The sequence below is a fragment of the Saccoglossus kowalevskii genome, chromosome 6 (assembly GCF_978046115.1).
Source record: "Saccoglossus kowalevskii chromosome 6, keSacKowa6.1, whole genome shotgun sequence".
In the NCBI taxonomy this organism is placed as follows: Eukaryota; Metazoa; Hemichordata; class Enteropneusta; family Harrimaniidae; genus Saccoglossus; species Saccoglossus kowalevskii.
Window position 1 is genome coordinate 16,090,940 of NC_140646.1, and position 116,699 is coordinate 16,207,638.

A 116,699-nucleotide genomic window follows, 5' to 3' on the forward strand; every position below is an offset into this window, starting at 1 on the left:
ATGGTTTGCTTCCATTTAACGCAGTTCATGGTGACTCTTGTTCTAAGGTAATCAAATTATCCAGTGGTGATTATGCAAATAAACAACGTACAAGCAGAAGTTCAACGGTATCCTAGGCCCGTATCCCCTACTCCTGGGTGTTATGCTTTTACTGTACATTCTTTATCGATTGCACGTTATTTCGAAAAAGTACAAAAGTTCACGCCTGGAATGGCATTAAATAATGATCATGCCACCCAATTACAAACTATCAGATCGACTTTCTGCTGGAAACATTGTCGCGTCAAAATACTTTGTATCAGCATGTTGCAACACCACCTCATAAGGAAAAATTATACCAAAGCTAGCACTCAACATAAAATAACGTTATGCAGTGTAACAAATTCGCATTTATTACAAACAGATACAAGTTTATACTAATAATGAATCTGTAGATGTGTCGCTCCACAATTTTCAGGACTCATAAAATACATAAAACAATAAATAAAATGTACGAATAAAATTCCATTTCTGATATGCAAATACTGTTGACATCCACAAAGCGATATCAACAATTTGTTGGATACAAATGGTTATTACCGATATAAAAGCTATACACATTAACCTATTAAATATATACATGTGGGCATTGCTGTTAAACCCTTTGCGTTAAAACTAGTGTAAATGTTCTATATATACGGCTTACACTGATTGTGTCAAACGCTTTGTGTTAAACACTGTTACTAAAAAAAACAAAATGGCTGATACAGTGATGCGTAAGCATAACTATAAAATTTACTCTAATAAGCCCCCAAATCGCACACAACCTTCATAAGTACGCACGGTAGTATACTGAAAATTCATTTGGTAGTATTTTTTATAATATAATGTATTTTAAAATAGTGACTTCGGGGTTAGAATTTTTGTCACTTTTCTACCGGGACCCAAGCTTACTCTCATGACAACAGTGAAAACGATAAATGACGATTCTCGATTCTGAATGTTTTCAGTCACAAAGAGTACTCATCCGAAATGTACGTATGGTTCTTCGTAGAGCTTGTTCACTAAACGTGGATATTCTATCGAAAACGAGCTTAAAATTTCAAATTCGCGGAACATCAAGTGATCGACACAAAAATGAAGCAAAATGGTGGACCTTGAAATCTCAAGCAATAGAGGGCGTACACAGCGGGATTAGGCAGATTCACACCTTTTAATAAAGGAGTTTGCTAACAGTCTTTTTTAGTAACCGTGTGTTAAATAACTGTCGTGTGAGAAAATCCAGTTACGTTCAAATCAATAATGTGCATAAATTGATCTCGAGTGTGTGTGTGTGTGGGGGGGGGGCAAACTTGTTTCGATTGTAGTTAGAACGTGGTTAAATGATATAAATTGCATAACGCTGTGTTTGAAAAGTCTCGTTGATTTAATAGAATGGAGTACATTAGTTTATATTGTACTGCTTTATTTACAAATCAAGCATCATGGCTGTTGTTACTTGGGGCAACTTTAGTACTTCGTAAAAATATCACTCTGAGTAATTCAAAACCAAACTGTAGAAACTCCACTATCGTTATAAAGGAAAATCCACAATAAAGACCAAGTGTTCCACCAATATCACTGAGTAGGTTTTCTTCCTGTAAGTAAAATTGCATAACGATAGCAAGATTCTCAACGCCACCTTAAGATATTACGTCAGAATACATGTAATATACAATTTCTCATTGATGGGTAGCCTATCGGTTTCCAAATGTTCATAGAAACTTCAGAAAACACATATGACAGTAGTTTATGGTATACTTCAAGGATGTTAAACTACTCGTCTGCATGGGTCTTAACAACCCGACGCCGTACGTGCGTAATGGTTCTACCTTTGTTAAACAACAATATTGTCGTATATTCCAATATTAATGAATCCTTAGTACATGTACATATAATATTAGAGAGCAAACTGAAATAATTTTACTAAACAACTTACCGTGATTGCTGGAATCTCTTCGATACTTTCATAATTTAGTTCTTCAAAATACACTTCTAAGCGTACCAGGTTTTGCCTTGAGATGAAAGAAAAACATTTTGAAATTTAATGTACACATAAAGAATTTAATACAAATCCGTTTATGTGGTTTTTCACAGTGCAGATTAAACACAGTCGTTACTAAAACACATTTCTATCTGATGACTGAATCTAAGGTGTATATGCAGGTATGTAAACTATGGCAGCCCTAAAAGCAAATGGGTATTGTATGTATCGACAGTTGTTGCTTATATTCTGGAATCATCGACTATGTTGTCTCCGACTTTCTTGAGTTAGTGCGTGTTATGTCTAAACACTACTTTATTTTGCTTATTTAATTAGAAATTCAAATGCTGTCACTTTACATAAGTCGAACTGCACGTATTTTGACTGTAAGTTTCCGGCGTTAGTTCGTGCGTTTCAAAAGTTGCAAAACATGTATATCCCAACGATACACTAGGTATCAAATGAACATACTTATTATTATACACCTGTCACTGTAACGCCATAAATTACAACGTGCCGTAATTTTGCGGTATTTTACGGGGTATTTCCATCCTACCATACAAGGAAATGCGAATTCCAAATATGGAATGATTACTTTTTGGATTTCGGCATTTCCATGGTGTATCCGTGGAAAGAAAAGTTGTATAATAATGAGATTATTACAAGAATACCTCAAAGTATGCACGAAGACAGTACACCTGTAGTTTTGATAAATATTATTGTGAAAGTAATCTTCCTATATGCCAGTGTATATAACTTACCTGACGCTTTCTAGATCGTTGATTACATTTGTCTTGGCATTGTTATAGTGGATTTGTTTAAGTAAATGTTTCTGTGGAAGAAATAAAGATTACTTTTAAATCACATGTTGTTACAATGCGTCTTTGCAAAATATCGTAATAAGGCTACGTCGTTTATTTGTTTAGTTTACGAGAGTACAAATGGGTTCAATGTTCATGCAAATCAAGTTTCCTAAGCCATACGTTGTTATCCATAGTATGGGACCCTCATCAGAATTCATGTGCATTTAATTCCCAATATAGCTCTCTCGTTAGAAGTGATTGGCGAATCTATCCACCATGATTCCCGAACTGTTTTGTCGGAGATTATATTTTCTTTAAACGTATACTCTATCTTTTTTTAGTAATATAACATTTTCAGTTTAGTATTAATAGGAAAGTACTATTTGCTATTAATAAGTCTGTTTCTATGTTCTCAAAAATACCCGTTCACTAGAAGGGACTTTTTTTTTCAGAAAAACGCTGTTCTCGCATGATCCAAGTGAAGAGTGCAGCTTTACCCTTTCTATTTAAAAATAAAACATTTCATAATTTTGTACTTCTTCCCAACCACTTTCGTTAATTAACAAACTATTTTGGGGTCCTTAAGTAAAAGTTTAGAGAATCATACCTCGGCCCAAATCTGCTCTTATCTACGCTTCCAAGTATCAGTAATACTACCTGATGGCTTTATCTATTGCGCTAACAGTCGGCTAACCTTCGACAGTGGACAGTTTTCGTTCATAATTTACCAAGTAAGTACTCTTTCTTTTTTAAAACATAAACTGTTTGCTAGTACCACAATAAAGCTTCAAAACACAGTAATAAGTATAAAAATGGAACATATTCATAAAACATTCTGGATTGGAGATATACTCACTAGATATGTATTAGATGGCCATACTGACTGGGAGGTTGTTGTTGTGTACCAGCTCTCCCTGTAAAAACGAATATTCATATATGCTGATTATGAAAGAACAACCGCCCCCTCCCACGATGACACAGACTGACAAATAGAAGAAAAAAATACTTTACAGACCCATAGATGGACACAAATATTCACTTATTCTAATAATCGAATCGTTATCCACTTCATTAATACTCACGTGCAAGATTGACTACAACTGCAATCTAATATTTCCTTTCGAGCGAGATAGTGAATTAATTGCTTGCAAGAATCTGGAAAAAATCGGACAACTTTCTCGTGTATAATCCCGTAAATGATTCGGTAGCATGAATCATATTTAATCACATTTCATGCATATCCAGAGTGTTAAAATCACATGCATGTACATGTACCATTTCACAGATTTACATAGCATAGCAGTATAATTGTATTTATCGCATCGTACAACATTAGTATATAACTTCGCATTATCTTAGTATCGCATGCCATTGTGTCACATCTCGTACAGTTAACATAACATTGCATAGCATGGCAGCCGTACATCACATCACATTACCGATTAATAATAGCTTCACATTGAATCATATATCGTAGCATCACATCGTGCACACATCATTAACATCCCACCGTATTTCCCCACAGCCAATATAATTAACGTATCGCATACATGCAACGTGACATCCCTTCACATACCATCGTATCGCATTGCTTAACATCACGATCGCACGCATCGCACCTCATTGTATGAAATCACTGAATTAACATTACCCTCGCATCGCATAACACATCACATCACATCACATCACATCACAAACCACCGTATTGCATCTTACCCTGTGTCCTATTGAGCAGCATACAGCGAGGTTCATCCCTCAACATTGTATCAACACAACCACAAAATTCTAACATTTTCGCCTGTAAGCACTCTTCTTCGCAAATCTAAAATCAATGCAAATGATATGGATATTGTCAGAAAGATGATAAATATGTTCAGTTATTCAGAGTTCACTATTTGCATTCTTTTAAACCGGGATTTGTCAAACTGATCAATTAACCTCGGTTTCAAAGTTTGCATTCACAATACTCAATTATGCAGAACGACAACTGTTTATTTTAATGTTGAACGTTATTAAGGCATCTAGAGCTGCACAGCGATAGTCTTCTGTACCCAGACATAAATACATAATATAGTCTTATGTTTATTCACATTTTGCCACTCGCATTCAGGCAAAACATTAAGAAAATGATCAAGAATTTGTATGTTCTCGATCCTGCCTCAGTTAGTATTGTAAATGCCAAAATGTTTTAGTCAATACACCACTTGCAAATACACAGCGGTAACTTACTGTCTGAGTGTAGTGAGTACCGTACATAGATTTGAATTCGGTTTGTTCAGTGCAGTTTCCGTAAGGATGCGGTTGTCGCTTGATCCTGGTCTGAAACGAAACAAAAACACGATTACGTTCATCTAAAACGATATACAAGTACGAAACCACGATTAACCTTATTAACATATATTGAAGCAAGATTAACCTCATTAACATATATTGAAGCACGATTAACCTCATTAACATATATTTAACCACGTTCGATTAACCTCATTAACATATATTGAACCACGATTAACCTGCCTAACATATATTGAACCGCGATTAACCTCATTAACATAGGAAACCAGGAGAAATCTAATTGATATATTTAATCATTATTACTCGTATTAATAACATATACGAAACCACGGTTAACCTCCTTGGCATATACAAATCCATGAGTAACATCATTAACACATACATTAGCATGTGACAACATCGGATAAATCATAATAGTAGTCACGCCACGTCTCTTAGCAACACAATACATATCACAATATATGATGTTTATTTACCTCCTTCATTCCAATGGATGTAATCATTCCCGGGGGTATTGTGATTCCCTCAGACCATGGAATGGCAGGGACATGTGGTGGATGAATCACAACCCTTGCACCAGAATCTCGACCGTACACACTGATGTATTCATCTTGCTCGGTAAATAGTGTCATCTTTAGTCCTGTAATTTATAAACACGTGATAAACCCTTATCTGGTCAAGTCAACGTGAAAGTATATAGGGTTAGTAGGATAAGGTTTATTGATAGATTTTACCAAGTGTATTTATGTACGCCAAAATATTAATGTTAATAAAAAAGAATTACAATTATAATATTAGGATATCGTTTCATCGCACTGTAGGAGAACATTTCACAATCCCAGAGAAAGTATTCGTTTTCGGTAACTTCTCATTCCTATCTGTTTTCCGACAGAAACAAATATTTATTTATGAAAAATTTCTTCGTTTAATGCAGTTTGACAACTTATCTGTTCTTCAAAGTTCGAAATTTGTATTCTACGCTTCTAATCATAGAGAAAAGCTATTTAACAAGTTGTGATTTATAGATTCAATAATTATTTAAAGGATTCACTTTATATGTATTTTTCTATTTTTTATTTATTGTACCATAGGCCTGAGGCCATTGTACTGAATAAATTTATATCATATCATATTTATTTATTCATACTCGCCATAATTAGCGCCAGTTTTCGTTGAGTAGCGTTCATCATCCTGGTTACCATTGAAAGGGTTAAACTGGTAACAGTTGCCATACCTGTCATCATAAAATTCCTGAAAATCCCTGAGAATTAAACAGAATGCTGTCTAAAATATGTTTGCACACGACACTGCTCCACTTAGTAAATAAATTGATAAGTTCAATACATCGTCCGAAAAGTCGCGCCATCATGCATTTGTGACATCACTCATCAATAAGAATAATGTTTGGGAGATTGAGTTGCTATATTCTAAATAACGACGGACTACACATTCTTCCATTCATCTACGTCAGTTTGACGTCACGGAATTTTTTTCATCGCAAGAGAGCGCGACTAATGAAAAGGCATATTCCCTTTAATTAGCCATTATTTTGGCTTGCACTGCAGCTGGTAGAAAGTTTATGTGATATCAGGTTATTATGAGGATACCGAAAAGTATGCACGAAGACAGTACAGCGGAAATGCCGAAATACAAAAAGTTTTGAGATTGAGCGAACTTCGTTGTATGAAGACCGGTCAAACCTTGGGGCTGCCAAGGTTCTTTTTATTATTAGAGGACGCTTACGCGCGTAATCTTTCCATATTTGGAATTCGCATTTTCTAATATAGTAGGATTAAAATACCCAGTGCAATATCGCAAAATTACGGCACGCTGTAACTTATGGCGTTACGGTGACAGATGTATAATAATTGTAATTATTGTGTGTGTGGGTGTGTACATGCTGTTCCTATGTGATTATATTGAACAGCAACAAATCGCTGAAATAAAATACTACTTACCTAGTTAAGTTACAGGAGGTCGCATCAAAAGAGCATTCCAATACAAGGTCACTCAGTTGATGTCCATAACCCGCAGTCTCATTCACGTCAAGTTTTAACACGTTCTCTAAGTCGCTGTAATCAGGGGTGTTACTGTACGCAATAAACCCATACCAGTCGGGTGGATCTTCACTTACAACTCTGCCAAGTAAATGATCTTGGTAGAAACCGTCCAAGAACTCGGAATACACGGTTATGTCATCTGAGATACTCGAGTATAAGGACAAAAGCTCATCTGCTGTCGGGCGGTACCTAGCGGACACCACTGAAATGTAAATTGAGTTTGCACGTGTATGGAATTGTAAGACTAGTGAAACTACTTCTTAATATTTGTTTTAACAAAGTGAATCTTGCCTCTGTGTCCTGGCAAAGATTGTATAAAACACGATGTGTGTATAATAGTTTTACCTTTGACGTAATGATGGGCATAGTTAATCGCAATGTTCCACGTACATTTAGTAACTCCCGCGATAAAACTGTGGAACCCACCTCTTTTCAAACTGTGATTCCAGCAAAATGCTCGATAAAGCGTAGTATAAAGTGAGAAAATATCAACAACTGTATTATTTTGTTACCGCTTGTACATCCTGTGTTAATTTCATCGCTTGCGTCGTCACAATCCACAACGTTGTTACAAACGTACTTCCATGCCAGCTCTTCACCCGAGGTTTGGCAATAGAATGTTAAAGGAGCTGAAATAATAGACATAAACGGGACATTATTAAATGATAGCGCAATTGTACGAATGGATTTCTACGACCGTCACCAAGATAACCCATACTCTTACGATTGTTTGCGATATCTCCGAATGCAGGGGTAACATTGACGCTCTCGGGTCGTTGAATAAGATTGTTGAGTTGTAGTCCATGTGAGTATTGTTGTAGAAGTTACAAGTTATAATGGTTGTTATGTGCTTGTTTCTCATGAATCAACTTATTTAGAGTAGAACAAGGTAATCAGTGCAGCAATACAACAATGTTAATGGGAAATCATGACAATCGTATATTACTAATGATGAGGAAAAATTCGCGTTAGAAAACTTACCACTTGTCGCTGCAGTTAACGTAGAATCTGTGAATGATAGAATGAACATTGGTTGAGTTCATGCAAACGTCAAAATAGCAAGGGGTGAAGATTAGTTATATGAGAGCATCTGCAAACGCTCAGAATACTCTGATCATTAAGGTGTGAATTATAATCTGTACCGTCCACTTTTGAACAATTATTATCAACCTGAACATCAATTAAAGTGTCACAGTCACGGTTGTCGCCATGGGTCCCACGTGATGATAAAACGCGGGTAAAATACAATGATCACGAAATCCGAGCGCACACCCCACGACGATTGTGCCGCTTAGAAGCATTGCAAATACTACTAGACAAGTTTTTTTATTCTTGAAACAATCTTTCAGAAATAGATATAAAAATGTTTACTTCGGCAGTTTGCTGGGTCTTCATCAGTTACGTCATCACAGTCATCATAATCATCACATAACCAGCTGACATGTATTGTCCGATTTCCTCCATCGCAGACAAAGAAGTCTTCACCTAATTTGAGATACAGACACATTTGAATATAGTGACGTTTTTCGAGTTACATTATGGTAATAATTACAGAGATTTTTTGAATGTCGAATTTCACAATCGAGGAAAACGCTTCTGGCCAACTGAAATACAGTTGGTCTTGCGAAAAGCGGGCGTTGATTTGGTGTGTGGCAAACAGGGCAAGCGATAAATAAACATTTATCGACTGGTTTTCCACTGGAAATCGGTCTAAAAGTTGAAAGGATTTAAGAAATGGATTCGGAGATTCTAGACAAAGAAACATATTATAGACAGTTTTCAGCAGTTGAGGATAAATTTTCTTTTCTTTTAAAATCCCCTTGTTGGGGTCATCTCAGAAACAAATTTCGGTCACAATATATAGAAGGTCACACGAGAAACACGCATGAGCAATTTATTCATTTACTGTTAACAGTTAAGTCCTCGACAAATTGTATGAACATGTAAATTAAATCCGCTGCATTTCCCCCGATATGATGCCTTTATACTCATAGAGCAACTTTAATTTAATTGTTGTTTATTGCGAGTCTTGTGAGATTATTATTTCTATTGTATATATGTGCTACTTATATTTGCGTACGTGAGCCAGCAATCCAAATACAAATTATTATAATCTACTCAGTTGGTAAATATCGACTTAATTTTAAATGTCGCCTAACAGAAAGAAAATAACATCAATAATACAGTTACAGCAGCCTGAGATGACTATGTATTCCACAACCAGTTCGTGATTGGTATGTCTAATTTTCACTGATTCAAATTTACTAACACGTGCATTCTAGGAATTAATTTATTCAAATATACTAACATATAAGTTATAACATATAAGGAAATAATTGTTTGTTTGTTTGTTTGTATTCACTCCTCCAATAACTAACAAGATATGTGAGTGCATATGGTATTGATGAAGCATACTATGTCATGTGTTTTTACAGACGAAAACAGATTTGAAAATATTGTTATTGAATAACATTCTACTGAGTTAAGGGGACATTTCAAGCAATCGTTATTGTCATGTACACGTATGTCTATCATATTGAAGCGCCCTCTATGTTGCGCGTCGCAAAATACAAAAAAACGCAGACCCAGCGCGTGGTTTTAGAAAAAAAAAAGTCGATATACAATGCCAAAACAAGACAACGCAAATCAGTATAAGTTGTCATTTATACAAGACAGACAGAGAAACAATACATATTAACATACTGTTGTCACAGCCATCCTCGTCTTCACCGTCCTCACAGTCACTATACCCATCACATACCCAGTACTGTGATATACAGCTAGTATCATTGCATTGGAACTCTTCGGTCTCACAATTACCTAAAAGTACAATACATAATTACAACGCGATACATTCAGAAGAGTCACGTCATATTACTTTTTAGTAGGTATAACATATTGGGTTTAAATTTCGCTGATTTACCATTTCAGGCATATTCAGTAGGTTTTAAATTCACGGTTTTATCATTTAGATAATGTGTTCTATGCTAAATTTTAATTTAGCGCATTTTCCAGTCAGCGAAATAAGCAAAATTAAAACCCAGTGAATAATTAATCTATTTACAGTAGATATTCACTACTTTGCGGGGTGTTATTGTCGCCAGATTTATCCTTCAGAGTACGACACTCAAAGTATATCATAAAAAATGTTGTACGTTGTAGACTTATACCACGATAAACTAAAGAAAACACGAAATTGCGGTGATTCAGAAACAGATTGTCTTACAATAACACTAAACGTATGAACGCATCATGCAGCACAAATTGCATAAACACAGTGGGGTATATTGAGCATTGGGGTATAGTTGCCATTAATTGTCAAATATCTATGCTTTGAAGACATAATTTGATTACGTTTATTTATTTATTTTTGAAAATTCGATTGAATTCCACTTACTGTGAATGAAGTCGTGGATTTAACCCTACCCCTGGCCAACATTTTAAAAGCACATTATCTCCACCGCAAATCACTGCAGACACAGCCCCAAATCTGATAAGTTTACCGGATTTAGCCATGTAACCACAGTGTTAACATGTGTTTTTATAAGATTTTATCATGAAGTAATAGAAATTCAACAACATAGTTTGCACTGACTTCTATCGAATGGTTTTAAATGTAATCTTATGTTCAATGCTTGACGGATAAGTAACACACATTCTGAAGACTACCTACCGCAAATACACGTCCAATGAGAACGTTCTTTAACATTTATATGGTAAGAAAACATATATAGCCATGCAGAATTCTGATAATGGTTCCAGTGCATTATAAACTAGATATATATATATATATATATATATATATATATATATATATATATATATATATATATATTGACTGCAGAATAAACTACAGTTTTAAATTTTCATTCCACCATTGTGAAACATCACAAGCGAATTTATTCTCTTGCCCAACTTATACGCTGTGTTTTCCAAGTTAATTAAGTAGTTGTTTTTTTAAATACAGTCTTAGCTAAAAAAAAAATACGTGGAATGTCGCCAAAACCACTAGTGGCTAATTCAGCTTTCATATGTTCAAAACTTCATTCGATGCTGCAAGGCAATTATTTTTATAAAATGAAAGTTAAAGCGGGGGAGTCATCACCTGCGCATGCCTCAGATGGCCACGGCGTGTCATTGTTTTCATTCAAACAAGCGTCTACCTATGAGCCTTTGGGTTTTTAGCGTGAGTTGTTATCGTCGCCTGGGACTCAATTCCCGCGCGTGCGCAGGTGCCAACCCTACCACTTTAACAAAAAGCGTCAAAATTGCCTTCTCGCCTCCCACGTACTGTGGTGATCACGATGACAAGGATAAAATCATTGGATCTGGCAAAGAACCCTGAAATATTGGATATAAAAATAACCTACACCAGAGGTCATGTTATCTAAACAGCAAATCAAATACTGCTCCAATAATTACCGTTAGAAGATTCGCTTCCATACCCACAGTTATATTCCGCTTCATCAGTCTGGTCCAAGCAGTCAGCCACTCCATCGCATACCCAATAACTCACAATACACGTGTTGTCATCGCACATAAATAGATCCGAGTCACAATCTGTGTGGCATATAAGCAATAATCAATGTAGAAATATTTGTAAAAATGTGTTTCATGATCACGATATAATTTGCCAACATTTATTTAGATTGAGTTTGAGCAGAATATTTGCAATGTTTTAATGCGCGTACCGTTTGTTGCGCTGTCGTCGCAATTCTCTTCATCGTTCCCCGAGAGGCAGTCTAGGTACCAATCGCAACTCCACGATAGTGGGATACAGTTCGCTGCATCACATTGGAATTCTGTGTTTGAGCAAACCACAATACCTGTTTCTCCTGGAACAGAGTAAAACATATGTTAATGCATATATATAAACATGTTTCTCCTCATTGCGAAAATCGAAAATAATGTGTCGTACGAATTACTACCGTTTACATCACGGCTGTCTTGAATTAGCCAATGACCCTTTTGGACATTCTGCGGCTAAATGACGTAACCAGGTTATGACATTGTATATGAAAGTACGACAACAAATTTACTACAAATTAAGCTATGCGTATTAACTGTGACAAATTGATTGATAAAACTCCTAAATTCAGAACAGCCGAGGTACGAAATAATGAAATCATAGGTACTTGATTGTTACATCAAATAAACCATTCGAGTTTCGCGCTCCGGATTTGCATGCCGTGACCAGCACGCGACCATGAGTTAACCGATGTTTAGCCGGTGAAATATGGCGTGCATTATATAAAATATCGTATAATGCAATGCGCATCGTTAATTGTCGAGTTATTATCAACATTAATAAGTTAATAACACTTTGAATGTCACATGCAATTGCAATTCATAGCCCAAATGTGATGCTAACATAGGTTACGTTTTTTACCTGCAGATTGTGTTGCGCAGTCCAATTCGTCCGTGTTGTCATCGCAATCACTGTAATCATCACATTGCCAACTTGGTGGTATACACTTCCGTTGATCATCACACTGGAAATAATCATCTGCGCAGTATATTCCGCCTTTTGTACCTGGTGTGTTTTATTTAGAAATATACATTAGGGCAGTGTGAACCTGTCGTATAGGTACGGTATTTTCACTCATTGAGTGGGCTCCCGTCGTGGCATAGATTAACACTTGTCACAGTTCAGAGATGAGTCGGTATTTGTGTGCTCGTAAAATAATAATCATCACTGTTCTGTGGACTGCGTCAACATTGTTCTGTCTTTAAACTGGATTAAACATGATAGTGGTCAGCCTGAGCCGTAATAAGATGTGCATTCCATACATGATTTCGTTGAATATTATGCCATTTTAGAGGAGTCATTTCTGTTGACTGAATAATTTTAAGTGTTTCACCCAAGACGTACATGTGAATGTTACAGTAATGGATTAAAATCATCCCCAATACTAGTAATTTGTGAGAATTTCATGACTAGGTTGCCCATAATTAAATAGGCTTACTAAAACAAAAACAAAGAAAAAGAAGCAAAGTTTAACAAACTGATTTCTGGACAGATTTCGCTCTATCGGGCGCGCCTCATTCTTAAGCGAATGATTCAAAGTAAATGGTGGAAGTGTTTTCATTAAACCAAACTACTCACAGTTGCTCTCGTCGCTAGCATCTACACAGTCTTCTACACCATTACACAGGTTGGATAGCGCAATACAGCGGCCCGACGTCACACATTTGAACTCCTTTTTGTCTTTACATTCTTGAAGATATTTAAGTCATATAAAATGAATGTACTAGTATGCGAAGGTGTGATGTGGATGAAGATCACGTGTAATTAAATTGCGATATGATTACAAATTCGCAACAGAAACCTAAATCCTAATTCGTGTAAGAACTAATTTCGTGTCTTTGGGTAGTGCCCTTGTTTATTCGGAAAGCGACAATCTAGTTCATTGCTGTTTAAGTAACATTTCCAAGCACCCACTGCGTTATGTGGCACTGTCGCTGCGTTTGATTGACGCGCACGCTATGGATAAAGGAATTTTCGGTAGATCGTCCAGTAACGATCGCGTAAGTAAATTTTCAGGTACCAAAAATCAACACATTTAAGTTAGCAGGATGGGCCCTTTTGTGCCTGTTACTCATAGTACCTGTGTCCAATACAACAGCACAAGCTCAAGTGGGTGTGATGGAAGATTAGCTCCTACGTTTTTCAATTACAAATTTCTAAGGGAAGTCTCCTGAAATCGGTTAAAAAAAACACAGTTCAAACACTATCTTTACTTCATGACAATATTTCAAATTATGTATTTGTCCTTAATCTAATTAACTGTAAATGTTAAAACATGCGATAATCTTGCAGAAATTACAGACTCACACAAGTGCCGTTTTCTCCATTTTCAATTCTGAACAACTCCAGTTTGCTTAAATCCAAAAAACAGCTCCTAAGTTGCATTTTGATTTTTTCTACAAATGTTTCCCGTATTTTAAAACATTGTCCGAAATACGAACGTGACATCACGGAGACACTAAATAGCAGGAACAGTTACCATTTTAGAAATGATGGAAATATTAATTAGAAGAAACAAAACACTCTAACAATTATACTCCATGACGTATTCTTTACAATGTTTTTTTTTCAACAAGATAACAGTAGTTATGCTAATAGCGTTTGTATTCACGTTATACATTTAACACATCTGTTTATTTTTAGAGTCATGTGACTTTAAACAAATACAGTCTACACAAAAAAAGCCTTTTTCAAACATCTATATGATTTGGCCATAATTGCTCTGACTCGAGCCTTCATCATTTTTTTTTCTAACAAAATAGACTATCCCGCTACTTTAATATTATTGGAGAGAACATTAACTTACCACAGTTGTCTTCATCTTCACCTCCATAACAGTTCAAAATTCGGTTACATCTATATGTTTCATCCACGCATGCGCCTAGGGGACTTCCGGTGTTACACTTGAATTGCGTGAGACCGCATGTGCCTGCAATGGAATGTTGTGAATAAACCCAATGACATCCTCATGGTAAAATGAATTACAATAAGGTATATAATTTTGACTTACAATAAAGTACATATTTACAATAATGTACATATTGACAATGAAGCACATACTTACAATAAGTACATACCTATAATAACGTACACACAATAAGTAAGTACATACTTGTGAGTACATAATTACAATAAAGTACATATTTACAATAATGTACATATTAACAATGAAGCACATACTTACAATAACGTACATAGCTATAATAACGTACACACAATAAGTAAGTACATTCTTGTGAGTACGTAATTACATAATTACAATAAAGTACATATTTACAATAATGTACATAGTTACAATGATGCACATACTTACAATAAGTACATACCTATAATAACGTACATACTTACAATAACGTACATACTTGCAATAAAGTACATACTTACAATAACGTACATACCTATAATAACGTACACACAATAAGTAAGTACATACTTGTGAGTACATAATTACAATAAAGTACATATTTACAATAATGTACATATTAACAATGAAGCACATACTTACAATAAGTACATACCTATAATAACGTACACACAATAAGTAAGTACATGCTTGTGAGTACATAATTACAATAAAGTACATATTTACAATAATGTACATATTTACAATGAAGCACATACTTACAATAAGTACATACCTATAATAACGTACACACAATAAGTAAGTACATAATTACAATATAGTACATATTTACAATAATGTACATATTTACAATAACGTACATACTTACAATAAGTACATAATTACAATAAAGTACATACTTACAATAACGTACATACTTGCAATAAAGTACATACTTAAAATAAGTACATACCTTTAATAACGTACACACAATAAGTAAGTACATACTTGTGAGTACATAATTACAATAAAGTACATATTTACAATAAGTACTTACCTATAATAACGTACATACTTACAATAACGTAAATACTTGCAATAAAGTACATACTTACAATAACGTACATACCTATAATAACGTACACACAATAAGTAAGTACATACTTGTGAGTACATAATAACAATAAAGTACATATTTGCAATAATGTACATATTTACAATGAAGCACATACTTACAATAAGTACATAATTACAATAAAGTACATACTTACAATAAAGTACATACTTGCAATAAAGTACATACTTAAACTAAGTACATACCTATAATAACGTACACACAATAAGTATGTACATACTTGTGAGTACATAATTACAATAAAGTACATATTTAAAATAAGTACATACCTATAATAACGTACATAATTATAATAACGTACATACTTGCAATAGAGTACATACTTACAATAACGTACATACCTATAATAACGTATACACAATAAGTAAGTACATACTTTTGAGTACATAATTCCAATAAAGTACATATTTACAATAATGTACATATTTACAATGAAGCACATACTTATAATAAGTACATACCCATAATAACGTACACACAATAAGTAAGTACATGTACATACTTATGAGTACATAATTACAATAAAGTACATATTTACAATAATGTACATATTTACAATGAAGCACATACTTACAATAAGTACATACCTATAATAACGTACACACAATACGTAACTACATAATTGTGAGTACATAATTACAATAACGTGCATACTTACAATAACTTACATACTTGCAATAAAGTACATACTTACAATAAGTACATACCTATAATAACGTACACACAATACGTAACTACATACTTGTGAGTACATAATTACAATAAAGTACATACTTACAATAACTTACATACTTGCAATAAAGTACATACTTAAAATAAGTACATACCTTTAATAACGTACACACAATAAGTAAGTACATACTTGTGAGTACATAATTACAAAAAAGTACATATTTACAATAAGTACATACCTATAATAACGTACATACTTACAATAACGTAAATACTTGCAATAAAGTACATACTTACAATAACGTACATACCTATAATAACGTACACACAATAAGTAAGTACATACTTGTGAGTACATAATAACAATAAAGTACATATTTGCAATAATGTACATATTTACAATGAAGCACATACTTACAATAAGTACATAATTACAATAAAGTACATACTTACAATAAAGTACATACTTGCAATAAAGTACATACTTAAACTAAGTACATACCTATAATAACGTACACACAATAAGTATGTACATACTTGTGAGTACATAATTACAATAAAGTACATATTTAAAATAAGTACATACCTATAATAACGTACATAATTATAATAACGTACATACTTGCAATAGAGTACATACTTACAATAACGTACATACCTATAATAACGTATACACAATAAGTAAGTACATACTTTTGAGTACATAATTACAATAAAGTACATATTTACAATAATGTACATATTTACAATGAAGCACATACTTACAATAAGTACATACCCATAATAACGTACACACAATAAGTAAGTACATGTACATACTTGTGAGTACATAATTACAATAAAGTACATATTTACAATAATGTACATATTTACAATGAAGCCCATACTTACAATAAGTACATACCTATAATAACGTACACACAATACGTAACTACATACTTGTGAGTACATAATTACAATAACGTGCATACTTACAATAAAGCTCATAAAAACGTACATATTTACAATAAAGTACATACTTACAATAACGTGCATACTTACAATAACGTACATACTTACAATAACGTGCATACTTACAATAAAGCACATAAAATCGTACATATTTATAATAACGTACACACACTAAGTCCCTGATATCCATTGACGTCACGGGAAAGGTCTATACGCCTTGCATATGTATCGCGATGTACTCACCGTAGTTGCAGTTTTGTTCATCACTTCTATCTCTACAGTTATCATACCCGTCACATTTCAAATAGCTCTTTATACAACCATTGTTATTGCAACGGAAGTCACCTTCAATACACATATGTGCTAACATGAACATAGAAGGTGGGTATATTACACACTTTGTAAACAAAATAAAATGTACAATGGAATTACATGCGTATTTATATTTTAAGAAAGTATGAGGAGTAAAAACTGACCGATTTGTAATATCTCGAACGAGCGTGTATAATGTATAATGTGTATAATGACTTAAATTACCACAAAATAACACTTATAACTGCCCTAACAATTTGGACAACTTGAAATGTAACATTCTCAAAAATAATAATTTTCAGAAAATGGCAGTACAAGATATTCCGGACAAAGTACCCTTTTTCAATGATATATATGAATAGAAAAACATACATCCTGATACAAAGAAAGTAACTGCAGAATAGGAATATAATTAGATAGATTTGTAAAAAAAAAAAAAAAAAAGACGCTCACTGACGCAGGCTTCGTTCATCCTAGAAGGTCGGTTACATTGTATTGCAAACTTACTCAAAACACCTGACATGATACACAATCCCTCTACCACAGATAGATATATTGAGGGACTTTGCCTGATATAACCATTCTCGAAAATACCCGTTTCGGGAAAAAATAGGGAAGTTACTATCAGCTACATCGAATCATGTGTAGATACGCCTCTATTCATATATATCATTGACAGAAGAAAAGGTAATCGACCTACCATAGTATGGCCGAACTATTTCTGTATCAACTGTTATGAGTTGCTTGTATGGCGACTCTGCTATGGCGGACATTCGTAATTTGTTCGTATTGCATATCGAAACACTTGGAAATGGTAGACCTGTTGCAGACACCACTTTAATCTGAAAAAATAAAGTTAAGCCACTCACTTACCGAAAAAATAACTATTATCAATGGCATTGATTCAAGTAGGCATGAAGGGACATACTACGACAATAGTTAATTGCAAACAATAGGGACGTCTTGTGTTGATTCAGTACTGAGAAAATGAATAGTTTAGGGCTTACACATATAAAAACTGATGGGCTGGGGGAATTGGGAAAATAAATTTGTTGTGGGAGAAGAGAAAAAAATACAATTTCACAACCCCATAATGTAAATCAATGAGGGCAAAACGTAAACGCAGATTTCAATTAGAATACCCTTTACCTACCCTAACGTTAACATCCCTGTCCATGAACTGTTTAAAGAGTTTTTGTATTTGCCACACTGATACCGCTAGCGCTGTTAGGAATATTATCGTCCAGAAAATCGCCACGATAATTCCTTTCCCGTCAAATATCCTCGGGAGCCCATGGGCCGTAGTAGATCCCATAAAGTCGTTGACAATTTTCTTTGCATTCCGTTTCGCGCTTGTGTCCACATCATCTGAACTTGGTGGGGGATCTCGGGGTTTGTCTCTGTCGAAATAGGAGTTAAAATCGGTGTTGGGACCGACCGAATCGTTGCCGTTGGCTCTGCTGTTTTCAAAAGACATTCTCACCGGTCTACGAGGCCAGTGAAACTCGACGTGGAACTCGTTAATATCAAAAGAAAATAAGGATCACATTACTAGTGGTCGATATATGCAAAACACTGGGATCTATCATTCAAAGTTAATAGTATGTGCAACCATAGTTACCTTTGAGAGAGACCTCTTTCTAAGGTCTCCTATGTAATATAAGTTAACTCTCAAAGATAACTATAATTACATATACTAAAATAAGGATCACATTACTAGTGGTCGATATATGCAAAACACTGGGATCTATCATTCAAAGTTAACAGTATATGCAACCATAGTTACCTTTGAGAGAGACCTCTTTCTAAGGTCTCCTATGTAATATAAGTTATCTCTTATACTTAACTATGATTGCATATACTAAAATATGGATCACATTAATAGTGGTCGATATACGCAAAACACTGCGATCTATCATTCAAATTTAACAGTATATGCAACCATAATTACCTTTGAGAGAGACCTCTTTCTAAGGTCTCTTATGTAACATTTGTTTGCTACTGGCGTATTTTGTATTAAAATCCTTGATGTTTAAACCAAGGCCACGTGATAATCTTCCTGAGTTAAGTTTGCTTGTTCAGCATTGTTAAATGGTTTTCTTTTTTGTACTCCATCTCAAGTATTTTTTCGCAATTCCACGAGAAGTCGTCGTCACAAGTGTATCTACAGTCCCACATGTGGTGAAGGACTGTGGTGTATCGAATACCATCATTCCAATAAGTATGCACTTGTTTTTGTCGCCTTCAACGTATCGGACTTCACTTTCAAGGATAGTTATAGCACACAGTGAAACCGGGTGTTCCTTCTCTTCGAGAAGCGTACTCGTATACTAGTTCCCGTTGCCATTGTTAATGTTGAGAACACCATCTCTATCTACGTTGTCATTGTTGACACACTTTGTGACTGCAAGATAAAAAGAACTGTCTCGTTCATTCAAGATAAATGCTGCTTCAAGCAGCTTCTGAAGAGTTCTGCAGTTAAATTAGACTTGATTACAATACATATAAATTGCGTCTGTTGGGATTTCGCGGTTACAGGACTTTCGCGTTCACCCCTCGTTTACGCAATTTATATTTATTTTTCAAGAATTTTTCATCGGAATCGCAACAGACTGCAAACAAGTCTACAGTTAAACATTAGTTTACGGCTGTGTCGTATTCAGGCAGAGTAAATTGTAAGTGACACGAGAGTTTAAATGAACAAATTGTAACATTCTTTTTAAATTCTTATAGTTCACGTGGTCCATTTTCATTGCAAAACCTTTTTTTTGCAGGCTCTCCGACATCTAAAAAAAATACATTACATCCACATCCGCAGTGTACAAGTTGTACTTCTAATGACAAGAGTTGGCTAGCTTCAGTTCTCAATATTTCGAGATTTGTTTCCATACCGACTGATTTTACCATTTTGCATTGTGATCACAATAATCAGTGGGAGGGGGGGGGTGTTCTGCTTATAATACAAAAATGGAATGGAACTTTAAGATGAAGTCGGGTCGGTATGAATAAACAAAATAATTTAGTACCGTCCGTTGTCGATTCTAGATATAATATTCCAAATGCTACCTGAACTCAGTAAACTGGTAGGAAAAATATTGCTTGAGTATGGCAATAAAAACTATGTACTAGTACACTTGCCGAGAATACTACCGTTACAGTAGCATGATGGCAACCGATACATAACACACTGCACCCGTGTACATGCCTCGTATTCTCCGATATCATGCTACCGGTACGCGTTACCTGGCGTTATACCATGGGACACGATTAGTTTCTATCCCGATGATGCATTTGACGTGATGATCGGCGGATTTGTAATGCAGGACACTGAAAAGCTGAATTCGGAACCATAGTAAGAGCGCCCTCGGTGTTCGAAGTGTTGGAACAACACTAATTACATTCATATTCGTGGCCCGCGTCAAATCGTAATGCGCATCTTGTTTTTTAGACGCATCATATGTAGTTCTGGACTCATGAAGTCGCAGTTTGATTCACACCCACTCACTATTTGCGTACGATTATATTGTCCTACGGTTGGCGTTAAACATGACCCTATTCGACTATTTTTTTCGGTAGTAGTTATATTTCGGTTTTACTGGTTGGAATGAACAAAAAAATATGCGACTGTAAATAATAGCTGTTTATGTACTACACACTGAACTTCTATTTGACATATTTTAGTGTGAGAAAATGGATGGTTGAGAAATCGCCAAATGTGACAATTTCACCATTACCATATGAGCGTTACGGAGAAATTTTGATTAACCATACCTAATACATACTGCTGATCTAAGTGTTGGGATTTCCATTAATCACTCAAGTTGAAGTCAATGTCTCGAAATCATACTTTACACTTAAAAGGCAAAGGTTGTCGTCGCGCTGCGCGTGTTTGAATTTCGTGAAACAAAACATGTATTTCGTTATGGAACCGTCTCGAATACGACGCGGTGCGGCGACAACCACCCTTTTACTAACCACGCATCTTTCAGGAGGGGGAATCGATTCCGAATTTATGTGGTGAATCCTAGACTTGCATCCAGTGTCTAGACTGTTTTTTCGTGTTTTTTTTAATAAAATAAAATATTATTTAAATGTATAAATGTTACAAGCAGGGTAAACCGCGAAACAAACACGTTAACCCAGCTTTCGTCATTTATACACTCGCTTAATATTTTATTTTATTGACAAACACCAAAAAACAAACAAGAGACTGTAAGCAAGTCTGGGAGAATCCGAATGAAACGCCACTTTCACACACTCATTACTCTTAACCAATCAATGACAAGACACATGGTAGCATTAACATAATGTATTTAATTTGCTGATCCGTAAGTCAGAAATCATTCTGAATATGGATCTCCCACAACAATTGTATCTTCTGTTCATAATTTTTATTAAAAATCTAAAAAATAAGTGCATAAAGACTGAAATGAGTGGAAATGGCACGCCGTATATTTAAGTAAGTATCCGTATATTACTGTAATAAAAAGGGCGATTTTGTTTATACCTAGAAACATGTTCCGAGTAAAATGGTCATACAAGGGACTGCCTGCATATAGTTCGTAAAGTGTTGGTATTCTGATATTTACACTGAATGTTGTAGGTTTTCTCGCGAATCTTGTAAATACAGTTCATTGCTTTTGCGTTGTCATTGTCTATTAACAAAGATACACCGACGTACTTTGCCGCACTTCGTCGTAAGGTGGCGGCGCCTCACCCGGTGGTGGATTCAAGTTGGTCGGAGTAAGATCAAGGAAATGCGTGATAGGTTCACGCGATCGTCTGTGCGAGTTGCGAGCTGCATTGCCTTCGGGCGGTATTGCGACTCATTTTGTTGGGTAGCGTCAAAACTGTTGTTGCAATGACCAGACATCGGCGGCGTGGTCACTGCATCTATTGGGCTAGCGTAGGTAGGCGACATTGCGCGACGTCCTTTAGATTTCCGACCTGGTTGCGATATGCGCCGTGTCCTCGAGCTATGTACGTGTCCCCGAGGTGTTCTTGGTGAGGCCACAATTGTGGGGTTCCGACTACTTTCAGAAGCAGTCCGATTTGTTCCTGGATTATCCGCTGGCGAGGTTTGTCGGTACATCCGGGGATTATTTGTTGGCAAAACAAAACAATTATTCATTGAAATACGCGGCGTTGATGAGCTTGAATTGTCATGTGTATTATGGTTCTTCATTTGACCATGCAAGGGAGACGTATGCGAGCTTAATGGAGAGTGAGTCGGGCAATCATAAACTGGCTCCCCCGCCCGATTAGAGTTTTGACCTTGCAACGGTCTATCAACTGGCGGGTCTTTTAATGGCGAGACCGAGCCTGGTTTCCTCTGGTCTTGTTTCGGTATCGCCGGTAAATCTATCGGCGAGTCATGCACTGGTGACGCTAACAAATCAGTTCGAAACACATGCATTTGATTCGGAAGGTCGAGAGGCGTATGGTGCTCTGCCGAATCCTGAATCAATGTCTCGGTGGGTATGGTTGGCAAATCAGCAGAGGTATCTCGCACTGTCCTCACATTGGCGATAAGATCATTAGCTGCCGTTGCAAGATCGAGCGGGGGCTCAGGCACTGTCATCTGCATCGGCGATGGAAGATCAATCGGGGAGGCATATATCGGCGATTATGACCGAGGTGTAGTTTCTGCTTTGTTATTACGGTACGACACTGTGGACTGCTGTAAATCGGTGGGTAACATGACACCATTTTGTTCATCTGTTAACCTGGTATGTGGAAACAAAAACAAAGTTTATAATTTCTACGAAACTGATGCGCAAGATTATTATATAAAGGTAGGCAGACGAATCAGCCATAATTAGCCAAGAAACGTGAGTGTATAAATTACCCTTGATTGAACTAGAAACGCAGGTACATAAATTAGCCTAGAAATGTACGCAAACAAATCAGCCACAATTAGTGTTTTATCGGGTTTAACAAAGGCGTGAATTGGTTTTATTTGAAATATTTATAAATTTCAATGGCAATAGAAAAAAAATTGAATACCACCCGTATATAGAACTCGGTTAACCTTTAGACTCTGCATTGCAGATAATGGCATTACTTGCCTATTTTTAAATTCATTTCGTAATTAAAAACAAAACACTGTAACACTGTGTTTTAAATAAAATTGATTATATCTATATTTTGCGTTTATGTCAATAAGTCAACAAATGACACCCCCCCCCCCGCCTACTCATGATTTCAAATACTCAGAATTTATTCCTTTTTTAATAAATTGTACTTCTGGACAATATAAGAATATTGATTTGAAAAAAATGTTTGGGGTCACCAGGTTAATTTTCGAGAAAATGATGGTGGTATTTTAGTGGATAGTGGCCATTTTGGCAGTATTATAGTGCTTTTACCTTAGGTTACTATGACAGAGATATTATGCCATATCTCAAATTGTGGGCTGGCGACATGGGCTGAAAAAATAATATATTGTTACGGATGGGATACTTTTTGTTTTCCTGAATTTTTAAAAAAAATCTGGGTTTTAAAAAAGTGATGAAAAATGCAATTTTTGTTTAATATTGCGCTCTATGGAATTGTAAAAATATTAGGACAAGTTTCTCGAAATACGTCACTAGCACGCGAAAGATTGGTATTTTATGGTGCTATGTGACAATAGCTTCATGACTCTAGTTAATAGACCAATGAACACTGTCATGCGATTTATGACCAACTTTCTCAAAAATTATGAGCAGGCTTCTATCTTTAGCTCTACATGAAGTGGTTGAAACAATACATTGCAATTACGATGCATGTTTAAAGTTATCTCGTTCTAAACTGCTGTTTGTGTTTATTAGATAGGCAAACCCAAGTATTACATATCAATGCTATAGACATAACCATCAATAGTCTAGTGATGGTAAATTGAACAAACACTATATTATGCTCTTTCAGGATAGGACATTCAAACCTGGGGATATCGTGGCTGTTAAGGGAGAAGACTGTGCGGAGGATGACGATGATGATTATTGGATTGGAAAAGTAAAAAAAATTGAAGGAGAAACTGTTGAAATTCACTGGTATGGTAAAGATGCAAGAGGAAGATTCAAACCCCAGTACTTGAGAGCAACAAACAAGTCATATCTGGATACAATCTCGTTAGACACCATCATGGAAAAAGTGAAGATCGTTAAAGGGAAAGTTGTAATATAGTACTAGTCAAACAACTTTACCTGACATTGGATTTCATTGTTTCTCCCCTCCATGTTGGACGATTTACAGGTGCAGTGGTTTCAGTAAGTTTTACTGACAGGGAATTTTGTTTTCATAATTGTACTAACATTGATGAGTAATATTGAGACATTTTCCCCTATACTAGTATATCCCTGTACCTGTTTATCTACCAAACAGCACCAATGTAAACAAACCAGACATTCAGCCAAGTCAAACATAGACCAGGCAAATCCCCTTCCCCCTTGTATTTGATGAAAGGTTTGTATTTGTTTGTGTTGGCCTGTACTCAATTACCTTATTTTAAAGGTGGCCAGGAGTTCAACATTCGTCAACCTCTCCCCATTGTAATTAAATACACAAGGTTTTGGTGTCCATCATCAATATGCGGCAACTATGCCTGAGTTGTGCATCATGGCTTTCTTTAATTCCTATCTATTCTCTGTTGCCATCCATCCTTCATAATCAATTTAATATTCTCTTACAATTTCAAATTCAACCCTCCTATGATGAACTTATAATTAAATATAATATAATTAAACTATGACACGGAGTTAATGTTGCAGTATTTGATTTTAAATCAAGCATTTTATAAATTTTGAATGAATAGTAGAGGATTTTTTTTTTACACCTATGTATTCTAAATTAACTGAATTTGTCATTGTGCATTGGCAAAGTTGTGTATATCTTTAATATTTAAGGTTGATTGACATGCATCAGGATTTTTTTTTTATATTCGAAATGCAATTTTGGCATTAAAACATAAATAATAGCAATACTTCTATATATCCGTTATTCTCTCTGCCTAAGTCTGCACAGTTCACCTTCTGATTGACCCGTCTTTGTTTACAAAAATGGTCGGAATAAGTTTCAAAATGAAACTTTGTTTTGTTAAAAAATTATGCATGTTTGTTCTCGTGGCATAGACCTTCATTCCTAAGGCACCTACTAATATCTACTAACTTTGTGTTCGAGTCTATTGGACACAGTTAACGAAACTACATTATGAGTAGTGGTGATATGCAAACTAGGAATAAAATTAAATATTTTACAGAGGCTGGCTCATGGCTCAGTGGATGCATTGGACTGTTGTAAACCAGATGCCTCACGAATTGCAGTTTACATTACATTAAATTTTGTCTTTTAATGCTAAAATAGGTTTTGTAAACATCAAAACTATTACTGGTTCAGGTCAGTGAGTTGGTCCATGTCGCATCAAAATCAATTATTTCATTTGAAAACGTCTTATTTCATTCTAAGACGCACGTTTGTCTTGAAAAATGATATCCTGTTTTTATTCCCAAAGCAAGGAAAGAAATAGTTAATATCGGTGGTGAACGGATGCATCATGTTAATTGAGCAGGAGGTTATACATTGCGGTAAATTTAAAATAATTTTCTTTGTTGCTATGTACAGTCGCAGTATTAAAGAAAAGATAATCATTTTAGTTGAATTTGAGGCGTATTATTGAGACCTTTTATCAAACCTCTAAAGATAGTACAAGCTAAATTTTGACTTTTCTCGAGGTATATAGATGCAAACAATTGTTGGAACGCTATTTAATTCAGCTGTGAGCATATCTTCTCGTCTAATGTGTTATTGTCGATCGTTTCTCTCTGTCAGTTTTTAACAAGCCTCTGATATACAATTCCCTTTCAAACTTATATGTATTGCACTTGCTTCCTAGGGCAAAATACGATGAAAATGTACTTTTTATAGCAGTATACGAACTTTTATTCTGCTATAAAAAGTCCGTCTTTCAGTTGATGAGAGCTTAAACTTCCTCATTTCATGCATCTGCCAAGTCATAAATGTACTGCTCAATCATGATGTATGAACTCCAAACTTGTGGCGTTACTTAATGTTCAAATTTCACGAGCAAATTATGTAAGGTGGGCGGGTGTGATCGATGTTGAACTCGAAAAAGGGCATGTCATTTACAAGTTGTATTTCCGGTAAAGGTGTACGACTATGGGCAATGTGCCTTTCATACTGTTTATCTAATGCAAAATTGTCATTGTATAATAAACTAATGAACGTTTTGTTCTCACAAAAGCTATTGTAATTTGTGATTGAATTAAATTGTTTATGCAAGATGCGTGACTTCTCTTTGAAGGTATTCAATGAATCTGAATTGTACTGTTCTAAAATTATGTACAATGTTTTATATAACGTTGTAGTTTGCCTTGTACTAATACACGCATCTTTTACTTATTTGCTCCCCATTCATCAAAAATTGTGAATCTGCAGACAAGTTCAGATGTTAATAGGTATCTTGGCGGAGATGTGTGCAGGTTTTAATGTGCTATAGATTTAGTGAATGTATTTGTAATTTTTAATAAGCTTTTTTTTCTTGAAAACCACGAGTCGTATTACTTTACAATAGTATAGGTGAACTTCTGTTGTATTTAGTCGTACGTCTCGTTAGTCGTTGTGTGGCGAGAAATTATGATTTCAACTTCTTGGGAATAGCCAAGTCTTGCTATATGTGTTTACACATTGGATGTTGTTAAACATGTGTGATATTAATGTCTAGGAGCGCTACTTAATTATTTCGACCATGCTTTTGGATTTTTCGGGGGGTGGATTTGATTCACTGTTTATCATGGACGCCCTGAGAAATGCATGCGTTGCTTTTGTCGACCAGGAAGAATGTTGACACAATTGCCTGATCTCTGGACCGTGTCGCACTACCATTCAAGGCACATTAGTTAATATTTACTAGAACAATGCCGGATTTGTCGTTTTCCTAGCTATAACTTTGCTACAAGTACATAGTTTAATAGCAAATGCCCTACGAATTGCGCGACCTTTGTTAAACAATTATAATAATACTCATCAGTCGGGGTGTCGATCGCCTTGTATGTCGCCCATCCTTTTGAAGATTGAAGATTTTGAGTTAGCTGTATCATTAAACGGATGACAAGCCCGGGTATGCGACGTTTGTCATAATCCCTCAGTGCCTCGTTCTTTCTTAGTGCTGTGCCAGGCATTACAACTACCGAACTTGTAACAGAATATCCGTTAAAACGTGTATTCATTCCAAGGGCAAGGCAATGTTATACAAATGTATTAAAATAAACAGTTCTAACAAAACAAAAAACGCTTTAAAAAATGTTTCCAAGTTATAAGTTGGTACTCAGTGTTAGTTTGTATTTGTATAGGCTAGGTTCACAGTATTGTAATGGTTTCAATGATCACTCTGGCATATAGATGGCTATGCAGTTGATTTCTAATGTTCAGTAGGACTATCAATTAACCATGTCGTCAGATTTTTTCTGATGTAATTGTTATATAATTTTCAACCAGTGCCCTGCCCAGGGACGATTTACTTTCTTAAATCCGTGTCCGCGAATGTGTCCCGCTATTATCGCGTATTCAATCACAATTGGATATTTGATGGATCTCTTGCAATTTCGTGCACCGTTCTTAGCTAAATGCAATAGAATGTTTTATAATGTTGTTTCAAATGAAATAGATAGAAACTTGGGGTTATGTGTATATAATAATTAATCATAGTTAATTAACTTGCTACTAGACATTTCGTTTTATCAGTTACATTACACTAACAGAACCTCATTCATATATCCACTTGTGATGCGGCGTATCCTGCTTCCGCAAGCAAGTGAAAACTCAGCATTGATACACCGTATCATGAAACAATAACGTTCATACCCGATAAACGCCAGTGCTTTGTCATGTTATAACGTACATACAAAATCGACATGAAATTCGTTACCACGTCATCAATTTTCGTAGAAGAGCGTGCATGGACAGTCACCTACTTTTAAACGTTGTCGAGCTATTGGTTAACTTTAGCATCGGCGTGCTCGCTCACCGACCCAGTAACGCAACATATAAAATTCAGGGCTTTTCAAAACAATAAAAATAACTCCCTATAATCCACAGCCAGTGAATGCGACATTCACTTTATTTTAGTATCGTCACAAAGAATAAATATCTGGCATTAAACAACGCACTCATTTGCATATCGCCAGTGAATATACTGAACAGCCGGGGTCGTCATAACTATTGCAAACTTACAAATTCCCGGTTCTAAAATAGTTTTGTTGACTTTTCCGCGGTTTTATATTTTTAATTCAAACATTTGGCAATGCATGGAGGTATCCCATGGTATACTGCACAACATCAGACAAACTGACTGGATTTTTTTTTTACTACATAGTAGAACTACTTGCATTTTCACGCGGCAACAAAGCCAACTGTTATACACGTATTATTTTTTGAATAGGGACAATCGTATCAAACAAGTCTCGTTGTATATAACTGCCACTAGCAACGTGTACCTGGACCAATTACAAAGTAAGTAATTTTGAGGTAGCGGTCAAGGTTTCAAAGAGAATCCATGGCAATTTAAACATTTCCCAGTAGGAAACAAAATGGTAAGTTTTTTTTTGTCGGACTGTTTTAGTTGTCCATTTAAAACTGCTAAAACGGAAGTAATGATTTGTTCTTTTACGGGGAAACAAGTCACACTTTTATTCGCGCGAGTTTGTCGTGTATTCTATTGAGCTAATGTATTCATCGTCATAGCAGGTACGGCGGATATTTCTGTCGGCCGCATGCTCGTCTTCAATGATGTATGCTTAACATCTGTAATTATCTATATTTGTTATACATGTGCAACATGAGATTATATAGTATGTATTGTGTTGTATCTTAAAATGTACATCAGTACGAGAATAGTTATATTAACACGGTACATTCTGTAATTGTTTTTTTTTTCTTGATTTCAAATTTATTTAACATTACTGCTAAATAATTTAGGCGACAATTATATATAACACGAGTAATGTTTTTATTTTGTGGCACAGACTTCTCTTGGGAAATGACAGGATTATTTGTGTTCCCTATCCTAGCATGATTCGAGTGTGGGTGAACATGTGTAACGTAGTATAGCCGATTCAACTTTCATATTTACAAATGATAAGAGTATAATCTAAGTGATGCTGAAAATGTACATTTTTTTAATTTACAATAACTCTGTGTCTGATTGGTTTGATTTAGCTGTTGATTTTGAAAATGTGCACAAATGTTAGTTCCATAGTAATTAAGTGGCCGTGCATCCGGATTTAGCGTGTGCAACAAAAGTGTCACTTGAATTCTAACCATTACGTATATGCATGGATTGTAATACTAGTATGGATTGTACTTGTTTCAACATCCTGAATATTCATTTTGATATTTTTTTTCCGTACGACTTGAGTAGTTATGTAACTAATATACATGAAATAAAATAACAGTTGCGTTTTATTTCTTTGTACTTTTAAGTATCGGTTGTATCTTTTAAAATCGTACTTCTTAAATCATTTGAAATTTAATCAAGGTGGTCTTTAACAGTGAGCTGATTATTGTAACTAATTAAAACGAGTTGATGCCCTGCTAAATCTTTGTAAACTGGCATCAAATATTATATGCAAGCGTGTATTACTGACAAATAAAGTCCTTACAAAACCATATATTTATATTCATGTTTTGGTATGTGCCACTGAATGGATGTTCATCTCGCATTTGTACGCAGTTATGATAGTATTGTATATATAATATTGTATATGCGCCACATCATGTAGTGCATCTGCCGATGTGTAATGTATCAATTTGTCTGATCAAAAACAAATGTTACTTTTTTATGGCAGTGGTCAATACTATTCACATCCAATATAGCTGGTTAAACCTGACATGTAACATGTAGAATTAACCTTTTCTGTGTTCGTGCTCTACTAGTCAACATATTACGAGGTCCAGGAGGCACCATTCTGCCCACCTCACTCGAAACATACCACCTCCATGTACACATTTACTATCTATACATCGCCCACGTGGTACAGTCAGCATCGTACTTCAGAATCGGGAGATGGTTTGCTTCCATTTAACGCAGTTCATGGTGACTCTTGTTTTAAGGTAATCAAATTATCCAGTGGTGATTAAGCAAATGAACAACGTACAAGCAGAAGTTCAACGGTATCCTAGGCCCGTATCCCCTACTCCTGGGTACATTCTCTATCGATTCCACGTTATTTCGAAAAAGTACAAAAGTTCACGCCTGGAATGGCATTAAATAATGATCATGCCACCCAATTACAAACTATCAGATCGACTTTCTGCTGGATACATTGTCGCGTCAAAATACTTTGTATCAGCATGTTGCAACTGTTGCAATACCGCCTCATAAGAAAAAATTATACCAAAGCTAGCACTCAACATAAAATAACGCTATGCAGTGTAACAAATTCGCATTTATTACAAACCGATACAAGTTTATGCTAATAATGAATCTGTAGATGTGTCGCTCCACAATTTTCAGGACTCATAAAATACATAAAACAATAAATAAAATGTACGAATAAAATTCCATTTCTGATATGCAAATACTGTTGACATCCACAAAGTGATATCAACAATTTGTTGGATACAAATGGTTATTACCGATATAAAAGCTATACACATTAACCTATAAAATATATACATGTGGGCATTGCTGTTAAACCCTTTGCGTTAAAACTAGTGTAAATGTTCTATATGTACGGCTTACACTGATTGTAGTCAAACGCTTTGTGTTATACACTGTTACTAAAAAACAAAATGGCTGATACAGTGACGCGTAAGCAAAACGATAAAATTTACTCTAATAAGCCCCCAAATCGCACACAACCTTCATAAGTACGCACGGTAGTATACTAAAAATTCATTTGGTAGTATTTTTTATAATATAATGTATTTTAAAATAGTGACTTGGGGGTTAGAATTTTTGTCACTTTTCTACCGGGACCCAAGCTTACTCTCATGACAACAGTGAAAACGATAAATGACGATTCTCGATTCTGAATGTTTTCACAGTCACAAAGAGTACTCATCCGAAATGTACGTGTGGTTCATCGTAGAGCTTGTTCACTAAACGTGGATATTCTATCGAAAACAAGCTTAAAATTTCAAATTCGCGGAACATCAAGTGATCGACACAAAAATGAAGCAAAATGGTGGACCTTGAAATCTCAAGCAATAGAGGGCGTACACAGCGGGATTAGGCAGATTCACACCTTTTAATAAAGGAGTTTGCTAACAGTCTTTTTTAGTAACCGTGTGTTAAATAACTGTCGTGTGAGAAAATCCAGTTACGTTCAAATCAATAATGTGCATAAATTGATCTCGAGTGTGTGTGTGTGGGGGGGGGGCAAACTTGTTTCGATTGTAGTTAGAACGTGGTTAAATGATATAAATTGCATAACGCTGTGTTTGAAAAGTCTCGTTGATTTAATAGAATGGAGTACATTAGTTTATATTGTACTGCTTTATTTACAAATCAAGCATCATGGCTGTTGTTACTTGGGGCAACTTTAGTACTTCGTAAAAATATCACTCTGAGTAATTCAAAACCAAACTGTAGAAACTCCACTATCGTTATAAAGGAAAATCCACAATAAAGACCAAGTGTTCCACCAATATCACTGAGTAGGTTTTCTTCCTGTAAGTAAAATTGCATAACGATAGCAAGATTCTCAACGCCACCTTAAGATATTACGTCAGAATACATGTAATATACAATTTCTCATTGATGGGTAGCCTATCGGTTTCCAAATGTTCATAGAAACTTCAGAAAACACATATGACAGTAGTTTATGGTATACTTCAAGGATGTTAAACTACTCGTCTGCATGGGTCTTAACAACCCGACGCCGTACGTGCGTAATGGTTCTACCTTTGTTAAACAACAATATTGTCGTATATTCCAATATTAATGAATCCTTAGTACATGTACATATAATATTAGAGAGCAAACTGAAATAATTTTACTAAACAACTTACCGTGATTGCTGGAATCTCTTCGATACTTTCATAATTTAGTTCTTCAAAATACACTTCTAAGCGTACCAGGTTTTGCCTTGAGATGAAAGAAAAACATTTTGAAATTTAATGTACACATAAAGAATTTAATACAAATCCGTTTATGTGGTTTTTCACAGTGCAGATTAAACACAGTCGTTACTAAAACACATTTCTATCTGATGACTGAATCTAAGGTGTATATGCAGGTATGTAAACTATGGCAGCCCTAAAAGCAAATGGGTATTGTATGTATCGACAGTTGTTGCTTATATTCTGGAATCATCGACTATGTTGTCTCCGACTTTCTTGAGTTAGTGCGTGTTATGTCTAAACACTACTTTATTTTGCTTATTTAATTAGAAATTCAAATGCTGTCACTTTACATAAGTCGAACTGCACGTATTTTGACTGTAAGTTTCCGGCGTTAGTTCGTGCGTTTCAAAAGTTGCAAAACATGTATATCCCAACGATACACTAGGTATCAAATGAACATACTTATTATTATACACCTGTCACTGTAACGCCATAAATTACAACGTGCCGTAATTTTGCGGTATTTTACGGGGTATTTCCATCCTACCATACAAGGAAATGCGAATTCCAAATATGGAATGATTACTTTTTGGATTTCGGCATTTCCATGGTGTATCCGTGGAAAGAAAAGTTGTATAATAATGAGATTATTACAAGAATACCTCAAAGTATGCACGAAGACAGTACACCTGTAGTTTTGATAAATATTATTGTGAAAGTAATCTTCCTATATGCCAGTGTATATAACTTACCTGACGCTTTCTAGATCGTTGATTACATTTGTCTTGGCATTGTTATAGTGGATTTGTTTAAGTAAATGTTTCTGTGGAAGAAATAAAGATTACTTTTAAATCACATGTTGTTACAATGCGTCTTTGCAAAATATCGTAATAAGGCTACGTCGTTTATTTGTTTAGTTTACGAGAGTACAAATGGGTTCAATGTTCATGCAAATCAAGTTTCCTAAGCCATACGTTGTTATCCATAGTATGGGACCCTCATCAGAATTCATGTGCATTTAATTCCCAATATAGCTCTCTCGTTAGAAGTGATTGGCGAATCTATCCACCATGATTCCCGAACTGTTTTGTCGGAGATTATATTTTCTTTAAACGTATACTCTATCTTTTTTTAGTAATATAACATTTTCAGTTTAGTATTAATAGGAAAGTACTATTTGCTATTAATAAGTCTGTTTCTATGTTCTCAAAAATACCCGTTCACTAGAAGGGACTTTTTTTTTCAGAAAAACGCTGTTCTCGCATGATCCAAGTGAAGAGTGCAGCTTTACCCTTTCTATTTAAAAATAAAACATTTCATAATTTTGTACTTCTTCCCAACCACTTTCGTTAATTAACAAACTATTTTGGGGTCCTTAAGTAAAAGTTTAGAGAATCATACCTCGGCCCAAATCTGCTCTTATCTACGCTTCCAAGTATCAGTAATACTACCTGATGGCTTTATCTATTGCGCTAACAGTCGGCTAACCTTCGACAGTGGACAGTTTTCGTTCATAATTTACCAAGTAAGTACTCTTTCTTTTTTAAAACATAAACTGTTTGCTAGTACCACAATAAAGCTTCAAAACACAGTAATAAGTATAAAAATGGAACATATTCATAAAACATTCTGGATTGGAGATATACTCACTAGATATGTATTAGATGGCCATACTGACTGGGAGGTTGTTGTTGTGTACCAGCTCTCCCTGTAAAAACGAATATTCATATATGCTGATTATGAAAGAACAACCGCCCCCTCCCACGATGACACAGACTGACAAATAGAAGAAAAAAATACTTTACAGACCCATAGATGGACACAAATATTCACTTATTCTAATAATCGAATCGTTATCCACTTCATTAATACTCACGTGCAAGATTGACTACAACTGCAATCTAATATTTCCTTTCGAGCGAGATAGTGAATTAATTGCTTGCAAGAATCTGGAAAAAATCGGACAACTTTCTCGTGTATAATCCCGTAAATGATTCGGTAGCATGAATCATATTTAATCACATTTCATGCATATCCAGAGTGTTAAAATCACATGCATGTACATGTACCATTTCACAGATTTACATAGCATAGCAGTATAATTGTATTTATCGCATCGTACAACATTAGTATATAACTTCGCATTATCTTAGTATCGCATGCCATTGTGTCACATCTCGTACAGTTAACATAACATTGCATAGCATGGCAGCCGTACATCACATCACATTACCGATTAATAATAGCTTCACATTGAATCATATATCGTAGCATCACATCGTGCACACATCATTAACATCCCACCGTATTTCCCCACAGCCAATATAATTAACGTATCGCATACATGCAACGTGACATCCCTTCACATACCATCGTATCGCATTGCTTAACATCACGATCGCACGCATCGCACCTCATTGTATGAAATCACTGAATTAACATTACCCTCGCATCGCATAACACATCACATCACATCACATCACATCACAAACCACCGTATTGCATCTTACCCTGTGTCCTATTGAGCAGCATACAGCGAGGTTCATCCCTCAACATTGTATCAACACAACCACAAAATTCTAACATTTTCGCCTGTAAGCACTCTTCTTCGCAAATCTAAAATCAATGCAAATGATATGGATATTGTCAGAAAGATGATAAATATGTTCAGTTATTCAGAGTTCACTATTTGCATTCTTTTAAACCGGGATTTGTCAAACTGATCAATTAACCTCGGTTTCAAAGTTTGCATTCACAATACTCAATTATGCAGAACGACAACTGTTTATTTTAATGTTGAACGTTATTAAGGCATCTAGAGCTGCACAGCGATAGTCTTCTGTACCCAGACATAAATACATAATATAGTCTTATGTTTATTCACATTTTGCCACTCGCATTCAGGCAAAACATTAAGAAAATGATCAAGAATTTGTATGTTCTCGATCCTGCCTCAGTTAGTATTGTAAATGCCAAAATGTTTTAGTCAATACACCACTTGCAAATACACAGCGGTAACTTACTGTCTGAGTGTAGTGAGTACCGTACATAGATTTGAATTCGGTTTGTTCAGTGCAGTTTCCGTAAGGATGCGGTTGTCGCTTGATCCTGGTCTGAAACGAAACAAAAACACGATTACGTTCATCTAAAACGATATACAAGTACGAAACCACGATTAACCTTATTAACATATATTGAAGCAAGATTAACCTCATTAACATATATTGAAGCACGATTAACCTCATTAACATATATTTAACCACGTTCGATTAACCTCATTAACATATATTGAACCACGATTAACCTGCCTAACATATATTGAACCGCGATTAACCTCATTAACATAGGAAACCAGGAGAAATCTAATTGATATATTTAATCATTATTACTCGTATTAATAACATATACGAAACCACGGTTAACCTCCTTGGCATATACAAATCCATGAGTAACATCATTAACACATACATTAGCATGTGACAACATCGGATAAATCATAATAGTAGTCACGCCACGTCTCTTAGCAACACAATACATATCACAATATATGATGTTTATTTACCTCCTTCATTCCAATGGATGTAATCATTCCCGGGGGTATTGTGATTCCCTCAGACCATGGAATGGCAGGGACATGTGGTGGATGAATCACAACCCTTGCACCAGAATCTCGACCGTACACACTGATGTATTCATCTTGCTCGGTAAATAGTGTCATCTTTAGTCCTGTAATTTATAAACACGTGATAAACCCTTATCTGGTCAAGTCAACGTGAAAGTATATAGGGTTAGTAGGATAAGGTTTATTGATAGATTTTACCAAGTGTATTTATGTACGCCAAAATATTAATGTTAATAAAAAAGAATTACAATTATAATATTAGGATATCGTTTCATCGCACTGTAGGAGAACATTTCACAATCCCAGAGAAAGTATTCGTTTTCGGTAACTTCTCATTCCTATCTGTTTTCCGACAGAAACAAATATTTATTTATGAAAAATTTCTTCGTTTAATGCAGTTTGACAACTTATCTGTTCTTCAAAGTTCGAAATTTGTATTCTACGCTTCTAATCATAGAGAAAAGCTATTTAACAAGTTGTGATTTATAGATTCAATAATTATTTAAAGGATTCACTTTATATGTATTTTTCTATTTTTTATTTATTGTACCATAGGCCTGAGGCCATTGTACTGAATAAATTTATATCATATCATATTTATTTATTCATACTCGCCATAATTAGCGCCAGTTTTCGTTGAGTAGCGTTCATCATCCTGGTTACCATTGAAAGGGTTAAACTGGTAACAGTTGCCATACCTGTCATCATAAAATTCCTGAAAATCCCTGAGAATTAAACAGAATGCTGTCTAAAATATGTTTGCACACGACACTGCTCCACTTAGTAAATAAATTGATAAGTTCAATACATCGTCCGAAAAGTCGCGCCATCATGCATTTGTGACATCACTCATCAATAAGAATAATGTTTGGGAGATTGAGTTGCTATATTCTAAATAACGACGGACTACACATTCTTCCATTCATCTACGTCAGTTTGACGTCACGGAATTTTTTTCATCGCAAGAGAGCGCGACTAATGAAAAGGCATATTCCCTTTAATTAGCCATTATTTTGGCTTGCACTGCAGCTGGTAGAAAGTTTATGTGATATCAGGTTATTATGAGGATACCGAAAAGTATGCACGAAGACAGTACAGCGGAAATGCCGAAATACAAAAAGTTTTGAGATTGAGCGAACTTCGTTGTATGAAGACCGGTCAAACCTTGGGGCTGCCAAGGTTCTTTTTATTATTAGAGGACGCTTACGCGCGTAATCTTTCCATATTTGGAATTCGCATTTTCTAATATAGTAGGATTAAAATACCCAGTGCAATATCGCAAAATTACGGCACGCTGTAACTTATGGCGTTACGGTGACAGATGTATAATAATTGTAATTATTGTGTGTGTGGGTGTGTACATGCTGTTCCTATGTGATTATATTGAACAGCAACAAATCGCTGAAATAAAATACTACTTACCTAGTTAAGTTACAGGAGGTCGCATCAAAAGAGCATTCCAATACAAGGTCACTCAGTTGATGTCCATAACCCGCAGTCTCATTCACGTCAAGTTTTAACACGTTCTCTAAGTCGCTGTAATCAGGGGTGTTACTGTACGCAATAAACCCATACCAGTCGGGTGGATCTTCACTTACAACTCTGCCAAGTAAATGATCTTGGTAGAAACCGTCCAAGAACTCGGAATACACGGTTATGTCATCTGAGATACTCGAGTATAAGGACAAAAGCTCATCTGCTGTCGGGCGGTACCTAGCGGACACCACTGAAATGTAAATTGAGTTTGCACGTGTATGGAATTGTAAGACTAGTGAAACTACTTCTTAATATTTGTTTTAACAAAGTGAATCTTGCCTCTGTGTCCTGGCAAAGATTGTATAAAACACGATGTGTGTATAATAGTTTTACCTTTGACGTAATGATGGGCATAGTTAATCGCAATGTTCCACGTACATTTAGTAACTCCCGCGATAAAACTGTGGAACCCACCTCTTTTCAAACTGTGATTCCAGCAAAATGCTCGATAAAGCGTAGTATAAAGTGAGAAAATATCAACAACTGTATTATTTTGTTACCGCTTGTACATCCTGTGTTAATTTCATCGCTTGCGTCGTCACAATCCACAACGTTGTTACAAACGTACTTCCATGCCAGCTCTTCACCCGAGGTTTGGCAATAGAATGTTAAAGGAGCTGAAATAATAGACATAAACGGGACATTATTAAATGATAGCGCAATTGTACGAATGGATTTCTACGACCGTCACCAAGATAACCCATACTCTTACGATTGTTTGCGATATCTCCGAATGCAGGGGTAACATTGACGCTCTCGGGTCGTTGAATAAGATTGTTGAGTTGTAGTCCATGTGAGTATTGTTGTAGAAGTTACAAGTTATAATGGTTGTTATGTGCTTGTTTCTCATGAATCAACTTATTTAGAGTAGAACAAGGTAATCAGTGCAGCAATACAACAATGTTAATGGGAAATCATGACAATCGTATATTACTAATGATGAGGAAAAATTCGCGTTAGAAAACTTACCACTTGTCGCTGCAGTTAACGTAGAATCTGTGAATGATAGAATGAACATTGGTTGAGTTCATGCAAACGTCAAAATAGCAAGGGGTGAAGATTAGTTATATGAGAGCATCTGCAAACGCTCAGAATACTCTGATCATTAAGGTGTGAATTATAATCTGTACCGTCCACTTTTGAACAATTATTATCAACCTGAACATCAATTAAAGTGTCACAGTCACGGTTGTCGCCATGGGTCCCACGTGATGATAAAACGCGGGTAAAATACAATGATCACGAAATCCGAGCGCACACCCCACGACGATTGTGCCGCTTAGAAGCATTGCAAATACTACTAGACAAGTTTTTTTATTCTTGAAACAATCTTTCAGAAATAGATATAAAAATGTTTACTTCGGCAGTTTGCTGGGTCTTCATCAGTTACGTCATCACAGTCATCATAATCATCACATAACCAGCTGACATGTATTGTCCGATTTCCTCCATCGCAGACAAAGAAGTCTTCACCTAATTTGAGATACAGACACATTTGAATATAGTGACGTTTTTCGAGTTACATTATGGTAATAATTACAGAGATTTTTTGAATGTCGAATTTCACAATCGAGGAAAACGCTTCTGGCCAACTGAAATACAGTTGGTCTTGCGAAAAGCGGGCGTTGATTTGGTGTGTGGCAAACAGGGCAAGCGATAAATAAACATTTATCGACTGGTTTTCCACTGGAAATCGGTCTAAAAGTTGAAAGGATTTAAGAAATGGATTCGGAGATTCTAGACAAAGAAACATATTATAGACAGTTTTCAGCAGTTGAGGATAAATTTTCTTTTCTTTTAAAATCCCCTTGTTGGGGTCATCTCAGAAACAAATTTCGGTCACAATATATAGAAGGTCACACGAGAAACACGCATGAGCAATTTATTCATTTACTGTTAACAGTTAAGTCCTCGACAAATTGTATGAACATGTAAATTAAATCCGCTGCATTTCCCCCGATATGATGCCTTTATACTCATAGAGCAACTTTAATTTAATTGTTGTTTATTGCGAGTCTTGTGAGATTATTATTTCTATTGTATATATGTGCTACTTATATTTGCGTACGTGAGCCAGCAATCCAAATACAAATTATTATAATCTACTCAGTTGGTAAATATCGACTTAATTTTAAATGTCGCCTAACAGAAAGAAAATAACATCAATAATACAGTTACAGCAGCCTGAGATGACTATGTATTCCACAACCAGTTCGTGATTGGTATGTCTAATTTTCACTGATTCAAATTTACTAACACGTGCATTCTAGGAATTAATTTATTCAAATATACTAACATATAAGTTATAACATATAAGGAAATAATTGTTTGTTTGTTTGTTTGTATTCACTCCTCCAATAACTAACAAGATATGTGAGTGCATATGGTATTGATGAAGCATACTATGTCATGTGTTTTTACAGACGAAAACAGATTTGAAAATATTGTTATTGAATAACATTCTACTGAGTTAAGGGGACATTTCAAGCAATCGTTATTGTCATGTACACGTATGTCTATCATATTGAAGCGCCCTCTATGTTGCGCGTCGCAAAATACAAAAAAACGCAGACCCAGCGCGTGGTTTTAGAAAAAAAAAAGTCGATATACAATGCCAAAACAAGACAACGCAAATCAGTATAAGTTGTCATTTATACAAGACAGACAGAGAAACAATACATATTAACATACTGTTGTCACAGCCATCCTCGTCTTCACCGTCCTCACAGTCACTATACCCATCACATACCCAGTACTGTGATATACAGCTAGTATCATTGCATTGGAACTCTTCGGTCTCACAATTACCTAAAAGTACAATACATAATTACAACGCGATACATTCAGAAGAGTCACGTCATATTACTTTTTAGTAGGTATAACATATTGGGTTTAAATTTCGCTGATTTACCATTTCAGGCATATTCAGTAGGTTTTAAATTCACGGTTTTATCATTTAGATAATGTGTTCTATGCTAAATTTTAATTTAGCGCATTTTCCAGTCAGCGAAATAAGCAAAATTAAAACCCAGTGAATAATTAATCTATTTACAGTAGATATTCACTACTTTGCGGGGTGTTATTGTCGCCAGATTTATCCTTCAGAGTACGACACTCAAAGTATATCATAAAAAATGTTGTACGTTGTAGACTTATACCACGATAAACTAAAGAAAACACGAAATTGCGGTGATTCAGAAACAGATTGTCTTACAATAACACTAAACGTATGAACGCATCATGCAGCACAAATTGCATAAACACAGTGGGGTATATTGAGCATTGGGGTATAGTTGCCATTAATTGTCAAATATCTATGCTTTGAAGACATAATTTGATTACGTTTATTTATTTATTTTTGAAAATTCGATTGAATTCCACTTACTGTGAATGAAGTCGTGGATTTAACCCTACCCCTGGCCAACATTTTAAAAGCACATTATCTCCACCGCAAATCACTGCAGACACAGCCCCAAATCTGATAAGTTTACCGGATTTAGCCATGTAACCACAGTGTTAACATGTGTTTTTATAAGATTTTATCATGAAGTAATAGAAATTCAACAACATAGTTTGCACTGACTTCTATCGAATGGTTTTAAATGTAATCTTATGTTCAATGCTTGACGGATAAGTAACACACATTCTGAAGACTACCTACCGCAAATACACGTCCAATGAGAACGTTCTTTAACATTTATATGGTAAGAAAACATATATAGCCATGCAGAATTCTGATAATGGTTCCAGTGCATTATAAACTAGATATATATATATATATATATATATATATATATATATATATATATATATATATATATATTGACTGCAGAATAAACTACAGTTTTAAATTTTCATTCCACCATTGTGAAACATCACAAGCGAATTTATTCTCTTGCCCAACTTATACGCTGTGTTTTCCAAGTTAATTAAGTAGTTGTTTTTTTAAATACAGTCTTAGCTAAAAAAAAAATACGTGGAATGTCGCCAAAACCACTAGTGGCTAATTCAGCTTTCATATGTTCAAAACTTCATTCGATGCTGCAAGGCAATTATTTTTATAAAATGAAAGTTAAAGCGGGGGAGTCATCACCTGCGCATGCCTCAGATGGCCACGGCGTGTCATTGTTTTCATTCAAACAAGCGTCTACCTATGAGCCTTTGGGTTTTTAGCGTGAGTTGTTATCGTCGCCTGGGACTCAATTCCCGCGCGTGCGCAGGTGCCAACCCTACCACTTTAACAAAAAGCGTCAAAATTGCCTTCTCGCCTCCCACGTACTGTGGTGATCACGATGACAAGGATAAAATCATTGGATCTGGCAAAGAACCCTGAAATATTGGATATAAAAATAACCTACACCAGAGGTCATGTTATCTAAACAGCAAATCAAATACTGCTCCAATAATTACCGTTAGAAGATTCGCTTCCATACCCACAGTTATATTCCGCTTCATCAGTCTGGTCCAAGCAGTCAGCCACTCCATCGCATACCCAATAACTCACAATACACGTGTTGTCATCGCACATAAATAGATCCGAGTCACAATCTGTGTGGCATATAAGCAATAATCAATGTAGAAATATTTGTAAAAATGTGTTTCATGATCACGATATAATTTGCCAACATTTATTTAGATTGAGTTTGAGCAGAATATTTGCAATGTTTTAATGCGCGTACCGTTTGTTGCGCTGTCGTCGCAATTCTCTTCATCGTTCCCCGAGAGGCAGTCTAGGTACCAATCGCAACTCCACGATAGTGGGATACAGTTCGCTGCATCACATTGGAATTCTGTGTTTGAGCAAACCACAATACCTGTTTCTCCTGGAACAGAGTAAAACATATGTTAATGCATATATATAAACATGTTTCTCCTCATTGCGAAAATCGAAAATAATGTGTCGTACGAATTACTACCGTTTACATCACGGCTGTCTTGAATTAGCCAATGACCCTTTTGGACATTCTGCGGCTAAATGACGTAACCAGGTTATGACATTGTATATGAAAGTACGACAACAAATTTACTACAAATTAAGCTATGCGTATTAACTGTGACAAATTGATTGATAAAACTCCTAAATTCAGAACAGCCGAGGTACGAAATAATGAAATCATAGGTACTTGATTGTTACATCAAATAAACCATTCGAGTTTCGCGCTCCGGATTTGCATGCCGTGACCAGCACGCGACCATGAGTTAACCGATGTTTAGCCGGTGAAATATGGCGTGCATTATATAAAATATCGTATAATGCAATGCGCATCGTTAATTGTCGAGTTATTATCAACATTAATAAGTTAATAACACTTTGAATGTCACATGCAATTGCAATTCATAGCCCAAATGTGATGCTAACATAGGTTACGTTTTTTACCTGCAGATTGTGTTGCGCAGTCCAATTCGTCCGTGTTGTCATCGCAATCACTGTAATCATCACATTGCCAACTTGGTGGTATACACTTCCGTTGATCATCACACTGGAAATAATCATCTGCGCAGTATATTCCGCCTTTTGTACCTGGTGTGTTTTATTTAGAAATATACATTAGGGCAGTGTGAACCTGTCGTATAGGTACGGTATTTTCACTCATTGAGTGGGCTCCCGTCGTGGCATAGATTAACACTTGTCACAGTTCAGAGATGAGTCGGTATTTGTGTGCTCGTAAAATAATAATCATCACTGTTCTGTGGACTGCGTCAACATTGTTCTGTCTTTAAACTGGATTAAACATGATAGTGGTCAGCCTGAGCCGTAATAAGATGTGCATTCCATACATGATTTCGTTGAATATTATGCCATTTTAGAGGAGTCATTTCTGTTGACTGAATAATTTTAAGTGTTTCACCCAAGACGTACATGTGAATGTTACAGTAATGGATTAAAATCATCCCCAATACTAGTAATTTGTGAGAATTTCATGACTAGGTTGCCCATAATTAAATAGGCTTACTAAAACAAAAACAAAGAAAAAGAAGCAAAGTTTAACAAACTGATTTCTGGACAGATTTCGCTCTATCGGGCGCGCCTCATTCTTAAGCGAATGATTCAAAGTAAATGGTGGAAGTGTTTTCATTAAACCAAACTACTCACAGTTGCTCTCGTCGCTAGCATCTACACAGTCTTCTACACCATTACACAGGTTGGATAGCGCAATACAGCGGCCCGACGTCACACATTTGAACTCCTTTTTGTCTTTACATTCTTGAAGATATTTAAGTCATATAAAATGAATGTACTAGTATGCGAAGGTGTGATGTGGATGAAGATCACGTGTAATTAAATTGCGATATGATTACAAATTCGCAACAGAAACCTAAATCCTAATTCGTGTAAGAACTAATTTCGTGTCTTTGGGTAGTGCCCTTGTTTATTCGGAAAGCGACAATCTAGTTCATTGCTGTTTAAGTAACATTTCCAAGCACCCACTGCGTTATGTGGCACTGTCGCTGCGTTTGATTGACGCGCACGCTATGGATAAAGGAATTTTCGGTAGATCGTCCAGTAACGATCGCGTAAGTAAATTTTCAGGTACCAAAAATCAACACATTTAAGTTAGCAGGATGGGCCCTTTTGTGCCTGTTACTCATAGTACCTGTGTCCAATACAACAGCACAAGCTCAAGTGGGTGTGATGGAAGATTAGCTCCTACGTTTTTCAATTACAAATTTCTAAGGGAAGTCTCCTGAAATCGGTTAAAAAAAACACAGTTCAAACACTATCTTTACTTCATGACAATATTTCAAATTATGTATTTGTCCTTAATCTAATTAACTGTAAATGTTAAAACATGCGATAATCTTGCAGAAATTACAGACTCACACAAGTGCCGTTTTCTCCATTTTCAATTCTGAACAACTCCAGTTTGCTTAAATCCAAAAAACAGCTCCTAAGTTGCATTTTGATTTTTTCTACAAATGTTTCCCGTATTTTAAAACATTGTCCGAAATACGAACGTGACATCACGGAGACACTAAATAGCAGGAACAGTTACCATTTTAGAAATGATGGAAATATTAATTAGAAGAAACAAAACACTCTAACAATTATACTCCATGACGTATTCTTTACAATGTTTTTTTTTCAACAAGATAACAGTAGTTATGCTAATAGCGTTTGTATTCACGTTATACATTTAACACATCTGTTTATTTTTAGAGTCATGTGACTTTAAACAAATACAGTCTACACAAAAAAAGCCTTTTTCAAACATCTATATGATTTGGCCATAATTGCTCTGACTCGAGCCTTCATCATTTTTTTTTCTAACAAAATAGACTATCCCGCTACTTTAATATTATTGGAGAGAACATTAACTTACCACAGTTGTCTTCATCTTCACCTCCATAACAGTTCAAAATTCGGTTACATCTATATGTTTCATCCACGCATGCGCCTAGGGGACTTCCGGTGTTACACTTGAATTGCGTGAGACCGCATGTGCCTGCAATGGAATGTTGTGAATAAACCCAATGACATCCTCATGGTAAAATGAATTACAATAAGGTATATAATTTTGACTTACAATAAAGTACATATTTACAATAATGTACATATTGACAATGAAGCACATACTTACAATAAGTACATACCTATAATAACGTACACACAATAAGTAAGTACATACTTGTGAGTACATAATTACAATAAAGTACATATTTACAATAATGTACATATTAACAATGAAGCACATACTTACAATAACGTACATAGCTATAATAACGTACACACAATAAGTAAGTACATTCTTGTGAGTACGTAATTACATAATTACAATAAAGTACATATTTACAATAATGTACATAGTTACAATGATGCACATACTTACAATAAGTACATACCTATAATAACGTACATACTTACAATAACGTACATACTTGCAATAAAGTACATACTTACAATAACGTACATACCTATAATAACGTACACACAATAAGTAAGTACATACTTGTGAGTACATAATTACAATAAAGTACATATTTACAATAATGTACATATTAACAATGAAGCACATACTTACAATAAGTACATACCTATAATAACGTACACACAATAAGTAAGTACATGCTTGTGAGTACATAATTACAATAAAGTACATATTTACAATAATGTACATATTTACAATGAAGCACATACTTACAATAAGTACATACCTATAATAACGTACACACAATAAGTAAGTACATAATTACAATATAGTACATATTTACAATAATGTACATATTTACAATAACGTACATACTTACAATAAGTACATAATTACAATAAAGTACATACTTACAATAACGTACATACTTGCAATAAAGTACATACTTAAAATAAGTACATACCTTTAATAACGTACACACAATAAGTAAGTACATACTTGTGAGTACATAATTACAATAAAGTACATATTTACAATAAGTACTTACCTATAATAACGTACATACTTACAATAACGTAAATACTTGCAATAAAGTACATACTTACAATAACGTACATACCTATAATAACGTACACACAATAAGTAAGTACATACTTGTGAGTACATAATAACAATAAAGTACATATTTGCAATAATGTACATATTTACAATGAAGCACATACTTACAATAAGTACATAATTACAATAAAGTACATACTTACAATAAAGTACATACTTGCAATAAAGTACATACTTAAACTAAGTACATACCTATAATAACGTACACACAATAAGTATGTACATACTTGTGAGTACATAATTACAATAAAGTACATATTTAAAATAAGTACATACCTATAATAACGTACATAATTATAATAACGTACATACTTGCAATAGAGTACATACTTACAATAACGTACATACCTATAATAACGTATACACAATAAGTAAGTACATACTTTTGAGTACATAATTCCAATAAAGTACATATTTACAATAATGTACATATTTACAATGAAGCACATACTTATAATAAGTACATACCCATAATAACGTACACACAATAAGTAAGTACATGTACATACTTATGAGTACATAATTACAATAAAGTACATATTTACAATAATGTACATATTTACAATGAAGCACATACTTACAATAAGTACATACCTATAATAACGTACACACAATACGTAACTACATAATTGTGAGTACATAATTACAATAACGTGCATACTTACAATAACTTACATACTTGCAATAAAGTACATACTTACAATAAGTACATACCTATAATAACGTACACACAATACGTAACTACATACTTGTGAGTACATAATTACAATAAAGTACATACTTACAATAACTTACATACTTGCAATAAAGTACATACTTAAAATAAGTACATACCTTTAATAACGTACACACAATAAGTAAGTACATACTTGTGAGTACATAATTACAAAAAAGTACATATTTACAATAAGTACATACCTATAATAACGTACATACTTACAATAACGTAAATACTTGCAATAAAGTACATACTTACAATAACGTACATACCTATAATAACGTACACACAATAAGTAAGTACATACTTGTGAGTACATAATAACAATAAAGTACATATTTGCAATAATGTACATATTTACAATGAAGCACATACTTACAATAAGTACATAATTACAATAAAGTACATACTTACAATAAAGTACATACTTGCAATAAAGTACATACTTAAACTAAGTACATACCTATAATAACGTACACACAATAAGTATGTACATACTTGTGAGTACATAATTACAATAAAGTACATATTTAAAATAAGTACATACCTATAATAACGTACATAATTATAATAACGTACATACTTGCAATAGAGTACATACTTACAATAACGTACATACCTATAATAACGTATACACAATAAGTAAGTACATACTTTTGAGTACATAATTACAATAAAGTACATATTTACAATAATGTACATATTTACAATGAAGCACATACTTACAATAAGTACATACCCATAATAACGTACACACAATAAGTAAGTACATGTACATACTTGTGAGTACATAATTACAATAAAGTACATATTTACAATAATGTACATATTTACAATGAAGCCCATACTTACAATAAGTACATACCTATAATAACGTACACACAATACGTAACTACATACTTGTGAGTACATAATTACAATAACGTGCATACTTACAATAAAGCTCATAAAAACGTACATATTTACAATAAAGTACATACTTACAATAACGTGCATACTTACAATAACGTACATACTTACAATAACGTGCATACTTACAATAAAGCACATAAAATCGTACATATTTATAATAACGTACACACACTAAGTCCCTGATATCCATTGACGTCACGGGAAAGGTCTATACGCCTTGCATATGTATCGCGATGTACTCACCGTAGTTGCAGTTTTGTTCATCACTTCTATCTCTACAGTTATCATACCCGTCACATTTCAAATAGCTCTTTATACAACCATTGTTATTGCAACGGAAGTCACCTTCAATACACATATGTGCTAACATGAACATAGAAGGTGGGTATATTACACACTTTGTAAACAAAATAAAATGTACAATGGAATTACATGCGTATTTATATTTTAAGAAAGTATGAGGAGTAAAAACTGACCGATTTGTAATATCTCGAACGAGCGTGTATAATGTATAATGTGTATAATGACTTAAATTACCACAAAATAACACTTATAACTGCCCTAACAATTTGGACAACTTGAAATGTAACATTCTCAAAAATAATAATTTTCAGAAAATGGCAGTACAAGATATTCCGGACAAAGTACCCTTTTTCAATGATATATATGAATAGAAAAACATACATCCTGATACAAAGAAAGTAACTGCAGAATAGGAATATAATTAGATAGATTTGTAAAAAAAAAAAAAAAAAAGACGCTCACTGACGCAGGCTTCGTTCATCCTAGAAGGTCGGTTACATTGTATTGCAAACTTACTCAAAACACCTGACATGATACACAATCCCTCTACCACAGATAGATATATTGAGGGACTTTGCCTGATATAACCATTCTCGAAAATACCCGTTTCGGGAAAAAATAGGGAAGTTACTATCAGCTACATCGAATCATGTGTAGATACGCCTCTATTCATATATATCATTGACAGAAGAAAAGGTAATCGACCTACCATAGTATGGCCGAACTATTTCTGTATCAACTGTTATGAGTTGCTTGTATGGCGACTCTGCTATGGCGGACATTCGTAATTTGTTCGTATTGCATATCGAAACACTTGGAAATGGTAGACCTGTTGCAGACACCACTTTAATCTGAAAAAATAAAGTTAAGCCACTCACTTACCGAAAAAATAACTATTATCAATGGCATTGATTCAAGTAGGCATGAAGGGACATACTACGACAATAGTTAATTGCAAACAATAGGGACGTCTTGTGTTGATTCAGTACTGAGAAAATGAATAGTTTAGGGCTTACACATATAAAAACTGATGGGCTGGGGGAATTGGGAAAATAAATTTGTTGTGGGAGAAGAGAAAAAAATACAATTTCACAACCCCATAATGTAAATCAATGAGGGCAAAACGTAAACGCAGATTTCAATTAGAATACCCTTTACCTACCCTAACGTTAACATCCCTGTCCATGAACTGTTTAAAGAGTTTTTGTATTTGCCACACTGATACCGCTAGCGCTGTTAGGAATATTATCGTCCAGAAAATCGCCACGATAATTCCTTTCCCGTCAAATATCCTCGGGAGCCCATGGGCCGTAGTAGATCCCATAAAGTCGTTGACAATTTTCTTTGCATTCCGTTTCGCGCTTGTGTCCACATCATCTGAACTTGGTGGGGGATCTCGGGGTTTGTCTCTGTCGAAATAGGAGTTAAAATCGGTGTTGGGACCGACCGAATCGTTGCCGTTGGCTCTGCTGTTTTCAAAAGACATTCTCACCGGTCTACGAGGCCAGTGAAACTCGACGTGGAACTCGTTAATATCAAAAGAAAATAAGGATCACATTACTAGTGGTCGATATATGCAAAACACTGGGATCTATCATTCAAAGTTAATAGTATGTGCAACCATAGTTACCTTTGAGAGAGACCTCTTTCTAAGGTCTCCTATGTAATATAAGTTAACTCTCAAAGATAACTATAATTACATATACTAAAATAAGGATCACATTACTAGTGGTCGATATATGCAAAACACTGGGATCTATCATTCAAAGTTAACAGTATATGCAACCATAGTTACCTTTGAGAGAGACCTCTTTCTAAGGTCTCCTATGTAATATAAGTTATCTCTTATACTTAACTATGATTGCATATACTAAAATATGGATCACATTAATAGTGGTCGATATACGCAAAACACTGCGATCTATCATTCAAATTTAACAGTATATGCAACCATAATTACCTTTGAGAGAGACCTCTTTCTAAGGTCTCTTATGTAACATTTGTTTGCTACTGGCGTATTTTGTATTAAAATCCTTGATGTTTAAACCAAGGCCACGTGATAATCTTCCTGAGTTAAGTTTGCTTGTTCAGCATTGTTAAATGGTTTTCTTTTTTGTACTCCATCTCAAGTATTTTTTCGCAATTCCACGAGAAGTCGTCGTCACAAGTGTATCTACAGTCCCACATGTGGTGAAGGACTGTGGTGTATCGAATACCATCATTCCAATAAGTATGCACTTGTTTTTGTCGCCTTCAACGTATCGGACTTCACTTTCAAGGATAGTTATAGCACACAGTGAAACCGGGTGTTCCTTCTCTTCGAGAAGCGTACTCGTATACTAGTTCCCGTTGCCATTGTTAATGTTGAGAACACCATCTCTATCTACGTTGTCATTGTTGACACACTTTGTGACTGCAAGATAAAAAGAACTGTCTCGTTCATTCAAGATAAATGCTGCTTCAAGCAGCTTCTGAAGAGTTCTGCAGTTAAATTAGACTTGATTACAATACATATAAATTGCGTCTGTTGGGATTTCGCGGTTACAGGACTTTCGCGTTCACCCCTCGTTTACGCAATTTATATTTATTTTTCAAGAATTTTTCATCGGAATCGCAACAGACTGCAAACAAGTCTACAGTTAAACATTAGTTTACGGCTGTGTCGTATTCAGGCAGAGTAAATTGTAAGTGACACGAGAGTTTAAATGAACAAATTGTAACATTCTTTTTAAATTCTTATAGTTCACGTGGTCCATTTTCATTGCAAAACCTTTTTTTTGCAGGCTCTCCGACATCTAAAAAAAATACATTACATCCACATCCGCAGTGTACAAGTTGTACTTCTAATGACAAGAGTTGGCTAGCTTCAGTTCTCAATATTTCGAGATTTGTTTCCATACCGACTGATTTTACCATTTTGCATTGTGATCACAATAATCAGTGGGAGGGGGGGGGTGTTCTGCTTATAATACAAAAATGGAATGGAACTTTAAGATGAAGTCGGGTCGGTATGAATAAACAAAATAATTTAGTACCGTCCGTTGTCGATTCTAGATATAATATTCCAAATGCTACCTGAACTCAGTAAACTGGTAGGAAAAATATTGCTTGAGTATGGCAATAAAAACTATGTACTAGTACACTTGCCGAGAATACTACCGTTACAGTAGCATGATGGCAACCGATACATAACACACTGCACCCGTGTACATGCCTCGTATTCTCCGATATCATGCTACCGGTACGCGTTACCTGGCGTTATACCATGGGACACGATTAGTTTCTATCCCGATGATGCATTTGACGTGATGATCGGCGGATTTGTAATGCAGGACACTGAAAAGCTGAATTCGGAACCATAGTAAGAGCGCCCTCGGTGTTCGAAGTGTTGGAACAACACTAATTACATTCATATTCGTGGCCCGCGTCAAATCGTAATGCGCATCTTGTTTTTTAGACGCATCATATGTAGTTCTGGACTCATGAAGTCGCAGTTTGATTCACACCCACTCACTATTTGCGTACGATTATATTGTCCTACGGTTGGCGTTAAACATGACCCTATTCGACTATTTTTTTCGGTAGTAGTTATATTTCGGTTTTACTGGTTGGAATGAACAAAAAAATATGCGACTGTAAATAATAGCTGTTTATGTACTACACACTGAACTTCTATTTGACATATTTTAGTGTGAGAAAATGGATGGTTGAGAAATCGCCAAATGTGACAATTTCACCATTACCATATGAGCGTTACGGAGAAATTTTGATTAACCATACCTAATACATACTGCTGATCTAAGTGTTGGGATTTCCATTAATCACTCAAGTTGAAGTCAATGTCTCGAAATCATACTTTACACTTAAAAGGCAAAGGTTGTCGTCGCGCTGCGCGTGTTTGAATTTCGTGAAACAAAACATGTATTTCGTTATGGAACCGTCTCGAATACGACGCGGTGCGGCGACAACCACCCTTTTACTAACCACGCATCTTTCAGGAGGGGGAATCGATTCCGAATTTATGTGGTGAATCCTAGACTTGCATCCAGTGTCTAGACTGTTTTTTCGTGTTTTTTTTAATAAAATAAAATATTATTTAAATGTATAAATGTTACAAGCAGGGTAAACCGCGAAACAAACACGTTAACCCAGCTTTCGTCATTTATACACTCGCTTAATATTTTATTTTATTGACAAACACCAAAAAACAAACAAGAGACTGTAAGCAAGTCTGGGAGAATCCGAATGAAACGCCACTTTCACACACTCATTACTCTTAACCAATCAATGACAAGACACATGGTAGCATTAACATAATGTATTTAATTTGCTGATCCGTAAGTCAGAAATCATTCTGAATATGGATCTCCCACAACAATTGTATCTTCTGTTCATAATTTTTATTAAAAATCTAAAAAATAAGTGCATAAAGACTGAAATGAGTGGAAATGGCACGCCGTATATTTAAGTAAGTATCCGTATATTACTGTAATAAAAAGGGCGATTTTGTTTATACCTAGAAACATGTTCCGAGTAAAATGGTCATACAAGGGACTGCCTGCATATAGTTCGTAAAGTGTTGGTATTCTGATATTTACACTGAATGTTGTAGGTTTTCTCGCGAATCTTGTAAATACAGTTCATTGCTTTTGCGTTGTCATTGTCTATTAACAAAGATACACCGACGTACTTTGCCGCACTTCGTCGTAAGGTGGCGGCGCCTCACCCGGTGGTGGATTCAAGTTGGTCGGAGTAAGATCAAGGAAATGCGTGATAGGTTCACGCGATCGTCTGTGCGAGTTGCGAGCTGCATTGCCTTCGGGCGGTATTGCGACTCATTTTGTTGGGTAGCGTCAAAACTGTTGTTGCAATGACCAGACATCGGCGGCGTGGTCACTGCATCTATTGGGCTAGCGTAGGTAGGCGACATTGCGCGACGTCCTTTAGATTTCCGACCTGGTTGCGATATGCGCCGTGTCCTCGAGCTATGTACGTGTCCCCGAGGTGTTCTTGGTGAGGCCACAATTGTGGGGTTCCGACTACTTTCAGAAGCAGTCCGATTTGTTCCTGGATTATCCGCTGGCGAGGTTTGTCGGTACATCCGGGGATTATTTGTTGGCAAAACAAAACAATTATTCATTGAAATACGCGGCGTTGATGAGCTTGAATTGTCATGTGTATTATGGTTCTTCATTTGACCATGCAAGGGAGACGTATGCGAGCTTAATGGAGAGTGAGTCGGGCAATCATAAACTGGCTCCCCCGCCCGATTAGAGTTTTGACCTTGCAACGGTCTATCAACTGGCGGGTCTTTTAATGGCGAGACCGAGCCTGGTTTCCTCTGGTCTTGTTTCGGTATCGCCGGTAAATCTATCGGCGAGTCATGCACTGGTGACGCTAACAAATCAGTTCGAAACACATGCATTTGATTCGGAAGGTCGAGAGGCGTATGGTGCTCTGCCGAATCCTGAATCAATGTCTCGGTGGGTATGGTTGGCAAATCAGCAGAGGTATCTCGCACTGTCCTCACATTGGCGATAAGATCATTAGCTGCCGTTGCAAGATCGAGCGGGGGCTCAGGCACTGTCATCTGCATCGGCGATGGAAGATCAATCGGGGAGGCATATATCGGCGATTATGACCGAGGTGTAGTTTCTGCTTTGTTATTACGGTACGACACTGTGGACTGCTGTAAATCGGTGGGTAACATGACACCATTTTGTTCATCTGTTAACCTGGTATGTGGAAACAAAAACAAAGTTTATAATTTCTACGAAACTGATGCGCAAGATTATTATATAAAGGTAGGCAGACGAATCAGCCATAATTAGCCAAGAAACGTGAGTGTATAAATTACCCTTGATTGAACTAGAAACGCAGGTACATAAATTAGCCTAGAAATGTACGCAAACAAATCAGCCACAATTAGTGTTTTATCGGGTTTAACAAAGGCGTGAATTGGTTTTATTTGAAATATTTATAAATTTCAATGGCAATAGAAAAAAAATTGAATACCACCCGTATATAGAACTCGGTTAACCTTTAGACTCTGCATTGCAGATAATGGCATTACTTGCCTATTTTTAAATTCATTTCGTAATTAAAAACAAAACACTGTAACACTGTGTTTTAAATAAAATTGATTATATCTATATTTTGCGTTTATGTCAATAAGTCAACAAATGACACCCCCCCCCCCGCCTACTCATGATTTCAAATACTCAGAATTTATTCCTTTTTTAATAAATTGTACTTCTGGACAATATAAGAATATTGATTTGAAAAAAATGTTTGGGGTCACCAGGTTAATTTTCGAGAAAATGATGGTGGTATTTTAGTGGATAGTGGCCATTTTGGCAGTATTATAGTGCTTTTACCTTAGGTTACTATGACAGAGATATTATGCCATATCTCAAATTGTGGGCTGGCGACATGGGCTGAAAAAATAATATATTGTTACGGATGGGATACTTTTTGTTTTCCTGAATTTTTAAAAAAAATCTGGGTTTTAAAAAAGTGATGAAAAATGCAATTTTTGTTTAATATTGCGCTCTATGGAATTGTAAAAATATTAGGACAAGTTTCTCGAAATACGTCACTAGCACGCGAAAGATTGGTATTTTATGGTGCTATGTGACAATAGCTTCATGACTCTAGTTAATAGACCAATGAACACTGTCATGCGATTTATGACCAACTTTCTCAAAAATTATGAGCAGGCTTCTATCTTTAGCTCTACATGAAGTGGTTGAAACAATACATTGCAATTACGATGCATGTTTAAAGTTATCTCGTTCTAAACTGCTGTTTGTGTTTATTAGATAGGCAAACCCAAGTATTACATATCAATGCTATAGACATAACCATCAATAGTCTAGTGATGGTAAATTGAACAAACACTATATTATGCTCTTTCAGGATAGGACATTCAAACCTGGGGATATCGTGGCTGTTAAGGGAGAAGACTGTGCGGAGGATGACGATGATGATTATTGGATTGGAAAAGTAAAAAAAATTGAAGGAGAAACTGTTGAAATTCACTGGTATGGTAAAGATGCAAGAGGAAGATTCAAACCCCAGTACTTGAGAGCAACAAACAAGTCATATCTGGATACAATCTCGTTAGACACCATCATGGAAAAAGTGAAGATCGTTAAAGGGAAAGTTGTAATATAGTACTAGTCAAACAACTTTACCTGACATTGGATTTCATTGTTTCTCCCCTCCATGTTGGACGATTTACAGGTGCAGTGGTTTCAGTAAGTTTTACTGACAGGGAATTTTGTTTTCATAATTGTACTAACATTGATGAGTAATATTGAGACATTTTCCCCTATACTAGTATATCCCTGTACCTGTTTATCTACCAAACAGCACCAATGTAAACAAACCAGACATTCAGCCAAGTCAAACATAGACCAGGCAAATCCCCTTCCCCCTTGTATTTGATGAAAGGTTTGTATTTGTTTGTGTTGGCCTGTACTCAATTACCTTATTTTAAAGGTGGCCAGGAGTTCAACATTCGTCAACCTCTCCCCATTGTAATTAAATACACAAGGTTTTGGTGTCCATCATCAATATGCGGCAACTATGCCTGAGTTGTGCATCATGGCTTTCTTTAATTCCTATCTATTCTCTGTTGCCATCCATCCTTCATAATCAATTTAATATTCTCTTACAATTTCAAATTCAACCCTCCTATGATGAACTTATAATTAAATATAATATAATTAAACTATGACACGGAGTTAATGTTGCAGTATTTGATTTTAAATCAAGCATTTTATAAATTTTGAATGAATAGTAGAGGATTTTTTTTTTACACCTATGTATTCTAAATTAACTGAATTTGTCATTGTGCATTGGCAAAGTTGTGTATATCTTTAATATTTAAGGTTGATTGACATGCATCAGGATTTTTTTTTTATATTCGAAATGCAATTTTGGCATTAAAACATAAATAATAGCAATACTTCTATATATCCGTTATTCTCTCTGCCTAAGTCTGCACAGTTCACCTTCTGATTGACCCGTCTTTGTTTACAAAAATGGTCGGAATAAGTTTCAAAATGAAACTTTGTTTTGTTAAAAAATTATGCATGTTTGTTCTCGTGGCATAGACCTTCATTCCTAAGGCACCTACTAATATCTACTAACTTTGTGTTCGAGTCTATTGGACACAGTTAACGAAACTACATTATGAGTAGTGGTGATATGCAAACTAGGAATAAAATTAAATATTTTACAGAGGCTGGCTCATGGCTCAGTGGATGCATTGGACTGTTGTAAACCAGATGCCTCACGAATTGCAGTTTACATTACATTAAATTTTGTCTTTTAATGCTAAAATAGGTTTTGTAAACATCAAAACTATTACTGGTTCAGGTCAGTGAGTTGGTCCATGTCGCATCAAAATCAATTATTTCATTTGAAAACGTCTTATTTCATTCTAAGACGCACGTTTGTCTTGAAAAATGATATCCTGTTTTTATTCCCAAAGCAAGGAAAGAAATAGTTAATATCGGTGGTGAACGGATGCATCATGTTAATTGAGCAGGAGGTTATACATTGCGGTAAATTTAAAATAATTTTCTTTGTTGCTATGTACAGTCGCAGTATTAAAGAAAAGATAATCATTTTAGTTGAATTTGAGGCGTATTATTGAGACCTTTTATCAAACCTCTAAAGATAGTACAAGCTAAATTTTGACTTTTCTCGAGGTATATAGATGCAAACAATTGTTGGAACGCTATTTAATTCAGCTGTGAGCATATCTTCTCGTCTAATGTGTTATTGTCGATCGTTTCTCTCTGTCAGTTTTTAACAAGCCTCTGATATACAATTCCCTTTCAAACTTATATGTATTGCACTTGCTTCCTAGGGCAAAATACGATGAAAATGTACTTTTTATAGCAGTATACGAACTTTTATTCTGCTATAAAAAGTCCGTCTTTCAGTTGATGAGAGCTTAAACTTCCTCATTTCATGCATCTGCCAAGTCATAAATGTACTGCTCAATCATGATGTATGAACTCCAAACTTGTGGCGTTACTTAATGTTCAAATTTCACGAGCAAATTATGTAAGGTGGGCGGGTGTGATCGATGTTGAACTCGAAAAAGGGCATGTCATTTACAAGTTGTATTTCCGGTAAAGGTGTACGACTATGGGCAATGTGCCTTTCATACTGTTTATCTAATGCAAAATTGTCATTGTATAATAAACTAATGAACGTTTTGTTCTCACAAAAGCTATTGTAATTTGTGATTGAATTAAATTGTTTATGCAAGATGCGTGACTTCTCTTTGAAGGTATTCAATGAATCTGAATTGTACTGTTCTAAAATTATGTACAATGTTTTATATAACGTTGTAGTTTGCCTTGTACTAATACACGCATCTTTTACTTATTTGCTCCCCATTCATCAAAAATTGTGAATCTGCAGACAAGTTCAGATGTTAATAGGTATCTTGGCGGAGATGTGTGCAGGTTTTAATGTGCTATAGATTTAGTGAATGTATTTGTAATTTTTAATAAGCTTTTTTTTCTTGAAAACCACGAGTCGTATTACTTTACAATAGTATAGGTGAACTTCTGTTGTATTTAGTCGTACGTCTCGTTAGTCGTTGTGTGGCGAGAAATTATGATTTCAACTTCTTGGGAATAGCCAAGTCTTGCTATATGTGTTTACACATTGGATGTTGTTAAACATGTGTGATATTAATGTCTAGGAGCGCTACTTAATTATTTCGACCATGCTTTTGGATTTTTCGGGGGGTGGATTTGATTCACTGTTTATCATGGACGCCCTGAGAAATGCATGCGTTGCTTTTGTCGACCAGGAAGAATGTTGACACAATTGCCTGATCTCTGGACCGTGTCGCACTACCATTCAAGGCACATTAGTTAATATTTACTAGAACAATGCCGGATTTGTCGTTTTCCTAGCTATAACTTTGCTACAAGTACATAGTTTAATAGCAAATGCCCTACGAATTGCGCGACCTTTGTTAAACAATTATAATAATACTCATCAGTCGGGGTGTCGATCGCCTTGTATGTCGCCCATCCTTTTGAAGATTGAAGATTTTGAGTTAGCTGTATCATTAAACGGATGACAAGCCCGGGTATGCGACGTTTGTCATAATCCCTCAGTGCCTCGTTCTTTCTTAGTGCTGTGCCAGGCATTACAACTACCGAACTTGTAACAGAATATCCGTTAAAACGTGTATTCATTCCAAGGGCAAGGCAATGTTATACAAATGTATTAAAATAAACAGTTCTAACAAAACAAAAAACGCTTTAAAAAATGTTTCCAAGTTATAAGTTGGTACTCAGTGTTAGTTTGTATTTGTATAGGCTAGGTTCACAGTATTGTAATGGTTTCAATGATCACTCTGGCATATAGATGGCTATGCAGTTGATTTCTAATGTTCAGTAGGACTATCAATTAACCATGTCGTCAGATTTTTTCTGATGTAATTGTTATATAATTTTCAACCAGTGCCCTGCCCAGGGACGATTTACTTTCTTAAATCCGTGTCCGCGAATGTGTCCCGCTATTATCGCGTATTCAATCACAATTGGATATTTGATGGATCTCTTGCAATTTCGTGCACCGTTCTTAGCTAAATGCAATAGAATGTTTTATAATGTTGTTTCAAATGAAATAGATAGAAACTTGGGGTTATGTGTATATAATAATTAATCATAGTTAATTAACTTGCTACTAGACATTTCGTTTTATCAGTTACATTACACTAACAGAACCTCATTCATATATCCACTTGTGATGCGGCGTATCCTGCTTCCGCAAGCAAGTGAAAACTCAGCATTGATACACCGTATCATGAAACAATAACGTTCATACCCGATAAACGCCAGTGCTTTGTCATGTTATAACGTACATACAAAATCGACATGAAATTCGTTACCACGTCATCAATTTTCGTAGAAGAGCGTGCATGGACAGTCACCTACTTTTAAACGTTGTCGAGCTATTGGTTAACTTTAGCATCGGCGTGCTCGCTCACCGACCCAGTAACGCAACATATAAAATTCAGGGCTTTTCAAAACAATAAAAATAACTCCCTATAATCCACAGCCAGTGAATGCGACATTCACTTTATTTTAGTATCGTCACAAAGAATAAATATCTGGCATTAAACAACGCACTCATTTGCATATCGCCAGTGAATATACTGAACAGCCGGGGTCGTCATAACTATTGCAAACTTACAAATTCCCGGTTCTAAAATAGTTTTGTTGACTTTTCCGCGGTTTTATATTTTTAATTCAAACATTTGGCAATGCATGGAGGTATCCCATGGTATACTGCACAACATCAGACAAACTGACTGGATTTTTTTTTTACTACATAGTAGAACTACTTGCATTTTCACGCGGCAACAAAGCCAACTGTTATACACGTATTATTTTTTGAATAGGGACAATCGTATCAAACAAGTCTCGTTGTATATAACTGCCACTAGCAACGTGTACCTGGACCAATTACAAAGTAAGTAATTTTGAGGTAGCGGTCAAGGTTTCAAAGAGAATCCATGGCAATTTAAACATTTCCCAGTAGGAAACAAAATGGTAAGTTTTTTTTTGTCGGACTGTTTTAGTTGTCCATTTAAAACTGCTAAAACGGAAGTAATGATTTGTTCTTTTACGGGGAAACAAGTCACACTTTTATTCGCGCGAGTTTGTCGTGTATTCTATTGAGCTAATGTATTCATCGTCATAGCAGGTACGGCGGATATTTCTGTCGGCCGCATGCTCGTCTTCAATGATGTATGCTTAACATCTGTAATTATCTATATTTGTTATACATGTGCAACATGAGATTATATAGTATGTATTGTGTTGTATCTTAAAATGTACATCAGTACGAGAATAGTTATATTAACACGGTACATTCTGTAATTGTTTTTTTTTTCTTGATTTCAAATTTATTTAACATTACTGCTAAATAATTTAGGCGACAATTATATATAACACGAGTAATGTTTTTATTTTGTGGCACAGACTTCTCTTGGGAAATGACAGGATTATTTGTGTTCCCTATCCTAGCATGATTCGAGTGTGGGTGAACATGTGTAACGTAGTATAGCCGATTCAACTTTCATATTTACAAATGATAAGAGTATAATCTAAGTGATGCTGAAAATGTACATTTTTTTAATTTACAATAACTCTGTGTCTGATTGGTTTGATTTAGCTGTTGATTTTGAAAATGTGCACAAATGTTAGTTCCATAGTAATTAAGTGGCCGTGCATCCGGATTTAGCGTGTGCAACAAAAGTGTCACTTGAATTCTAACCATTACGTATATGCATGGATTGTAATACTAGTATGGATTGTACTTGTTTCAACATCCTGAATATTCATTTTGATATTTTTTTTCCGTACGACTTGAGTAGTTATGTAACTAATATACATGAAATAAAATAACAGTTGCGTTTTATTTCTTTGTACTTTTAAGTATCGGTTGTATCTTTTAAAATCGTACTTCTTAAATCATTTGAAATTTAATCAAGGTGGTCTTTAACAGTGAGCTGATTATTGTAACTAATTAAAACGAGTTGATGCCCTGCTAAATCTTTGTAAACTGGCATCAAATATTATATGCAAGCGTGTATTACTGACAAATAAAGTCCTTACAAAACCATATATTTATATTCATGTTTTGGTATGTGCCACTGAATGGATGTTCATCTCGCATTTGTACGCAGTTATGATAGTATTGTATATATAATATTGTATATGCGCCACATCATGTAGTGCATCTGCCGATGTGTAATGTATCAATTTGTCTGATCAAAAACAAATGTTACTTTTTTATGGCAGTGGTCAATACTATTCACATCCAATATAGCTGGTTAAACCTGACATGTAACATGTAGAATTAACCTTTTCTGTGTTCGTGCTCTACTAGTCAACATATTACGAGGTCCAGGAGGCACCATTCTGCCCACCTCACTCGAAACATACCACCTCCATGTACACATTTACTATCTATACATCGCCCACGTGGTACAGTCAGCATCGTACTTCAGAATCGGGAGATGGTTTGCTTCCATTTAACGCAGTTCATGGTGACTCTTGTTTTAAGGTAATCAAATTATCCAGTGGTGATTAAGCAAATGAACAACGTACAAGCAGAAGTTCAACGGTATCCTAGGCCCGTATCCCCTACTCCTGGGTACATTCTCTATCGATTCCACGTTATTTCGAAAAAGTACAAAAGTTCACGCCTGGAATGGCATTAAATAATGATCATGCCACCCAATTACAAACTATCAGATCGACTTTCTGCTGGATACATTGTCGCGTCAAAATACTTTGTATCAGCATGTTGCAACTGTTGCAATACCGCCTCATAAGAAAAAATTATACCAAAGCTAGCACTCAACATAAAATAACGCTATGCAGTGTAACAAATTCGCATTTATTACAAACCGATACAAGTTTATGCTAATAATGAATCTGTAGATGTGTCGCTCCACAATTTTCAGGACTCATAAAATACATAAAACAATAAATAAAATGTACGAATAAAATTCCATTTCTGATATGCAAATACTGTTGACATCCACAAAGTGATATCAACAATTTGTTGGATACAAATGGTTATTACCGATATAAAAGCTATACACATTAACCTATAAAATATATACATGTGGGCATTGCTGTTAAACCCTTTGCGTTAAAACTAGTGTAAATGTTCTATATGTACGGCTTACACTGATTGTAGTCAAACGCTTTGTGTTATACACTGTTACTAAAAAACAAAATGGCTGATACAGTGACGCGTAAGCAAAACGATAAAATTTACTCTAATAAGCCCCCAAATCGCACACAACCTTCATAAGTACGCACGGTAGTATACTAAAAATTCATTTGGTAGTATTTTTTATAATATAATGTATTTTAAAATAGTGACTTGGGGGTTAGAATTTTTGTCACTTTTCTACCGGGACCCAAGCTTACTCTCATGACAACAGTGAAAACGATAAATGACGATTCTCGATTCTGAATGTTTTCACAGTCACAAAGAGTACTCATCCGAAATGTACGTGTGGTTCATCGTAGAGCTTGTTCACTAAACGTGGATATTCTATCGAAAACAAGCTTAAAATTTCAAATTCGCGGAACATCAAGTGATCGACACAAAAATGAAGCAAAATGGTGGACCTTGAAATCTCAAGCAATAGAGGGCGTACACAGCGGGATTAGGCAGATTCACACCTTTTAATAAAGGAGTTTGCTAACAGTCTTTTTTAGTAACCGTGTGTTAAATAACTGTCGTGTGAGAAAATCCAGTTACGTTCAAATCAATAATGTGCATAAATTGATCTCGAGTGTGTGTGTGTGGGGGGGGGGCAAACTTGTTTCGATTGTAGTTAGAACGTGGTTAAATGATATAAATTGCATAACGCTGTGTTTGAAAAGTCTCGTTGATTTAATAGAATGGAGTACATTAGTTTATATTGTACTGCTTTATTTACAAATCAAGCATCATGGCTGTTGTTACTTGGGGCAACTTTAGTACTTCGTAAAAATATCACTCTGAGTAATTCAAAACCAAACTGTAGAAACTCCACTATCGTTATAAAGGAAAATCCACAATAAAGACCAAGTGTTCCACCAATATCACTGAGTAGGTTTTCTTCCTGTAAGTAAAATTGCATAACGATAGCAAGATTCTCAATGCCACCTTAAGATATTACGTCAGAATACATTTAATATACAATTTCTCATTGATGGGTAACCTATCGGTTTCCAAATGTTCATAGAAACTTCAGAAAACACATACGACAGTAGTTCATGGTATACTTCAAGGATGTTAAACTACTTGTCTGCATGGAATATATCAACAACCCGACGCCGTACGTGCGTAATGGTTCTACCTCTATAAAAAATATTGTCGCATATTCCGATATTGATAAATTCTTAGTAAACGTACATATATTAGAGAGCAAACTGAAATAATTTTACTAAACAACTTACCGTGATTGCTGGAATCTCTTCGATACTTTCATAATTTAGTTCTTCAAAATACACTTCTAAGCGTACCAGGTTTTGCCTTGAGATGAAAGAAAAACATTTTGAAATTTAATGTACACAAAGAATTTAATACAAATCCGTTTGTGTGGTTTTTCACAGTGCAGATTAACCACAGTCGTTACTAAAACACATTTCTATCTGATGACTGAATCTAAGGTGTATATGCAGGTTTGTAAACTATGGCAGCCCTAAAAGCAAATGTGTATTGTATGTATCGACAGTTGTTGCTTATATTCTGGAATCATCGACTATGTTGTCTCCGACTTTCTTGAGTTAGTGCGTGCTATGTCTAAACACTACTTTATTTTGCTTATTTAATTAGAAATTCAAATGCTGTCACTTTACATAAGTCGAACTGTACTTATTTTGACTGTAAGTTTCCGGCGTTAGTTCGTGCGTTTCAAAAGTTGCAAAACATGTATATCCCAACGATACACTAGGTATCAAATGAACATACTTATTATTATACACCTGTCACTGTAACGCCATAAATTACAACGTGCCGTAATTTTGCGGTATTTTACGGGGTATTTCCATCCTACCATACAAGGAAATGCGAATTCCAAATATGGAATGATTACTTTTTGGATTTCGGCATTTCCATGGTGTATCCGTGGAAGGAAAAGTTGTATAATAATGAGATTATTACGAGAATACCTCAAAGTATGCACGAAGACAGTACAGCTGGAGTACTGTCTGAGTGATATTCCTGTAGTTTTGATAAATATCATTGTGAAAGTAATCTTCCTATATGCCAGTGTATATAACTTACCTGACGCTTTCTAGATCGTTGATTACATTTGTCTTGGCATTGTTATAGTGGATTTGTTTAAGTAAATGTTTCTGTGGAAGAAATAAAGATTACTTTTAAATCACATGTTGTCACAATGCGTCTTTGCAAAATATCGTAATAAGGTTACGTCGTTTATTTGTTTAGTTTACGCGAGTACAAATGGGTTCAATGTTCATGCAAATCAAGTCTCCTAAGCCATACGTTGTTATCCATAGTATGGGACCCTCATCAGAATTCATGTGCATTTAATTCCCAATATAGCTCTCTCGTTAGAAGTGATTGGCGAATCTATCCACCATGATTCCCGAACTGTTTTGTCGGAGATTATATTTTCTTTAAACGTATACTCTACCTTTTTTTAGTAATATAACATTTTCAGTTCAGTATTAATAGGAATGTACAATTTATTTGCTATTAATAAGTCTGTTTCTATGTTCTCAAAAATACCCGTTCACTAGAAGGGACTTTTTTTTTTAGAAAAACGCTGTTCTTGTATGATCCAAGTGAAGAGTGCAGCTTTACCCTTTCTATGTAAAATTAAAACATTTCTTGAGCAATAACACCCTGGGATCGAACAAACTTTGTTTCAGATCAACGAGCTGTGTGAATGTAGATATGGTTATTCTACTGAATGAGTGAAGTGTGCGTAGTTTGCGGTTGGATGCAACATTTAGTTTGCTATGATACAAACATAAATCAGGTGTGATATCATTATATTGGCCCTATATCCTTTTATACAAAAGAACTTCCACACACACGTATGTGTGACAACACCAAACCCGCGATGGGGATGCGGAAAACAGTAAAAAAAAAACTTGCAGTATTCTCAAATTCACATTATAATTTTGTACTTCTTCCCAACCACTTTCGTTAATTAACAAACTATTTTGGGGTCCTTAAGTAAAAGTTTAGAGAATCATACCTCGGCCCAAATCTGCTCTTATCTACGCTTCCAAGTATCAGTAATACTACCTGATGGCTTTATCTATTGCGCTAACAGTCGGCTAACCTTCGACAGTGGACAGTTTTCGTTCATAATTTACCAAGTAAGTACTCTTTCTTTTTTAAAACATAAACTGTTTGCTAGTACCACAATAAAGCTTCAAAACACAGTAATAAGTATAAAAATGGAACATATTATTCATAAAACATTCTGGATTGGAGATATACTCACTAGATATGTATTAGATGGCCATACTGACTGGGAGGTTGTTGTTGTGTACCAGCTCTCCCTGTAAAAACGAATATTCATATATGCTGATTATGAAAGAACAACCGCCCCCTCCCACGATGACACAGACTGACAAATGGAAGAAAAAAATACTTTACAGACCCATAGATGGACACAAATATTTACTTATTCTAATAATCGAATCGTTATCCACTTCATTAATACTCACGTGCAAGATTGACTACAACTGCAATCTAATATTTCCTTTCGAGCGAGATAGTGAATTAATTGCTTGCAAGAATCTGGAAAAAATCGGACAACTTTCTCGTGTATAATCCCGTAAATGATTCGGTAGCATGAATCATATTTAATCGCATTTCATGCATACCCAGAGTGTTAAAATCACATGCATGTACATGTACCATTACACAGATTTACATAGCATAGCAGTATAATTGTATTTATCGCATCGTACAACATTAGTATATAACTTAGCATTATCTTAGTATCGCATGCCATTGTGTCACATCTCGTACAGTTAACATAGCATTGCATAGCATGGCAGCCGTACATCACATCACATTACCGATTAATAATAGCTTCACATTGAATCATATATCGTAGCATCACATCGTGCACACATCATTAACATCCCACCGTATTTCCCCACAGCCAATAGAATTAACGTATCGCATACATGCAACGTGACATCCCTTCACATACCATCGTATCGCATTGCTTAACATCACGATCGCACGCATCGCACCTCATTGTATGAAGTCACTGAATTAACATTACCCTCGCATCGCATAACACATCACATCACATCACATCACAAACCACCGTATTGCATCTTACCCTGTGTCCTATTGAGCAGCATACAGCGAGGTTCATCCCTCAACATTGTATCAACACAACCACAAAATTCTAACATTTTCGCCTGTAAGCACTCTTCTTCGCAAATCTAAAATCAATGCAAATGATATGGATATTGTCAGAAAGATGATAAATATGTTCAGTTATTCACAGTTCACTATTTGCATTCTTTTAAACCGGGATTTGTCAAACTGATCAATTAACCTCGGTTTCAAAGTTTGCATTCGCAATACTCAATTATGCAGAACAACAACTGTTTATTTTAATGTTGAACGTTATTAAGGCATCTAGAGCTGTACAGCGATAGTCTTCTGTACCCAGACATAAATATACATATATATATATATATAATATAGTCTTATGTTTATTCACATTATGCCACTCGCATTCAGGCAAAACATTAAGAAAATGCTCAAGAATTTGTATGTTCTCGATTCTGCCTCAGTTAGTATTGTAAATGCCAAAATGTTTTAGTCAATACACCACTTGCAAATACACAGCGGTAACTTACTGTCTGAGTGTAGTGAGTACCGTACATAGATTCGAATTTGGTTTGTTCAGTGCAGTTTCCGTAAGGATGTGGTTGTCGCTTGATCCTGGTCTGAAACGAAACAAAAACACGATTACGTTCATCTAAAACGATATACAAGTACGAAACCACGATTAACCTTATTAACATATATTGAAGCAAGATTAACCTCATTAACATATATTGAAGCACGATTAACCTCATTAACATATATTCAACCACGATTAACCTCATTAACATATATTGAACCACGATCGATTAACCTCATTAACATGTATTAACCACGATCGATTAACCTCATTAACATATATTGAACCACGATTAACCTGCTTAACACGATTATGTTCACCTAAACGATATACAAGTACGAAACCACGATTAACCTGCTTAACACGATTACGTTCACCTAAAACGATATACAAGTACGAAACCACGATTAACCTTATTAACATATATTGAAGCAAGATTAACCTCATTAACATATATTGAAGCACGATTAACCTCATTAACATATATTCAACCACGTTCGATTAACCTCATTAACATATATTAAACCACGATTAACCTCATTAACATATATTGAACCACGATCGATTAACCTCGTTAACATATATTGAACCACGATTAACCTGCTTAACATATATTGAACCGCGATTAACCTGCTTAACATATATTGAACCGCGATTAACCTGCTTAACATATATTGAACCGCGATTAACTTCATTAACATAGGAAACCAGGAGAAATCTAATTGATATATTTAACTATTATTGCTCGTATTAATAACATATACGAAACCACGGTTAACCTCCTTGGCATATACAAATCCATGAGTAACATCATTAACACATACATTAGCATGTGACAACATCGGATAAATCATAATAGTAGTCACGCCATATCACAATATATGATTTTTATTTACCTCCTTCATTCCAATGGATGTAATCATTCCCGGGGGTATTGTGATTCCCTCAGACCATGGAATGGCAGGGACATGTGGTGGATGAATCACAACTCTTGCACCAGAATCTCGACCGTACACACTGATGTATTCGTCCTGCTCGGTAAGTAGTGTCATCTTTAGTCCTGTAATTTATAAACACGTGATAAACCCTTATCTGGTCAAGTCTATGTGAAAGTAGGTTAGTAGGATAAGGTTTATTGATAGATTTTACCAATTGTATTTATGCACGCCAAAATATTAATGTTAATAAAACAGATTTACAATTATAATATTAGGATATCGTTTCATCGCACTGTAGAAGAACATTTCACAATCCCAGAGAAAGTATTCGTTTTCGGTAACCTCTCATTCCTATCTGTTTTCCGACAGAAACAAATATTTATTTATGAAAAATGTCTTCGTTTAATGCAGTTTGACAAATTATCTGTTTTTCAAATTTCGAAATTTGTATTCTACGCTTCTAAGCATATAGAAAAGCTATTTAACCAGTTGTGATTTGTAGATTCAATATTTATTTAAAGGATTCACTTTATATGTATTTTTCTATTTTTTTATTTATTGTACTATAGGCCTGAGGCCATTGTACTGAATAAATTTATATTATATAATATTTATTTATTCATACTCGCCATATTTAGCGCCAGTTTTCGTTGAGTAGCGTTCATCATCCTGGTTATCATTGAAAGGGTTAAACTGGTAACAGTTGCCATACCTGTCATCATAAAATTCCTGAAAATCCCTGAGAATTAAACAGAATGGTGTCTAAAAAATATGTTTGCACACGACACTGCTCCACTTAATACATAAATTGAAAAGTTTAATACATCGTCCCAAAAGTCGCGCCCTCTCGCGTCATCGTGCATTTGTGACGTCATCCATCAATAAGAATAATGTTTGGGAGATTGAGTTGTTATATTATAAATAACAAGGGACTACACATTCTTCCACTCATCTACGTCAGTTTGACGTCACGGAATGTTTTCATCGCCAGAGGGCGTGACTATTGAAAAGGCATATTCTCTTTAATTAGCCATTATTTTGGTTTGTACCGCAGCTGGTAAAAGTTTTATATAATATGAGGTTATTACGAGGATACCGGAAAGTATGCACGAAGACAGTACAGCGGAAATGGCGAAAAAGATTGAGCGAACTTCTTTGTATGGGGACCGGTCAAACCCTAGGGGCAGCCATGATTCTTTTTTTATTATTCGAGGACGCTTACGCGCGTAATCATTTCATACTTGGAGTTCGCATTTTCTTATATAGTAGTGCAATAGTGCAAAATTACGGCACGCTGTAACTTATTGCGTTACGGTGACAGATGTATAATAATTGTAATTATTGTGTGTCTGTACATGCTATTCCTATGTGATTATATTGAACAACAGTTTGCAAATAGCTGAAATAAAATACTACTTACCTAGTCAAGTTACAAGAGGTCGCATCAAAAGAGCATTCCAATACAAGGTCACTCAGTTGATGTCCATAACCTGCAGTCTCATTCACGTCAAGTTTTAACACGTTCTCTAAATCGCTGTAATCAGGGGTGTTACTGTACGCAATAAACCCATACCAGTCGGGTGGATCTTCACTTACAACTCTGCCAAGTAAATGATCTTGGTAGAAACTGTCCAAGAACTCGGAATACACGGTTATGTCATCTGAGACACTCGAGTATAAGAACAAAAGCTCATCTGCTGTCGGGCGGTACCTAGCAGACACCCCTGAAATATAAATTGAGTTTGCACGTGTATGAAATTGTAAGACTAGTGCAACTACTTCTTAATATTTGTTTTAACAAAGTGAATTTTGCCTCTGCGTCCTGGCAAAGACTGTATAAAATACGATGTGTGTATAATAGTTTTACCTTTGACGTAATGATGGGCATAGTTAATTGCAATGTTCCACGTACATTTAGTAACTCCCGCGATAGAACTGTGGGACCCACCTCTTTTCAAACTGTGTTCATGATTCCAGCAAAATGCGCGATAAAGCGTAGTATAAATTGAGAAAATATCAACAACTGTATTATTTTGTTACCGCTTGTACATCCTGTGTTAATTTCATCGCTTGCGTCATCACAATCCACAACGTTGTTACACACGTACTTCCATGCCAGCTCTTCACCCGAGGTTTGACAATAGAATGATAAAGGAGCTGAAATAATAGACATAAACGGGACATTATTAAATGATAGCGCAATTGTGCGAATGGATTTCTACGACCGTCACCAAGATAACCCGTACTCTTACGATTGTTTGTGATATCTCCGAATGCGGGGGTAACATTGACGCTCTTGGGTCGTTGAATAAGTTTGTTGAGTTGTAGTCCATGTGAGTATTGTTGTAGAAGTTACAAGTTATAATGGTTGTTATGTGCTTGTTTCTCATGAATCAACTTATTTAGAGTAGGACAAGGTAATCAGTGCAGCAATACAACATTGTTCACTGTTAATGGGAAATCATGACAATCGTATATTACTAATGCTGAGGAAAAATTCGCGTTATAAAACTTACGACTTGTCGTTGCAGTTAACGTAGAATCTGTGAATGATAGAATGAACATTGGTTGAGTTTATGCAAAACGTCAATATAGCAATGGGTGAAGATTGGTTATATGAGAACATCTGCAAACGCTCAGAATACTCTGATCATTAAGGTGTGAATTATAATCTAATTATTATCAACCGTAACATCAATTAGAGTGTCACAGTCACGGTTGTCGCCGAGAGGTCCCACGTGATGTATAAAACGCGGGTAAAATGCAATGATCACGAAATCCGAGCGCACACTCCACGAAGACTGCGCCGCTTAGAAGCATTGCAGCTACTAGTAGACACGTTTTTATTCTTGAGACAATCTTTCAGAAATAGATATAATTTTTTTTTTACTTGGGCAGTTTGCTGGGTCTTCATCAGTTACGTCATCACAGTCATCATAATCATCACATATCCAGCTGACATGTATTGTCCGATTTCCTCCATCGCAGACAAAGAAGTCTTCACCTAATTTGAGATACAGACACATTTGAATATAGTGACGTTTTTCGAGTTACATTATGGTAATAATTACAGAGATTTTTTGAATGTCGAATTTCACAATCGAGGAAAACGCTTCTGGCCAACTGAAATACAGTTGGTCTTGCGAAAAGCGGGCGTTGATTTGGTGTGTGGCAAACAGGGCAAGCGATAAATAAACATTTATCGACTGGTTTTCCACTGGAAATCGGTCTAAAAGTTGAAAGGATTTAAGAAATGGATTCGGAGATTCTAGACAAAGAAACATATTATAGACAGTTTTCAGCAGTTGAGGATAAATTTTCTTTTCTTTTAAAATCCCCTTGTTGGGGTCATCTCAGAAACAAATTTCGGTCACAATATTTAGAAGGTCACACGAGAAACACGCATGAGCAATTTATTCATTTACTGTTAACAGTTAAGTCCTCGACAAATTGTATGTACATGTAAATTAAATCCGCTGCATTTCCCCCGATATGATGCCTTTATACTCATAGAGCAACTTTAATTTAATTGTTGTTTATTGCGAGTCTTGTGAGATTATTATTTCTATTGTATATATGTGCTACTTATATTTGCGTACGTGAGCCAGCAATCCACATACAAATTATTATAATCTACTCAGTTGGTAAATATCGACTTAATTTTAAATGTCGCCTAACAGAAAGAAAATAACATCAATAATACAGTTACAGCAGCCTGAAATGACTATGTATTCCACAACCAGTTCGTGATTGGTATGTCTAATTTTCACTGATTCAAATTTACTAACACGTGCATTCTAGGAATTAATTTATTCAAATATACTAACATATAAGTTATAACATATAAGGAAATAATTGTTTGTTTGTTTGTTTGTTTGTTTGTATTCACTCCTCCAATAACTAACAAGATATGTGAGTGCATATGGTATTGATGAAGCATACTATGTCATGTGTTTTTACAGATGAAAACAGATTTGAAAATATTGTTATTGAATAACATTCTACTGAGTTAAGGGGACATTTCAAGCAATCGTTATTGTCATGTACACGTATGTCTATCATATTGAAGCGCCCTCTATGTTGCGCGTCGCAAAAAACAAAAAAACGCAGACCCAGCGCGTGGTTTTAAAAAAAAAAGTCGATATACAATGCCAAAACAAGACAACGCAAATCAGTATAAGTTGTCATTTACAGAGAAACAATACATATTAACATACTGTTGTCACAGCCATCCTCGTCTTCACCGTCCTCACAGTCACTATACCCATCACATACCCAGTACTGTGATATACAGCTAGTATCGTTGCATTGGAACTCTTCGGTCTCACAATTACCTAAAGGTACAATACATAATTACAACGCGATACATTCAGAAGAGTCACGTCATATTACTTTTTAGTAGGTATAACATATTGGGTTTTCATTTCGCTGATTTACCATTTCAGGCATATTCAGTAGGTTTTAAATTCACGGTTTTATCATTTAGATAATGTGTTCTATGCTAAATTTTAATTTAGCGCATTTTCCAGTCAGCGAAATAAGCAAAATTAAAACCCAGTGAATAATTAATCTATTTACAGTAGATATTCACTACTTTGCGGGGTGTTATTGTCGCTAGATTTATCCTTCAGAGTACGACACTCAAAGTATATCATAAAAAATGTTGTACGTTGTAGACTTATACCACGATAAACTAAAGAAAACACGAAATTGCGGTGATTTAGAAACAGATTGTCTTACAATAACACTAAATGTATGAACGCATCATGCAGCACAAATTGCATAAACACAGTGGGGTATATTGAGCATTGGGGTATAGTTGCCATTAATTGTCAAATATCTATGCTTTGAAGACATAATTTGATTACGTTTATTTATTTTTTTTTGAAAATTCGATTGAATTCCACTTACTGTGAATGAAGTCGTGGATTCAACCCTACCCCTGGCCAACATTTTAAAAGCACATTATCTCCACCGCAAATCACTGCAGACACAGCCCCAAATCTGATAAGTTTACCGGATTTAGCCATGTAACCACAGTGTTAACATGTGTTTTTATAAGATTTTATCATGAAGTAATAGAAATTCAACAACATATTTTGGACTGACTTCTATCGAGTGGTTTTAAATGTAATCTTATCTTCAATGCTTGACGGATATGTAACACACATTCTGAAGACTACCTACCGCAAATACACGTCCAATGAGAACGTTCTTTAACATTTATATGGTAAGAAAACATATATAGCCATGCAGAATTCTGATAATGGTTCCAGTGCATTATAAACTATATATATATATATATATATATATATATATATATATATATATATATATATTGACTGCAGAATAAACTACAATTCCCTGTTTTAAATTTTCATTCCACCATTGTGAAACATCACAAGCGAATTTATTCTATTGCCCAACTTATACGCTGTGTTTTCCAAGTTAATTAAGAAGTTTTTTTTTTTAAATACAGTCTTAGCTAAAAAAAAAATACGTGGAATGTCGCCAAAACCACTAGTGGCTAATTCAGCTTTCATATGTTCAAAACTTCATTCGATGCTGCAAGGCAATTATTTTTATAAAATGAAAGTTAAAGCGGGGGAGTCATCACCTGCGCATGCCTCAGATGGCCACGGCGTGTCATTGTTTTCAAACAAGCGTCTACCTATGAGCCTTTGCGTTTTTAGCGTGAGTTGTTATCGTCGCCTGGGACTCAATTCCCGCGCGTGCGCAGGTGCCAACCCTATCGCTTTAACAAAAAGCGTCAAAATTGCATTCTCGCCTCCCACGTACTGTGGTGATCACGATGACAAGGATAAAATCATTGGATCTGGCAAAGAACCCTGAAATATTGGATATAAAAATAACCTACACCAGAGGTCATGTTATCTAAACAGCAAATCAAATACTGCTCCAATAATTACCGTTAGAAGATTCGCTTCCATACCCACAGTTATATTCCGCTTCATCAGTCTGGTCCAAGCAGTCAGCCACACCATCGCATACCCAATAACTCACAATACACGTGTTGTCATCGCACATAAATAGATCCGAGTCACAATCTGTGTGGCATATAAGCAATAATCAATGTAGAAATATTTGTAAAAATGTGTTTCATGATCACGATATAATTTGCCAACATTTATTTAGGGTGAGTTTGAACAGAATATTTGCAATGTTTAAATGCGCGTACCGTTTGTTGCGCTGTCGTCGCAATTCTCTTCATCGTTCCCCGAGAGGCAGTCTAGGTACCAATCGCAACTCCACGATAGTGGGATACAGTTCGCTGCATCACATTGGAATTCTGTGTTTGAGCAAACCACAATACCTGTTTCTCCTGGAACAGAGTAAAACATATGTTAATGCATATATATAAACATGTTTCTCCTTATTGCGAAAATCGAAAATAATGTGTCGTACGAATTACTACCGTTTACATCACGGCTGTCTTGAATTAGCCAATGACCCTTTTGGACATTCTGCGGCTAAATGACGTAACCAGGTTATGACATTGTATATGAAAGTACGACAACAAATTTACTACAAATTAAGCTATGCGTATTAACTGTGACAAATTGATTGATAAAACTCCTAAATTCAGAACAGCCGAGGTACAAAATAATGAAATCATAGGTACTTGATTGTTACATCAAATAAACCATTCGAGTTTCGCGCTCCGGGTTTGCATGCCGTGACCTGCACGCGACCATGAGTTAACCGATGTTTAGCCGGTGAAATATGGCGTGCATTATATAAAATATCGTATAATGCAATGCGCATCGTTAATTGTCGAGTTATTATCAACATTAATAAGTTAATAACACTTTGAATGTCACATGCAATTGCAATTCATAGCCCAAATGTGATGCTAACATAGGTTACGTTTTTTACCTGCAGATTGTGTTGCGCAGTCCAATTCGTCCGTGTTGTCATCGCAATCACTGTAATCATCACATTGCCAACTTGGTGGTATACACTTCCGTTGATCATCACACTGGAAATAATCATCTGCGCAGTACATTCCGCCTTTTGTACCTGGTGTGTTTTATTTAGAAATATACATTAGGGCAGTGTGAACCTGTCGTATAGGTACGGTATTTTCACTCATTGAGTGGGCTCCCGTCGTGGCATAGATTAACACTTGTCACAGTTCAGAGATGAGTCGGTATTTGTGTGCTCGTAAAATAATAATCATCACTGTTCTGTGGACTGCGTCAACATTGTTCTGTCTTTAAACTGGATTAAACATGATAGTGGTCAGCCGTAATAAGATGTGCATTCCATACATGATTTCGTTGAATATTATGCCATTTTAGAGGAGTCATTTCTGTTGACTGAATAATTTTAAGTGTTTCACCCAAGACGTACATGTGAATGTTACAGTAATGGATTAAAATCATCCCCATTACTAGTAATTTGTGAGAATTTCATGACTAGGTTGCCCATAATTAAATAGGCTTACTAAAACAAAAACAAAGAAAAAGAAGCAAAGTTTAACAAACTGATTTCTGGACAGATTTCGCTCTATCGGGCGCGCCTCATTCTTAAGCGAATGATTCAAAGTAAATGGTGGAAGTGTTTTCATTAAACCAAACTACTCACAGTTGCTCTCGTCGCTAGCATCTACACAGTCTTCTACACCATTACACAGGTTGGATAGCGCAATACAGCGGCCCGACGTCACACATTTGAACTCCTTTTTGTCTTTACATTCTTGAAGATATTTAAGTCATATAAAATGAATGTACTAGTATGCGAAGGTGTGATGTGGATGAAGATCACGTGTAATTAAATTGCGATATGATTACAAATTCGCAACAGAAACCTAAATCCTAATTCGTGTAAGAACTAATTTCGTGTCTTTGGGTAGTGCCCTTGTTTATTCGGAAAGCGACAATCTAGTTCATTGCTGTTTAAGTAAAACATTTCCAAGCACCCACTGCGTTATGTGGCACTGTCGCTGCGTTTGATTGACGCGCACGCTATGGATAAAGGAATTTTCGGTAGATCGTCCAGTAACGATCGCGTAAGTAAATTTTCAGGTACCAAAAATCAACACATTTAAGTTAGCAGGATGGGCCCTTTTGTGCCTGTTACTCATAGTACCTGTGTCCAATACAACAGCACAAGCTCAAGTGGGTGTGATGGAAGATTAGCTCCTACGTTTTTCAATTACAAATTTCTAAGGGAAGTCTCCTGAAATCGGTTAAAAAAAACACTGTTCAAACACTATCTTTACTTCATGACAATATTTCAAATTATGTATTTGTCCTCAATCTAATTAACTGTAAATGTTAAAACATGCGATAATCTTGAAGAAATTACAGACTCGCACAAGTGCCGTTTTCTCCATTTTCAATTCTGAACAACTCCAGTTTGCTTAAATCCAAAAAAACAGCTCCTAAGTTGCATTTTGATTTTTTCTACAAATGTTTCCCGTATTTTAAAACATTGTCCGAAATACGAACGTGACATCACGGAGACACTAAATAGCAGGAACAGTTACCATTTTAGAAATGATGGAAATATTAATTAGAAGAAACAAAACACTCTAACAATTATACTCCATGACGTATTCTTTACAATGTTTTTTTTTTCAACAAGATAACAGTAGTTATGCTAATAGCGTTTGTATTCACGTTATGCATTTAACACATCTGTTTATTTTTAGAGTCATGTGACTTTAAACAAATACAGTCTACAAAAAAAAAAGCCTTTTTCAAACATCTATATGATTTGGCCATAATTGCTCTGACTCGAGCCTTCATCAATTTTTTTTCTAACAAAATAGACTATCCTGCTACTTTAATATTATTGGAGAGAACATTAACTTACCACAGTTGTCTTCATCTTCACCTCCATAACAGTTCAAAATTCGGTCACATCTATAGGTTTCATCCACGCATGCGCCTAGGGGACTTCCGGTGTTACACTTGAATTGCGTGAGACCGCATTTGCCTGCAATGGAATGTTGTGAATAAACCCAATGACATCCTCATGGTAAAATGAATTACAATAAGGTATATAATTTTGACTTACAATAAAGTACATATTTACAATAATGTACATATTGACAATGAAGCACATACTTACAATAAGTACATACCTATAATAACGTACACACAATAAGTAAGTACATACTTGTGAGTACATAATAACAATAAAGTACATATTTGCAATAATGTACATATTTACAATGAAGCACATACTTACAATAAGTACATAATTACAATAAAGTACATACTTACAATAAAGTACATACTTACAATAAGTACATACCCATAATAACGTACACACAATAAGTAAGTACATGTACATACTTGTGAGTACATAATTACAATAAAGTACATATTTACAATAATGTACATATTTACAATGAAGCACATACTTACAATAAGTACATACCTATAATAACGTACACACAATACGTAACTACATACTTGTGAGTACATAATTACAATAACGTGCATACTTACAATAAAGCACATAAAAACGTACATATTTACAATAAAGTACATACTTACAATAACGTGCATACTTACAATAAAGCACATAAAATCGTACATATTTATAATAACGTACACACACTAAGTCCCTGATATCCATTGACGTCACGGGAAAGGTCTATACGCCTTGCATATGTATCGCGATGTACTCACCGTAGTTGCAGTTTTGTTCATCACTTCTATCTCTACAGTTATCATACCCGTCACATTTCAAATAGCTCTTTATACAACCTTCGTTATTGCAACGGAAGTCACCTTCAATACACATATGTGCTAAAATGAACATAGAAGGTGGGTATATTACACACTTTGTAAACAAAATAAAATGTACAATGGAATTACATGCGTATTTATATTTTAAGAAAGTATGAGGAGTAAAAACTGACCGATTTGTAATATCTCGAACGAGTGTGTATAATGTATAATGTGTATAATGACTTAAATTACCACAAAATAACACTTATAACTGCCCTAACAATTTGGACAACTTGAAATGTAACATTCTCAAAAATAATAATTTTCAGAAAATGGCAGTACAAGATATTCCGGACAAAGTACCCTTTTTCAATGATAGATATGAATAGAAAAACATACATCCTGATACAAAGAAAGTAACTGCAGAATAGGAATATTAGATAGATTTGTAAAAAAAAAAAAAAAAAAGACGCTCACTGACGCAGGCTTCGTTCATCCTAGAAGGTCGGTTACATTGTATTGCAAACTTACTCAAAACACCTGACATGATACACAATCCCTCTACCACAGATAGATATATTGAGGGACTTTGCCTGATATAACCATTCTCGAAAATACCCGTTTCGGGAAAAAATAGGGAAGTTACTATCAGCTACATCGAATCATGTGTAGATACGCCTCTATTCATATATATCATTGACAGAAGAAAAGGTAATCGACCTACCATAGTATGGCCGAACTATTTCTGTATCAACTGTTATGAGTTGCTTGTATGGCGACTCTGCTATGGCGGACATTCGTAATTTGTTCGTATTGCATATCGAAACACTTGGAAATGGTAGACCTGTTGCAGACACCACTTTAATCTGAAAAAATAAAGTTAAGCCACTCACTTACCGAAAAAATAACTATTATCAATGGCATTGATTCAAGTAGGCATGAAGGGACATACTACGACAATAGTTAATTGCAAACAATAGGGACGTCTTGTGTTGATTCAGTACTGAGAAAATGAATAGTTTAGGGCTTACACATATGAAAACTGATGGGCTGGGGGAATTGGGAAAATAAATTTGTTGTGGGAGAAGAGAAAAAAATACAATTTCACAACCCCATAATGTAAATCAATGAGGGCAAAACGTAAACGCAGATTTCAATTAGAATACCCTTTACCTACCCTAACGTTAACATCCCTGTCCATGAACTGTTTAAAGAGTTTTTGTATTTGCCACACTGATACCGCTAGCGCTGTTAGGAATATTATCGTCCAGAAAATCGCCACGATAATTCCTTTCCCGTCAAATATCCTCGGGAGCCCATGGGCCGTAGTAGATCCCATAAAGTCGTTGACAATTTTCTTTGCATTCCGTTTCGCGCTTGTGTCCACATCATCTGAACTTGGTGGGTGATCTCGGGGTTTGTCTCTGTCGAAATAGGAGTTAAAATCGGTGTTGGGACCGACCGAATCGTTGCCGTTGGCTCTGCTGTTTTCAAAAGACATTCTCACCGGTCTACGAGGCCAGTGAAACTCGACGTGGAACTCGTTAATATCAAAAGAAAATAAGGATCACATTACTAGTGGTCGATATATGCAAAACACTGGGATCTATCATTCAAAGTTAATAGTATGTGCAACCATAGTTACCTTTGAGAGAGACCTCTTTCTAAGGTCTCCTATGTAATATAAGTTAACTCTCAAAGATAACTATAATTGCATATACTAAAATAAGGATCACATTACTAGTGGTCGATATATGCAAAACACTGGGATCTATCATTCAAAGTTAACAGTATATGCAACCATAGTTACCTTTGAGAGAGACCTCTTTCTAAGGTCTCTTATGTAACATTTGTTTGCTACTGGCGTATTTTGTATTAAAATCCTTGATGTTTAAACCAAGGCCACGTGATAATCTTCCTGAGTTAAGTTTGCTTGTTCAGCATTGTTAAATGGTTTTCTTTTTTGTACTCCATCTCAAGTATTTTTTCGCAATTCCACGAGAAGTCGTCGTCACAAGTGTATCTACAGTCCCACATGTGGTGAAGGACTGTGGTGTATCGAATACCATCATTCCAATAAGTATGCACTTGTTTTTGTCGCCTTCAACGTATCGGACTTCACTTTCAAGGATAGTTATAGCACACAGTGAAACCGGGTGTTCCTTCTCTTCGAGAAGCGTACTCGTATACTAGTTCCCGTTGCCATTGTTAATGTTGAGAACACCATCTCTATCTACGTTGTCATTGTTGACACACTTTGTGACTGCAAGATAAAAAGAACTGTCTCGTTCATTCAAGATAAATGCTGCTTCAAGCAGCTTCTGAAGAGTTCTGCAGTTAAATTAGACTTGATTACAATACATATAAATTGCGTCTGTTGGGATTTCGCGGTTACAGGACTTTCGCGTTCACCCCTCGTTTACGCAATTTATATTTATTTTTCAAGAATTTTTCATCGGAATCGCAACAGACTGCAAACAAGTCTACAGTTAAACATTAGTTTACGGCTGTGTCGTATTCAGGCAGAGTAAATTGTAAGTGACACGAGAGTTTAAATGAACAAATTGTAACATTCTTTTTAAATTCTTATAGTTCACGTGGTCCATTTTCATTGCAAAACCTTTTTTTTGCAGGCTCTCCGACATCTAAAAAAATACATTACATCCGCATCCGCAGTGTACAAGTTGTACTTCTAATGACAAGAGTTGGCTAGCTTCAGTTCTCAATATTTCGAGATTTGTTTCCATACCGACTGATTTTACCATTTTGCATTGTGATCACAATAATCAGTGGGAGGGGGGGGGGGGTGTTCTGCTTATAATACAAAAATGGAATGGAACTTTAAGATGAAGTCGGGTCGGTATGAATAAACAAAATAATTTAGTACCGTCCGTTGTCGATTCTAGATATAATATTCCAAATGCTACCTGAACTCAGTAAACTGGTAGGAAAAATATTGCTTGAGTATGGCAATAAAAACTATGTACTAGTACACTTGCCGAGAATACTACCGTTACAGTAGCATGATGGCAACCGATACATAACACACTGCACCCGTGTACATGCCTCGTATTCTCCGATATCATGCTACCGGTACGCGTTACCTGGCGTTATACCATGGGACACGATTAGTTTCTATCCCGATGATGCATTTGACGTGATGATCGGCGGATTTGTAATGCAGGACACTGAAAAGCTGAATTCGGAACCATAGTAAGAGCGCCCTCGGTGTTCGAAGTGTTGGAACAACACTAATTACATTCATATTCGTGGCCCGCGTCAAATCGTATTGCGCATCTTGTTTTTTAGACGCATCATATGTAGTTCTGGACTCATGAAGTCGCAGTTTGATTCACACCCACTCACTATTTGCGTACGATTCTATTGTCCTACGGTTGGCGTTAAACATGACCCTATTCGACTATTTTTTTCGGTAGTAGTTATATTTCGGTTTTACTGGTTGGAATGAACAAAAAAATATGCGACTGTAAATAATAGCTGTTTATGTACTACACACTGAACTTCTATTTGACATATTTTAGTGTGAGAAAATGGATGGTTGAGAAATCGCCAAATGTGACAATTTCACCATTACCATATGAGCGTTACGGAGAAATTTTGATTAACCATACCTAATACATACTGCTGATCTAAGTGTTGGGATTTCCATTAATCACTCAAGTTGAAGTCAATGTCTCGAAAGCATACTTTACACTTAAAAGGCAAAGGTTGTCGTCGCGCTGCGCGTGTTTGAATTTCGTGAAACAAAACATGTATTTCGTTATGGAACCGTCTCGAATACGACGCGGTGCGGCGACAACCACCCTTTTACTAACCACGCATCTTTCAGGAGGGGGAATCGATTCCGAATTTATGTGGTGAATCCTAGACTTGCATCCAGTGTCTAGACTGTTTTTTCGTGTTTTTTTTAATAAAATAAAATATTATTTAAATGTATAAATGTTACAAGCAGGGTAAACCGCGAAACAAACACGTTAACCCAGCTTTCGTCATTTATACACTCGCTTAATATTTTATTTTATTGACAAACACCAAAAAACAAACAAGAGACTGTAAGCAAGTCTGGGAGAATCCGAATGAAACGCCACTTTCACACACTCATTACTCTTAACCAATCAATGACAAGACACATGGTAGCATTAACATAATGTATTTAATTTGCTGATCCGTGAGTCAGAAATCATTCTGAATATGGATCTCCCACAACAATTGTATCTTCTGTTCATAATTTTTATTAAAAATCTAAAAAATAAGTGCATAAAGACTGAAATGAGTGGAAATGGCACGCCGTATATTTAAGTAAGTATCCGTATATTACTGTAATAAAAAGGGCGATTTTGTTTATACCTAGAAACATGTTCCGAGTAAAATGGTCATACACGGGACTGCCTGCATATAGTTCGTAAAGTGTTGGTATTCTGATATTTACACTGAATGTTGTAGGTTTTCTCGCGAATCTTGTAAATACAGTTCATTGCTTTCGCGTTGTCATTGTCTATTAACAAAGATACACCGACGTACTTTGCCGCACTTCGTCGTAAGGTGGCGGCGCCTCATCCGGTGGTGGATTCAAGTTGGTCGGAGTAAGATCAAGGAAATGCGTGATAGGTTCACGCGATCGTCTGTGCGAGTTGCGAGCTGCATTGCCTTCGGGCGGTATTGCGACTCATTTTGTTGGGTAGCGTCAAAACTGTTGTTGCAATGACCAGACATCGGCGGCGTGGTCACTGCATTGGGCTAGCGTAGGTAGGCGACATTGCGCGACGTCCTTTAGATTTCCGACCTGGTTGCGATATGCGCCGTGTCCTCGAGCTATGTACGTGTCCCCGAGGTTTTCTTGGTGAGGCCACAATTGTGGGGTTCCGACTACTTTCAGAAGCAGTCCGATTTGTTCCTGGATTATCCGCTGGCGAGGTTTGTCGGTACATCCGGGGATTATTTGTTGGCAAAACAAAACAATTATTCATTGAAATACGCGGCGTTGATGAGCTTGAATTGTCATGTGTATTGTGGTTCTTCATTTGACCATGCAAGGGAGACGTATGCGAGCTTAATGGAGAGTGAGTCGGGGAATCATAAACTGGCTCCCCCGCCCGATTAGAGTTTTGACCTTGCAACGGTCTATCAACTGGCGGGTCTTTTAATGGCGAGACCGAGCCTGGTTTCCTCTGGTCTTGTTTCGGTATCGCCGGTAAATCTATCGGCGAGTCATGCACTGGTGACGCTAACAAATCAGTTCGAAACACATGCATTTGATTCGGAAGGTCGAGAGGCGTATGGTGCTCTGCCGAATCCTGAATCAATGTCTCGGTGGGTATGGTTGGCAAATCAGCAGAGGTATCTCGCACTGTCCTCACATTGGCGATAAGATCATTAGCTGCCGTTGCAAGATCGAGCGGGGGCTCAGGCACTGTCATCTGCATCGGCGATGGAAGATCAATCGGGGAGGCATATATCGGCGATTATGACCGAGGTGTAGTTTCTGCTTTGTTATTACGGTACGACACTGTGGACTGCTGTAAATCAGTGGGTAACATGACACCATTTTGTTCATCTGTTAACCTGGTATGTGGAAACAAAAACAAAGTTTATAATTTCTACGAAACTAATGCGCAAGACTATTATATAAAGGCAGGCAGACGAATCAGCCATAATTAGCCAAGAAACGTGAGTGTATAAATTACCCTTGATTGAACTAGAAACGCAGGTACATAAATTAGCCTAGAAATGTACGCAAACAAATCAGCCACTATTAGTGTTTTATCGGGTTTAACAAAGGCGTGAATTTGTTTTATTTGAAATATTTATAAATTTCAATGGCAATAGAAAAAAAATTGAATACCACCCGTGTATAGAACTCGGTTAACCTTTAGACTCTGCATTGCAGATAATGGCATTACTTGCCTATTTTTAAATTCATTTCGTAAAACAAAACACTGTAACACTGTGTTTTAAATAAAATTGATTATATCTATATTTTGCGTTTATGTCAGTAAGTCAACAAATGACACCCCGCCTACTCATGATTTCAAATACTCAGAATTTATTCCTTTTTTAATAAATTGTACTTCTGGACAATATAAGAATATTGACTTGAAAAAAATGTTTGGGGTCACCAGGTTAATTTTCGAGAAAATGATGGTGGTATTTTAGTGGATAGTGGCCATTTTGGCAGTATTATAGTGCTTTTACCTTAGGTTACTATGACAGAGATATTATGCCATATCTCAAATTGTGGGCTGGCGACATGGGCTGAAAAAAATAATATATTGTTACGAATGGGATACTTTTTGTTTTCCTGAATTTTTAAAAAAAATCTGGGTTTTAAAAAAGTGATGAAAAATGCAATTTTTGTTTAACATTGCGCTCTATGGAATTGTAAAAATATTAGGACAAGTTTCTCGAAATACGTCACTAACACACGAAAGATTGGTATTTTATGGTGCTATGTGACAATAGCTTCATGACTCTAGTTAATAGACCAATGAACACTGTCGTGCGATTTATGACCAACTTTCTCAAAAATTATGAGCAGGCTTCTATCTTTAGCTCTACAGGAAGTGGTGGAAACAATACATTGCAATTACGATGCATGTTTAAAGTTATCTCGTTCTAAACTGCTGTTTGTGTTTATTAGAGAGGCAAACCCAAGTATTACATATCAATGCTATAGACATAACCATCAAGTCTAGTGATGGCAAATTGAACAAACACTATATTATGCTCTTTCAGGATAGGACATTCAAACCTGGGGACATCGTGGCTGTTAAGGGAGAAGACTGTGCGGAGGATGACGATGATGATTATTGGATTGGAAAAGTAAAAAAAAATTGAAGGAGAAACTGTTGAAATTCACTGGTATGGTAAAGATGCAAGAGGAAGATTCAAACCCCAGTACTTGAGAGCAACAAACAAGTCATATCTGGATACAATCTCGTTAGACACCATCATGGAAAAAGTGAAGATCGTTAAAGGGAAAGTTGTAATATAGTACTAGTCAAACAACTTTACCTGACATTGGATTTCATTGTTTCTCCCCTCCATGTAGGACGATTTACAGGTGCAGTGGTTTCAGTAAGTTTTACTGACAGGGAATTTTGTTTTCATAATTGTACTAACATTGATGAGTAATATTGAGACATTTTTCCCTATATATCCCTGTACATGTTTATCTACCAAACAGCACCAATGTAAACAAACCAGACATTCAGCCAAGTCAAACATAGAACAGGCAAATCCCCTTCCCCCTTGTATTTGATGAAAGGTTTGTATTTGTTTGTGTTGGCCTGTACTCAATTACCTTATTTTAAAGGTGGCCAGGAGTTCAACATTCCTCAACCTCTCCCCATTGTAATTAAATACACAAGGTTTTGGTGTCCATCATCAATATGCGGCAACTATGCCTGAGTCGTGCATCATGGCTTTCTTTAATTCCTATCTATTCTCTGTTGCCATCCATCCTTCATAATCAATTTAATATTCTCTTACAATTTCAAATTCAACCCTCCTATGATGAACTTATAATTAAATATAATATAATTAAACTATGACACGGAGTTAATGTTGCAGTATTTGATTTTAAATCAAGCATTTTATAAATAGAACCTTTGAATGAATAGTAGAGAATTTTTTTTACACCTATGTATTCTAAATTAACTGAATTTGTCATTGTGCATTGGCAAAGTTGTGTATATCTTTAATATTTAAGGTTGATTGACATGCATCAAGATTTTTTTTATATTCGAAATGAAATTTTGGCATTAAAACATAAATAATAGCAATACCTTCTATATATCCGCTTTTCTCTCTGCCTAAGTCTGCACAGTTCACCTTCTGATTGACCCGTCTTTGTTTACAAAAATGGTCGGAATAAGTTTCAAAATGAAACTTTGTTTTGTTAAAAAATTATGCATGTTTGTTCTCGTGGCATAGACCTTCATTCCTAAGGCACCTACTAATATCTACTAACTTTGTGTTCGAGTCTATTGGACACAGTTAACGAAACTACATTATGAGTAGTGGTGATATGCAAACTAGGAATAAAATTAAATATTTTACAGAGGCTGGCTCGTGGCTCAGTGGATGCATTGGACTGTTGTAAACCAGATGCCTCACGAATTGCAGTTTACATTACATTAAATTTTGTCTTTTAATGCTAAAATAGGTTTTGTAAACATCAAAACTATTACTGGTTCAGGTCAGTGAGTTGGTCCATGTCGCATCAAAATCAATTATTTCATTTGAAAACGTCTTATTTCATTCTAAGACGCACGTTTGTCTTGAAAAATGATATCCTGTTTTTATTCCCAAAGCAAGGAAAGAAATAGTTAATATCGGTGGTGAACGGATGCATCATGTTAATTGAGCAGGAGGTTATACATTGCGGTAAATTTAAAATAATTTTCTTTGTTGCTATGTACAGTCACAGTATTAAAGAAAAGATAATCATTTTAGTTGAATTTGAGGCGTATTATTGAGACCTTTTATCAAACCTCTAAAGATAGTACAAGCTAAATTTTGACTTTTCTCGAGGTATATAGATGCAAACAATTGTTGGAACGCTATTTAATTCAGCTGTGAGCATATCTTCTCGTCTAATGTGTTATTGTCGATCGTTTCTCTCTGTCAGTTTTTAACAAGCCTCTGATATACAATTCCCTTTCAAACTTATATGTATTGCACTTGCTTCCTAGGGCAATTTACGATGAAAATGTACTTTTTATAGCAGTATACGAACTTGTATTCTGCTATAAAAAGTCCGTCTTTCAGTTGATGAGAGCTTAAACTTCCTCATTTCATGCATCTGCCAAGTCAAAAATGTACTGCTCAATCATGATGTATGAACTCCAAACTTGTGGCGTTACTTAATGTTTAAATTTCACGAGCAAATTATGTAAGGTGGGCGGGTGTGATCGATGTTGAACTCGAAAAAAGGCATGTCATTTACAAGTTGTATTTCCGGTAAAGGTGTACGACTATGGGCAATGTGCCTGTCATACTGTTTATCTAATGCAAAATTGTCATTGTATAATAAACTAATGAACGTTTTGTTCTCACAAAAGCTATTGTAATTTGTGATTGAATTAAATTGTTTATGCAAGATGCGTGACTTCTCTTTGAAGGTATTCAATGAATCTGAATTGTACTGTTCTAAAATTATGTACAATGTTTTATATAACGTTGTAGTTTGCCTTGTACTAATACACGCATCTTTTACTTATTTGCTCCCCATTCATCAAAAATTGTGAATCTGCAGGCAAGTTCAGATGTTAATAGGTATCTTGGCGGAGATGTGTGCAGGTTTTAATGTGCTATAGATTTAGTGAATGTATTTGTAATTTTTAATAAGCTTTTTTTTCTTGAAAACCACGAGTCGTATTACTTTACAATAGTATAGGTGAACTTCTGTTGTATTTAGTCGTACGTCTCGTTAGTCGTTGTGTGGCGAGAAATTACGATTTCAACTTCTTGGGAATAGCCAAGTCTTGCTATATGTGTTTACACATTGGATGTTGTTACACATGTGTGATATTAATGTCTAGGAGCGTTACTTAATTATTTCGACCATGCTTTTGGATTTTTCGGGGGGTGGATTTGATTCACTGTTTATCATGGACGCCCTGAGAAATGCATGCGTTGCTTTTGTCGACCAGGAAGAATGTTGACACAATTGCCTGATCTCTGGACCGTGTCGCACTACCATTCAAGGCACATTAGTTAATATTTACTAGAACAATGCCGGATTTGTCGTTTTCCTAGCTATAACTTTGCTACAAGTACATAGTTTAATAGCAAATGCCCTACGAATTGCGCGACCTTTGTTAAACAATTATAATAATACTCATCAGTCGGGGTGTCGATCGTCTTGTATGTCGCCCATCCTTTTGAAGATTGAAGATTTTGAGTTAGCTGTATCATTAAACGGATGACAAGCCCGGGTATGCGACGTTTGTCATTATCCCTCAGTGTCTCGTTCTTTCTTAGTGCTGTGCCAGGCATTACAACTACCGAACTTGTAACAGAATATCCGTTAAAACGTGTATTCATTCCAAGGGCAAGGCAATGTTATACAAATGTATTAAAATAAACAGTTCTAACAAAACAAAAAACGCTTTAAAAAAATGTTTCCAAGTTATAAGTTGGTACTTGGTGTTAGTTTGTATTTGTATAGGCTAGGTTCACAGTATTGTAATGGTTTCAATGTTCACTCTGGCATATAGATGGCTATGCAGTTGATTTCTAATGTTCAGTAGGACTATCAATTAACCATGTCGTCAGATTTTTTCTGATGTAATTGTTATGTAATTTTCAACCAGAGCCCTACCCAGGCACGATTTACTTTCTTAAATCCGTGTCCGCGAATGTGTCCCGCTATTATCGCGTATTCAATCACATTTGGATATTTGATGGATCTCTTGCAATTTCGTGCCCCGTTCTTAGCTAAATGCAATAGAATGTTTTATAATGTTGTTTCAAATGAAATAGATAGAAACTTGGGGTTATGTGTATATAATAATTAATCATAGTTAATTAACTTGCTACTAGACATTTCGTTTTATCAGTTACATTACACTAGCAGAACCCCATTCATATATCCACTTGTGATGCGGCGTATCCTGCTTCCGCAAGCAAGTGAAAACTCAGCATTGATACACCGTATCATGAAACAATAACGTTCATACCCGATAAACGCCAGTGCTTTGTCATGTTATAACGTACATACAAAATCGACATGAAATTCGTAACCACGTCATCAATTTTCGTAGAAGAGCGTGCATGGACAGTCACCTACTTTTAAACGTTGTCGAGCTATTGGTTAACTTAGCATAGGCGTGCTCGCTCACCGACCCAGTAACGCAACATATAAAATTCAGGGCTTTTCAAAACAATAAAAATAACTCCTTATAATCCACAGCCAGTGAATGCGACATTCACTTTATTTTAATATCGTGACAAAGAATAAATATCTGGCATTAAACAACGCACTCATTTGCATATCGCCAGTGAATATACTGAACAGCCGGGATCGTCATAACTATTGCAAACTTACAAATTCCCGGTTCTAAAATAGTTTTGTTGACTTTTCCGCGGTTTTATGTTTTTATTTCAAACATTTGGCAATGCATGGAGGTATCGCATGGTATACTGCGCATCAGACAAACTGACTGGATTTTTTTTACACTACATAGTAGAACAACTTGCATTTTCACGCGGCAACAAAGCCAACTGTTATACACGTATTATTTTTTGAATAGGGACAATCGTATCAAACAAGTCTCGTTGTATATAACTGCCACTAGCAACGTGTACCTGGACCAATTACAAAGTAAGTAATTTTGAGGTAGCGGTCAAGGTTTCAAAGAGAATCCATGGCAATTTAAACATTTCCCAGTAGGAAACAAAATGGTAAGTTTTTTTTTGTCGGACTGTCTTAGTTGTCCATTTAAAACTGCTAAAACGGAAGTAATTATTTGTTCTTTTATGGGGAAACAAGTCACACTTTTATTCGCGCGAGTTTGTCGTGTATGCTATTGAGCTAATGTATTCATCGTCATAGCAGGTACGGCGGATATTTCTGTCGGCCGCATGCTCGTCTTCAATGATGTATGCTTAACATCTGTAATTATCTATATTTGTTATACATGTACAACATGAGATTATATAGTATGTATTGTGTTATATCTTAAAATGTACATCAGTACGAGAATAGTTGTATTAACACGGTACATTCTGTAATTGTTTTTTTTTCTTGATTTCAAATTTATTTAACATTACTAACTGCTAAATAATTTAGGCGACAATTATATATAACACGAGTAATGTTTTTATTTTGTGGCACAGACTTCTCTTGGGAAATGACAGGATTATTTTTGTTCCCTATCCCAGCATGATTCGAGTGTGGGTGAACATGTGTAACGTAGTATAGCCGATTCAACTTTCATATTTACAAATGATAAGACTATGATCTAAGTGATGCTGAAAATGTACATTTTTTTTAATTTACAATAACTCTGTGTCTGATTGGTTTGATTTAGCTGTTGATTTTGAAAATGTGCACAAATGTTAGTTCCATAGTAATTAAGTGGCCGTGCATCCGGATTTAGCGTGTGCAACAAAAGTGTCACTTGAATTCTAACCATTACGTATATGCATGGATTGTAATACTAGTATGGATTGTACTTGTTTCAACATCCTGAATATTCATTTTGATATTTTTTTCCGTACGACTTGAGTAGTTATGTAACTAATACACGTGAGATAAAATAACAGTTGCGTTTTATTTCTTTGTACTTTTAAGTATCGGTTGTATCTTTTAAAATCGTACTTCTTAAATCATTTGAAATTTAATCAAGGTGGTCTTTAACAATGAGCTGATTATTGTAACTAATTAAAACGAGTTGATGCCCTGCTAAATCTTTGTAAACTGGCATCAAATATTATATGCAAGCGTGTATTACTGACAAATAAAGTCCTTACAAAACCATATATTTATATTCATGTTTGGGTATGTGCCACTGAATGGATGTTCATCTCGCATTTGTACGCAGTTATGATAGTATTGTATATATGATATTGTATATGCGCCACATCATGTAGTGCATCTGCCGATGTGTAATGTATCAATTTGTCTGATCAAAAACAAATGTTACTTTTTTATGGCAGTGGTCAATACTATTCACATCCAATATAGCTGGTTAAACCTGACATGTAACATGTAGAATTAACCTTTTCTGTGTTCGTGCTCTACTAGTCAACATATTACGAGGTCCAGGAGGCACCATTCTGCCCACCTCACTCGAAACATACCACCTTCAATTACACATTTACTATCTATATATCGCCCACGTGGTACAGTCAGCATCGTACTTCAGAATCGGGAGATGGTTTGCTTCCATTTAACGCAGTTCATGGTGACTCTTGTTTTAAGGTAATCAAATTATCCAGTGGTGATTATGCAAATGAACAACGTACAAGCAGAAGTTCAACGGTATCCTAGGCCCGTATCCCCTACTTTTATGCTTTTACTGTACATTCTCTATCGATTCCACGTTATTTCGAAAAAGTACAAAAGTTCACGCCTGGAATGGCATTAAATAATGATCATGCCACCCAATTACAAACTATCAGATCGACTTTCTGCTGGATACATTGTCGCGTCAAAATACTTTGTATCAGCATGTTGCAACTGTTGCAATACCACCTCATAGGAAAAAATTATACCAAAGCTAGCACTCAACATAAAATAACGCTATGCAGTGTAACAAATTCGCCTTTATTACAAACCGATACAAGTTTATGCTAATAATGAATCTGTAGATGTGTCGCTCCACAATTTTCAGGACTCATAAAATACATAAAACAATAAATAAAATGTACGAATAAAATTCCATTTCTGATATGCAAATACTGTTGACATCCACAAAGCGATATCAACAATTTGTTGGATACAAATGGTTATTACCGATATAAAAGCTATACACATTAACCTATTAAATATATACATGTGGGCATTGCTGTTAAACCCTTTGCGTTAAAACTAGTGTAAATGTTCTATATGTACGGCTTACACTGATTGTAGTCAAACGCTTTGTGTTATACACTGTTACTAAAAAACAAAATGGCTGATACAGTGACGCGTAAGCAAAACGATAAAATTTACTCTAATAAGCCCCCAAATCGCACACAACCTTCATAAGTACGCACGGTAGTATACTAAAAATTCATTTGGTAGTATTTTTTATAATATAATGTATTTTAAAATAGTGACTTGGGGGTTAGAATTTTTGTCACTTTTCTACCGGGACCTAAGCTTACTCTCATGACAACAGTGAAAACGATAAATGACGATTCTCGATTCTGAATGTTTTCACAGTCACAAAGAGTACTCATCCGAAATGTACGTGTGGTTCATCGTAGAGCTTGTTCACTAAACGTGGATATTCTATCGAAAACAAGCTTAAAATTTCGAATTCGCGGAACATCAAGTGATCGACACAAAAATGAAGCAAAATGGTGGACCAGTCCTTGAAATCTCAAGCAATAGAGGGCGTACACAGCGAGACACGCATCCTTGAGGGATTAGGCAGATTCACACCTTTTAACAATGGCGTTTCCTAACGGTCTTTTTTAGTAACCGTGTGTTAAATAACTGTCGTGTGAGAAAATCCAGTGCGTTACGTTCAAATCAATAGTGTGCATAAATTGATCTCGAGTGACGGGGGGGGGGGGGAGAGCAAACTTGTTTCGATTGTAGCTAGAACGTGGTTAAATGATATAAATTGCATAACGCTGTGTTTGAAAAGTTTCGTTGATTTAATAGAATGGAGTACATTAGTTTATATTGTACTGCTTTATTTACAAATCAAGCATGGCTGTCGTTACTTGGGGCAACTTTAGTACTTCGTAAAAATATCACGCGGAGTAATTCAAAACCAAACTGAAGAAACTCAACTATCGTTATAAAGGAAAATCCACAATAAAGACCAAGTGTTCCACCAATATCACTGAGTAGGTTTTCTTCCTGTAAGTAAAATTGCATAACGATAGCAAGATTCTCAACGCCACCTTAAGATATTACGTCAGAATACATGTAATATACAATTTCTCATTGATGGGTAGCCTATCGGTTTCCAAATGTTCATAGAAACTTCAGAAAACACATATGACAGTAGTTTATGGTATACTTCAAGGATGTTAAACTACTCGTCTGCATGGGTCTTAACAACCCGACGCCGTACGTGCGTAATGGTTCTACCTTTGTTAAACAACAATATTGTCGTATATTCCAATATTAATGAATCCTTAGTACATGTACATATAATATTAGAGAGCAAACTGAAATAATTTTACTAAACAACTTACCGTGATTGCTGGAATCTCTTCGATACTTTCATAATTTAGTTCTTCAAAATACACTTCTAAGCGTACCAGGTTTTGCCTTGAGATGAAAGAAAAACATTTTGAAATTTAATGTACACATAAAGAATTTAATACAAATCCGTTTATGTGGTTTTTCACAGTGCAGATTAAACACAGTCGTTACTAAAACACATTTCTATCTGATGACTGAATCTAAGGTGTATATGCAGGTATGTAAACTATGGCAGCCCTAAAAGCAAATGGGTATTGTATGTATCGACAGTTGTTGCTTATATTCTGGAATCATCGACTATGTTGTCTCCGACTTTCTTGAGTTAGTGCGTGTTATGTCTAAACACTACTTTATTTTGCTTATTTAATTAGAAATTCAAATGCTGTCACTTTACATAAGTCGAACTGCACGTATTTTGACTGTAAGTTTCCGGCGTTAGTTCGTGCGTTTCAAAAGTTGCAAAACATGTATATCCCAACGATACACTAGGTATCAAATGAACATACTTATTATTATACACCTGTCACTGTAACGCCATAAATTACAACGTGCCGTAATTTTGCGGTATTTTACGGGGTATTTCCATCCTACCATACAAGGAAATGCGAATTCCAAATATGGAATGATTACTTTTTGGATTTCGGCATTTCCATGGTGTATCCGTGGAAAGAAAAGTTGTATAATAATGAGATTATTACAAGAATACCTCAAAGTATGCACGAAGACAGTACACCTGTAGTTTTGATAAATATTATTGTGAAAGTAATCTTCCTATATGCCAGTGTATATAACTTACCTGACGCTTTCTAGATCGTTGATTACATTTGTCTTGGCATTGTTATAGTGGATTTGTTTAAGTAAATGTTTCTGTGGAAGAAATAAAGATTACTTTTAAATCACATGTTGTTACAATGCGTCTTTGCAAAATATCGTAATAAGGCTACGTCGTTTATTTGTTTAGTTTACGAGAGTACAAATGGGTTCAATGTTCATGCAAATCAAGTTTCCTAAGCCATACGTTGTTATCCATAGTATGGGACCCTCATCAGAATTCATGTGCATTTAATTCCCAATATAGCTCTCTCGTTAGAAGTGATTGGCGAATCTATCCACCATGATTCCCGAACTGTTTTGTCGGAGATTATATTTTCTTTAAACGTATACTCTATCTTTTTTTAGTAATATAACATTTTCAGTTTAGTATTAATAGGAAAGTACTATTTGCTATTAATAAGTCTGTTTCTATGTTCTCAAAAATACCCGTTCACTAGAAGGGACTTTTTTTTTCAGAAAAACGCTGTTCTCGCATGATCCAAGTGAAGAGTGCAGCTTTACCCTTTCTATTTAAAAATAAAACATTTCATAATTTTGTACTTCTTCCCAACCACTTTCGTTAATTAACAAACTATTTTGGGGTCCTTAAGTAAAAGTTTAGAGAATCATACCTCGGCCCAAATCTGCTCTTATCTACGCTTCCAAGTATCAGTAATACTACCTGATGGCTTTATCTATTGCGCTAACAGTCGGCTAACCTTCGACAGTGGACAGTTTTCGTTCATAATTTACCAAGTAAGTACTCTTTCTTTTTTAAAACATAAACTGTTTGCTAGTACCACAATAAAGCTTCAAAACACAGTAATAAGTATAAAAATGGAACATATTCATAAAACATTCTGGATTGGAGATATACTCACTAGATATGTATTAGATGGCCATACTGACTGGGAGGTTGTTGTTGTGTACCAGCTCTCCCTGTAAAAACGAATATTCATATATGCTGATTATGAAAGAACAACCGCCCCCTCCCACGATGACACAGACTGACAAATAGAAGAAAAAAATACTTTACAGACCCATAGATGGACACAAATATTCACTTATTCTAATAATCGAATCGTTATCCACTTCATTAATACTCACGTGCAAGATTGACTACAACTGCAATCTAATATTTCCTTTCGAGCGAGATAGTGAATTAATTGCTTGCAAGAATCTGGAAAAAATCGGACAACTTTCTCGTGTATAATCCCGTAAATGATTCGGTAGCATGAATCATATTTAATCACATTTCATGCATATCCAGAGTGTTAAAATCACATGCATGTACATGTACCATTTCACAGATTTACATAGCATAGCAGTATAATTGTATTTATCGCATCGTACAACATTAGTATATAACTTCGCATTATCTTAGTATCGCATGCCATTGTGTCACATCTCGTACAGTTAACATAACATTGCATAGCATGGCAGCCGTACATCACATCACATTACCGATTAATAATAGCTTCACATTGAATCATATATCGTAGCATCACATCGTGCACACATCATTAACATCCCACCGTATTTCCCCACAGCCAATATAATTAACGTATCGCATACATGCAACGTGACATCCCTTCACATACCATCGTATCGCATTGCTTAACATCACGATCGCACGCATCGCACCTCATTGTATGAAATCACTGAATTAACATTACCCTCGCATCGCATAACACATCACATCACATCACATCACATCACAAACCACCGTATTGCATCTTACCCTGTGTCCTATTGAGCAGCATACAGCGAGGTTCATCCCTCAACATTGTATCAACACAACCACAAAATTCTAACATTTTCGCCTGTAAGCACTCTTCTTCGCAAATCTAAAATCAATGCAAATGATATGGATATTGTCAGAAAGATGATAAATATGTTCAGTTATTCAGAGTTCACTATTTGCATTCTTTTAAACCGGGATTTGTCAAACTGATCAATTAACCTCGGTTTCAAAGTTTGCATTCACAATACTCAATTATGCAGAACGACAACTGTTTATTTTAATGTTGAACGTTATTAAGGCATCTAGAGCTGCACAGCGATAGTCTTCTGTACCCAGACATAAATACATAATATAGTCTTATGTTTATTCACATTTTGCCACTCGCATTCAGGCAAAACATTAAGAAAATGATCAAGAATTTGTATGTTCTCGATCCTGCCTCAGTTAGTATTGTAAATGCCAAAATGTTTTAGTCAATACACCACTTGCAAATACACAGCGGTAACTTACTGTCTGAGTGTAGTGAGTACCGTACATAGATTTGAATTCGGTTTGTTCAGTGCAGTTTCCGTAAGGATGTGGTTGTCGCTTGATCCTGGTCTGAAACGAAACAAAAACACGATTACGTTCATCTAAAACGATATACAAGTACGAAACCACGATTAACCTTATTAACATATATTGAAGCAAGATTAACCTCATTAACATATATTGAAGCACGATTAACCTCATTAACATATATTTAACCACGTTCGATTAACCTCATTAACATATATTGAACCACGATTAACCTGCCTAACATATATTGAACCGCGATTAACCTCATTAACATAGGAAACCAGGAGAAATCTAATTGATATATTTAATCATTATTACTCGTATTAATAACATATACGAAACCACGGTTAACCTCCTTGGCATATACAAATCCATGAGTAACATCATTAACACATACATTAGCATGTGACAACATCGGATAAATCATAATAGTAGTCACGCCACGTCTCTTAGCAACACAATACATATCACAATATATGATGTTTATTTACCTCCTTCATTCCAATGGATGTAATCATTCCCGGGGGTATTGTGATTCCCTCAGACCATGGAATGGCAGGGACATGTGGTGGATGAATCACAACCCTTGCACCAGAATCTCGACCGTACACACTGATGTATTCATCTTGCTCGGTAAATAGTGTCATCTTTAGTCCTGTAATTTATAAACACGTGATAAACCCTTATCTGGTCAAGTCAACGTGAAAGTATATAGGGTTAGTAGGATAAGGTTTATTGATAGATTTTACCAAGTGTATTTATGTACGCCAAAATATTAATGTTAATAAAAAAGAATTACAATTATAATATTAGGATATCATTTCATCGCACTGTAGGAGAACATTTCACAATCCCAGAGAAAGTATTCGTTTTCGGTAACTTCTCATTCCTATCTGTTTTCCGACAGAAACAAATATTTATTTATGAAAAATTTCTTCGTTTAATGCAGTTTGACAACTTATCTGTTCTTCAAAGTTCGAAATTTGTATTCTACGCTTCTAATCATAGAGAAAAGCTATTTAACAAGTTGTGATTTATAGATTCAATAATTATTTAAAGGATTCACTTTATATGTATTTTTCTATTTTTTATTTATTGTACCATAGGCCTGAGGCCATTGTACTGAATAAATTTATATCATATCATATTTATTTATTCATACTCGCCATAATTAGCGCCAGTTTTCGTTGAGTAGCGTTCATCATCCTGGTTACCATTGAAAGGGTTAAACTGGTAACAGTTGCCATACCTGTCATCATAAAATTCCTGAAAATCCCTGAGAATTAAACAGAATGCTGTCTAAAATATGTTTGCACACGACACTGCTCCACTTAGTAAATAAATTGATAAGTTCAATACATCGTCCGAAAAGTCGCGCCATCATGCATTTGTGACATCACTCATCAATAAGAATAATGTTTGGGAGATTGAGTTGCTATATTCTAAATAACGACGGACTACACATTCTTCCATTCATCTACGTCAGTTTGACGTCACGGAATTTTTTTCATCGCAAGAGAGCGCGACTAATGAAAAGGCATATTCCCTTTAATTAGCCATTATTTTGGCTTGCACTGCAGCTGGTAGAAAGTTTATGTGATATCAGGTTATTATGAGGATACCGAAAAGTATGCACGAAGACAGTACAGCGGAAATGCCGAAATACAAAAAGTTTTGAGATTGAGCGAACTTCGTTGTATGAAGACCGGTCAAACCTTGGGGCTGCCAAGGTTCTTTTTATTATTAGAGGACGCTTACGCGCGTAATCTTTCCATATTTGGAATTCGCATTTTCTAATATAGTAGGATTAAAATACCCAGTGCAATATCGCAAAATTACGGAACGCTGTAACTTATGGCGTTACGGTGACAGATGTATAATAATTGTAATTATTGTGTGTGTGGGTGTGTACATGCTGTTCCTATGTGATTATATTGAACAGCAACAAATCGCTGAAATAAAATACTACTTACCTAGTTAAGTTACAGGAGGTCGCATCAAAAGAGCATTCCAATACAAGGTCACTCAGTTGATGTCCATAACCCGCAGTCTCATTCACGTCAAGTTTTAACACGTTCTCTAAGTCGCTGTAATCAGGGGTGTTACTGTACGCAATAAACCCATACCAGTCGGGTGGATCTTCACTTACAACTCTGCCAAGTAAATGATCTTGGTAGAAACCGTCCAAGAACTCGGAATACACGGTTATGTCATCTGAGATACTCGAGTATAAGGACAAAAGCTCATCTGCTGTCGGGCGGTACCTAGCGGACACCACTGAAATGTAAATTGAGTTTGCACGTGTATGGAATTGTAAGACTAGTGAAACTACTTCTTAATATTTGTTTTAACAAAGTGAATCTTGCCTCTGTGTCCTGGCAAAGATTGTATAAAACACGATGTGTGTATAATAGTTTTACCTTTGACGTAATGATGGGCATAGTTAATCGCAATGTTCCACGTACATTTAGTAACTCCCGCGATAAAACTGTGGAACCCACCTCTTTTCAAACTGTGATTCCAGCAAAATGCTCGATAAAGCGTAGTATAAAGTGAGAAAATATCAACAACTGTATTATTTTGTTACCGCTTGTACATCCTGTGTTAATTTCATCGCTTGCGTCGTCACAATCCACAACGTTGTTACAAACGTACTTCCATGCCAGCTCTTCACCCGAGGTTTGGCAATAGAATGTTAAAGGAGCTGAAATAATAGACATAAACGGGACATTATTAAATGATAGCGCAATTGTACGAATGGATTTCTACGACCGTCACCAAGATAACCCATACTCTTACGATTGTTTGCGATATCTCCGAATGCAGGGGTAACATTGACGCTCTCGGGTCGTTGAATAAGATTGTTGAGTTGTAGTCCATGTGAGTATTGTTGTAGAAGTTACAAGTTATAATGGTTGTTATGTGCTTGTTTCTCATGAATCAACTTATTTAGAGTAGAACAAGGTAATCAGTGCAGCAATACAACAATGTTAATGGGAAATCATGACAATCGTATATTACTAATGATGAGGAAAAATTCGCGTTAGAAAACTTACCACTTGTCGCTGCAGTTAACGTAGAATCTGTGAATGATAGAATGAACATTGGTTGAGTTCATGCAAACGTCAAAATAGCAAGGGGTGAAGATTAGTTATATGAGAGCATCTGCAAACGCTCAGAATACTCTGATCATTAAGGTGTGAATTATAATCTGTACCGTCCACTTTTGAACAATTATTATCAACCTGAACATCAATTAAAGTGTCACAGTCACGGTTGTCGCCATGGGTCCCACGTGATGATAAAACGCGGGTAAAATACAATGATCACGAAATCCGAGCGCACACCCCACGACGATTGTGCCGCTTAGAAGCATTGCAAATACTACTAGACAAGTTTTTTTATTCTTGAAACAATCTTTCAGAAATAGATATAAAAATGTTTACTTCGGCAGTTTGCTGGGTCTTCATCAGTTACGTCATCACAGTCATCATAATCATCACATAACCAGCTGACATGTATTGTCCGATTTCCTCCATCGCAGACAAAGAAGTCTTCACCTAATTTGAGATACAGACACATTTGAATATAGTGACGTTTTTCGAGTTACATTATGGTAATAATTACAGAGATTTTTTGAATGTCGAATTTCACAATCGAGGAAAACGCTTCTGGCCAACTGAAATACAGTTGGTCTTGCGAAAAGCGGGCGTTGATTTAGTGTGTGGCAAACAGGGCAAGCGATAAATAAACATTTATCGACTGGTTTTCCACTGGAAATCGGTCTAAAAGTTGAAAGGATTTAAGAAATGGATTCGGAGATTCTAGACAAAGAAACATATTATAGACAGTTTTCAGCAGTTGAGGATAAATTTTCTTTTCTTTTAAAATCCCCTTGTTGGGGTCATCTCAGAAACAAATTTCGGTCACAATATATAGAAGGTCACACGAGAAACACGCATGAGCAATTTATTCATTTACTGTTAACAGTTAAGTCCTCGACAAATTGTATGAACATGTAAATTAAATCCGCTGCATTTCCCCCGATATGATGCCTTTATACTCATAGAGCAACTTTAATTTAATTGTTGTTTATTGCGAGTCTTGTGAGATTATTATTTCTATTGTATATATGTGCTACTTATATTTGCGTACGTGAGCCAGCAATCCAAATACAAATTATTATAATCTACTCAGTTGGTAAATATCGACTTAATTTTAAATGTCGCCTAACAGAAAGAAAATAACATCAATAATACAGTTACAGCAGCCTGAGATGACTATGTATTCCACAACCAGTTCGTGATTGGTATGTCTAATTTTCACTGATTCAAATTTACTAACACGTGCATTCTAGGAATTAATTTATTCAAATATACTAACATATAAGTTATAACATATAAGGAAATAATTGTTTGTTTGTTTGTTTGTATTCACTCCTCCAATAACTAACAAGATATGTGAGTGCATATGGTATTGATGAAGCATACTATGTCATGTGTTTTTACAGACGAAAACAGATTTGAAAATATTGTTATTGAATAACATTCTACTGAGTTAAGGGGACATTTCAAGCAATCGTTATTGTCATGTACACGTATGTCTATCATATTGAAGCGCCCTCTATGTTGCGCGTCGCAAAATACAAAAAAACGCAGACCCAGCGCGTGGTTTTAGAAAAAAAAAAGTCGATATACAATGCCAAAACAAGACAACGCAAATCAGTATAAGTTGTCATTTATACAAGACAGACAGAGAAACAATACATATTAACATACTGTTGTCACAGCCATCCTCGTCTTCACCGTCCTCACAGTCACTATACCCATCACATACCCAGTACTGTGATATACAGCTAGTATCATTGCATTGGAACTCTTCGGTCTCACAATTACCTAAAAGTACAATACATAATTACAACGCGATACATTCAGAAGAGTCACGTCATATTACTTTTTAGTAGGTATAACATATTGGGTTTAAATTTCGCTGATTTACCATTTCAGGCATATTCAGTAGGTTTTAAATTCACGGTTTTATCATTTAGATAATGTGTTCTATGCTAAATTTTAATTTAGCGCATTTTCCAGTCAGCGAAATAAGCAAAATTAAAACCCAGTGAATAATTAATCTATTTACAGTAGATATTCACTACTTTGCGGGGTGTTATTGTCGCCAGATTTATCCTTCAGAGTACGACACTCAAAGTATATCATAAAAAATGTTGTACGTTGTAGACTTATACCACGATAAACTAAAGAAAACACGAAATTGCGGTGATTCAGAAACAGATTGTCTTACAATAACACTAAACGTATGAACGCATCATGCAGCACAAATTGCATAAACACAGTGGGGTATATTGAGCATTGGGGTATAGTTGCCATTAATTGTCAAATATCTATGCTTTGAAGACATAATTTGATTACGTTTATTTATTTATTTTTGAAAATTCGATTGAATTCCACTTACTGTGAATGAAGTCGTGGATTTAACCCTACCCCTGGCCAACATTTTAAAAGCACATTATCTCCACCGCAAATCACTGCAGACACAGCCCCAAATCTGATAAGTTTACCGGATTTAGCCATGTAACCACAGTGTTAACATGTGTTTTTATAAGATTTTATCATGAAGTAATAGAAATTCAACAACATAGTTTGCACTGACTTCTATCGAATGGTTTTAAATGTAATCTTATGTTCAATGCTTGACGGATAAGTAACACACATTCTGAAGACTACCTACCGCAAATACACGTCCAATGAGAACGTTCTTTAACATTTATATGGTAAGAAAACATATATAGCCATGCAGAATTCTGATAATGGTTCCAGTGCATTATAAACTAGATATATATATATATATATATATATATATATATATATATATATATATATATATATATTGACTGCAGAATAAACTACAGTTTTAAATTTTCATTCCACCATTGTGAAACATCACAAGCGAATTTATTCTCTTGCCCAACTTATACGCTGTGTTTTCCAAGTTAATTAAGTAGTTGTTTTTTTAAATACAGTCTTAGCTAAAAAAAAAATACGTGGAATGTCGCCAAAACCACTAGTGGCTAATTCAGCTTTCATATGTTCAAAACTTCATTCGATGCTGCAAGGCAATTATTTTTATAAAATGAAAGTTAAAGCGGGGGAGTCATCACCTGCGCATGCCTCAGATGGCCACGGCGTGTCATTGTTTTCATTCAAACAAGCGTCTACCTATGAGCCTTTGGGTTTTTAGCGTGAGTTGTTATCGTCGCCTGGGACTCAATTCCCGCGCGTGCGCAGGTGCCAACCCTACCACTTTAACAAAAAGCGTCAAAATTGCCTTCTCGCCTCCCACGTACTGTGGTGATCACGATGACAAGGATAAAATCATTGGATCTGGCAAAGAACCCTGAAATATTGGATATAAAAATAACCTACACCAGAGGTCATGTTATCTAAACAGCAAATCAAATACTGCTCCAATAATTACCGTTAGAAGATTCGCTTCCATACCCACAGTTATATTCCGCTTCATCAGTCTGGTCCAAGCAGTCAGCCACTCCATCGCATACCCAATAACTCACAATACACGTGTTGTCATCGCACATAAATAGATCCGAGTCACAATCTGTGTGGCATATAAGCAATAATCAATGTAGAAATATTTGTAAAAATGTGTTTCATGATCACGATATAATTTGCCAACATTTATTTAGATTGAGTTTGAGCAGAATATTTGCAATGTTTTAATGCGCGTACCGTTTGTTGCGCTGTCGTCGCAATTCTCTTCATCGTTCCCCGAGAGGCAGTCTAGGTACCAATCGCAACTCCACGATAGTGGGATACAGTTCGCTGCATCACATTGGAATTCTGTGTTTGAGCAAACCACAATACCTGTTTCTCCTGGAACAGAGTAAAACATATGTTAATGCATATATATAAACATGTTTCTCCTCATTGCGAAAATCGAAAATAATGTGTCGTACGAATTACTACCGTTTACATCACGGCTGTCTTGAATTAGCCAATGACCCTTTTGGACATTCTGCGGCTAAATGACGTAACCAGGTTATGACATTGTATATGAAAGTACGACAACAAATTTACTACAAATTAAGCTATGCGTATTAACTGTGACAAATTGATTGATAAAACTCCTAAATTCAGAACAGCCGAGGTACGAAATAATGAAATCATAGGTACTTGATTGTTACATCAAATAAACCATTCGAGTTTCGCGCTCCGGATTTGCATGCCGTGACCAGCACGCGACCATGAGTTAACCGATGTTTAGCCGGTGAAATATGGCGTGCATTATATAAAATATCGTATAATGCAATGCGCATCGTTAATTGTCGAGTTATTATCAACATTAATAAGTTAATAACACTTTGAATGTCACATGCAATTGCAATTCATAGCCCAAATGTGATGCTAACATAGGTTACGTTTTTTACCTGCAGATTGTGTTGCGCAGTCCAATTCGTCCGTGTTGTCATCGCAATCACTGTAATCATCACATTGCCAACTTGGTGGTATACACTTCCGTTGATCATCACACTGGAAATAATCATCTGCGCAGTACATTCCGCCTTTTGTACCTGGTGTGTTTTATTTAGAAATATACATTAGGGCAGTGTGAACCTGTCGTATAGGTACGGTATTTTCACTCATTGAGTGGGCTCCCGTCGTGGCATAGATTAACACTTGTCACAGTTCAGAGATGAGTCGGTATTTGTGTGCTCGTAAAATAATAATCATCACTGTTCTGTGGACTGCGTCAACATTGTTCTGTCTTTAAACTGGATTAAACATGATAGTGGTCAGCCTGAGCCGTAATAAGATGTGCATTCCATACATGATTTCGTTGAATATTATGCCATTTTAGAGGAGTCATTTCTGTTGACTGAATAATTTTAAGTGTTTCACCCAAGACGTACATGTGAATGTTACAGTAATGGATTAAAATCATCCCCAATACTAGTAATTTGTGAGAATTTCATGACTAGGTTGCCCATAATTAAATAGGCTTACTAAAACAAAAACAAAGAAAAAGAAGCAAAGTTTAACAAACTGATTTCTGGACAGATTTCGCTCTATCGGGCGCGCCTCATTCTTAAGCGAATGATTCAAAGTAAATGGTGGAAGTGTTTTCATTAAACCAAACTACTCACAGTTGCTCTCGTCGCTAGCATCTACACAGTCTTCTACACCATTACACAGGTTGGATAGCGCAATACAGCGGCCCGACGTCACACATTTGAACTCCTTTTTGTCTTTACATTCTTGAAGATATTTAAGTCATATAAAATGAATGTACTAGTATGCGAAGGTGTGATGTGGATGAAGATCACGTGTAATTAAATTGCGATATGATTACAAATTCGCAACAGAAACCTAAATCCTAATTCGTGTAAGAACTAATTTCGTGTCTTTGGGTAGTGCCCTTGTTTATTCGGAAAGCGACAATCTAGTTCATTGCTGTTTAAGTAACATTTCCAAGCACCCACTGCGTTATGTGGCACTGTCGCTGCGTTTGATTGACGCGCACGCTATGGATAAAGGAATTTTCGGTAGATCGTCCAGTAACGATCGCGTAAGTAAATTTTCAGGTACCAAAAATCAACACATTTAAGTTAGCAGGATGGGCCCTTTTGTGCCTGTTACTCATAGTACCTGTGTCCAATACAACAGCACAAGCTCAAGTGGGTGTGATGGAAGATTAGCTCCTACGTTTTTCAATTACAAATTTCTAAGGGAAGTCTCCTGAAATCGGTTAAAAAAAACACAGTTCAAACACTATCTTTACTTCATGACAATATTTCAAATTATGTATTTGTCCTTAATCTAATTAACTGTAAATGTTAAAACATGCGATAATCTTGCAGAAATTACAGACTCACACAAGTGCCGTTTTCTCCATTTTCAATTCTGAACAACTCCAGTTTGCTTAAATCCAAAAAACAGCTCCTAAGTTGCATTTTGATTTTTTCTACAAATGTTTCCCGTATTTTAAAACATTGTCCGAAATACGAACGTGACATCACGGAGACACTAAATAGCAGGAACAGTTACCATTTTAGAAATGATGGAAATATTAATTAGAAGAAACAAAACACTCTAACAATTATACTCCATGACGTATTCTTTACAATGTTTTTTTTTCAACAAGATAACAGTAGTTATGCTAATAGCGTTTGTATTCACGTTATACATTTAACACATCTGTTTATTTTTAGAGTCATGTGACTTTAAACAAATACAGTCTACACAAAAAAAGCCTTTTTCAAACATCTATATGATTTGGCCATAATTGCTCTGACTCGAGCCTTCATCATTTTTTTTTCTAACAAAATAGACTATCCCGCTACTTTAATATTATTGGAGAGAACATTAACTTACCACAGTTGTCTTCATCTTCACCTCCATAACAGTTCAAAATTCGGTTACATCTATATGTTTCATCCACGCATGCGCCTAGGGGACTTCCGGTGTTACACTTGAATTGCGTGAGACCGCATGTGCCTGCAATGGAATGTTGTGAATAAACCCAATGACATCCTCATGGTAAAATGAATTACAATAAGGTATATAATTTTGACTTACAATAAAGTACATATTTACAATAATGTACATATTGACAATGAAGCACATACTTACAATAAGTACATACCTATAATAACGTACACACAATAAGTAAGTACATACTTGTGAGTACATAATTACAATAAAGTACATATTTACAATAATGTACATATTAACAATGAAGCACATACTTACAATAACGTACATAGCTATAATAACGTACACACAATAAGTAAGTACATTCTTGTGAGTACGTAATTACATAATTACAATAAAGTACATATTTACAATAATGTACATAGTTACAATGATGCACATACTTACAATAAGTACATACCTATAATAACGTACATACTTACAATAACGTACATACTTGCAATAAAGTACATACTTACAATAACGTACATACCTATAATAACGTACACACAATAAGTAAGTACATACTTGTGAGTACATAATTACAATAAAGTACATATTTACAATAATGTACATATTAACAATGAAGCACATACTTACAATAAGTACATACCTATAATAACGTACACACAATAAGTAAGTACATGCTTGTGAGTACATAATTACAATAAAGTACATATTTACAATAATGTACATATTTACAATGAAGCACATACTTACAATAAGTACATACCTATAATAACGTACACACAATAAGTAAGTACATAATTACAATATAGTACATATTTACAATAATGTACATATTTACAATAACGTACATACTTACAATAAGTACATAATTACAATAAAGTACATACTTACAATAACGTACATACTTGCAATAAAGTACATACTTAAAATAAGTACATACCTTTAATAACGTACACACAATAAGTAAGTACATACTTGTGAGTACATAATTACAATAAAGTACATATTTACAATAAGTACTTACCTATAATAACGTACATACTTACAATAACGTAAATACTTGCAATAAAGTACATACTTACAATAACGTACATACCTATAATAACGTACACACAATAAGTAAGTACATACTTGTGAGTACATAATAACAATAAAGTACATATTTGCAATAATGTACATATTTACAATGAAGCACATACTTACAATAAGTACATAATTACAATAAAGTACATACTTACAATAAAGTACATACTTGCAATAAAGTACATACTTAAACTAAGTACATACCTATAATAACGTACACACAATAAGTATGTACATACTTGTGAGTACATAATTACAATAAAGTACATATTTAAAATAAGTACATACCTATAATAACGTACATAATTATAATAACGTACATACTTGCAATAGAGTACATACTTACAATAACGTACATACCTATAATAACGTATACACAATAAGTAAGTACATACTTTTGAGTACATAATTCCAATAAAGTACATATTTACAATAATGTACATATTTACAATGAAGCACATACTTATAATAAGTACATACCCATAATAACGTACACACAATAAGTAAGTACATGTACATACTTATGAGTACATAATTACAATAAAGTACATATTTACAATAATGTACATATTTACAATGAAGCACATACTTACAATAAGTACATACCTATAATAACGTACACACAATACGTAACTACATAATTGTGAGTACATAATTACAATAACGTGCATACTTACAATAACTTACATACTTGCAATAAAGTACATACTTACAATAAGTACATACCTATAATAACGTACACACAATACGTAACTACATACTTGTGAGTACATAATTACAATAAAGTACATACTTAAAATAAGTACATACCTTTAATAACGTACACACAATAAGTAAGTACATACTTGTGAGTACATAATTACAAAAAAGTACATATTTACAATAAGTACATACCTATAATAACGTACATACTTACAATAACGTAAATACTTGCAATAAAGTACATACTTACAATAACGTACATACCTATAATAACGTACACACAATAAGTAAGTACATACTTGTGAGTACATAATAACAATAAAGTACATATTTGCAATAATGTACATATTTACAATGAAGCACATACTTACAATAAGTACATAATTACAATAAAGTACATACTTACAATAAAGTACATACTTGCAATAAAGTACATACTTAAACTAAGTACATACCTATAATAACGTACACACAATAAGTATGTACATACTTGTGAGTACATAATTACAATAAAGTACATATTTAAAATAAGTACATACCTATAATAACGTACATAATTATAATAACGTACATACTTGCAATAGAGTACATACTTACAATAACGTACATACCTATAATAACGTATACACAATAAGTAAGTACATACTTTTGAGTACATAATTACAATAAAGTACATATTTACAATAATGTACATATTTACAATGAAGCACATACTTACAATAAGTACATACCCATAATAACGTACACACAATAAGTAAGTACATGTACATACTTGTGAGTACATAATTACAATAAAGTACATATTTACAATAATGTACATATTTACAATGAAGCACATACTTACAATAAGTACATACCTATAATAACGTACACACAATACGTAACTACATAATTGTGAGTACATAATTACAATAACGTGCATACTTACAATAACTTACATACTTGCAATAAAGTACATACTTACAATAAGTACATACCTATAATAACGTACACACAATACGTAACTACATACTTGTGAGTACATAATTACAATAAAGTACATACTTAAAATAAGTACATACCTTTAATAACGTACACACAATAAGTAAGTACATACTTGTGAGTACATAATTACAAAAAAGTACATATTTACAATAAGTACATACCTATAATAACGTACATACTTACAATAACGTAAATACTTGCAATAAAGTACATACTTACAATAACGTACATACCTATAATAACGTACACACAATAAGTAAGTACATACTTGTGAGTACATAATAACAATAAAGTACATATTTGCAATAATGTACATATTTACAATGAAGCACATACTTACAATAAGTACATAATTACAATAAAGTACATACTTACAATAAAGTACATACTTGCAATAAAGTACATACTTAAACTAAGTACATACCTATAATAACGTACACACAATAAGTATGTACATACTTGTGAGTACATAATTACAATAAAGTACATATTTAAAATAAGTACATACCTATAATAACGTACATAATTATAATAACGTACATACTTGCAATAGAGTACATACTTACAATAACGTACATACCTATAATAACGTATACACAATAAGTAAGTACATACTTTTGAGTACATAATTACAATAAAGTACATATTTACAATAATGTACATATTTACAATGAAGCACATACTTACAATAAGTACATACCCATAATAACGTACACACAATAAGTAAGTACATGTACATACTTGTGAGTACATAATTACAATAAAGTACATATTTACAATAATGTACATATTTACAATGAAGCCCATACTTACAATAAGTACATACCTATAATAACGTACACACAATACGTAACTACATACTTGTGAGTACATAATTACAATAACGTGCATACTTACAATAAAGCTCATAAAAACGTACATATTTACAATAAAGTACATACTTACAATAACGTGCATACTTACAATAACGTACATACTTACAATAACGTGCATACTTACAATAAAGCACATAAAATCGTACATATTTATAATAACGTACACACACTAAGTCCCTGATATCCATTGACGTCACGGGAAAGGTCTATACGCCTTGCATATGTATCGCGATGTACTCACCGTAGTTGCAGTTTTGTTCATCACTTCTATCTCTACAGTTATCATACCCGTCACATTTCAAATAGCTCTTTATACAACCATTGTTATTGCAACGGAAGTCACCTTCAATACACATATGTGCTAACATGAACATAGAAGGTGGGTATATTACACACTTTGTAAACAAAATAAAATGTACAATGGAATTACATGCGTATTTATATTTTAAGAAAGTATGAGGAGTAAAAACTGACCGATTTGTAATATCTCGAACGAGCGTGTATAATGTATAATGTGTATAATGACTTAAATTACCACAAAATAACACTTATAACTGCCCTAACAATTTGGACAACTTGAAATGTAACATTCTCAAAAATAATAATTTTCAGAAAATGGCAGTACAAGATATTCCGGACAAAGTACCCTTTTTCAATGATATATATGAATAGAAAAACATACATCCTGATACAAAGAAAGTAACTGCAGAATAGGAATATAATTAGATAGATTTGTAAAAAAAAAAAAAAAAAAGACGCTCACTGACGCAGGCTTCGTTCATCCTAGAAGGTCGGTTACATTGTATTGCAAACTTACTCAAAACACCTGACATGATACACAATCCCTCTACCACAGATAGATATATTGAGGGACTTTGCCTGATATAACCATTCTCGAAAATACCCGTTTCGGGAAAAAATAGGGAAGTTACTATCAGCTACATCGAATCATGTGTAGATACGCCTCTATTCATATATATCATTGACAGAAGAAAAGGTAATCGACCTACCATAGTATGGCCGAACTATTTCTGTATCAACTGTTATGAGTTGCTTGTATGGCGACTCTGCTATGGCGGACATTCGTAATTTGTTCGTATTGCATATCGAAACACTTGGAAATGGTAGACCTGTTGCAGACACCACTTTAATCTGAAAAAATAAAGTTAAGCCACTCACTTACCGAAAAAATAACTATTATCAATGGCATTGATTCAAGTAGGCATGAAGGGACATACTACGACAATAGTTAATTGCAAACAATAGGGACGTCTTGTGTTGATTCAGTACTGAGAAAATGAATAGTTTAGGGCTTACACATATAAAAACTGATGGGCTGGGGGAATTGGGAAAATAAATTTGTTGTGGGAGAAGAGAAAAAAATACAATTTCACAACCCCATAATGTAAATCAATGAGGGCAAAACGTAAACGCAGATTTCAATTAGAATACCCTTTACCTACCCTAACGTTAACATCCCTGTCCATGAACTGTTTAAAGAGTTTTTGTATTTGCCACACTGATACCGCTAGCGCTGTTAGGAATATTATCGTCCAGAAAATCGCCACGATAATTCCTTTCCCGTCAAATATCCTCGGGAGCCCATGGGCCGTAGTAGATCCCATAAAGTCGTTGACAATTTTCTTTGCATTCCGTTTCGCGCTTGTGTCCACATCATCTGAACTTGGTGGGGGATCTCGGGGTTTGTCTCTGTCGAAATAGGAGTTAAAATCGGTGTTGGGACCGACCGAATCGTTGCCGTTGGCTCTGCTGTTTTCAAAAGACATTCTCACCGGTCTACGAGGCCAGTGAAACTCGACGTGGAACTCGTTAATATCAAAAGAAAATAAGGATCACATTACTAGTGGTCGATATATGCAAAACACTGGGATCTATCATTCAAAGTTAATAGTATGTGCAACCATAGTTACCTTTGAGAGAGACCTCTTTCTAAGGTCTCCTATGTAATATAAGTTAACTCTCAAAGATAACTATAATTACATATACTAAAATAAGGATCACATTACTAGTGGTCGATATATGCAAAACACTGGGATCTATCATTCAAAGTTAACAGTATATGCAACCATAGTTACCTTTGAGAGAGACCTCTTTCTAAGGTCTCCTATGTAATATAAGTTATCTCTTATACTTAACTATGATTGCATATACTAAAATATGGATCACATTAATAGTGGTCGATATACGCAAAACACTGCGATCTATCATTCAAATTTAACAGTATATGCAACCATAATTACCTTTGAGAGAGACCTCTTTCTAAGGTCTCTTATGTAACATTTGTTTGCTACTGGCGTATTTTGTATTAAAATCCTTGATGTTTAAACCAAGGCCACGTGATAATCTTCCTGAGTTAAGTTTGCTTGTTCAGCATTGTTAAATGGTTTTCTTTTTTGTACTCCATCTCAAGTATTTTTTCGCAATTCCACGAGAAGTCGTCGTCACAAGTGTATCTACAGTCCCACATGTGGTGAAGGACTGTGGTGTATCGAATACCATCATTCCAATAAGTATGCACTTGTTTTTGTCGCCTTCAACGTATCGGACTTCACTTTCAAGGATAGTTATAGCACACAGTGAAACCGGGTGTTCCTTCTCTTCGAGAAGCGTACTCGTATACTAGTTCCCGTTGCCATTGTTAATGTTGAGAACACCATCTCTATCTACGTTGTCATTGTTGACACACTTTGTGACTGCAAGATAAAAAGAACTGTCTCGTTCATTCAAGATAAATGCTGCTTCAAGCAGCTTCTGAAGAGTTCTGCAGTTAAATTAGACTTGATTACAATACATATAAATTGCGTCTGTTGGGATTTCGCGGTTACAGGACTTTCGCGTTCACCCCTCGTTTACGCAATTTATATTTATTTTTCAAGAATTTTTCATCGGAATCGCAACAGACTGCAAACAAGTCTACAGTTAAACATTAGTTTACGGCTGTGTCGTATTCAGGCAGAGTAAATTGTAAGTGACACGAGAGTTTAAATGAACAAATTGTAACATTCTTTTTAAATTCTTATAGTTCACGTGGTCCATTTTCATTGCAAAACCTTTTTTTTGCAGGCTCTCCGACATCTAAAAAAAATACATTACATCCACATCCGCAGTGTACAAGTTGTACTTCTAATGACAAGAGTTGGCTAGCTTCAGTTCTCAATATTTCGAGATTTGTTTCCATACCGACTGATTTTACCATTTTGCATTGTGATCACAATAATCAGTGGGAGGGGGGGGGTGTTCTGCTTATAATACAAAAATGGAATGGAACTTTAAGATGAAGTCGGGTCGGTATGAATAAACAAAATAATTTAGTACCGTCCGTTGTCGATTCTAGATATAATATTCCAAATGCTACCTGAACTCAGTAAACTGGTAGGAAAAATATTGCTTGAGTATGGCAATAAAAACTATGTACTAGTACACTTGCCGAGAATACTACCGTTACAGTAGCATGATGGCAACCGATACATAACACACTGCACCCGTGTACATGCCTCGTATTCTCCGATATCATGCTACCGGTACGCGTTACCTGGCGTTATACCATGGGACACGATTAGTTTCTATCCCGATGATGCATTTGACGTGATGATCGGCGGATTTGTAATGCAGGACACTGAAAAGCTGAATTCGGAACCATAGTAAGAGCGCCCTCGGTGTTCGAAGTGTTGGAACAACACTAATTACATTCATATTCGTGGCCCGCGTCAAATCGTAATGCGCATCTTGTTTTTTAGACGCATCATATGTAGTTCTGGACTCATGAAGTCGCAGTTTGATTCACACCCACTCACTATTTGCGTACGATTATATTGTCCTACGGTTGGCGTTAAACATGACCCTATTCGACTATTTTTTTCGGTAGTAGTTATATTTCGGTTTTACTGGTTGGAATGAACAAAAAAATATGCGACTGTAAATAATAGCTGTTTATGTACTACACACTGAACTTCTATTTGACATATTTTAGTGTGAGAAAATGGATGGTTGAGAAATCGCCAAATGTGACAATTTCACCATTACCATATGAGCGTTACGGAGAAATTTTGATTAACCATACCTAATACATACTGCTGATCTAAGTGTTGGGATTTCCATTAATCACTCAAGTTGAAGTCAATGTCTCGAAATCATACTTTACACTTAAAAGGCAAAGGTTGTCGTCGCGCTGCGCGTGTTTGAATTTCGTGAAACAAAACATGTATTTCGTTATGGAACCGTCTCGAATACGACGCGGTGCGGCGACAACCACCCTTTTACTAACCACGCATCTTTCAGGAGGGGGAATCGATTCCGAATTTATGTGGTGAATCCTAGACTTGCATCCAGTGTCTAGACTGTTTTTTCGTGTTTTTTTTAATAAAATAAAATATTATTTAAATGTATAAATGTTACAAGCAGGGTAAACCGCGAAACAAACACGTTAACCCAGCTTTCGTCATTTATACACTCGCTTAATATTTTATTTTATTGACAAACACCAAAAAACAAACAAGAGACTGTAAGCAAGTCTGGGAGAATCCGAATGAAACGCCACTTTCACACACTCATTACTCTTAACCAATCAATGACAAGACACATGGTAGCATTAACATAATGTATTTAATTTGCTGATCCGTAAGTCAGAAATCATTCTGAATATGGATCTCCCACAACAATTGTATCTTCTGTTCATAATTTTTATTAAAAATCTAAAAAATAAGTGCATAAAGACTGAAATGAGTGGAAATGGCACGCCGTATATTTAAGTAAGTATCCGTATATTACTGTAATAAAAAGGGCGATTTTGTTTATACCTAGAAACATGTTCCGAGTAAAATGGTCATACAAGGGACTGCCTGCATATAGTTCGTAAAGTGTTGGTATTCTGATATTTACACTGAATGTTGTAGGTTTTCTCGCGAATCTTGTAAATACAGTTCATTGCTTTTGCGTTGTCATTGTCTATTAACAAAGATACACCGACGTACTTTGCCGCACTTCGTCGTAAGGTGGCGGCGCCTCACCCGGTGGTGGATTCAAGTTGGTCGGAGTAAGATCAAGGAAATGCGTGATAGGTTCACGCGATCGTCTGTGCGAGTTGCGAGCTGCATTGCCTTCGGGCGGTATTGCGACTCATTTTGTTGGGTAGCGTCAAAACTGTTGTTGCAATGACCAGACATCGGCGGCGTGGTCACTGCATCTATTGGGCTAGCGTAGGTAGGCGACATTGCGCGACGTCCTTTAGATTTCCGACCTGGTTGCGATATGCGCCGTGTCCTCGAGCTATGTACGTGTCCCCGAGGTGTTCTTGGTGAGGCCACAATTGTGGGGTTCCGACTACTTTCAGAAGCAGTCCGATTTGTTCCTGGATTATCCGCTGGCGAGGTTTGTCGGTACATCCGGGGATTATTTGTTGGCAAAACAAAACAATTATTCATTGAAATACGCGGCGTTGATGAGCTTGAATTGTCATGTGTATTATGGTTCTTCATTTGACCATGCAAGGGAGACGTATGCGAGCTTAATGGAGAGTGAGTCGGGCAATCATAAACTGGCTCCCCCGCCCGATTAGAGTTTTGACCTTGCAACGGTCTATCAACTGGCGGGTCTTTTAATGGCGAGACCGAGCCTGGTTTCCTCTGGTCTTGTTTCGGTATCGCCGGTAAATCTATCGGCGAGTCATGCACTGGTGACGCTAACAAATCAGTTCGAAACACATGCATTTGATTCGGAAGGTCGAGAGGCGTATGGTGCTCTGCCGAATCCTGAATCAATGTCTCGGTGGGTATGGTTGGCAAATCAGCAGAGGTATCTCGCACTGTCCTCACATTGGCGATAAGATCATTAGCTGCCGTTGCAAGATCGAGCGGGGGCTCAGGCACTGTCATCTGCATCGGCGATGGAAGATCAATCGGGGAGGCATATATCGGCGATTATGACCGAGGTGTAGTTTCTGCTTTGTTATTACGGTACGACACTGTGGACTGCTGTAAATCGGTGGGTAACATGACACCATTTTGTTCATCTGTTAACCTGGTATGTGGAAACAAAAACAAAGTTTATAATTTCTACGAAACTGATGCGCAAGATTATTATATAAAGGTAGGCAGACGAATCAGCCATAATTAGCCAAGAAACGTGAGTGTATAAATTACCCTTGATTGAACTAGAAACGCAGGTACATAAATTAGCCTAGAAATGTACGCAAACAAATCAGCCACAATTAGTGTTTTATCGGGTTTAACAAAGGCGTGAATTGGTTTTATTTGAAATATTTATAAATTTCAATGGCAATAGAAAAAAAATTGAATACCACCCGTATATAGAACTCGGTTAACCTTTAGACTCTGCATTGCAGATAATGGCATTACTTGCCTATTTTTAAATTCATTTCGTAATTAAAAACAAAACACTGTAACACTGTGTTTTAAATAAAATTGATTATATCTATATTTTGCGTTTATGTCAATAAGTCAACAAATGACACCCCCCCCCCGCCTACTCATGATTTCAAATACTCAGAATTTATTCCTTTTTTAATAAATTGTACTTCTGGACAATATAAGAATATTGATTTGAAAAAAATGTTTGGGGTCACCAGGTTAATTTTCGAGAAAATGATGGTGGTATTTTAGTGGATAGTGGCCATTTTGGCAGTATTATAGTGCTTTTACCTTAGGTTACTATGACAGAGATATTATGCCATATCTCAAATTGTGGGCTGGCGACATGGGCTGAAAAAATAATATATTGTTACGGATGGGATACTTTTTGTTTTCCTGAATTTTTAAAAAAAATCTGGGTTTTAAAAAAGTGATGAAAAATGCAATTTTTGTTTAATATTGCGCTCTATGGAATTGTAAAAATATTAGGACAAGTTTCTCGAAATACGTCACTAGCACGCGAAAGATTGGTATTTTATGGTGCTATGTGACAATAGCTTCATGACTCTAGTTAATAGACCAATGAACACTGTCATGCGATTTATGACCAACTTTCTCAAAAATTATGAGCAGGCTTCTATCTTTAGCTCTACATGAAGTGGTTGAAACAATACATTGCAATTACGATGCATGTTTAAAGTTATCTCGTTCTAAACTGCTGTTTGTGTTTATTAGATAGGCAAACCCAAGTATTACATATCAATGCTATAGACATAACCATCAATAGTCTAGTGATGGTAAATTGAACAAACACTATATTATGCTCTTTCAGGATAGGACATTCAAACCTGGGGATATCGTGGCTGTTAAGGGAGAAGACTGTGCGGAGGATGACGATGATGATTATTGGATTGGAAAAGTAAAAAAAATTGAAGGAGAAACTGTTGAAATTCACTGGTATGGTAAAGATGCAAGAGGAAGATTCAAACCCCAGTACTTGAGAGCAACAAACAAGTCATATCTGGATACAATCTCGTTAGACACCATCATGGAAAAAGTGAAGATCGTTAAAGGGAAAGTTGTAATATAGTACTAGTCAAACAACTTTACCTGACATTGGATTTCATTGTTTCTCCCCTCCATGTTGGACGATTTACAGGTGCAGTGGTTTCAGTAAGTTTTACTGACAGGGAATTTTGTTTTCATAATTGTACTAACATTGATGAGTAATATTGAGACATTTTCCCCTATACTAGTATATCCCTGTACCTGTTTATCTACCAAACAGCACCAATGTAAACAAACCAGACATTCAGCCAAGTCAAACATAGACCAGGCAAATCCCCTTCCCCCTTGTATTTGATGAAAGGTTTGTATTTGTTTGTGTTGGCCTGTACTCAATTACCTTATTTTAAAGGTGGCCAGGAGTTCAACATTCGTCAACCTCTCCCCATTGTAATTAAATACACAAGGTTTTGGTGTCCATCATCAATATGCGGCAACTATGCCTGAGTTGTGCATCATGGCTTTCTTTAATTCCTATCTATTCTCTGTTGCCATCCATCCTTCATAATCAATTTAATATTCTCTTACAATTTCAAATTCAACCCTCCTATGATGAACTTATAATTAAATATAATATAATTAAACTATGACACGGAGTTAATGTTGCAGTATTTGATTTTAAATCAAGCATTTTATAAATTTTGAATGAATAGTAGAGGATTTTTTTTTTACACCTATGTATTCTAAATTAACTGAATTTGTCATTGTGCATTGGCAAAGTTGTGTATATCTTTAATATTTAAGGTTGATTGACATGCATCAGGATTTT

The 116,699-nt window shown here is 35.5% G+C and overlaps 4 protein-coding genes across 4 annotated transcripts; all 4 read right to left on the reverse strand.

Moving 5' to 3' along the window:
• Positions 1-1,435: 1,435 nt before the first annotated feature.
• LOC146741825 (uncharacterized) lies at positions 1,436-19,074 on the reverse strand. Its single transcript, XM_085500587.1, has 22 exons — positions 18,751-19,074; positions 18,298-18,439; positions 17,529-17,648; positions 14,492-14,614; positions 13,264-13,374; positions 12,547-12,690; positions 11,849-11,992; positions 11,580-11,717; positions 9,861-9,977; positions 8,529-8,642; positions 8,139-8,165; positions 7,670-7,786; positions 7,056-7,359; positions 6,249-6,358; positions 5,574-5,737; positions 5,035-5,124; positions 4,522-4,627; positions 3,888-3,960; positions 3,662-3,719; positions 2,764-2,834; positions 1,958-2,033; positions 1,436-1,616 (listed from the first exon to the last, which is right to left on the reverse strand). The coding sequence occupies exons 1-22, from the start codon at positions 19,072-19,074 to the stop codon at positions 1,455-1,457; spliced, it is 2,835 nt and encodes a 944-aa protein (XP_085356713.1). The 3' UTR covers positions 1,436-1,454.
• Positions 19,075-32,084: 13,010 nt separating this feature from the next.
• Positions 32,085-49,723, reverse strand: LOC146741826 (uncharacterized). Its single transcript, XM_085500588.1, has 22 exons — positions 49,400-49,723; positions 48,947-49,088; positions 48,178-48,297; positions 45,141-45,263; positions 43,913-44,023; positions 43,196-43,339; positions 42,498-42,641; positions 42,229-42,366; positions 40,510-40,626; positions 39,178-39,291; positions 38,788-38,814; positions 38,319-38,435; positions 37,705-38,008; positions 36,898-37,007; positions 36,223-36,386; positions 35,684-35,773; positions 35,171-35,276; positions 34,537-34,609; positions 34,311-34,368; positions 33,413-33,483; positions 32,607-32,682; positions 32,085-32,265 (listed from the first exon to the last, which is right to left on the reverse strand). The coding sequence occupies exons 1-22, from the start codon at positions 49,721-49,723 to the stop codon at positions 32,104-32,106; spliced, it is 2,835 nt and encodes a 944-aa protein (XP_085356714.1). The 3' UTR covers positions 32,085-32,103.
• A 13,010-nt stretch (positions 49,724-62,733) lies between these two features.
• LOC146741827 (uncharacterized) lies at positions 62,734-78,852 on the reverse strand. The gene is made up of 22 exons (XM_085500589.1): positions 78,529-78,852; positions 78,076-78,217; positions 77,310-77,429; positions 76,486-76,608; positions 75,253-75,363; positions 74,542-74,685; positions 73,844-73,987; positions 73,575-73,712; positions 71,862-71,978; positions 70,535-70,648; positions 70,161-70,187; positions 69,685-69,801; positions 69,065-69,368; positions 68,274-68,383; positions 67,603-67,766; positions 66,660-66,749; positions 66,131-66,236; positions 65,502-65,574; positions 65,276-65,333; positions 64,081-64,151; positions 63,252-63,327; positions 62,734-62,914 (listed from the first exon to the last, which is right to left on the reverse strand). The coding sequence occupies exons 1-22, from the start codon at positions 78,850-78,852 to the stop codon at positions 62,753-62,755; spliced, it is 2,835 nt and encodes a 944-aa protein (XP_085356715.1). The 3' UTR covers positions 62,734-62,752.
• A 12,882-nt stretch (positions 78,853-91,734) lies between these two features.
• LOC146741828 (uncharacterized) lies at positions 91,735-110,266 on the reverse strand. Its single transcript, XM_085500590.1, has 22 exons — positions 109,943-110,266; positions 109,490-109,631; positions 108,721-108,840; positions 104,767-104,889; positions 103,539-103,649; positions 102,822-102,965; positions 102,124-102,267; positions 101,855-101,992; positions 100,138-100,254; positions 98,806-98,919; positions 98,416-98,442; positions 97,947-98,063; positions 97,333-97,636; positions 96,526-96,635; positions 95,851-96,014; positions 95,312-95,401; positions 94,799-94,904; positions 94,165-94,237; positions 93,939-93,996; positions 93,041-93,111; positions 92,235-92,310; positions 91,735-91,893 (listed from the first exon to the last, which is right to left on the reverse strand). The coding sequence occupies exons 1-22, from the start codon at positions 110,264-110,266 to the stop codon at positions 91,735-91,737; spliced, it is 2,832 nt and encodes a 943-aa protein (XP_085356716.1).
• Between the last annotated feature and the right edge of the window lie 6,433 nt (positions 110,267-116,699).

What these genes read in the sequence shown, in the direction of transcription:
- LOC146741825 (XM_085500587.1), bottom strand. Translation starts at nt 19,074, where the DNA reads ATGTCTTTTGAAAACAGCAGAGCCAACGGCAACGATTCGGTCGGTCCC. An exon ending in TGAACAAAACTGCAACTACG is followed by an intron (nt 14,615 to 17,528) that starts GTGAGTACATCG and finishes ATTCCATTGCAG; the next exon opens with GCACATGCGGTCTCACGCAA. An exon ending in GTACTCACTACACTCAGACA is followed by an intron (nt 4,628 to 5,034) that starts GTAAGTTACCGC and finishes CATTGATTTTAG; the next exon opens with ATTTGCGAAGAAGAGTGCTT.
- LOC146741826 (XM_085500588.1), bottom strand. Translation starts at nt 49,723, where the DNA reads ATGTCTTTTGAAAACAGCAGAGCCAACGGCAACGATTCGGTCGGTCCC. An exon ending in TAACACAGGATGTACAAGCG is followed by an intron (nt 38,009 to 38,318) that starts GTAACAAAATAA and finishes TTTACATTTCAG; the next exon opens with TGGTGTCCGCTAGGTACCGC. An exon ending in AAGAGATTCCAGCAATCACG is followed by an intron (nt 32,266 to 32,606) that starts GTAAGTTGTTTA and finishes TTTTACTTACAG; the next exon opens with GAAGAAAACCTACTCAGTGA.
- LOC146741827 (XM_085500589.1), bottom strand. Translation starts at nt 78,852, where the DNA reads ATGTCTTTTGAAAACAGCAGAGCCAACGGCAACGATTCGGTCGGTCCC. An exon ending in TAACACAGGATGTACAAGCG is followed by an intron (nt 69,369 to 69,684) that starts GTAACAAAATAA and finishes TTTATATTTCAG; the next exon opens with GGGTGTCTGCTAGGTACCGC. An exon ending in CATCCATTGGAATGAAGGAG is followed by an intron (nt 66,750 to 67,602) that starts GTAAATAAAAAT and finishes GTTTCGTTTCAG; the next exon opens with ACCAGGATCAAGCGACAACC.
- LOC146741828 (XM_085500590.1), bottom strand. Translation starts at nt 110,266, where the DNA reads ATGTCTTTTGAAAACAGCAGAGCCAACGGCAACGATTCGGTCGGTCCC. An exon ending in ACAGGGATGTTAACGTTAGG is followed by an intron (nt 109,632 to 109,942) that starts GTAGGTAAAGGG and finishes TTATTTTTTCAG; the next exon opens with ATTAAAGTGGTGTCTGCAAC. An exon ending in AGTTGTAGTCAATCTTGCAC is followed by an intron (nt 93,997 to 94,164) that starts GTGAGTATTAAT and finishes TCGTTTTTACAG; the next exon opens with GGAGAGCTGGTACACAACAA.